The sequence below is a fragment of the Heteronotia binoei genome, chromosome 9, assembly GCF_032191835.1.
Source record: "Heteronotia binoei isolate CCM8104 ecotype False Entrance Well chromosome 9, APGP_CSIRO_Hbin_v1, whole genome shotgun sequence".
Taxonomy (NCBI): Eukaryota; Metazoa; Chordata; class Lepidosauria; order Squamata; family Gekkonidae; genus Heteronotia; species Heteronotia binoei.
In genome coordinates this window covers 70,528,017-70,672,195 of record NC_083231.1, presented here as the reverse complement: position 1 = coordinate 70,672,195, position 144,179 = coordinate 70,528,017, and the positions used below count along the sequence as shown (strand labels likewise).

Genomic DNA, 144,179 nt, shown 5'->3' with positions numbered 1-144,179 from the left:
CTAGAGATTCTGCATGAATTGGACAAGCTGCATCATTCTCAAGAAGATTGTAAGTTCTCTTTCTTTCTAATATCGAACTCTGAGGTATTGCTTCTCTAAGCAGGGAAAGTGGAGAGTTGGGACTGAAGAGGAACTTCGGCAGAGGCAAAGGCTGAGAAAGGGGGGGGGGGGTGTCTCTCTCTCTTTCTCCTCCAAAGCTTCCAAAAGTTCCTGTCTAATCTGGTGATGTTTATAACCCTCACATGAGAAGTATGGCAGTTTCTAATATAGAAAAGACTTGATGGCTGAATTGAACTGACTTGTTTTAAACTTCTTTCTGGAGAAAGACTTGACTTTGGGAAAGTTGCTTGCAAATATATATGAATAAGAAGGGCAGCTGGCATAACAAACGATCTGAAGGTTATGTTGAAGTGCTCTGATCTAATTCATGTGAGCTTCAAACAGATATCTAGACCCTTGTGGGCTGTGTATACTGGACTATAAAATATAATTAGATTGTTGGCTGAAGGAAGAATAACTGTGCAAACCTTTAAAGTGGATTATAAACCTCTGATGGTGGATGTTATGGATATAACCTTTTAAGTCTGGTCCTATTTTTCATATGGTTTGAACATTTTTGTTTTTTTTATTTTTATATTTATTTTCCCATTTTTTCCCTGGTTTTCATATCATATTTGGAGTTTTTTTCTTTTTTACTTTTATTGTTCTTGTTCTGGGAATATCTGGATTAATTTGCTTTGGTTTATGCTATTTTTCTCTTTTTTTCTCTTGGGCTGTTTGTTTAATTTTTAATTTTTGATTTCACCTATGGATTACAAATGGGGCATCCAGCCTTGGATTACAATTTATAACTTAATGCAGTTAGATGAGTTTGCTTAGACTTGGATTTTATTGAGCTACCATTGTCAGAAGAGACATCATAGTGAACTGTTGTTGTTTCAGTGAGTTGAACTGTTTTGGCTGGGTGCCACTAAGGATGTTGTGTTAAAAAGATCTTGTTTATTATAAGTTTTATCATATTTTTTTTGTCTGGTGAATTGTTGATAGTAGCTAGAAGGATGTTTTCCTAAAATCATTGTATAATACTGGTATTGTTTGGCAGATACTAGCTTATCTAATATACACAGGAATATTGAATTCCAAAACAAATTCTCAAGAGGTAGTATAAGGGCTTTGTTGTTGTGAGTGCAAATATATTAATAAGGATGGAAAATAAAGCTGTGATTGGCTTTAAAGAAACAATTTAAAAAAGACAATCAAGAAGGTAAACCACCAATCCTGTCACCCAGCTCTGCATCTGGTCCATGGAAATTTATGACCGTGCAGGGAGATATGAAAGAGATACAAAATACTCTACTAACTGCCATAGCACAGTAGATAATATAGGGGTAAAGTAGATAATATAGGGGAGCAAATGGCAGAGATCAAACAAGAGCTTCTAGAGAACAGAAAACAGACAGCAAATACCAACAAAACCTTAAAGGCACTAGATGCCCAGGTGACAGACAATACACAAAAGGTGGAACAATTGGGAAAAGAACAAAATATACATGATACCAGACTCTTACAACTGGAAATAGATAGAGCTGCCTATATGCTGAGGTTTCAAAATGTACCAGAAGAGAAAAATGAAGATTTACAGAAAATACTAAGTGAGGCCTTGGCTGAAATTCTACAGGTGACTCCTTAAAGGATCGAAGACGAGTTTGATCAAGTCAAGAGAGTACTATCAAGTTTTACGAGATGGAATAAAAATCAAGTCAAGAGAGTACTATTAAGTTTTACAAGATGGAATAAATTGCCTAGCGAAATTCATTTGAAACTTACAAGAAAGAGGACCAGAGATGACATCTTGAAGCAAGCAAGAGACAAACCAATGACAATAGCAGGAAATATGGTGAAAATCTTGAGATTTTGCAAAATACATGCCAAATACTCTACTAACTGCCATAGCACAGCTGACTGGTAAAGTAGATAATATAGGGGAACAAATGGCAGAGATCAAACAAGAGCTTCTAGAGAACAGAAAATAGACAGCAGAGACCAACAAAGCCTTAAAGACACTAGATGCCCAGGTGACAGACAACACACAAAAGGTGGAACAATTGGGAAAATAACAAAATGGTCAGTGAGACAAAAAAGGAGAGAATACCAAACCTTGACAAGCTTCCTGAGGGAAAGAGAAATACCCTATACATGGCTAATGCCGGAAAGCCTCCTTTTTTCTTATGAAGAGAACAGGTATAGGATAAATTCTATATTCAAAGCTCAGAATTTTCTGGACAGAGTGAATGAAAAAGAGAGGAAGGAGAAGAAGGATGATGAAGAGAAAGAAGAAAGCTCTGATGAAGAGGACCCAAATGAACCACAGAAATACCCGACAAGATTACAAACTAAAAAAGATGAAAAAGATAGTGATAAGAAAAATTCATAATGGCCTCAATAATTTCTATTAACTTGAATGGACTTAATTCTTCTGTTAAAAGGAGGAAAACTTTTAGATACCTGACAAAAATGGAAATGGACATAACTTGCTTATAAGAAACCCATATTTTAGCTAAAGATCAGCACCTTTTGAAAAATAAGAAACTTGGCAGTTTGTTTACAGCAACAGACATGAATAAAAAGAAAAGGGGAGTAGCAATTTATGTTAAGGATAAATTTAACCCACAGCTACAGTATGCTTCGGAAGATGGAAGATTTTTTTTAGTGGAAGTCATGGTGGATAACAAAAAAATTCTACTGGCAAATATTTATGCTCCAAATGATCATCAAGATTTTTTTTTTTTAAAGATTTACATTTTAAATTATCAAATCTAGAGTATGTAGAACATTGCATAGTAGGAGACTTTAATGCAGTTTCTGATAGACAATTGGACAAAAAAATACATAAACATACTAAAAGCAAAAGTCCCCAACTACCAATAAGCTTTTGGAAGCTAGTAGAAGAACTGGATCTGGTTGATGTATGGAGAACAAGATATCCAAATTCAAAAGTCTTTACCTACTACTCTGCCAGTCATCAAACGTGGTCAAGAATGTGCTGACTCTCTGCAAATTTGGTTAAAGATTTAGTTGAGACAGAAATTCAAACAAGAGTTATATCAGACCATAGTCCTGTAATGGTGAAACTCAAAGGTACATGAATGAGAAGAGCGTGGCGGTTAAATACTTCTATCTTGAAAGATAAAGAATCTAAGGTTGAAATGGAATCTTTTTAAAAACAGAATATAACTCAAGATGTAAGTAGTTTGGGATACCGCTAAAGCATATTATAGGGGCCTTGCAATCAGATATAATGCAAAGAAGAAGAAAGAAAGCACTGAAAATTTTCAAAAAGTAATGTTGCAAGCAAGAGAAGCTGAAAAGAATTTAAAAGTGCAGCTGGCCAGACAGGAGTTTCAAAATAAGGTCAAAGAAACACAACATCAACTTAATTTATTACTTATAAGAAGATGGAGATAAAACTGAGATTTGCAAGACAATTTTTTTTTGAACATGCTAATAAACCTAGAAGGTGGTTGGCTTATAGAATGAGAAAAGAGAATGCCAAAAGAATAATACCGGTTTTAAAAGACGAGAATAACAAAGAGAAAGTTCAAAGACAGGAGATATGCCAAATTGTGGAACAATTTTACAGAAAATTATATGAAGAGAAACAAGTTCATAAGGCAGATTTAGAAGAATATATTAGTCAAAATAATCTTAATACATTTACAAAAGAACAAAAAATTCTAAATGAGCCAATAACAATAAGGTTACTTGGGAGACGCAATGGCATCTCAAAAGAATGGTAAAGCCCCAGGTCCAGATGGATTGCCTGCGGAATTTTATAAAGCTTATGAGGAGTCCTTGCTGTTACCACTCAAACGTCTCCTTGAAAGGATCCAAGACGAAGTTCAAATACCAGCTTCTTGGCAAGAAGCTACAATAGCCTTAATTTCAAAAGAAGGTGCAGATTTGAAAGATATTAAAAATTATCACCCAATCTCTCTTTTGAATGTGGACTATAAAATTTTTGCAGCAATATTGGCACAACGCCTGAAGAAAGTTCGGCAGTCCACAATACATCAAGACCAGGCTGGATTTCTTCCTAGAAGATATTTGAAAGACAATGCTAGAACAGTCTGTAACATATTGGAATAATATGAGATGCACCCAGAGAAACAATTGGCATTAATTTGTTTGGATGCTGAGAAGGCCTTTGATAATGTACGTTGGCAATTTGCCCCCCCACCCCCCAAGTCGGAATAAAGAGACGGACTCAATTAGATTAGTGAAACTATGGGCCACTTTATTAAATAACACAACAACGGCAAGTGCAACCGAACTGCGGCCAGGTCAGGGCCAGGGGTCTCCTCAGACCGCTCCCCTGCCTTTTTCAGTGGGCGAGAGACTTGACCCCCCAGCCGGAGCTGTGTGCCACAGCTCCCACCAGGCAGGCCTAGCAGGGAGGCTCGCACCGGAGGGCCCAGAAACCAGATGCGAGTCTCAGCGAAAGGCACCCATCCAATCGAGTCTCCAGGACAGTCTGCATTAACACACCTCGAGCCATACCCAAAGGTTGATCCTGCCAGACCCCTAACTCCCCAAAAGGGGGAGGCTAACCAGTCCTCCCCAGGCCGCATGGTGCCATAAACCCCGTAAAACCTGCCCTAAAAAGTGACCAAACTATACAAAGGCACCCGAGGCCAATTTCTCAATCCACTGATATGCTATGCAGGGTAGGCAAAAAACACCCCCCAGTCACCAGCCAAACAGCCAGGGAGTAAAAAATTCCTACCCGGCCCGTCCAAAAAGAGGCAACCAGCAATTGCCTACATAACAAACATGGCGGGCGGGAGGGCCGAGCGCAAAGAGAGGAATGACGCAACGGGGTGCGGAGGCTTCAGTACAAGCGCTGAAGCCCCGCCTCCTCTAGACACGCCCGAAAGCACGCCGAAGAGTCCACTCTCCCTCCATGGAGGGGCAAAATCTCCCCTGCAGCCACGCCGTGATGCAGCGGGCTGCAAGAGGCTCCGTTGCCCCCCCAAGTCGGAATAAAGAGATGGACTCAATTAGATTGGTGAAACTATGGGCCACTTTATTAAATAACACAGCAACGGCAAGGGCAACCAAACTGCGGCCAGGTCAGGGCCAGGGGTCTCCTCAGACTGCTCCCCTGCCTTTTTCAGTGGGTGAGAGACTCGGCCCCCCAGCCGGAGCTGTGTGCCGCAGCTCCCGCCAGGCAGACCCAGCAGGGAGGCTCGCACCGGAGGGCCCAGACACCAGACATGAGTCTCAGTGAAAGGCATCCATCCAATCAAGTCTCCAGGACAGTCTGCATTCACACACCTCAGGCCACACCCAAAGGTTGATCCTGCCAGACCCCTAACTCCCCAAAAGGGGGAGGCTAACCGGTCCTCCCCAGGCTGCATGGTGCCATAAACCCCGTAATACCTGCCACAACTAAAGTCAAGTCTCTACTTAGGGCTTAGCACCCACCAAAAGGCCCCAAACCAACACCAGACCTTGCTGCAGATCCCTCAGGAAAAGCATATTACCTTTTTCTGAGAGATGTACCCCATCCCCTCTGTAGAGGTCAGAATATTCTGTAGAAATATCTGGATGGGGCAAATAGTGGCCCAAACCACCCTCCAACGCCTTGCGAATCTCCTTGTTCGCTCTGTAACGAGCCCTCTCAATCCCAGCTGGATTCCAAGCACTGCGCCACACCAAGCACAGAATCATGGCTGACCAAACTATAATGGTACCAGGCCATCTCTTCCTTATGTGCTTGAAATCCTCTCGGGCTTGCAAGATCAAAGCCTTGCCTTTAATCAACCCGAAATCATTCCCTCCCAGGTGAACAATTAATACCTGTGGAGGAGGGGCCACACACCCATGAAACAAAAGGGGGAGCAAGCCAGGCCACTGAAGACCCCAGTGCCCCTGCCATTCAACTGTAACATATTTGCTGAGCCCCAGCTGAGAGCCAACAGGAGTTCTCCAAGCTTGATGTGCCGCCCCCAAAAAATTACTGTGCCCGCAGATGAGAACTCTGCTCCTCTGGCCAGGAACAACAGCATCTAAAAAGAAAAACAGACAAGTTATAAAACCCAACCTCAAACTACCCCAGCTCCTAAGCACAAACTACCAGTGGAGCAAAGAGCGAATATAACCCCTGTAAGCCTGAGACCACCAACGGCCAAGGCGCTGGATGGACAAAGTAGGATAACCCAAGGCAGCAGCCATAGAGGCCGCGCCGATTCTAAAGGAATGGGTACCAAACCTCACTCCAGCCAACCCCAACCAGGCTAAGGTCCTGGATGTCACGGCCCAAAATTGATGTTTTGTCAGAGGGCTGCCTCCAAATTGACAAAACAATAAGCAGCGCGCCAGGTAAAGAGTCTGGGTGTTTTACTGGAGCCTTCATTATCGATGGAGGCCCAGATAGCAGCCACTGCCAAGTCAGCATTCTTCCATCTGAGGCGGGCAAGGCAGTTGGCCCCTTTCCTTGAGCGCCGGGACCTCGCAACAGTGATCCACGCAACGGTCACCTCAAGACTAGACTACTGTAACGCCCTCTACTTGGGGCTACCTCTGTGCCGGACCCGGAAATTGCAGCTAGTGCAGAACGCGGCGGCCAGGCTGTTGTTGGGACTCCCGAAACGGGAGCATATATGGCCGGGACTACGTGAACTGCACTGGCTGCCGATTATATACCGGGTCCAGTACAAAGTGTTGGTCGTTACCTTTAAAGCCTTATATGGCCGAGGACCTGCCTACCTGAGGGACCGTCTTTCCCCATATGAACCCCAGAGAGCACTGAGGTCAACGGGGAAAAACTTAATGACTATCCCTGGGCCGAAGGAAGTTAAATATCAGAGCACCAGAATACGGGCCTTTTCGATCGCGGCCCCTACCCTATGGAACCGACTCCCCGAGGAGGTGCGGGCCCTGCGGAGCCTTGAACAGTTCCGCAGGGCCTGCAAGACCATCCTTTTTAAATCAGCATATTCGGACTGCTAAGAAAAATGGTAATTAAAGATCCGCCAATGCGGTCCAAAGATCTATACCGCAGTATAATTGTATCTACTAGACTGGTTTTTAATTTAATGTTTTAATGTTTTATTGTTCTATAATGTAATTCTAATGTTTTATTTATTATGGTGTGTTTTTATGGATTGCTGTTAGCCGCCCTGAGCCTGCCAAGGTGGGGGAGGGCGGGATATAAATGAAATTAATAAATAAATTAATAAATAACCCTTCGCAGCCTCCCCGCATGGCCAAATAGTTGGCCAATGCAGAAATGGGGCAAAGCTCCACATCCGAACATAGACCCAACTCCAACACAGTCCCCAAGCCCTCTTGATCCGTCTTGGATCGACAGATGGTAAGAACCGCCTTACCCCCCGACAACTTAATATCCCTCAGAGACAACACCCTTCCAGAAACATCACTCTTGGAGCTTGCCACTAGTTCACTAACCCTCAGCGCCCCCCAAAAGGCCACCAAAGAGGCTGCGTGAAACAAAAAAGCCTCGAAATGAGACTCACAGACTGCGCTCCAAACCCCCTTCAAACCCCTAAGAATGTCTGGAGACATAGGTGTCCTAGTATCAGGCTTAGGCCCAACCTCTCTGGACCACCCTTCCAGCATCTTTCAAATACGAAAATCTGCTGTTTCCTCTTTGTACCCTAACGCTTTGCTAGCGAAGGTCAGCGCAGACATACGTCCCCGAATTGATCGCACGGCCAGTCCCTTACCACTTAAGGAAACACAATAATGGAGCAACTGCTCCACTGGGAGGGGCCAAACAATGTGATACCCTACCTCAGCCCTAAAGTCCTCAAACTGCCGTACAGCACGTTCATAAGACTTCCTGGTGCTAGGTGCAATGGCTAAGCCTATCGCTTTGCAGGCCTTGGCTCTCCAATCAGCCATAGCTCCTGGGGCATTGGCGCCGCATCCAGATCAGCGTCCGGGGCCAGCTGAGAAAACCTCTCCATCTGTTTACGAGAGAGAGTGTCAGCCACCTCATTATTCACCCCAGGAACGTGCTTGGCCAAAAACAAAATGTTAAGCCGCAGGCAACGCAGAGTGAAGGCGTTGCCTGCCTCATAACCTGCTGCGATTTGGATGAAAGGGAGTTAATAACATGAACAACTGCCATGTTATCGCACCAAAAATGAACTGTGCGATTGACGATATCGCTCCCCCACAGCCAAACCGCAACCAAAATGGGGAAAAATTCCAAAACCCTGCTCAAACCAGCCTGCACCCACGACTCCGGCCACACCTCCATGCACCAATGTCCACGGAAGTAAACCCCAAAACCTAATGATCCAGCAGCATCAGACATGACCTGAAGCTCCGCCTCAAGCCTCATATCATCCCCCCAGAACGAAATCCCATTAAAGGATTCCAAAAACTCCTGCCACATCCGCAGGTCCTCCCTCATGCTGCTTGTCAAACTGGTCCTGTGCTGTGGCAAGCGAAGGCCTGCCATAGCGTCACAGAACCTGCGAAGAAAAGGCCTACCCGGGGCAACTACTTTGCAGGCAAAGTTAAGATGCCCAACCAACTGCTGCAGCTCCAGCAGCGTAACCTTCTTTTTGTGAAGGAAAGAACTAATCCTTTCCTTCAAGTCCTGCAGCTTCTGCCAAGGAATCCTAGATGACTGCTCTAAAGTATCCAGCTCGATCCCCAAAAACACAAGGCAATGAGCCGGGTCCTCAGTTTTTTCCTCAGCCAATGGCACACCCAACTCAGCAGCCAATTCAATAAAGCCGGCTAACAACTGAGCGCAGTGTCCTGTACCAGCAGGGCCCACAAACAGGAGTCGTCCAAATAATGAACGACATCCTGCAAACCCACTTTCTCACGCACAGCCCATTCCAAAAAGGTGCTGAATTACTTGAAAGCGGCACACGATACAGAGCAACCCATAGGCAATGCCCTGTCCATGTAACGAGAAGCCCAAAAGCTCAAAATCATCCGGGTGGACAGGGAGGAGGCGAAATGCAGATTTGATATCACATTTTGCCAACTCAGCCCCCTGCCCACAGCGTCGAACGACGCCCACGACCTGATCAAATGAGGTATACCTAATGGAGCATAGCTCCTCAGGTATGCCATCATTAACAGAGGATGAGAAAAGGGTGAGAAAGATGGTGAATCAAACGAAATTCACCAGGAGCCTTCTTAGGCACCACCCCCAACGGAGAAACCCTAAGATTAACCGCAAGAGGACTATCGAATGGGCCCAAAATACGCCCCTCAGCCAACTCCTTGGCAATTTTAGCCTCAACTATGTGCTCTAAACCCTCAACTGAACTAAGGTTCCTGGACCAAGTTGGTACCCAAGAACCTTGAAAAGGAATTTTAAAACCCAACATAAAACCGTTCAACAAATATAAACTGTCCACCTTACGTAGGTACCTGCGAAGCCATTCCTCAAGAGGACCCACCTTTATTGGGCTGGAGCCCTTTTCCAGTTTGAGAAGGTTTTTCTTACCCTTGTGCGGCCGGACTCTGGGGCAGCTGTTGAATGAGTGTGGGCCAGCACACAGGGGGCATTCATGCTTGAACTGGCAAGCTTTACGACTGCACGCCCCCTGCGACCCAACTCCCAGCAAAGCAAGCGGGGTTGAACCGCCTGCCCCGCAGAGCTGCAGGAGGATGATGATGCACTGGAAGGAGAAGAGGAACCCTTTGATACCAGGTGACCACTGTCGGATCGGTCTTTCAGATTGGGCCGCGCAGATGACATCACCTGCAGCCACAATTGCTGGTGAATCCGATCCCAAGGGAGTGAAGGGTACAAAGCAGCCCTCATCCTGAACTCCTGGTCATATTAGATCCAGGCCGGGCCGCTGAACATCGTATACCCCTTGTATATGATGTCCATATATTGAATCAACACGCTATCACTCCCGCATAAATAAAAAACCCTGGAAGTCAATTGGCCCAGGTCCGATCAACCTTCCTTTTCCTAAGCTTCTCCTTCTCTTTGTCATCCAGTTCCTCCTTGTTCTTGTTCTCCAATTCTCTAAATAAAAGGGAGAATATGTCAACATATTCCCCTTTTAAGATTTTTTCCCTCGTGGCAGGCAGCAGGTGATCGCCCAAAGGTAACGCCACTTCCCCAAAAGGCATAGCACCAAAGGGGACCACCCCGTAAGGAGATGGGAAACCCCAGCTGCCCGGCCAACCCGCCGCTAATCCCTGCTGCCCCACCCCAGGCCAATTACCAAATGGACCGAACTGACCCTGTGGCCACATCCAATTGGTCTGCTGCTCCAATCCTAAAGTTGCAGGAGCCCCTGAACCACCTGACGGAGTACCAGCCCCACCAGGACCGGCAGATCCCCAAGCCCCCCAAGGCCACACAGGCCCTGTATGAGGCAAAGAACCATCCCCAGACTTACCAGGAGGTAAAGCAGGCACCAATGCTGACCCAGCACCAACCACACAGGAAAACGGGCCCGCACCAACATCCGAGCCAACAAGCCCCACGGCTCCTTCAGCACCGATCGCAGCAGATATGCCCTCTAAAAGACACAAGTGGGTCAGTATATCTGCCTGCAAAGCCCGCTTAGGAACCCACCCCTTCTTGGGCATCTGAGAAGGTGGGAACCCCGATGCCTGCTCCAATGCCTGCAGTCACTGAAAAATGACTGCGTTCACTTCATCATCCTGCTCCTTGTCAGATGACGATGGGGGCAGAGGATGCTTTGGGGGCAGCTTAGGAGCCTTAGGGGCGGGCTGTTTCCCCTTAGACTTTCCACTACCTTTACGCCCTGACATGCTCGCTACAGCACCCAGCACAAATCAAAATTAAAGGGGAGAATAAACTGCTGTAAAGCAGCTAACCATACTAAGCCAAATAGGTGAGTCACCAAAACCCTTCAATTTTCTTAACAGAAAAAAGGGGGTGGGGGGAAAGGGCCAAGGCCTAACACTAAAATGGCCGCCACCCCACTAACCTTAAAATGGCCACCGCCCCACAGCCCTTTAAAATGGCCACTGCCTACACACACTCCCAAAATGGCCGCCCAAAAGCAAAGTGTGACCAAGAAGAAGCGAGCCCAAAATGGCCACCAAGCACCAGGGAAAGGCAGGCACGACCACCCCAGTGCTTATAAAAAATGGCCACCTCTAAAAATGTCCAACCCACCCTGATAGCCACCTCAGCCCTGTCCCAATGGCCACCCAAAACCACGGGCCACCAAAACAATGACCTGCCCCAGACAAAGAAGCGCTGGTGACCGGGCCCCTTACAAAAGGAAGCCTCCCACAGCCCAAATAATGCTCCCCCACCAACTAAAATATGAGGCAAAATCTAGATGGCCTGTATGCGAAGACAGCCCTCATACAACCCAGGGCCAAGTGACCGACTAAGGCAAACCAAGTCCCACGACGCTCCCAGCTTCTCGCTGCAGCAATCGCTGACAGACCGGCCTCCCGGTCTACTCCCCTCCCGCGCTCAATGAAGAGCAATTGGCAACTGTATTATAAAGCTTCTGCGCTCCTGTGGGTAAGAGACTGAATACTATTGAATGACAAGAGACAACTGTTGTTAGAGGGACACGATCTTAACTTGGGCTGGCATGTGTAAGATACAAGTATTAAAGGAGCGGTGGTAAAAGGTGAACAATATAAATTGAGAGCCTTTGCGAATGACCTGGTTTTTACACTAGAGCAACCAATAGATTCAATTGACTGTCTAATAAACAAGATTAACCGATATGGTCACTGGGCAGGTCTGAAGATCAACTACCATAAAACAAAAATTTTGACGAAGAATATGCCAATAAAGCAAACTCAACTGCTTCAACAAAAATTAGGATTCTTGTATGAGAAAAGAATCAAATATTTAGGTGTACTCATCTCAAATAAATGCAGTAGTTTAAAAATGGACAATTACGATAAACTACTCAAAGAGATTTAAAAAGATTTGGAAAAATGGCATGATTTGAATTTATCTTTGATGGGAAGAATAGCTTCAATAAAAATGAATATTCTACCAAGACTTTTATTTCTATTCCAAACTATCCCAGTATTTTTAAATAGTGTTTTTTTTTCAAGAATTGAATAAGATGGTTTCTAAATATATTTGGCAAGGCAAAAAAATAAGAATTAAATTAAAGATATTGCAAGATTCTAAATTGAGAGCAGGTATGGGACTGGCAACTGTATTATAAAGCTTCTGCGCTCCTGTGGGTAAGAGACTGGATACTATTGAATGACAAGAGACAACTGTTGTTAGAGGGACACGATCTTAACTTGGGCTGGCATGTGTATTTATGGTATCAAAGACTTGAAGGACATTCTTATTTTAAGAATCATTGGTTCCAGAAATCTTTGTACCACACATGGTCATGGTTAAAAACAAAAAATTACCAGAAAATTCCAAGATGGGTATCTCCAGTGGAAGCACTCACTCCTCCAAATCTTTTAAAACCTAATCAGAGTTACAGATATGATGACCTGTTGGAAAAAGACAATCAATTGAAAACCAGAGAAGAGCTAGAAAACATGGACATTAAAATGAGTTGGTGGTTGAAAATGCAAGTTGAATCTAGGTGTGCCAAAGACAAGATGGTAAGCTTTAACACAGAGCAATATCCATTTGACAAAATCTTTCGAGATCCCCAAGAAAAGCTAATCTCTAAACTATATGCATACCTATTACAGACAAAGATGCAAGATGAGGTAGTAAAAGATTGTATGGTCCAATGAGCGAAAAACTTGGGTCATAATATCATGTTAGAAGAATGGGAGATGTTGTGGAAATTCAACATTAAATTAACTAAGTGAGTAACCTTTAAAGAAAATCTCCTTAGCTTGAGAGTCATGGAGTAAAAGGACAGGTCCTCTTGTGGATCAAAAACTGGCTGAGTAATGGGAAGCAGAGAGTGAGTATAAATGGGCAGTGTTCGCAGTGGAGGACGGTAAGCAGTGGGGTGCCGCAGGGCTCGGTACTGGGTCCCATGCTCTTTAACTTGTTCATAAATGATTTAGAGTTGGGAGTGAGCAGTGAAGTGGCCAGGTTTGCGGATGACACTAAATTGTTCAGAGTGGTGAGAACCAGAGAGGATTGTGAGGAACTCCAAAGGGATCTGTTGAGGCTGGGTGAGTGGGCGTCAACGTGGCAGATGCGGTTCACTGTGGCCAAGTGCAAAGTAATGCGCATTGGGGCCAAGAATCCCAGCTACAAATACAAGTTGATGGGGTGTGAACTGGCAGAGACTGACCAAGAGAGAGATCTTGGGGTCGTGGTAGATAACTCACTGAAAATGTCAAGACAGTGTGCGTTTGCAATAAAAAAGGCCAACGCCATGCTGGGAATTATTAGGAAGGGAATTGAAAACAAATCAGCCAGTATCATAATGACCCTGTATAAATCGATGGTGCGGTCTCATTTGGAGTACTGTGTGCAGTTCTAGTCACCGCACCTCAAAAAGGATATTATAGCATTGGAGAAAGTCCAGAAAAGGGCAACTAGAATGATTAAAGGACTGGAACACTTTCCCTATGCAGAAAGGTTGAAACGCTTGGGACTCTTTAGCTTGGAGAAACGTCGACTGCGGGGTGACATGATTGAGGTTTACAGGTGGGTTCTTTTTATCATATGTGGTGGACATGTGAGATGGTGAAGATTGGAAAATGATCCATGAACTATCACAGAAAATTATGAAGACACAGATTCAATTCAGACCAGAACTATTTTTATTGAATATATTTCCTGAGGACTGTTCCAAAGAGATGACACTTGTTGGTGCATATTTGCACAGCAGCCAGGATTCTTCTGGCACAGACATGGAAACTTCAGGAGACTCCCACGAGAATGGGCTTGGTGGGAAAAATTCTAGAAACAGTGGAGCTGGACTACTTATCTCAGCTGTTGGCTGGGAAATCTAAGGAGGAAACAAGAAAATACTGGTTGAAATTCTATATTTGGCTAGATACTCAAGACTCTTAAGATTCTTTGGTGTGAACTTATATCTCCTTTCCCCTGTATTCTGTACTATAAGATTCTCTTTGTTGGAAATGACAATTTGAATAGGTATTTTAATAAGAAGACTCACAATATAAAAATATTGATGATGTAAAGTTAAGAGATAATAATGTGTGACAATTTATGTATTTAAGAAAGTATATTAGATGCAGGCTTGTATTTTATGAGAGTATACTATATGCAGACTAAGATTAATTTGTAACTATAATTTCTTATCCCCTCTTACCCCTTGCCCTCAATTTCTAGAAAACTAATAAAACTTCTAAAACACAAAAAAAATATAGAGAGTATAGCACAATGAAGGATTGATTTATTCTCAGTGATATAAGTATATGCTTCAGTTAATATTGTTAGCTAACTAGGGTAGGAAGGCACATAGTACATGGATTTTATTGAGACTAAACGGGAATGGGTGAATCCATGATGAAGGAAAGGAGCGATATAAATAGAAATAACCAATAAAACACATTCTTTTAGAAAGTTAATAGTTTTATTAAGTCTCATTTTAGTTACAAATTTCCTGTAAACATTTGGTCAGTAAAATAGACTGGGATTAGAAACAAATCTAAATTTAAGAGACAAACAATATGACTCAGTAATCTGATATTTAAAATTAAATGTTCTTGCATAGTGGTTTCCTTAATTAATTCTTGCTAAGTGAAAGATCTGCTGGAATTTCCATGCAGATAGAGTCTCGTACTGAATTTGAGATCACATGTAGGCATCATCTAAGATATGAAAGGTCACTAAATTGAACATTTATTACAACATAAGTTTAACAGTTTGCAATTTTAATTTCAGTGCTTATAAACATTATGGCTACCATGTAGTAGCTGTTGGAAATGTGAGGGACATACAGCTGAAAGCTTTAATCATATGGATTAGTGGGTCATGGCATTGCCTTGTGGCTGGTAGCCCTAGGAACTGTTGTGAAGACCTTTTATATGTGGAATGATAACATAAGGAGAAGTGCTCGTTGTTTTCAATTTTAAAATGTAACCAGTTCCATTCTAATTAGTATCACATTGTAAGCAAGGACCTGATAATTTGGTGAACAGTTCAATATGCTCACAAAGAACCTGAGACTTTCTACTGGATTGCTGTCTCTGCATGTAGACACAAAGCAAATTAGTCTCACAACCAATCACTACTACCTCATTGCATTCTATCACCAATTATGTGAATGATGAATGAACAGAAACAGTCAGCTACACCAAAATAAAGTTGTACCAATACCCTTAAATAAGGAGACAAGCCACTAGTAAAAGGGTTATCTAGTTTATTAATGAGTGATAAGTTACTTATCGCTGAATTAGTGTGCATTGGTACTAATAAGCAGCCTTGGCTACCAGAACTTTGGGCAAACCCACTCTGGCTTCAGACTTGCCAAGTATGAATTGCTGGCTTACTTTACTCTCAGCTGCATGTGAAAAAAAAATGTTGAGAAATGTTAAGCTTCACCCCCCCTGTGACGCTTCTGTTTGGATGCTTCACTCAAGACCACAAATGGCTCATCAAGAGCAAATAGTGCTTTTGTTTTTTATTGAAATCTAGGATTGCCTATATCAGTATCTCAGCCCTACAGTCACACATACGTGGTGTCATACACATGTGGTATCACTCATGTACAACACAGTATACACAAAATATCAAATTCTTTACTGTGAAAAGAATATAAACCAAATTCTGGCCATATTGTGCTTGATACTTCACTGACCACCCTGCCTTTATCTAGCTTCATTTGGCATATATTCGGCTCCAAGGAACTCGATTACCTGCCATTAATCACATATCAGAATAAACAGTTATTCTAATTGAAACCCTGTTGCTTGGTAAGCTGCTTTGAAAAAGTCTCTGTACTATATAGGCTGTTAATGATTATTGAATCATTAGAGTCTAATCTGTCCCAAGGGCCTTGTTGTGCTGATTTACAGACAAAATACCCATTCCCAACATTTCGATACTTCAGTTGGAGGTGCTTTCATTATCAGAAGGTATCCAAAAATATAGACATTGATTGTGCTACTTTAGCAATGTCAGAAGGAGCAAAAGCCTGAATTAAAAGATATTCATATTGAAATGGCATCAAATTGTAAAGAAGACCCAGAATAATTCATGCTAATAATCTGTCTTTCCATCTCTCATTAATTTTGTCAAATATCTTGTTCTTTCACTGATAGTCAACTGCTGTCAAGTTGTAAGGATGTTTGGCCTTTTTAAAATATATATACACAAAATAATATTTTTCTGCATATTCTGTCCTTATTCTCTGTGCCATATTTAATAATGCTAGAATTATTAAAGGGTTGGAACTCTTTCCCTATGAAGAATGGTTAAAGTGCTTGGGTATCTTTAGCTTGGAGAAATGACATCTGAGGGGTGACATGATAGAGGTTTACAAGATTATGCATGGGATAGAAAAGGTAGAGAAAGAAGTATTTCTCTCCCTTTCTTACAATACAAGAACTCATGGATACTTAATGAAATTGCTGAGCAGTTGGGTTAGAATAGATAAAAGAAAGTACTTCTTTACCCAAAAAATGATTAACACATGAAATTCACTGTCACAGGAGGTGGTGGCAGCTACATGCATAGACTGCTTCAAGAGGGGATTGGATAAACATATGGAGCAGAGGTCCATCAATAGCTGTTAGCCACAAGGTATAGATGGAGCTCTCTGTCTAGGGCAAGTAATGCTCTGTATTCTTGGTGCTTGGAGGGGGGGCATTGGGAGAACTTCTAGTTTCCTGGGCTCACTGGTGGACCTCTTGATGGCACCTGAGTTTTTTGGGGAGGTCACTGTGTGACAGAGTGTTGGACTGGATGGGCCATTGACCTGATCCAACATGGCTTCTCTTATGTTCTTATGGCAGTATGAAGATGTGAAAATTGAACAGGGGGGAGGCCAATGCTGCTTCTTTTCATGTGCCTTGATCACCTGGAGAAGTACAAAGCTCCCACTGAATGTCTGATGCATATCCAACAACAAACATGAGAATTTTGTAAGATATGAAGGGAAACTTAGGCTGAAAAAAGGCACTATAAATGAAGGTTGGTGTGACCCAGCCCCACAGGCTCCTGCCTAGGAGTGGCAATTACAGCATAGGAGACTAGCTAGACTCAAGGCAGCTGAAGACCCTGAGGACAGATTTATTAGTCGGATGTGGACAAGGACTCATATCATTTTATGGGGAGAGTTTGCTGTATCAGCCACTCTGGATGGGGAGGGTGTGCTTGAAGATTCAGAGGAAACCACTGGGAGAGGTGAGGAGGAGAGAGAACATGCTTCCTGGGGTGGGCCTGACTTTTGTGTGAGTCTTAAAGGAGGTGGTATACAGAAGTTAGAGGAATCATCCATTGAAAGGGATGACTGACTGCCAAGTGAAGATATTTGGAAGTAAGACAGAACTTTACAGTTGAGGCTTTGAAGCAACATTGCATTCTCAGTGACAATCAAAAAGCATTTATTGTCATGTCTGCTGACTTTACTTCCTGGAAAGAATGAATGTTTGCACATACCCCAAATTTGTTTTGAGCTCCTGTGCCAAATGGAACAACAGTTGTGTCAGCTGTGTCAACTGGGACAACAGTTGAGTAGGCTTCCAAATGTTAATTTCAGCTAGGCTAGCCAAGTCTTCTGATACAGTGGGAGACCACCTGACCTTGAACCCGCATTCTTGGGGTTGCTATTAGCAGGAATGATAAGAGTTTATATAAAACCTCTGGGAGAAGAAACTTAAATAATAAATATATATATCCCTAAGTTTACTAACAGAATGCAAAGACAGTACCCACAGCAAAAGGTTTATTTCTCAGGAAATCAAGTGGTCTTAAAGAGATATATTTATGTAATTCCTCTAAAGAAATCCTTGCATAATACAACACACACATATGCTTTTGTATTGATTAACATAAGGACTTATTTTCCTAGTAATAAACTGCTGACCGTCAGACCTGCAGCTTGGCTTCATTCAATATTAATCACTTGAATCAATAAATCTGGATATTGAAGAAGGCAGAAATCAATGTCTGCTTCTTTAGAATCTGACCAAACCTATGAGTAAACGTATGTCAATGGTATTTATGGAATACATCTACTAAGTAGATATGTCTGCTAAGATTACAGAATTTGAGAACTTTCTCTGTCTCTTACATGATAATATGAAATAGCACATAGACTTACTGAAGTTATTAATAGCAGCATCTACATTTTTGTTCCTTGTCCAACCGTACATCTTGTGAATGCAATAGTATTTGTTACTGTTAAGAAATATGACCAGGATAATCTATATAAAGATCATCAAATGTAGAGAGGCTGAATGCATCAAGAGTTATTGGGATCACACCTCTTTTTACCATTCCTTTCTTAGACACATTCAGGCAAAGATCTGAATAAAACACATGAATAAATGGAGCCATGTTATACTAGCTCCTCACAAACATTGTACAGATTTAAATGAACATGCATGGTAGGGGAACAGTTATGAGTTTGTTGGCCTTGCTCCTATGTATGCATGATTTGTAATTTCTGAGCATGTGATCTATGTGTGCATAAAATGTACAAACATCAAGCACTGTTTCAGTGATTGAGAGCACTGCTTTTTCAAACATTTTCAGTCATGGGCATGGTGTAGGGTTGCCAAGTCCCCAGCTTCCCATAGTGTGGGACTTTCTCGCACACAATGCACACACGTTTCGCAATGATGTCACCTGAAAGTGACATCATCAAAATGATGGCACCCATGTGGGGGTTGCTCAAGGCATTTCTGGGAAAACTCTATGGTTTTCCCAGATGCTTCAGCCATTGAGGAGGTAAAAACTCTATGGTACCTATTGTACCATAGTTTTCCCTCCCAAATGGCTAGAGCATCCGGGAAAACCAAAGAGTTTTCCCAGAAATGCCTAGAGCGGTCCCACATAGGCGCCACCATTTTTATGACATCACTTCTGGGTGATGTCATCGCACCACCGATATAAGGGGAGGATCCCCACCCTGACCAGGGGCTTGGCAGCCTAGCATAGTGAAGGAAAGGTCAAAGGTTTGGCATACCAACCTTGTCCTGAATTCATCTATAGACTTAGTTCTCAGGTAGAAGACTTTCACATCACCTACTAACTGATTCTTTTAGCTGCATATGTTGAGGAGTGAACCTAGGATCTTCAGCAAACAGAGCAGTTGTTCTGTCATTGACCATCCTTTCTTATTCTCTTTGTTGGCACTGTAATTGATAGGATCAGGCTGCTTAGCTTAAAAGATGAAAGCCTGTAGACAGTCTTTGTATATAAAAAACAGAGCAATTACATATCAAATTATTTAGTAGAAATTAGGTTTATTTTTTCAGAATTATAGTCCTATGATTAGTCAAAGTAGCTGTAAGATGAAATATGATCAAGGGCATTCTTATTATAAACTCTACAGCATATGCAGTACTTTGATTTATAATGGATGTTGTGTGTGCCTTTCTTTTCTACTGCTAAATATCAACATGTCAAAGAATTGTGTTATATTATGCAAGGGTGGGTAGGACCGAGTATTAAGAGCTGCATTTTAAAATTTTCATTCTGTCAAGCAATCCTTGTGGTAAACTTTTAACTTAAACAAAGAATTCTTAAATTCATTTCAAACATGAACCATGAAAGTTTGAGGATCTTGATTTATTAAAGTTGAAATTGTATTTTATATTTTTTATTACAGGCCATAAAATAAACACTTTAAAATGGATTCATTACTTCTCTCTCTCTCTACTCAAAGAAGCTTGAGATGACCTTAATGCGTTGAACAAGTTGCTGGTAGGTGGGGATAGTTATTATTTTGGATATGAAACATGTATTATATTTTATTTTATGTATAAATAAATAGCTCAACAGTAGATGGCACTCATTAATATGTAGGTAGAGTCCCAGCTTTTCAGCCAACCAAAGAATTGCTTTGTATATGAAGTGTGGATGCTGAGATGGTGGGTGGAATTTGGCATTTGCATTATATGTGTATCATAAACATTTATACCCTTCTCTTGATTTTGACAGCCTCTGAGAATTAAACCTGAACTACATTATAGTTAACATAAATGAGATACAATGAATAGTTGTCACTTTAATGGAAGAAGGAACGTGAGCAGAGAGCAGGAGGCCACACAATACTAAATTAATGCTGAAGGCAAGCAAACTAGCAACAGAGTTGTTGTCAGGAAGAGCTGAGCTGACTCTACAGGAAGTTGGAATCAAGTTCCAAAGGCTTGTACAACCAATTTTATACATGAAAAAGTGGATACACCTCTGAATGGGACCCAAAATGGATGGGCTATATTAACAGAACAAAAGAAAAAAGTGGTTGCTAGAACTGTGAATTTGAGAAAGAGGTTTCTTCTGCACAAATGTCTTCTGTATGAACCTTCTTTTACCTTACTCTAGTAACAATCTCTCATAGAAATCACAAATAAAATTTCCAATAAATGTCCAAATATTAAAATTCCAGGGCTGACAGAACACTGCATTCTAACAGAAAGAAAAGAAATATTCGTTCACAAACATTTCTTCTATATTTCCAATAACTACTTGGCAAAAATTCAATAATGCTCATTAAATACATTAATGGGAATATTAAAAATAAAGATTTCCCCCCTCTGTGATTTATTATATAGTGTGTCTGAAAACAAAGTTGAGGAAAGGAGCCATTGTCTCACAGAAAAGGTTCTTAAAAATGTTAATTTGTCAAGGAGTGTAGTCATAAATAAGCCAATGAACAAGAACAAAGCTTCTCTGTTTAGAATTAGCAACCATATTTTTCTTGCTGGGTGATTAAAGATATGGAAAAGATTACTTCTAAATAATGCAGAGCATGCAGTATAGAGAAGCACACTGCCTTTTGGCTTTTCAAAATGAGATTAAATCTTTTTTATATATATAAAAAACAATTTAAATATTTTACAGTTAAGAGTTTATAAATGGACCTAGGCAGGTGTTTGGAAAGATGTCAATGCTACTAAACATGTTATGAGGATATGCAGCCCAACTCTTTGATTCATGAATACAGAATCTGATGTCAAAGCTTTACCCTTGGCAGACCTGCCTCATAACATTTTCACATCCATTTACACACATGCACCCCAAATTTGGGTAGTTTTTAAGAGCTACTCAAAGACGAACACAAACATTCATGAAGGATTTATGTATTTTTTAAACAGAGAGTTATTTGTGAACTAGGAATAAAGCCTATTGTGAAGAAAAATACAACAGGCTCTAGAAAGAGGGTCTGGGCGAATGTCCACCTCACTGCTGCTGACTTCCCACCCACCTTTTAACTTAAATACCTACCTTCTCACCCACCTATGTTCTCTGCCATCTGTAGAGCAAATGTAAGTCTGAGTGTTCTCCAGCCCTCACTTGGAGATTGGCAACAATGGTTCTCCAGGAGGAAATAGCTGATTTGGAGGGTAGAGTCTATGGCATTGTACCTGTATGTTGTCCCACCCCTCCTCAAACCCCACCCTCTCCAGGCTCCACCCCTCAAATTTCCAGGAATTTCCCAATCTGGAGATGGAAACCTACCTCCTTCCCAGTGAGGAAGATTTACTGTGAATGTAGAAGGAGATTTCCTGTTCTAAAACTGTGTATGTTTTTCCTCCATAACTGGAATAAGTGAGATATGTAAGGACTGCAACAGAATGCTATCTTCATCAGTTTTACTGACTCCAGCTGAAGAAGGCTGTATAGCAGTAAACAGAAAGCAATGCGGTTGCCGTGTTCTGGGTCATGCCAGATTTCTCCCACCCACATCAAGGGGTCCAGGAGACTAATATACAGGAACCTACCTCTCCTGCCCACTTTGGAAGACCAGGAGACTATTGTATGGGGAACCCACAACTTATTATGAAGTTACTTGCTGTTTGCTGGATTGGATTTACTATATTTACTCTGTAAAATTTGATATGCTTAGAATTTGCTTTTTTAATCTGATACTGGTATGATGTATGGATGTGTGTTTATTTATTGGATAATTTAATGTATGCAAATTGGTAAAAATCAAAGACAAATAGATACCATTTTTGATAACATTTTACTGTGCTATTTCACAGTTTCCACAAAGTCTCCAGCAATTTCCCACCGACCTGAAACTGCCAAACCTAGTCAGGACAGATCCCAAAGAGTTCTCCCTCAAAGGCCAAAATAAGCCTGGAAAGAGCCTCCCCCCACCGCTTTTACTGACAGAACTAAGCTTGGGATACTATGATTGCCTAGCAACAGCCACTGAAGAAAAATCAAGGGCCTGGTGGGATGGACCAATAGGATATGAAGGCAGCTTTCTCAGTGGCCCAATCCTCGTCTGTCCTGGGACTGGAGGGTGGGTTGCTTTCTACTGAAATTGAGAGACATGCGACTCAGCCAAAGGGGAGGTAGATGAGTCAGCATCAAGAGGGCTTGCCTTTTTTATATATAGGATATAACTTTCTTACATCCAGACATTTATCCATATGAACGTAATGTCTAATAAAAAAGTGCACCTTCACCCTCATTTAATGGCATATCCCTTAGCCAAATATAGTTAGCTATGTTGGTCCACAGCACTGTAACCATCAGACTGTGGTCCCTGGTTAGTGGAATGATGCTATGAAAAAGCCCTCTCTCTTTCTCTCTACAGCTACTTCTGAGAATATATATACATTTCACATTTCAGTTTGCTTACTCTGGTAAAGAGAAATCATGCAATATTTTGCTTTCTTGATTGTATGAAAACAACACTGGAAATTGTCACCCTGTGTGTGTCGCAGTAAGTGCTTGGCTATCAATGGAAAAGTGGTATGGTATATTGCTGTTAGTAGGGCTTTTTTTGTAGCAAGAACTCTGTTGCATATTAGGCCACACACTCCTGATGTAGCCAATCCTCCAAGAGCTTACAGGGATCTTATTACAGGGCCTACTGTAAGCTCCAGGAGGATTGGATACATCAGGGGTGTGTGGCCTAATATGCAACAGAGTTCCTGCTACAAAAAAGCCCTAACAGAAAGAAAAAACTCTCAGTGTAAAATGCAATTTTAACTTGTTGTGAATAATAAGTATCAAAATACAAAATAAATAATATCAGTACATATCACCAAGTTAAAACCTCATACGTTACTCAATGCTCCTATTGTCCTTATGTGGCTGAAGGCCATTAAATAACTTTCAGTCCAGTGTAAAAGTAGGTGGTCCAATGGAGAATCGGTCTGCTTTGCAAGCCATTTCAGATCTCAGATCCTTCTTCTAGGGACCATTTACAAAATGTGGTCCTGTTTACATTGTGACACCCCCCCCCCCCCGGCTGTTAGCATGGAAAAAATAGATCATATTTCCTGAGTCAGGTGGGTTCCACATTTATCAAGTGCAATATTTTTAAAATGCCACAGGAGCAATCCAGGAGCATCAGGAGAAAAAGGAGCCTTTTGTTTACTAATCACTCCCATTCTGATGCATAGCTTAGATTCATAAGAAATTTACAACCGAGAAATAATTACTACTGTTTATGATAAAGTTGGCCATTATTTTTCATTCCAACTCATTAATTAGTTTTCCCCTTTCTGTTTCCAGTTATTGTACCCCTTACACCCAGAGCTATGGACCAGTAGCAGACCCTTGCATCACAACAGATACATGAAAGAAATTCATACTAGGAAATTCTATGGGGAAGAGCACAAAATTTGAGTCCAGTGGTATATACTTTCATATGCATGTATCTAAAGAAGTGTGCATGCACACAAAAGCTTATACCCAGAATTAAACTTTATTGGTCTTAAAGGTGCCACTGGACTCAAATTTGGTCTATTGCTTCTGACCAACACAACTACCAACTTGAATTTATTGGGAAGGATCTAGAAGAATCAAGGCCTGGTGTGAATTACTACTCTGGAGTTCTATTACTTCTTGCTTATGTGGTCCCTTATCTACAGCAACCTGAAACCTGAATCTCTTCCCTTTTACTGCAGCTTTGAGCTCTTGGTGATGTTTGCAAATGAGAAATGTCAGTTGTTAATCTTTCAGGTGCTACCTGACTTTTGTTTTATAAAAGAAACACAATCATTTCACAGCAAGGACATTAAGTTTACAGCTGTGAGTGAGCCTTTGGGAAGTCCTCAGGCTTCAGCTTTCCCCCCACCTTACCAATTTCCAATACTGTCTCTGGGTTGCATCCAGGCTAAAGTTTCCATGAATGGAAACATTGAGATAATTTTCCCTAGGACCAATTCCTTACTCGCCTTTGTTCTGGTCTTGTGCTCCTTTCCCCCATGGCTCTTCTGCCTGATTTTGCACACGCTGCCATGAGGACACAGCTTACCCTGCCTTATTTCCAAGTTCCCTTCATGGCTACAGGATCCTGGTTTTCAGAGAATCCTGAAGCTGCGAAGGGAACTTGGGGAAGAGGTGGTGCAAGTTGCAGCCCCACAGCAGCATGTGCAAAATCAGATGGAAGAGCCATGGGTAAAAGGAGCACAGAATTGGGACAAAGGCTAGTAAGGAATCAGTGTAGTTCACTCTTTCTGCTGCTGACCCCCCAAGTTCCCTCTGGTGCTGTTCCTGAGGGTCCCTGTCTCCCATGACCAGCCTTTTAGGGAGATCAGTGAGCTGCAGTGAAAGGGGGAGGCAGGAACATACTGTCCCACTTAGAGGAGCCTTGCATGAGCAGAAAATTTAGTCTGAATCTAACCCAATGGCTGCAAACAGAAACAAAGATGCATGGAAAGTAAAGGATGAAGGTTTTTTTTTTTTAAGGAAGTTATTTCATTCCTTTCAAAATAGCAATTTTTAAAATGAAAATCTGTTCAGCGCTAGGCAGAATGATTGACAACAATATGATGATAGGGGTGGAGCTTATATACCAAGTCTTTGGTGACTTTTTAATATGTGCTGGCTACCACAGCATCTTTTTAGTAATGGACTAAATGCAGTGTCTAACTGCTGGCACTGTAACATAAAGGACATGTCAGGTTACCTCAGAAAATTATCTCATACTTCAGTTTGATTCAAGTAGCTCAGTTTTTGCCAGTTTGTTACATTGCTGGCATAATTTCAAGAGCTAAAAATCCTCAAAACCAAACTGATTGTCTTAGAACAAATTGGCTAATGACTCTATGGCAATTTGGTAGTGGATTAGTTCTTTTCTTGAGTCATCTGGAATTATTTTTTTCTACTTAAGTGCATTGCTGTTAGGCATTGCATTGTGGAAATGTCCTGCAGTTGGTGAAATGACTTTATGTCTATATAGCTTTATGATTCCACTGTTGTGGTAGGATATTTTAATCTGAGATAACTGGTCTCTTTTATATATATATGATGGATATCACTTAGGCTTTCTCTGTCTTCTAATTAAAATGGAAAGGGAATGAATGGTCCTGTACGCAAGGGCTCACAGATTGCTAATATATTCAGTGCTGATTTACAAAGATTGGGTTCACATGACCAATAATAAAGATTTTATTAACAGGCCAATATTTGTGATGATGACTACAAATTTGCATGCTTCTGAATAAGGGCTATGATACATGAGTGTGGGACATAGCTTTAGTTAGGAAGGCCATAAACTTGCAGAAGCAACATCTTTAAGGATTAACACACAGTCTAGAAAAAAAGACAGAAGAGCTGGTCTCACAGCCAGTGTTCCCGCAAAGAAGAAGAAGACTGCAGATTTATACCCCTCCCTTCTCTCTGAATCAGAGTCTCAGAGCGGCTTACAATCTCCTTTATCTTCTTCCCCCACAACAGACACCCTGTGAGGTGGGTGGGCTGAGAGAGCTCTTACAGTAGCTGCCCTTTCAAGGACAACTCTTACAAGAGCTATGGCTGACCCAAGGCCATTCCAGCAGCTGCAAGTGGATGAGTGGGGAATCAAACTCAGCTCTCCCAGATAAGAGTCCGTGCACTTAACCACTACACCAAACTGGCTCACAGATTTTTAGCCTCCAGCTCACACATTTTTGTCTCAGCTCAGGAAGGATGACCCCAGAGCACACTAATTTATGCAGTAGCTCACAACTTTAATGCCACTACCTCACAAAGCAGAATTTTTGCTCACAAGACTCTGCAGCTTAGAGGAAAAAGTGTTCACAGCACAGATACTGAAACCAAGTCAACTAACATCACAGCCTTATCTATAACAGAGAGATAACTTTCACCATGCCTTACTGCATTTCTTCAGTGTTTCTAAGTAACAATAGAAGTAGGGGGTTCTTAGACCCAAAACCAGATTTAATGGGTCAAGACACACAGTACTAAATTTCTTTATGTGCCACAGTTTGTAGCCAATGAGGATAAAATGCATTAGTAGTTTGTACTTGACTCTCATGATGAGATTATGATGTATGTTACAGCCAATTAGTATGGGTATGTGCCAAGTTGCCAACATGTACCAAGTACCAATGTGTCATCATGGGTATATAAGGTTTTGATCACCCTGAAAGGGGTGGAGCAGCTTGGTATGCAAGCTTTGGCTTAACATTGCTCACTGACTATTGCAATACATTCTTTTTCCTCCTTATCCAGACTTTGGCTGCATATCTTTTATTGGGCAAAGACATTCAGATTGCAGATTTGTGCAACATGAACCAAATTTAGAAACTACTAAATTGCCTTTATGAATTCTGACATGAAAAACAGCAACAGTCAACCAGTACATATGATGAAAAAAACAATTCTAGAAAACTGATTGACACAAATGAAAATGGATTGCATATCAGTGAAAGATATATCTCTGACTTCAAATGAAGGAAAACTACTAAAAAAAAGCAAACCAGAAAGAATATGCAATAAAACTATACATGTATGAGCACATTCACCTCACCAGGTAACACTATAAAACTGGTGTGCGGGAAATTAGATCCCTTAGAAGCAAAACAATCCCTATATTCCCCATGCTCTACTTTAAAACATAAATGGAACTATTCTTGTGTCTGTCCTAAAGACAAACAATACTGTTGAGGAAAAGCTTTTCTATAATAATGAGTCATGAAGCTGCTGTGTTCTCCAATGGGATTCTGATCAATGCTACATTATGAATACTCAAATTCCAGTCAGAATATAGATCAGTTCTGTACTAATAAACTTACAGTTCACTGTATGGGAGCTCTTAGGGTTAGTGGCCATTGGGGTTAGTAACCAGTGAGAGAAGAAGGGGGAAGGAATGGGGGGAATGATGTCATACAAAAGAAGAGAACGTTTTGTCTGCATTTTAAAGTGACACATTGACATCACATCAGTGAATACCCAGAAGTGACTTCATGCTGCCAGCATGACACCAGATTTCTGGCAATTCTTCTGCCATCCCTGAGGTGTTGATTATTTGCAGCCATTACTCTATCAAACTCCATTTTTCCCTTGATTTCACATGTATTCATTTTTACTGAAAGAGGACAACAGAAAATTCTTTCTAATACCTTTCTCATTAGCTGTGCTTAGGAGGATTAAAATTATATTGGCTCTCTTGACATGGCCCTTTAAGAAGCTTTCTCATATACTTACAGTACAATCCTGTGCAGAGATATTCCAGTCAAAACTTACTGATTTGAAGACTTGAGTAATTCTGCAATTCTGTTACAACACAATCCAAAACAGATCCCCCATACTCCTAATCTCACTGACCTGAATGGATTTAGAAGAGCATCATTCTGTTTAAGACAAAACTGCAAGTTCTGTTCCACAAATTTATTCTAGAACAGCATATTGAATTTGGATCTGTTACACTGAAATTAAAATGTTTCATCTTCTACAAAACAGTAGATGTTCAAAGTTATGCACGTGATTATTTACATTGCACACAAATCATGTTTTTAAAAAGAGTTGTATATTTCACCGGTACAACAGGGAATTCAGAGCAATTTTCTAGAATAGTGTGCCATTGACTTTGCTTTCTAGAGACCCAAAGGGAGACAGATGCATGCAGTTACATTGGTATCACTGAGACCTTTCTGTGAACAAAATGAAATTAGTGGCTATTGGAATATTCTTGCTCCTGTTCAGTGCCTGAAAAAAAATCGAAATGTGTATTAGTTCTCTGTGTGAGCATCTATTCCAGCAGCATTCTTTTCTTTGGAATATTGAATTACTGTTGCTGGTTGGTCTGAAAATATACCAGTGTGCAATAAAGGTATTTGATCCACCTATATGCACCAAATTGGTCTAAATCCCTTTGTTGTTTGGGGGATCACAACATATCATGAATAAAATTTTTCTCGCCTTATGGCTGTAAGAAACACATTCTGAGACTCTATTTTTTAAACAATTGTACAACCTCTTGCATCAAACTTAAAACACTTTCTTCTGTCCCCTGGCAGTTGTGCACTTATTACTCCTGAGGCAATTGTAGTTGAAAAAATAGAATCGAAAAGCCTTGTGAAATAGTTTTTTTTAAATCATTCTTTATTGAGCTATTCTCTTTAGCAAGAAAAGAAAATGTCTACATTTGAAACAAAATTACCCTCACTGAAATTCTGTGTTGTTTTGAGTTCTAGTGCTTACCAAGCCAGCAGGAGCACCTGCATGTGCTCACTGTGTTGTTCCTTGATACTATGTTGTTCCTTGATACATGCAATGGCACTCTTCCAACCAGTTGGATCAAGGCTAGAGTCTACAGATGTCAATGAATAGCCTTGCTGACAAGCTGCAGAGAGGGAGTGCAGTGTGCATGTGCAGAAATGAGCTATATTTGTGGGGGGTCAGAACAAGGGAGCTGCTTTACTGCATGTGGCTAAGATTTGGGGTCCTGAAGGGGAGAGGGAGGATTGTGTGGTGTGTGATTTTGATGGTGCTATGTACCAAGACTGCTGTGCATGGCACTGTTTTAAGCCCAAACCAGTAACACCCTACCCAAAATGAAACAATCTTCTTTTTTTTGAGGGGGTCTCCTGAATCCCAGATCTGAAAGTGTAATGAATTGTTTTCTTGGTACACACACATAATGAAGTTTAAAATTATCTGATAAAAATATAAACATGATAAAAAAGATACAGTTTCTGTGAGAAAGGTTTAAGATAGCCAATTTGCTATATCCAGAGAGATATTTTATGTATAGCAGTATTTGCTTTTCGATCTTTCCCTACCCATAACAAAGTGGTGTGGTTACGAATTCTGCCACCTGTGTTGACCCATGTGTTAAGAAATTACAAGCTGGTAACCCGGAAGGATTATAGGTGGAATCAAATTTTGACCAGTTGGGGCCCAGTTGTGCAGTAGCCACTACTGGGGCCAAACTCAGGCTGTAGCCACCTCCACTCAGCCAAATGGTCTAAGTAAGTGAGTCTCCAATGGTTCCACTGGGCCCCTCTTGCACAAGGGAACATGATAGGAAGGCACTTTTCTGCCAAGTCTACTCTGCTCCCCTCCACCATAGCTTTGTAGAAACCAAAGCTTGGAAGGCTCAGCAATATTGTTCTGATTGCCTAAAATAGAGCTCAATGAGTATGCTTTACTTAATGTTACTGGTGTTGTTTCTATTAATCTAGGGAGGTTATTTTCAGATTTCTGAAAACTCAGAGTTTCCTTTACATTTGCAAAGAATGCCCCCCAACCCATATCTGTCCATAGCTCCATTTTGCAGATTTATTGATCCAGTCTATGACCCATTCAGAATTAGATACATGATGCTCTGTGGGGCAACTATTCATAAGGCTTTTTTCTCAAACAATTCAAGTAAACTGATTAATCAGTCCTGTTCTTTATTATTAACAATATTTTGTATGAATGAATTTTGGATGTGTTTGTAAAGATTTTAAAAACTGATCTGAGGAGTGAAATGACAATCTGATGTCACCATTATAACCATTATTTCCTATCTGATACAGCTAATACCTCTTCTGTCATCTACCACAACAAATCTGTGAGGGGCTGTCACACAGCAGGCCTAGCAGGGCCTTCTACTGACTGTCACCACTCTAGTAAAGGTCTGTATGGAGGGCCTAGAGCACCCAACCACCCTTGTCTTCTTTATTAATAAATACCTCCTAATTGTGACCAAGGAGACATGAGAACCCAGGCAGTATAACAACAAAAAGAAGTTTATTATTAGTGCTCTAAAACAATAAGTGGGTGACAAAGATTTAGTGCTATAGTGAAAATGAAACAGTAAAGGTTGGTGCAAATAAACAAAAGCCCTGACATGTTCAGCTATTCAGTCCCTACACTAATACCAGAACTCATCCCCTTGGGTAAGGTTACCTTCTTACTGCCTGTTCCAGAGATCGTTCCCTCTCTTCTAAATGGGCAGTCTTCGCAGTGGAGGACGGTAAGCAGTGGGGTGCCGCAGGGCTCGGTACTGGGTCCCATGCTCTTTAACTTGTTCATAAATGATTTAGAGTTGGGAGTGAGCAGTGAAGTGGCCAAGTTTGCAGATGACACTAAATTGTTCAGGGTGGTGAGAACCAGAGAGGATTGTGAGGAACTCCAAAGGGATCTGTTGAGGCTGGGTGAGTGGGCGTCAATGTGGCAGATGCGGTTCAATGTGGCCAAGTGCAAAGTAATGCACATTGGGGCCAAGAATCCCAGCTACAAATACAAGTTGATGGGGTGTGAACTGGCAGAGACTGACCAAGAGAGAGATCTTGGGGTCGTGGTAGATAACTCACTGAAAATGTCAAGACAGTGTGCGTCTGCAATAAAAAAGGCCAACGCCATGCTGGGAATTATTAGGAAGGGAATTGAAAACAAATCAGCCAGTATCATAATGCCCCTGTATAAATGGATGGTGCGGTCTCATTTGGAGTACTGTGTGCAGTTCTGGTCGCCGCACCTCAAAAAGGATATTATAGCATTGGAGAAAGTCCAGAGAAGGGCAACTAGAATGATTAAAGGGCTGGAGCACTTTCCCTATGAAGAAAGGTTGAAACACTTGGGACTCTTTAGCTTGGAGAAACGTCGACTGCGGAGTGACATGATAGAGGTTTACAAGATAATGCATGGGATGGAGAAAGTAGAGAAAGAAGTACTTTTCTCCCTTTCTCACAATACAAGAACTCGTGGGCATTCGATGAAATTGCTGAGCAGACAGGTTAAAATGGATAAAAGGAAGTACTTCTTCACCCAAAGGGTGATTAACGTGTGGAATTCACTGCCACAGGAGGTGGTGGCGGCCACAAGTATAGCCACCTTCAAGAGGGGTTTAGATAAAAATATGGAGCACAGGTCCATCAGTGGCTATTAGCCACAGTGTATGTGTGTATATAAAATTTTTTGCCACTGTGTGACACAGAGTGTTGGACTTGATGGGCCGTTGGCCTGATCCAACATGGCTTCTCTTATGTTCTTATGTTCTGTCTGCAACCTCTCCAGGAAAGAACACATCCTGTTTGGGCTTGGCCCTTTTATGCTCTCCTCCCTTACCCCTCCCTTCTCTGAGCTATTTTCACTCCAAACCTTGCCACCCAATCAGAGGGACAAAAGGGATCCTGGGAAATGCAGGCTTCAGTAATAACTCTGAGGCAGGCTTCTCTAGAGCCTGTAGACCTCCCTAGGCTCAGGATCATGACAGAGGCAGAAACACTGTGCTTTCCATCTTTACTAAACTTTCCTCCTCCTTTCACATATACAATGCAATTGGGAAAAGTCCTTGGGAATTCCTGCTCAAAAAGATGGGACCCTAGAATCACTACTTCTCCTGGTAGGACTACCCACCCTTTCTCTGTGGGAAAAAAGGGAGCTATTGCCATTACTAGAGCTGGCTGCCTGAACCTTAGGTGTGGTGCATGCAAGTGTCCACCACAAAGCCAACTGCACAAATTGTGGAATGGGGCAGGAACAAATGGCCATCACCACAGGGCTGGTGTGATGACTTGCACTTTCTAAAAGCTTAGAAGTGCTGTACAAATAGCTAAAGGACTGTGAAGGGTACATTCACTGACAGGCTGCTCCAAGGAATCTGATTAACATCAGCTGAGCAGAGAAGGACATGAGAGATGCATTATGAGGAGAGTGTCAATCAGATTATTGCCTTGACTGAGTTTAACAGTGGGGAAAATTGGAAAGGATAAGTGGATAGTGAGATGGAGACTCTCATCTGGGCCAAGGGAAAGGGATACGTCTTCTAGAGAGATAAGGAATTTTCCTACTCAGTCTAAACAGGGTGATAGCTCAGGGCTTTTGTAAAAAAAAAAAAAAAAAAGCCCAGCAGAAACTAATTTCTGTGCATTCCTGCTCAAAAAAAGCCCTGTCTATATTGAGCTACCTCAGAAATTTTACCTCTTATTTCACCTGACCTTTCTCTTCTATGTTTAATATAACATTATGTTAATTTAGAACAGAAAAACTTCTCAAGTGCCATTTAAGTCATATAAGTTAAAGGGGCCTTCCATTCCTGGGCTGAGTAAATAGCCAAAATATTTTACTGTGATAGAGTGGGACAGCCAGAATTCTTCAGAAAGAAGAAAACTAGGGCAGCTCATTCATAAAAGGGAAAGAAAAACAGAGAGGAAATCCTGCCTCTAAGGGAAGGAAGTGGACAGGGCCATCATAGCTGGCTGCCTGAGCCCCAGATAAGGCAGCTGTAGGTAGCCACCATGGAGGTAGTTGTCCAAACCCCATACAAGACAGTCATAAATAGCTGCTACTGTGCAGCCAGCTGCCCAAGTCCTTGATGATTTGGACATGTGTGAAGCAGTACCGGATCTACATGTTTTTTGAGGAGGGGGCAAAATTAAAAAATGAAGTCCCCTTATGGGCCATTCTATCTTATGGTCTCATAGAATACAATGGACTCCATACCCAATTTGCCCCCCCCCTCTGTCAGCGCCCGGGGCAAGCACCCCCCCTCTGCCCCCCCTGGATCTGGCCCTGGTGTGAAGGCAGCATCCTGCTTGTTCTTTGCCTCCTTCATTGAGGTAACACTGTAGATGTTTGCTAATTAGCTAAGACCACTCCTAATGCAACTGAAAGCTTCCTAGTTTGCAAAGCTTTAAGTTGCTATGTCTGATAGTAGACACCAATAGTTTGTTTCATTCCACAAATGAGGATTCAGATTTGGAATCTTGGTTTGTGGAGATGAAACAAATTCAAGTTTGTCCAGGATCCTACAATCAAATGTCACAGGAGTTTGAAAGCTTCCCATACCAGATGGTTTAAATCTTACTCAGTCTCCACAGCAGGAGAAGGATGGAGGAATAGGAGGCAAGCTTGACCAATGAAGCATGTTCACATCTTTCATGGTCCTAGAACTGTGTCTTTTTTTTTTTTACTTTGCTGAACTCATTCTGCTGAAACCTCTCAGTCACTTAATCCTGTCCACATTCAGAAGATGGTGGAGATTTGACCAAATGTGAGTTTTTCCTAATGAAAAACACCTGAGATATGTTAGGTGCAAACACCTTTTGTTTTGTCAGCAGAAGCAAAGTTCAAATTTATTGCACACTTTTCACAGTTTGATTTATTTGTATCTACCTTGGCTATAAGAAATCAACACTGAGATTAATAAACCACCACTAGTTCCATCATTATTTGATTGACCTCTCTGTGGGTTATATTAATGTGCTAACTGCAATGCTGGATATAGTTTCTGCTTTCATAAGATGAATACCTGACCATAAGTAACTTAAATGAGTTTACCAATTAATTTGGCAATTTAATTACTCTTGTCTAATGGCTGTTTCTGTGCTATGTCACTGAGGAGTACCTATTGATTTGCCTTTCACACCTGAGCTATGGCATACATTAACAAAATCAGTATTCAGAAAATATATCCATAATTTTAAGAATATTTGTTTTTTTTTTCCTGGCCAGATAGAACTTTTGAAAATACAAAGGAAAAAAAAGTAATTTTAAATATTTTAAGAAATATTGGGGATGGACTCTTTAGTCGATATTTCTGTCATAAATAAATAGGAAGAGGATAATTTCCGTTTAGGAACCTTTTTAAAGAACTTAAATGCCTAAAGGTTATTGGCTACAAATTATTTCAAGCATAAGAAGTAATAGGAGAATTTAATTACATGGCATGAGACCAGATATATGATCTACCCAGGAATGTGTGGGTTTTTACCTCCTGAAGGGGTTTATGTAGCCAGATTGCATTTATGAAATGCTACCATGTTGAGGCAGCTTTTCTTGCAAATGGTTCCCAGAATCCCAACATGATTCCAACAATTTATGCCACATAACCAAAACTTCCTTGGAAGAAGCTTTGATGGCATCCTAATATTTAGAATAACAACAAAGCTTCTGAACCCACATTACTTGTCATGTGATTGTAAATAATATGACTGTAAATCAAATTATCGTTATGCAGTAGCTTGCACCTGATCACTGGGGCTTGTGAATATGAAGAGCTCCAAAGAAATTCTCCAAGTGGTACAGAATGCTATAGAATGCAGCAGCTACAGTAGGGTCTGGAGCTCACAATTCATTTTCTTAAAATATCTGTAATCTGATTTACAGTAAAAATCAATCCAAAATTATTTATGACAAATGGAACCTGCAAGGTATTTTGCAAGGTATCTCATCCCCCCCATTCCATTTCCCTTTCTAGAAAACCCCCATAGAATCAGATAAGGTTTATTCATTAAATGAATATGTTACAGTTCCAAGATGGTGTCTTGGTGAAACTAGGCTTCCCAATTCCCAGGTCCCAGTGGGGGATCCCCCGTTTTACAGGCTTTCTCCTGCCTCCAGACAGCTGGCCAGCGGGGGATGCCCCGCCCCCACAGCCACCATGCAGCTCTAGATCTTGGGCAGGTTTAGAAACCTGCAAACAGGTTCCTTTCAAAATGTGTGTGGGTCTGTGTGCCTTTAAAGTTGAGCAGGAAGTACTTCATGGGAAGGGTCAGCAACACAGTCCCTCGGTTTGTTTTGCTTTAGTTTCAGAGCAACTAAGAGTGTGTGTGTGTGTGTGTGTGTGTGAGAGAGAGAGAGAGAGAGAGAGAGAGAGAGAAAGCAGCATAGCCCCTGTTCTTTTCAGATGTCCTTGTGGAGGAACCAGATCCAGTAAGTGTGTTTGTGTATGAGAGAGAGAGAGAGAGAGAGAGAGGGTTGCCAATCCCCAGGTTTGGAGGCCTCCCCCCTGCTTTAGGGTCATCAGAAAGTGACGGGCGGGGAGGGAAATGTCTATCGGGCAATTATTCCCTATGGAGAATGATTCCCATAGGGAATAATGGGGAATTGATCCACGGGTATCGGAGGCTCTGGGGGGCTGTTTTTTGAGGTAGAGGCACAGAATTTTCAGTATAGAATCTAGTGCCTCTCCCTGAAATATACCTCCAAGTTTCAAAACGATTGGACTAGGGGGTCCAGTTCTATGAGCCCCAAAAGCAGGTGCCCCTATCCATTATTTCCTATGGAAGGAAGGCATTTAAAAAGGTGTGCTGTCCCTTTAAATGTGATGGCCAGAACTCCCTTGGAGTTCAATTATGCTTGTCACACCCTTGCTCCTGGCTCCGTCCCCAATGAATCCTGGCTCCACCTCCAAAGTCTCCTGGCTCCACCCTCAAAGTCCCCAAATATTTCTTGAATTAGACTTGACAACCCTAGGTGAAACTGAACCCCCCAGGGTCAGGCCTACAATTGTACCCTTGGTTTCAAGCCATTGCAAAGTTAAACTCAAATTGCCTTTTCCCCCCTACCAATCATTCCCCCTTATTATCAGTTCTAGCTAGAACAGGTTATTTTCAAAAATGAAAGTCTCTGGGCTTGAGAAGCGCCTACTCATGCCACTCATTCCCACAGTTGAAAGTTACTTATGCAGAGTTACGGACATAACACAGTAGATTAGCAAGCCAGCAAGCCCTCTGAATAAAGCAAGAAAGCAAATCAACATGGTTATAGCAGGTAAATTAAAATGGATTTCTCATGGCAAGAAGCATTCTTGACAACGGGAACCAACAATTCTATTGACAACGGAAACTGACAATTTGGAGGGTGGATTCTATGGCATTATACCCTACTGAGGTTTCTCTCCTGCTCCAGTCCCACTCTTCCCAGACTGTCTTAAGCCTTCTCTCTCCCTCTCCCTCGGGCAGCCTCTCCCTAGGAAAACTATGGCCCAGTTATATGGGGCCAGTCACTGGGTGAGGTTTACTTCAATGGTAGGGAACCCCCAAGGATTTGTTAGGTGGCACCTCTCTTTCCCCATTAGTCATCTATCGTATTTGCTACAATAGACTGACATTGCCTTCACAGTTCCCATCTCCTTCCTACTAACATGCTCTGCTGTCTGTTTTGTACAGATATCATGAGTTATGCTGGGTCCCTCCAAGAAGGGTCATATGAGTCCCAGCAAAGGGATCACTGGGTGTTGTGGGAGCTTAGGTGCAAGGGGGCTGATGGCATTGATGGACCCTTGCATATGTTTCAGAGGGGTTGTGAAAGAGTATGGCAGACAAAACGTCAGTCCTGGCCAGTTCATCTGTTCCTTCTCCCTTTTTGTGGTTAAGAGGGGGACCATAATATCGAACATGTGGGGATCTAACCAGAGGCCTTGGACATACTTTCTAGTGCATTTTCTCTAGACCACACCTGCCTAAGTGATATTCCCTACCCAGCCCCATACAGCTAGTGGTGATGCTGTGGAATGCCCAGTGCCTCATGGTATTCCTCTTTCGCAGGTGCATCCTTGGCTCAGTGGCTAAGGCACTTATTTTTGGTGTAGGAGGTGTAGGTTCAGTTCAGCCTCTGTCTTACGTTTTGGTGATAACTTGGCTATCCTGTGACCCAAGCACTTGTTTGTGCACTATGGCAGGCACTACTTGGCTGAACCCATTTGTGCCACTCAGAGAAACATCATCGGCCCCTCCTCCATGATTGCTTTCAATGGCTCACTTTAAAAAAAAAGGAAATTAAAAGTCTATGTATATTCTATTGCTGTTTCCTTCTATCTGTAAAATGCCTCCAGTGTAGATAAAATAACTGAAAACTAAATAAGGAGTATATTAGTGTTGTATTTCTCCATAATCTTGTACCTTGCTCATCAGTCTGTTGTAGTTTAATATCTGAAATAATCTCTTCAACATTGGCAGTGCCATGTTAATATAATAACCCAACATCAGCAGTGTTGACTTAGTGCACAATACTTCTACCTCCCTTTGCAAGAATGCAGAACTTCATATATTGATTTTGTAGTCTTGTACCCTACACTTTAGTATCTCTAAATGAATTTTGATTCATAAAAGCAAAGCCTATGAAGTCAAATGTCATCTATTATCCAATATATTTCTGTCTCTTGTTACTAAAATAGCCTGCATCTCATCTTGAAAGCATAATACATATGACTCTTCTGTGAAAGAATTTCAATAAAATATTGATGCAAAGTACTTTTTTATATTTTTGCACGATAAGATATTTTATAGATCCTGTCGGAGGGAGAAAAGAACTCATCCTAGCTCACACTGTAACATGTACAATTTTTAACTCTTTGCATATAGCTCAGTAATAAAAGTAGTTTCATGAATAGAATAGGCTAATGCTTGACTTCTTATTTTGTGCTATAGCACATTGCCTAAAAGCCCCCATCCATTGCTTTCATCGAGTGAAAACTAACTCTCATTTACATTCAGTGACAGAGAAGCAGTTGAACTGTAGTGTGGCCTGCCCTCACACCATTGCAGGAAAGTGTGATGTGAGAAAAAGTCAAATGGAGTGACAGCTCTAACATAAAACTCCCCTTCCAATCTTAAAACCTTCACCAAATTTCAAGTCCCCATGGGGAACTAGAGTTGGGCCTCTGACTCCCAACCCTGGACAGTGCATCTCTTGCACCGGTTCAGAAGGTGAGGATTCTGGGAGTGATACTAGATGACTCACTTACCATGGAGACCCAGGTCACAGCAGTAGCTCGATCTGCCTTTTGCCACCTTTGGCAGGCCAGGCAACTGGTGCCCTACCTATCCCCCCAGAATTTAGCTACTGTGATCCATGCAACAGTCACTTCCAAATTGGATAACTGTAACACGCTCTACGCAGGCTTACCCTTGCGGCTGATCCGGAAACTCCACTAGTACAGAATGCGGCAGCATGGCTGTTAACTGCATTGCCTTTACGGGCAAGCATTCAGGCAGTGCTGCACCAGCTGCACTGGCTACCTATTGAGTACCGGATCCACTTTAAGGTTTTGGTACTGACATTTAAAGCCTTACGTGGTCTGGTACCAACATATCTGAGAGACCACCTTTTCCCATATACGCCCCAGAGGTTGTTGCGATCGGCTAGACAACACCTCCTGACCACCCCTGGCCCTAAGGATGTCTGACTTGCCTCAACCAGGGCCAGGGCCTTTTTGGCCCTGCCTCCTGCCTGGTGGAATCAGCTCCCTGTGGAGATCCGGGCCCTACCTGAACTATGGCCATTTCGTAGGGTCTGCAAGATGGAGCTGTTCTGCCAGGCCTATGGTTGAGGGAGTGGGCATCCTATTATTTCATCATTTGGCCTTCCTTGTGGTGACATTGTGCTTTATTACTGTGCTATCTTATTGTTGTTACCATCATTCAAGGTGGGCCTACAAATGGTTACTGATACGCTGTGCCCTGTCAGTGGTGCACTTTATTTATTATTTTTACTGTTTAATTTTAATATGGTGTTTTAACTTGATGTGTAGGTTTTTTATTGTTATTATTATATGTTGTGATCCACCTTGAGCTCGTTTATGGGAAAAGGCAGAAAAAGCAAGGATGACCACCAAAAAGGTATGCTGAAGATCATCAAATCTGCATGGATTAAAGCAATGAGGGACAGGAGCAGTAGTAACTTTTGATTATATATAGGCCACTTTTCCACACACATTCCCCACATTTTATAGATTTCTTAATATTGCAATTAATAGCGGTGGCATTCTTTCATCTTACAGTCACATAGAGACAGATCACTCTTTTGAAATGATAGGAAAATACATAAGGATTGTAAATGTTCTTGAGCTTTTCAGGCTTTCCTCTCAATGAATAAGCCAAGATTCACTTTAAGATTGTTAGCCTGGAAGAAAAGATGAGAAAGATTTTCCAGGACAGAAGTCTTGGTGAACAGTTGGGCCTGTGGGCCTAACATTAAGTTATCCTGCGTTTATTCATTTGCATCCTAAGTGAATGAAAAATGCAGTTCTATTAAATCCTGGAATGTTCCATATTAAATAACTTAAATCTTACATGTACGATCACTGTGGGTAATTCACCTCAGCTCCTTCAGGATAAAAAGAAGAAAAAGCTGAGCACAGCCTTAAGCAATGATTTTTTAAACAGCATTTAAACATTTTTTTCCCTCAGGGAAAACAATATCCATTAAAATTATATGATACACAATATGCCAAGGGGGATAAAATGAGGACAAGTTTCTTGTTCCAATTTACCAAGAACAGTGGTTCTACAATGTGGAGTAATTCTGCTAAGGAAAACCCCTGAGCTCCCCTTATACTGCATTTGTAGCCAGGCATTTTCTTATTCAAGCCACTGGCAAGATTCCCATCGATTCCAAAGGGAGATGTTCAGTTTGACCTAAATGCATGAGATGTAAACAGTAGAATCTAAACCATTTGTGCAATGTCGCTCATACTTTTCCATTTTATTCAATTTCTATACTAGCATTACCATGTTATGTTTCTTATCCAGAGTCACTGTACCATTACAGCATCCATTATAATCATCAGCCATCATTTACAATGGCCAAGATGCTGATACAAAGAGGTACTGCAGAGGATCTGAGTTGGTTGTTCTCAATGCCAAATGCCCGATCTAACTTTAAACACAGATTCCACAATCATTATGAGATTCTGGACCTAGATGCTATCTCTACTATTTGGGATTCGGAGTGTTGCTGATGACTGGGAGGAGCTGTGGAAAAGCAATTTTCAAGTAGGAAAAACACAGTTTGTGAGATGGGGACAGACTCACTATTCCCTGAAACAGGACCCAAAGCAGTTTACAGAAAGCTTACTGTGTGGTACAATCATGGAATATAGTTCAAATGGAAAAAGTGGATCAGATTAGATAGTAACATTTTTTTTAAGTGTGGATGCTTTTTATGTTGTATGAAATCCACATACCTTTTGCTAGTCAGCGATACTCAATAATTCTCCAACCTCTACTCAGTACTAGTAATTTAGAGAACAATGTGTTTTGTTCTTTCTTTCAAATATATTTTATTACATTTAAACACTTAAGATCATAGCACCTGAAATGAAATGTCAATTTCTATGTTTTAAATTGTTTTTACCGTTTTAATGTTTTGTTGTATGTTTGTATTCATGCATATGCATGACCATGTGAGCCGCCCTGAGCCTGCCTCGGTGGGGAGGGCGGGATACAAATTGAATTAATTAAATAAATAATAAATAAATTAAATCATCAGATACAAAGGTCATACATATTATGTAGTATGATCATACACCAAACATATCACATAGTAAGCTATAGTTTACTCATTAAAATTGATTATACAGCTTTAACCTTCATATAAAAATGTACATATATAATATATTTAAATTTATTAACTATGAACAAAAGGAAGTCATATTGTAAACAACATGTATGGCAATAATTGTAAACATTTTATTTCCCCTTTCTCTTTCTTAGCTTCTTATTTTGTTTTGTATTTGGCTTTGGAAGATTTTTTTTTGTTTTATTGTGGTTTGTTAGTGTATAATAATGTTAATTGATGTGCAATAAAAAAGCAACCAAAAAACTTTCAAGCAACACTTAATAAAATAAAATCATATAAAAGGTGGCACCCAGGAACATTTCAATGGCTGTTGTCATCCATCTTCAAATGCCTTTGTCAGTTTTCATTTTTTCTGAAGGCTATTAGGGTAGGTAGATTCCTAACAATCTCAGGAAAATCATTTTGCAACATGAAGATGTGGAATTTACTGCCAGAGGATATAGTGATGGCCACAGGAATAAACAGCTTTAAAAGGGAATTCAATAAATACATGTCAATAGCTACTAGCCATGATGACTGAGGGGAACCTCCACATTCAGAAGCCAGGAGGCAGCATCAGGGTAAGGTCTTAGCCTCTGTGCCCTGTTGTTGGCTATCCAGAGGAACTGGTTGCTCACTGTGTGAGACAGGTTGCTGAACTAGATGGACCATTGGTCTGGTCTACCAGGGTTCTTCTTATGTTCTTAATTTAAAATTTTGATTTTAGGCAATTCTTACCTGTCTCCAGGAGAGTGAAAAACAACAGAAACTACTGGGATAACTGGATCAGGAGCACACATGGAAAGACTTTCCCTCAGGTGTGTAGGGCCTATATGATGAAGGACTTCAAAGATAAGGACTAGAACCTTGAACTGAAGCACACACCAGATAGACAAGGGCAGGCAAAGGAATGTGGGGTAATCATATTTCCTTTCAAAGTCAAGCTTTAACTCTCTTTCTTCTCCTATCCTCACTTTCTCTAGTCTGACCCTATGCATGCTTACTTTTAAGTTAAATGGGACATGATGCCAAGAAAGCATGTATTGCAGTTTATCTCACTCTTACACATCTGAAAGACTGGGACAGACACAGGAAAGATATTTCCTGTCAGAAAATCAAGTCTCAGTCCCCTTTCCTCCTCCCTTTACTACTGCTCTGTGTCAATAGGATTTATTAACACTGTGATTTTATTGGTGGATTTATTTATTTGACTTTTATTGCTGCTTTTGGTGACATTTGGGTCTTGGAACTTTAACAGTTTTTGGACTGCTGGCAGTGTTGGTAGTGTATTTATCTGTATTTCGTCTTTTAGTATTTCCTTTTGTAAGATGCTCTGAATAAAAAAAAATTATTATTATTATTATAATATTCAGTAGAAGGTGGGATTTCAGTGAAGTAAATATTTATTGTTTGACTATTGTCTGTGGTCATTACTGACTTTGGATAGCTCCATTTTTTCATAATATGTTTGTCTTGGGCTATTTCGCAAACACAGATACAATGATGCAGGTCTAGTTTTAGCATTGCTTATGTGTGCATTTTATTCTATCACTTTCTTTTGCTTTATATAGTATTGATGAAATTGAAAACCAGTGACCTGACACAAACTAAATAACACAGCATGAAGACTGCCACCATGATTTCACACTGTGTTAATGTGAGGATGTCATTCTGGCTTCAAAATAATAATAGCATTTTGTTGCTGAATGTGCAGCATCTGATTCAGTCTTAAGGCAAGAGATCTGGCATTACTGAACTATACTTTAGTGGCATCTATTTGCAGATTGTTGGAGAATAAACACAATTAAAGGGGAATTGACATGTTAAATAAAAGCAGCCTCTCTAGTTTGTACCTTCAGGGGAATGATCAAAATGACTGTCATATAAAATAGAATCTTTCAAACTATTTGGCAGGTCATCAAATGTGACAAGTAGTCTGTTCAGCTGTTTCTCTGCAAATGAATGGATATAAGATTCTAGGAAGAATGCCCACTCCCAGTTTCCTCATCCTTTGGGCTTACTGCATTTAGTGGTTTTGTTAAAGTATTTGTTCCCCGCTCCTACCATCACTGAAACTCCCACTATGTTATAAATTAGTTCAATTAAAATGTACATAAACTTGACCTGATCAGTGGTAGAGTCCCCACCCCCACCCCTTCTCTTTGTACTTGGGTCCTGTGCAGTTAGTAGGAGCAAGATACCCAAAATAGAAGCTATTCCCGGTGAACCGAATGAGAAAGTGGATAGAAACACATTATTGTGTGTCAAATTGCTATTAAAGGAGATCTCAGAAAAAGGTGGATGCTACCCATTTCAGAATAAACCAGAGTATCAACTGTTCATCTCTTCCCATGCCAATTTTCTGGTAGTAGTAGAAGTCTGCTAAATTCTCAGCAATCCTTTTCCGTCTCTTCAAAAGACAACAGGCTTTGGGATATGTGCTCAGCAGGATCAGTGTTCATGTTTAGCCTCACTTCTCAATGGAAGAGAGAAAGAAGTGAAATATGATGAAAGACCTGAACTTTGGGATTTCTAGAGCATAAATAGCAATCTGGAACTTAGCCAGAGCTGTTTTTGTGACTGCGGGGCTGGGAGCAAGCAAGGGGTAAGAATTCCCCTTCTGGCTCCATGACAGTGGCTGAAGGAATCTGTGACAACTACCCCTGGCTGTAGCTCAGGCCAGCCAATCAGGCACCCTGATTGACTGGAAGGGGAAGGGCTTACAGAATGACATGTAAGTCAGAGTTTTCACTCTGGTCCACCTCTCCAATGTATAGTCAGCTGCAGTGAAGATCACTTTATCAGTCAGCTCCAACTTCTGCAGCATGAAGATCGGAAGACCTTTGAAGATCTGTATGGAGGAACGGCAGAACTTCAGTAGTGAGCAGCATTCAGTGACAGTATTTCATGATGGATGTCAAAGCCAGCAAGAGGAAACTGTGGTGGCAGAGAGGAACATTGGCAACATGTGCTTCCAGCAACTTTACTGATTATTTTAGAGGCTTCCTTCATGTATTCTCTGGAAGCAACATTCCCTACCTCAGCTGAAAGTAACCTTAGCACTCCTCTTCTGGGTCCAAACTCAGGGTAGCTCAGCAGCACTTTGAGGGGTAGGACTGGGATAACTCACTCCTGTTTTGTAGTGGATATTTCCTTCCCTCCTGTGGGGCTGCAACACACATGTCCCTTATCTGCTGGGCGGGGGAGGGAGGGGGGAGCGGGATCACTGCCTGGGCTGGTCTCAACCATGCATCTAGGGAATATTGAATTGTGGCTGATCATATACTGGTTTCCCTTTATGGGCCATCCATAGGAGGAGTGGGGGCAGGACTTATCTGGGGGAAGTCTGGAGCACTGAGCAGCCTTTTCTCACCTCCCCACTATCAGCCACCTTAATTGATCATGAGGACTCCTGGGTATCTGCATTCACCTGTAAGGTGAGACAACATATCCTTGATGGGTACTGTAAGGATGTTTTCTCCCCGCTTAAGCCAGAAGGAGGAAAAGAGCGGGGGAAGCAGACCACACTTTTTATAACTGGATGGCAGGTTATATATTGTACACAGAAGTAGTACAATTCACATATGATGAATATGGGTGGCATTTATCCAACCACTCAGTAAAGTTTTGAGGGCATGGACATTGACGGATGCTGCTGCAGCCATTGATTTAATGAGGACGTCTGCAAATTGGCCTCACACAGCCAGATGGACAGGTGGAATCACATCAATGATAAATTGTGGTTGTTGATTGGGGGCCGCATATCAAGGACAGGCCAGACCTGGCCAGGCCACAATAGGAGGACTCTGGTGGCAACCTGCCCAGCAGGTGATCTGGGCATACAATCAGCACACCTGGATGCAACTTTGACTACAACTGTAATAGTTGTATCAGTCCCCATCCCAGCCCCTCCTGCCCCCACAGCTATGGCAATCTTCAGCCCTTTCAAAATGGCCTATCATCCTCTTTTGCCTTTCACATCTCCACCACCAATGTCTCCAGAGCCTCAAAAAAATTGGGAGATTCCTCGTGTCATCCAGCTGGGGCTAGTCCACACCCCCATTTACCTCAAAGCTCTCTGCCCTTGCTTAATACCCCAACCAAGCTGCCTTTCTGTAACTAATTTACAGGGGGCAGTGTGGTCTCAGTAACTTAAAATCAGCCCATGACATGCCTTAGGTGGTTGTCACAAAGGTAACCAAGGAATGTGCTGACAAGTGGGTCATGGGCCCTTTCAGCTCCCCTTCAGTACCAAATCTTAGTGTCTACTCACTAGGCGCTGTTCCTAAGAAAACCTCTGGAGGGTTCAGGCTTATTCACTACCAGTCATACTCTAGGGGGTCTTCTATTAATAAGGTCATGAGGAATTCTGTTCAATGTTCTATTCCTTCTTTGACCATGCAGTCAGCATAGTTTGGTCCTGTGACCCTGGTGACCCTGGTGCCCTTAAGGTGATGTACAATTACTATTCTAGATGACTAATTCCACCAGAAGTTTCACTTGCACTTTCTGGTTCACTGCTTCCCAGGGCCTGGTGGCTGAACTTTTGTTGCCATTGTCCCAGAATATAACCAAGGGCACAGGCATTCAGCTAACTTACCTGGGGATCCCATGACACCTTCCATTTGCTGGATGATAAGCTGTCCACCTTAAGTGTCCTCATTGTCCAGGTCCTCTCCAGCAGGAAGTGCACACTGAAGGAGCTCTAGGCACTCTTTATGTACCATAAATTTGCCAGTAAGGTTGTGTTTCCCAGAAGGGCCTTCTTGCCTGCCTCTCATGGTCCACCATGGAGCTGTTTTATCCACATTATCCATCAGGATCAGCAGAGACATGAAGCCTGACCTCCAGGTTTGGCTCACCTTCCTGTCAGAATTTAATGGGGTTTCTATCTGGTATTCACCTTCAGACATGAGCAGTTCCTTGGAGGTGCATATGGATGCCACAGACAGCCTGGAGTTCAGGATCTACCTCCCAGGCTTGTGGAATTCTAGCCTCACTGGGTTTTGGCCACTGAGTGACACAGAGTGTTGGACTAGATGGGCCATTGACCTGATCCAACATGGCTTTTCTTATGTTCTTAAGTACCTGTTGGAAAATTGTAATCTGGTGCCATAATAGAGTTTACTTGCACCTCTTGGTACCAATGAGTCTTCTGTAGTACTCTGGACTACAGTAAGATGGTAGGGGACATCAGCCATCTTCTGTACAGATGATTGCATCCAAAGAATGATGTGGTTTTGCACATTGGGTTTTTATATATCCTACTGAATACCCTTTCTTCCACTGAAGAGCTGTTCCTCATAATCAGGGGATGGGGCACACAAAGCTTTAACTTTGGGGAGAATCCCTCAAATTCAGGGAAGAATTGTTAGAAATCAGGGTTCCCTCTTTGTTGACCCTTATGTTGACCCTAGGAAGTCTTTGAAACTTTGATGAAACCTGGAAAGTAAGAATTCACTGAAATGGATTTAAATAACAAAAAATAGCATAAATAATTACCCTATATACTCGAGTATAAGCCTAGTTTTTCTGCCCAAATTTTGGGCAGAAAAAACCCCTCCTCGGCTTATACTCGAGTCACTATTCCGCCCGCATCCCCGGAATTCCAAGGACAGCTAAAGCTGGAGTTCAACTCTCCCTGTCGTCTCCCTCATTTGGCAACCTTCGGCTGATCACTCCCTCATCACCATTCTCCTCATCTTTCATTGCAGGCAGCATTGTGGCCTTACCTGCCACAGGAATAGTAACTGCTGCGTTTCCCACCCTCGGCTTATACTCGAGTCAATAAGTTTTCCCAGATTTTTGGGGTAAAATTAGAAGCCTCGGCTTATATTCGGGTCGACTTATACTCGAGTATATACGGTAATCAAGTACTTATCAGGAGGTTTGGGCTTCAGTGTGACCAATATGCAGAGGATACCCAGCTCTACCCTTCTTTCCAAGCTAATTCAAAGGATGCTGTTGATGTTCTGAACCAGTACTTGGAGTCAATAATGGGCTGTATATAAGTGAAATGAAACTTAATCCTGGCAAGATTAAAGTTAGCTGGATTAGTAGAAAGGCAAACCTATGACTTGAGATATCTTCAGTTTACAGCTTGGGCATTTTGCTTGGCACAGCAATCACCTTTGAAAAACAGGTGGTTTGGAGTGCTTTTGTCCAGCTTCAGCTGGTATGTCAACTGCTCTTATTCCTGGATCAGTCAGATTTAGCCACAGTGATAGGTGCCTTAGTTCAGTGGCACCAGGAACTGGACCCAGGGCTGGCCCACCCACCGCAGCCCCAGGGCTGGTAGGGTAGGGGCACCGAATTTGACCTCTTCCCTCTCCCTGCCCTGCCCTAGATCTTGGGAAGGGGCAGTGAAGCACCTCCCAGGCTCTTTAAAGGCTGACCCCGCCCCTGCTAATCAGTGGGAAAAGTGCACTTAAGGCTGGGCTCCTATGCCCCTCTGGCATGCTCAGCCTTTAGGAGCTCAGCCTTTGGTGCATTTTTCCCACCGATCGGCTGTAGGGGGCTTGGTATTTAAAGAGCCTGGAAAGGCGGTGCTTCACCGCCCCTTTCCGGGCCTTAAAATTATGGAGGGAGGAGAAGGCGCCACAGGGGGAGCACAGGGCAGCAAAGCCCTGTGTGGCTTGGTTACTAACAGGCCACAGACCAGTAACGGTCCGTGACCCGGGGGTGAGGACCCTTGCCTTAGTTACATCTAGACTGGGCTATTGCAGTGCCCTCTACTTGAGGCTAGTCTTGAAGAGTGTTCAAAGGATTCAGATAGTACAGAACACTGCAGCTTGATTGCTGGTTGGGGCAGCTACTGAGAGCATGTGACCTTGATAGTACAACAATTTCACTATCAATCCATTCCTCAGCCCAGTTCTAAGTTTTGGGTTTGACCTTTAAAGTCCTACATGGCCTGGGGATTTAAAGAACAATAATATCCCATATATTCCTCCCTGGGAATTTAGATCACAGAAAGAGGTCCTCCTGATTGCCCATCAATCAAAGATAGCCCCAAGAATACAGAACAATTTTCCCAGGGAGGTGCACATGACCTCTCACTTGCAATCTTTAGGAGGCTATTGAAGATAGTTTTATTTAGGATTGTGTTTGGTTAAGTTTACTAGCAGTTCTGAGTTGAGATTTTAAATTTTAGTTTTATGTTTTTAATGTATTTATGTGTCTTAGCTCTGTTGTAAGTTGCCTTGGACTGTGTAAGAAAGAAAGACAGCTTATAAATACTTTAACTACATACATGCATACTCCACTTTTCCTCATTTCAAACCTTTTGAGTGTAAAAAAACTGGAAGAAGAACCATGTCTAGTTCCAGTTTTTTTTAAAAAAAAATCTGAGTAGCTTATACTAATTTTGGCACGCAAATACAATTTCCTTGGTTTTGAAGTTCAATGTATTTCTCAGTCCTTGCAAACATTATGTATAGACAATCTTGTACTAATTCCTTTAATTTATTTAGGGGTTATGTTTATTTTTCCTTTCTGTTTTAGGCATTGACAGTCTTTCCTCTTAAACTGCTATTGCTTTGTCTTCATCTGTCATATGTTTGGTTTTCTAACATCCTTTGCTTGTTTTGGACCCTGGCCATTTTTTTTTCCATTGCAGCAATTTTTGCTATATTTTGCTATGAACATCTCAAGTGATGGGCTTCCTGCTGCTTTTACTATATTGCTGGAACTTTAGTATTAGCTCTACTAAGCACTAGAATACCGTCCATTGCTTGTACAATCTATAGGGATAGCAGGTGCTCCATCCATTCAGCTCTAATGCTTGATCTAGTCCATTAGTCTGCAGTTTTGATGGCTTCTTTTGTGGTTGGCTGCATGTACCGGCAAGAGTAAGTATAAAAGAAATGTGCTGCCTTAACTCTATTTTCTGAATTATATCGCTTTTGAACTACTTCTAAATTTTTATTATTTGTTATTTGCATATACATATTGCCAGGCTTTGTTTTCAGTCTCAATATTTTATTAGTTTATTGCTTCCCTAGAATGTCATTGTCTCATTTTAATTTATCACCTGCACACTTCCACAGTCTCACAATACTGTAGTGTTCAAACTACAGTGGCATCAGCCCCACCCCCATCTCAAGTGATCCTCTCTGTTAGCTATTGATTTAATAGACTCCAGGGGATGTAGATTTTCCTCTCCCTTTATTCAAGGGTTTGCCATATACCATTCATATGCCCCCCTTCCCCAGATTGCCTGAGGTTTTGGGCAGGACTGTCATCAATATGTAGATGACACCTAACTCTATCTGTTGATAGACAGCCACCCAGACTCCACTCCGGGTCATCTGACCTTGGCCTTAGAAGCTGTGGTGGGCTGGTTTAGGCAAAGTTGACTGAAGCTTAATCCAGCTAAAATGGAGGTCCTGTGCGTGGGCCAGGAGGGGTTAGGATTAGGGTCAGGAGCTTGGGTTTGCTCCCAACCCTGGATGGTGCATATCTTGTGGTGGCTCAGAAGATGAAGTGTCTGGGAGTGACACTAGATGTCTCATTTTCAATGAAGGCACAGGTCACAGCAGTTGCTCAGTCTGCCTTTTATCATCTCCGGCAGACCAGGCAGCTAGCACCCTACCTATCCCTCAGGACCTAGCTACAGTGATCCATGCAACAGTTACTTCTAGGCTGGATTATTGTAACTCACTCTAGGTGATCCATGCAACAGTTACTTCCAGGCTGGATTACTGTAACTCACTCTACCCTTGAGACTGTTCTGCAGCAGCTTGGCTGCTGATAACAGTGCCTTTACGGGCACATATCCGGCTGGTATTGGATCCATTTCAGGGTTTTAGTTTTGCCTTACACAGCCTGGGACCGACGTATCTATGGGACCTCCTCTCCCCATATGTGCCCCGGAGATCACTACGATCCAGCACACAATGTCTACTGACCATCCCTGGCCCAAAGGACGTCCGTCTTGCCTCAACCATGGCCAAAGCCTTTTCAGCCTTGGCCCTAGCCTGGTGGAATTAGCTCCCTCTTGAGATCCAGCCCTCACTATTATCCTTTCATAGGGCCTATAAAATGGAGCTGTTCCACCAGGGCTATGGTTGAAGCAGCGGGCGTCCTACTCCATCAGCTGGCCCTATGTGGCGATTCATCTGTGCTGTGACATAAATTTATTTTGTTCACTATCCTGGTTTATATAATATGTACCCAACTGAGCTGCCATTTTATAATTGCATAATTTATAATCTGTTGTGGTTTTAATTGTCAGTTTACACTATTTTTAGAATGTTGTCTGCCCTGAAAGAGCCCCGTGGCACAGAGTGTTAAAGATGCAGTACTGCAGTCCTAAGCTCTGCTCATGACCTCAGTTCAATCCCCAGTGGAATTTCAGGTAGCCGGCTCGAGGTTGACTCAGCCTTCCATCCTTCCGAGATCGGTAAAATGAGTACCCAGCTTGCGGGGGAGAGGGAGTGTAGATGACTGGGGGAGGCAATGGCAAACCACCCTGTAAAAAGTCTGCCACGAAAATGTTGTGAAAGCAACATCACCTCAGAGTCGGAAACTACTGGTGCTTGCACAGGGGATCTTTCCATTCCTTTTCCTATCTGCCCTGAGCCCATTCCTGTGAAAGGGCAAACTATAAATTACCTAAATAAATAATTTCTCCACCATGTATTTGTGATCATTTTTTTATCATTAAATTTCTATATTGCCCTCCCCACAAGGTAGGCTCAGGGTGGTATACAACAGTTAAAAACAAAGAAAAAATAGTGTAATCAAATATGCTATCATAAAACACATGCATACTTGGTGGTACAGTCAAATTGACCCCCATTAATATCAACATTAACATGGGGGAGGAAAGTGAGGAGGCAATTGATAGATTTGATGGTTATTAAAAATACTGTTGCTGTCTTCAACCATATGCTTGGTAAAACATCTCTGTCATGCAGGCCCTTAGGAATCATTCCTCCAAGTCACATCCAGGACCAAAAAGGCCCTGGTTCTGGTTGAGGGCAGTTGGACACTCTTTCAGCCAGGGACTTCCAATAGATGTTGTCTCCTGAGTGCAGCATTCTCTAGGGGATATACCAGGAGAGGTGGTCCCACAAATACATTGGTCCCTGACTGTTTAGGTCTTTAAAGGTCAAAACCTAACCTGGTACTCAACTTGGAGCCAGTACAGCTGGCGAAGTACAGGTTGAATATGTGCAGTTAGTGGAGTCACTGTAAGGTTTCAGGCTACTGCATTCTGAACAAGCTGTAACTTGCAGAGCAGGCTCAAGGGGAACCCTGCATAGAGTGAGTTACAGTAATTAAGCCTAGAGGTGACTGTTATGTGGATTATGTGGCTAGTTTAGGGCAAGACAAGTAGGGGGCCAATTGCCTGACCTGGCACAGTTGGAAAAATGCTAGCCTGGCAACATTTTTTTATTTTGGCTTTCATTGATAAGGAGGCATGCAGAAGCATACCCAAGCTCCTGACCATCTGTGCCAGTGTTAAAGGTGCATGGTCAAGAGCTGGAAATTGGCATCCAAAACCTGAATGTCCCCCACCCAGTCAGAGAACCTCCATCTTTGCTGGATTCAGTTTCAGTTGACTCTGCTTCAACCATCTCACCACAGCTTCTAAAACCTCAGCCAGATTTCTCGGTGTGGTGTCCACCTAGCCAGACATCAGCAGGTACAGCTAGGTGTCATCAGCATACTGACAGCATCCTAGCCCAAAACTCCACACAACTGGGAAAGAGGGCACATATAGTTGTTAATTAACATTGGGGAAAGTATAGCCACCTGAGGGACTCTGCATGCCTCTCTCCTTGACCATGGAGAAATGAGACAATGCACTTCAGGGCAGTCCCATGTACTCAAGCATCAGTGTGGCGGTGAGCCAGCAGATCATGATTGACTGTAAAACACCGCTGTCACGTCTTGCAGTAATAGCAGTACCAACCTGCCTCAGTCCAACTGCCAGTGGAGATAGTCCAAGGGTGACCAGCACAGTCTCCATCCCACGACCAGGGTGGAAGTCAAACTGGAAGTCAGTGTGTACTCCAGGAAGCTCAGCTACAGCTCTCTCAATTACCTTACCCAGGAACGAAAGATTCAAAACTGGGTGGCAATTGGATGGATCAGAAGGATCCACCAATGTTTTCTGTAGTGCTTTTTGGGTTCAGACAAACTTTGGTTCTGAAGTCTGACTCTAACTTTTGTCAACAGGCTTCCTTTAAGATTCTTAGCTAGGCCTTTGATTGCAAAAACAACTGTCTGTGTTCACAAGGCTAATTGGATTGGAATGTGGCCTTCTGATAAATGGTTGCATCTGTGGGAGATGGTACCAGCTGACAATCTAGTCTTCCTAATTAAGAGATTCCTTTCAGTTTAACCTAGTTCTCTGAAGATGTGGGAGCCAAGGACATTGGTAGTCATGTGACTCTTGTGTTCTCCTAGCAACTAAGTGATTACATCACCCACTTGGCTCTGATTGGTTTCCAAGGGCTCGGGAGCTAATCAGTCCCTTGCATACATTTAGCTATGCTGTGACCAGTGAGGCTCATACAGAGGCTGTTGCTTTCTGGCATTCCATCATGACAGAGATGGCTCAGAGAGGGCCTGAACCTCTGATGCACCATCATGTCAGTGGTAGCTGGCCATCAAGATCCTGTACCTGGCTGAATGCTTTTTTCTACTTTGTGAACTGTCCTTCTGCCTGCTGGAACTCTTGGTAACTATACACTACATTTAAACTGGTGAAGAATATGTTATTTTGTTTTTCTCTCCCCACAAGTCTTGTCTTTTAATATTTTGCACATATATTGTTTATTTTATTAACCTCTGTTGTGAAGTCTTTGCTCTTTAAATCTCAAAGCTAAGTCCAATAGACTTGTCTGCTCTACTACGGTTAAAGCTGTTATTCTAAATTTCAGTGTTGCAAGTCAACCTTGCAGGGCTGGTTTTACTGTTACTCTCTTGTAAAGGCTTGAAGGTTGGCTCTGCCTTCATTGCCATTGGAGTATAGTCTCAGAGCTGATGGCAGTCTATCATCTGACTTTCAGGGAGGGCTTAGCTTCTCTGCAGGATTTTGATAACTTTTGTTTAACTCCAGAAACTGGTGTTGGCAGTTGGCATCTAGGATTGGGTGTCAGCAGCTAATAAACCAGGACAGTTTCTTTAAGAACGGTATTACCATTGCCTCTTTTAGGCCTTTGGCTGAAGGGACAATCTGGTCTCCAACTCTGCTTAGCATTATTTTATCCAATGCCCCCCATGTTATAGGTAAGACTTATTTTAGTATATAGGGATGAAGTTGACATCTAGTTTTGTTGTTGGGCTATATTCCTAGATTTGTGTCTCAGTTAAGTGATCTATATTGTTTGTTACAAACTGATTGATATTACAGTCAAGTCAACAATGGATTACTCTTTTGGTTGAATTTTGTTTTCCACTGGCCTTTCTTTGTACCATCTCTCCTTCTTGCTTCTCCACCATGTTTCTCTTGGTTATTGCTTTAAATACAAATGCTGGGATTCAAATAATCTGCATCACTTTATTCTTCTATATTTGATCACTATACAATTAATATAGACAACAGAATATGTTAGTTGACTCCAGTGAAGACTTGGCCTGTACCAACCGCACAATAAAGAAAACTTAAGTACTCTTTAGCTTTCTTCCAATTTTGCAGTCCTTGTACAACCTACTGAGCCCCTAGAAATTTTGGTCCTGATAATACTTGAACCCTTGGGAACAGCATAATGAGGGTTGTAAGTGAGAAGAGGGAATTAGCTAAGTAACCTTCTGAAGAAGATGAAGGGCTCTTAAATCTTCCAAATGTGGCTGGAAACAAGCTATCATATTTGAATTTATATGAAAATTCTATTCAGGGTGTTATATTTGTGATGCATCAAGTAAGCATGCATATGAAATTAAACCTATATGATTAAGTAGAAACATGAGTACATGAACCAGCACTTAGCATTTATGAAGTTTCAAGCTGATGTCCCAATAAGGTATTGGTTAGACTTATTTTTGCTTCACTTCTAAGATAGGAAACGGTCAGTTTGTTTCAAATGACAATCAATATCACATGATAGTAAATGTTTTCACATATATCTATAACTTCTAAAGCAAGTTTTCATAAAGCTCTGGATTATGGTACCTCATGCTAGTAACACTCAGTGCTAGTAGCACTGGGCTTATAAGAACCATAACCAGTACCAGAAAATAACTTTTTAATGACTAAACACACACACACAATTTAGAATGTTACTGATGGTACATAAACAGCAGCATAAATGTTCTACTGTGACTCCTGATATGTTTGTGAAATGTTTGAAATACATGAAGAAGAGGGGGGAAAGTAAAAAACAAATAGTTTTATAAAACTTAGTGGTGCTTCTCTACAAAGACAGATAAGAAGGCAGTCTGATTTTTATCATGTGAACATGGAGAGACATGCAAGATTATATGCTTTGGTAAATAAAGACCTAGTTCTTGTGGACAATGGGCCACCAAGATGCCAACCTATTTTCTTTAAGAAAAATTGCTTAATTTAATTGTGTAGAAAAAAAAAATCTGTATTCAATGCATGGAAGTGGACATATTTTCATAACCATTTTGGAATGCATCTCACAAGACAGTTCTATTTCACAGTTTATTTAATGGAACATAAACCATTTTGAAAAATTTGGGCTGTGTTTTAATCAGTGTATTTTTCAATATGCACATTTTAAAATTTTTGTAATGGACTATTAAGTTTTTATCTCCTCACAACTTCTTCTGCTGTTAGCCACCTTGGGTCTTAAAAAAATGAAGTGCAACATAAATATTTTAAATAATGTCCATTCACACACAAATAGTGGTGAGAGTGGAAATCTTATGATTATGTATTGCTCCCATGACAAGTTTTAGCTTGTAATTTTTAAATAAATATCATAACCCCCTATTGTGCAGAACTGTCCATTGTGAGAAATGTGTATGTTCAGATAAGAGGCTGTGGTCCGTCCCCTCTTGAAAAAAACTACATCAGATCCGGCCAAATTGGCAAACTACTGTCCGGTCTCGAATTTCCCTTTTTTGGGTAAAATTATTGAGAGGGCAGTGGTGCTAAAGTTACAGAGTTTTCTGCATGACACTTCCATTTTAGACATCCACCAATCTGGCTTTCGCCCAGGTCATGGGACAGACCTCTAGCAGCATCTGGATTGAGATGGCTCAGTGGTGCTGATGCTGTTAGACCTAGTGGCTGAGTTCGATATGGTCAACCATCGGCTACTGACCTACCGCCTCGCCGGCACGGGGATTCAGGGGTCGGCCTTGCAATGGCTTTCCTCTTTCCTTGATGGTTGGGGACAAAGGGTGGCGATTGGGGGAGACCTGTCCCGGAGGTACTCACTTAACTGTGGGGTGCCACAGGGGGCGGTGCTCTCCCCAATGTTGTTCAACATCTACATGCACCCCCTTGCCCAGATTACCTGGAGATATGGGTTGGGCTGTCACCAAATGCTGATGACACCCAACTCTATCTACTAATAAATGGACGGCCTGACTGTGTCCCAGAAAATCTAGATCTGGCACTGCAGGCTGTGGCACGATGGCTCAGGCTGAGTAGGTTGAAGCTGAATCCAGTGAATACAGAGGTCCTTTGCCTGAGTTGGGGTGGTCTGGGAAGGGAAATCCCTTGGGGGTACTGCTGGAGCCTGCCCTGACAATGGAGGCCCAGATAGTAGCCACTGCTAAATCCACTTTTTTTCATCTTAGGCAGGAGAGGCAGTTGGTTCCCTTCCTGGACCACAACAACCTGGCAACAGTGACCCATGCAATGGTCACCTCGAGGTTGGACTACTGTAATGCCCTCTACATGGGGCTGCCCCTGTGCCAAACCCAGAAACTACAGCTAGTGCAGAACATGGTGGCCAGGCTGTTATTGGGGCTCCCTAAGTGGGAGCACATATAGCTGGAGCTGCGGGAACTGCACTGGCTGCCAATAGTGTACCGGATTCATTACAAGGTGCTGGTTATTACCTTTAAAGCCCCATATGGACAAGGATATGCCTACCTTAGGGACTGTCTCTCCCCATATAGTCCCCAGAGGGTACTCCAATCTGGTTCTCAAAACTTTTTGGTAATGCCTGGGCCGAAGGAGGCCAAACTGAAAGTCACCAGGGAAAGGGCCTTTTCAATCTAGCTATAATTTTTGAGAATTCTTGGAGAACAGGAGAGGTGCCAGAAGATTGGAGACAGGTGAATGTTGTCCCCATCTTCAAGAAGGGGGAAAAAAACAATCCGGATAACTACCGACCCATCAGCTTGATGTCTATACCTGGAAAAGTTTTGGAACAAATCATCAGTCAGTCAGTCCTGGAACATTTAGAGAGAATGGATGTGATTATTAAGAGTCAGCATGGGTTCCAGATTGACCTGATCTCTTTTTTTTGAGAAAGTGACTACCTAGCTGGATCAAGGGAATGCTGTAGACATTGTTTATCTTGATTTCAGTAAGGCTTTTGATAAGGTTCCACATACTATCCTTGTTGACAAGTTGGTAAAATGTGGTTTGGATCCTGTTACCGTTAGGTGGATCTGTAACTGGTTGACAGATTGAACCCAAAGAGTGCTTGTGAATGGTTCCTCATTCTCTTGGAGAGGAGTGACAAGTGGAGTGCCTCAAGGATCTGTCCTGGGACTTGTTTTGTTCAACATCTTTATCAATGATTTGGATGAAGGAATAGAGGGAATGGTTATTAAATTTGCAGATGATACTAAATTGGGAGGGGTTGCAAACACAGAAGAAGACAGAAACAGGATCTAAGATGACCTTGACAGGCTGGAAAACTAGGCTAAAGTCAATAAAATGAATTTTAACAGGGATAAATGTAAAGTTCTGAATTTAGGTAGGGAAAATCCAATGCATGGTTATAGGTTGGGGGAGACTTGTCTTAGCAGTAGTATGTGGGGAAAGGATCTAGGGGTCTTAGCGGACCATATGCTGAACATGAGTCAACAGTGTGATGTGGTGACTAAAAAGGCAAATGCAATTTTGGGCTGTATCAACAGAAGTATAGTGTCCAGATCATGTGATGTGATGGTATTGCTTTACCCTGATCTGGTAAGACCTCACCTGGAGTATTGTGTTCAGTTTTGGGCACCACATTTTAAGAAAGATATAGACAAGCTAGAACGAGTCCAGAGGAGGGCGATGAAGATGGTGAGGGGTCTGGAGACCAAATCCTATGAAGAAAGGTTGAAGGAGCTGGGGATGTTTAGCCTGGAGAGGAGGCGGCTGAGAGGTGATATGATCACCATCAAGTACTTGAAGGGCTGTCATCTATAGTATGGTGTGGAATTATTTTCTGTGGCTCTGGAAGGTAGGACCAGAACCAATGAGTTGAAATTAAATCAAAAGAGCTTCTGGCTCAACATTAGGAAGAACCTCCTGACCGTTAGATTGATTCCTCAGTAGAACAGGCTTGCTCGGGAGGTGGTGGGCTCTCCTTCCTTGTGTCACGACTCGAACCTCGGGTAGGAGACGGCTGCTGGCATCCCGGCAGTCAGCCAGAACTCTTGCAGCCGGCTGAGGTTTTCAGGGAGCAGCACAGGCGTTATCTTAAACAGTCTAATTAGTTAAAACCATAAATCAGTCCGAGCCAAGGGATGAGACAGAGAGCGTAAACGCAGGAATGTCGGGGGTCGGGTAGCCAGAGAGAGCAAAGCCGAATGAAGTCAAATTACCAAAGCAAGTCCACAGAGCAAAGTCACAGTCCAGAGTTCCGAGGTCCAAGGTTCAAGCTGGGTCAGAAATATGCGGGTTCTCACAGGAGTCAAGAGGGTGCAGAGCGTGGTCACGTCCCAGGAGGATCGTTCGTTGCCAGCACAATTTGCCAAAGGGCCAGGATTGCAGATATACTGTGCTAGCTTGTTAACCCATTAGTATGCCGGGCTTAGATCTCTTCTCCCCCCGCATGCGTGCTTCACTCCTTCTGTTTCTAATCTCCTGCCGTCTCCTTTCACGGAGCCGGCTAACAGGTGGTGGAGATTCAGGAGGGGATGAGCTGGGGCCCGGCATGGCCTGATCAGTTCCAGGTGGCTCCTGCTGCCGGCTTGCCTCCTCAGGACTTACGTCCAGGGCTGTTAAAGGCGCCTGCTCTGAGCTAGCAGGTGCTGGGTCAGGGGCAGGCATGACACCTTGGAGGTTTTTGGAGGCTAGATGGCCATCCGACAGCAATGAAGATCTTGTGAATTTAGGGGGGAGGTGTTTGTGAGTTTCCCACATTGTGCAGGGGGTTGGGCTAGATGACCCTAGAGGTACCTTCCAACTCTATGATTCTATGATCACTGTCCCCCACTGTTGGAACCAACTGCCAGAGGAAGTGCAGGCCTTGCGGAACCTTGGCCAGTTCCGCAGGGCCTGCAAAACTATCCTCTTCCAGCTGGCCTTTAATTAACATGGAGCCACATCGTAGATGGAATGCTGTCACTACTGAAAAAATTGAATAAGATATAATACTTAGATCTTAGCAAGAAATAAAATGAAATGCTGATTTTAATTATTGAATGTATAATTTTATGGAATCTGCTATTTTATAATATGTATTGTTTTAACTATTGTGATGTTTTTATGTTGTGAGCCGCCCTGAGCCTACTTCGATGGGGAGGGCGGGATATAAGTAAAATAAAATAAAATAAATGACAGTTGTTACACCATAACTGATTTAAAACAAAAGCAACCCCCCCCCCAAAAAAAAAAACCTTTCCAGCATTGTATTTGTCCTACAGACCAAATTCTAGTCTAATTTGCCTCTCACTAGTATACCATTATGTAAGAGAACAAGAAGCATATGTCCTGGATGACTCATAAGATTAGCTGTTTAGCTGACAGTGTACACATTTTATTTAAGTCACATGTGGTACCATTGTAATTACCATTTCAGTGTTACCATACAGTAGAAATTAACAGAGGACATAATGCAGTTACAAATCCATGACTGGGATAAAGGTTCAGATTTTTTAAGAATATAAAATATGTCACAAGACCACTGCCTCTGGAAATTCCTGAGATTCTTAATGTTGGTAACATTGCTTTAGAGTTTGATTACACATAGAAATCTAGGGGTGGGGGTGGGGAGAAACCATACCTTCATTTGCTAGGCAATGAGGCAGGCTAGAATATGTATTTTGACTGTCACCAAATAATGAACATTTCTCTTCTTTTTGCATATTAATTCAAAGTAACACTGATACTCCACTAGCCACACCACATAATAGCATTCATTTGTCTGGCAAACAAAAATGCAAAGATTCTATTTAGTCCTATTACATTTTAAGCATTACAGAAATTAAGCTTCCTTCCCTTTTAATTATTTCTTGCAGAAGGACTATAATCTTTTAATCTCCATAAAGCTTCTCTCTTAGCCTATTCACTTGAATTCATTCACAGGAGATGCACATTAGAGAATGAGTTATGCTATTCATCCCTTAAGTTATATAAATGTGACATAAAATTCTGTCTTACATGGAGGTTATTGCAGGAGTAAGCGTAGCCTTCCAGGTGTGTGTGTGGGGGGGGATGTAGTCCCAGAGAATAATGCCTTATAATTTAGGCCCACTTGAACATGTCAGACTGTATGGATGAGATGCTTGTGGCAGAGAGTCAGATTAGGTAAGGCTGCTTAAGCAGATGAATTTGGTTAACTCGGCTCCAGTCAAAATGCATGAAGCCAAAAAAAGCCTTCTCTTCCACTAACATCTCAGATTCGAGCACTTATACATACATCTTTTTTCCCTACTTTTGCCAGTATGATTTTCTCTATAATATCAAATCATTCATCCTTACTATAAAGAAGTCTTATTCGAATGCTCACAGAATACTCCAGCTGGCAATGCCTTCTGAAATTCAAAATTATCTGATCCAAATGTGAAGTTTGACCTATTTGTGAGTAATTCCAGCCCTCCTGCCTGCACTTCTTTTAATCTGGTGTGTCAAGACAATGGTCTCCATTTTTGATGTTTGACAGCTCCATTTCTGATCTGCCAGCCTGACATAAGAAAGAGAGCTGATGGCTCCTTGCTGTCACAGTGCCACTGTCCAAGTGGCAGTTGAGATAACCTTTTCTTCTCACAGAGACATGATGAGAAAGATCCAGCTTGTTGTTCCTATACACCACAGTTTACAAGGGACAAAAGAAATGTACTCACAAGTGTCAGCTGCACAGTGATTATTCTCTTTAGGTGATGAAGCTAAGCCTGTCTGTTTGAAAGTAAGCCCATTGAAATCAGCAGAGCCTACTTCTGAGCCAATGAGTTTCAAATGCAAGAATACTTGTTGGCGATTTGCTTCCTCCATGCGCTAAATGTAGCCCTAAATAAATGCTTTTGCTGTGAAATGTGCTGAGCAAAACTGTCACTGAACAGTTTTACATAGTCGGTCCAACCAATTGCACTGAAAAGTCAAAAAGAAGAAAAAATGTAAATTATGTTTGTTGTTACCACAAAGTAAGAGGAAACTGTAATATTGTGCAAAATCAGTGTAGTCTGCACTGAAGCATGCAGTCTATTTAATGTGAGCAAGCATGGTGTAATGGTTAACAATGTCAGATCCTAATCTGGAAAGCTGGGTTCGATTCCCCACTCATCCACATGACTGATGATGATAATGATATTGGATTTATATCCCACCTTCCACTCAGTCTCAGAGTGGCTCACAATCTCCTTTAACTTACTGCTCAGCAACAGACACCCTGTGAGGTGGGTGGGGCTGAAAGGACTCTCACAGCAGCTGCCCTTTCAATGACAACCTCTGCCAGAGCTAGGGCTAACCCAAGGCCACTCCAGCAGGTGCCAGTGGAGGAGAGGGAAATCAAACCCAGTTCTGCAAGATAAGAGTCTGCACTCTTGACCACTACACCAAACTGGCTCTCACATGCAGCCTGCTTGGGTGACCTTGGGCTAGTAATAGTTCTTTCAGAACTCTCTCAATCCTACAATCCACAAAAGGTACCTGTTGTGGGAAGAAGAATGGAAAGAAATTGTAAAACTCTTTGAGAGACATTAAGGTAGAGAAAAGTGGGCTATAATACATCGCTATTTTTAGAATGTTGTGATCTGCCCTGAGCCCTTCCCTGGAATAGGGCAGACTATACATTATCTGATTGCATTTTATTTAATTGTTCCACAAACTGTGGGTGAGGGCTGCCTTTATAATTAATTATCTACCAGAATTAAAAATGATTTATACAATTTAAAATACTGTGAGTACGAAAAGTTATACACCAGCTACAAATATTTTATTGCCAAATTTAAAAGAGAAAGCCTTTCATTAAAATAAATTTTTAGACTAAAGTATGGGACATATCTGTGGAACAATGAAATATGTCTCAAATGCCCTCATGTAAGAACATGCACATTGTGATGCTGTGTCAGATGCCATAGATCAGTTTAAAATATTGTCTATAGTCAGGATCTGTTAATCAGAAGAATCTTGTCTCTAGGGATTATTTTGAATTTCTCACCTCTGTTGTTTTGACCTTCCAGTTTTGATTATGCTTCTGTCTTGTGGAAAGCAAACCTGCTGAATTGGACCCAATAAGTTTTTCTGTTGGTGAAAAAGGAATTTCCCAAGACCACTGAAAATGCTATGCTGTTAATCATGGAGATCATGAGGCCTAAATGGATAAAAGCCATGTGGGACAGAGGCTTAGTAAGTAGTGAAGTTGGGTGACTGGGTGAAAAAGCCATTTTTTTTTAAAAAAATGGCATTTTATTGGATGGTACTGGATATACTGATGATTAAGTAGACTTTCAAATAAAAATGGTCTAAAAAGACTCTGGGTTCTCAAGAATATAGGGATTGTTTACTCTAGAGGTTCATCAGATGCTGGTCAGCTGGCTCATCCCTGTCAAATCTGTCTCTTAGGAAACTGACTCTGTAGCATTTTTTTGGAGAAGAATTTAGATAATGTGAATTTTCCAAGCAAGATGGGTCTGAGAGGGGTCTTCAGCACACGGATATGCAGAGTATCCCAGAAAATTTAATTAAATTCAAATAATCCAATATGGAACAGAGAGGAAGGGGATAATCAATTACCTGCATTATGTGGGTAGGGCTCTGGTTAACCTTCTCATGGTTGAACAGTGAAGTATTGGGCTGAAAGTAAAAGATAAAATGGTGAGTTCCTGAACAACCTAGATGAAGGGGCATTGACCAAAGGCAATCTATCATATGGGGACTGGGCAGCATAAATATACCTCAATGAGACATAAGAGATTATTGTCCCTCCAGATCTGTATCATTATTTGGGGATTTTTAAGGAGTTTAGGAAGAAGGCAAGAAAGAGAACTATTGCATTGTTTAATAGTGGCTGGAATGGGGTTAAGAGTGCAATACCGGAAAAGACAAAAAAAAAAAAAAATCCACTATGATGGGATTTTAAGAGTGAAGAGTGCATAGCTTTGCTTCAAGATAGCATATGTTAAAGTTTAGAGAAGGAATAGATATATGCAGGAAATGGATACAATGGGGAAATTCCTGCAATACTGGAAGGGAAAGGGAAAGATTCATGTCCTATGGATAGAATTAATGAGATGAGATTAAATAGATTAATATTTGTAGGAGGAAGATAGGGGAAATACAGCTCATGCATTATTAATTTTTGGAAGATTGATAGTATGTTTTGTGGAGACTGTAAATGTATAATATAGAGAATGTGATAAATGACATTATTATGACTCTGCACAATTATTTATTTATATGTTTCGATAGAATTGATATATGCTAATAAATAATTTAAAATGAAGTAGTATTATTCCATATAAAAGGCAGACTTGCTCTCCACTCAGAAGTATTGCTGCGGCACAGTTCTTTTGTATAATTTCATCATTAGTGTCTCACCTGTCTTCTGCAGTGAGCCCTGCTAGGACCTGGGGCAAAATGTAGGAACTAGGTCTGTTTCTGTCCCATGTTACAGTTGGCTGGAATAGGCAGGCATAGGTCTATGCATAAAAGTAAAAACTATGTTACTTCCATAACATTATCTTTCTTTCTTTCTTTCTTTCTTTCTTTCTTTCTTTCTTTCTTTCTTTCTTTCTTTCTTTCTTTCTTTCTTTCTTTCTTTCTTTCTTTCTTTCTTTCTTTCTTTCTTTCTGTTAATTCTGGTCTACCTTTAGGGACTGTTGTAATGATTGCTGAGAGAATCTATGTTAAGTATTTGGAACACAGGAAATATGCTGTATAAAAGTTGTGCAGTCTTATTTCAGCAAATTTTTGAAAGCAGTTCAACCTATTGAAGCATTTTCTGTGACTGTTTCTCTGGTCTTATGTTCACTGGGAAAGGTACACTGGAAGCTAGATGGTGCTCTAAGCCATTATAAATCATTGCTAGCACATGTTCTCAGCAACTTGGAAGCTGGAGGTTAGTACCAATAAATCTCTTTTTGCCCTATCTATGTTCTTCCTCTCTCCTGGTCAGTTCCATTAGAGTGTTGTACTAATGTGAAGAAAGGGTTATCTGTTGCTTATGTGTCCCCTAAGAAATCAATCATAGAACCTCATCCTAAATGAGTGGTTCTTAGAACAGGAATAATCAGGGGCTCACTGGGTCACTAGCATCTTTCTATCCAGGGGTGTTTTTCTTAGTGATTTTCAACAGAATAACAGAGGATTAGAGCCAGAACCATTTCTTCATTCCCCACCCTCCCATATTACAAACTTTTAAAATAAAATTTAGCAAATGGATGGAGGTGTCATCCACTTCCTATTTCTATTTTCTGCATGTTAGTCTAGACAGCCCCACATGTTCCCTGAATGTATGGGGAGAGAGAATGGACATGAGCCTTCTGGCTCTCCCCTTGGACTCCACGTGATCACGTGGTTGTCTGCAGTGGCTACCATGCAGAGGACATGGGCTGTTCACATCCTTCTTCCCTATGGTCAGCAATGTCTGAAAAGATGATCAGAGGGATGGGGCTTATGCATAATCACTTCCCATATAATAGCACCCTGCAGATGACCAGGTGATTGCACAGAGGTGATGGATGAGTACAGCTTCCTTCCCCACACGTGCAGTGAATGTGTGGGGCTGTTGTGTATTGCAGGTGGCTCCAATTGAAGGTTCCATGTTTCTGATTTTCTAATAATTTCATATATAGTACATAAAATTTATAGCAACTAGACTGCAAAACAAACAAACAAAAAATAAAGCTCTGGCTTCCAATTGTCAATATTTATTATTGTCACCACCATCCACTTGGGACCATCAGTGTCTTAAAACCTTCTAGTCACTTTTAACTCTTGGGGTTACTTTTTTAAATGTACAACCTTCAAAGCCTTTAGCAGGAGAAGCCTGTGATTTTTTTTATCTGTTATTTTTGTTGATTACAAAAATCTGATATTTTCTTTTCTCAGCTGAAGATTAGAGTAAGGTCAGTAGCAAAGCATCTAGCAAGGCTGAAGATATGAGGAGTGCTTGAAGATACATTTGACAGTATAAATTACAAGAATTCTGTCCAATGGTCTCCTTTTTCATTAAACCATATATATCTGTTGTTGTCAACCACATACCAAGGTTTTCTTGAAGACGTGAATAAATGAATGCAACTCATTAATCTTTTCAGCCTAATATTTTTGCACTTATGCCTCCTTTAAATTATTTTTGTGAGGTGAACATGGCTGCTGAAGAATACTAGGATTTTCCTTAATTTTTCTCTTTCTAAATTATAATAATTTATGTTACAAATCTGCTCTAGGGTCAGTACTTATTGAATGCCCATCAAAGAAAAAATATTCTTGTTCTCTTGAGTATTTTCTAAAGATTTAATGCAGAAGGTTTAATTTAAAATCTGAGAGAGAGATTTTAAAGTGCTTCTTGTATATTACAATAAAGGGGGGGAGATATTGATTTTCATCTTCCATGGCCCACGAACTATCATAGATACAGGTTTTGTAAAAGATTTTATAGTGTTCAATTCAACTTAAGGCCCTATATGTTGCAATAAAGAAACAAGTTGGAATGTTTATTATTTATTGCCTTTTAACCTAACCTGCTTCCTAGAACTCAGAGAACTATATGTGGTTACTCTTCTGTTTTATCATTACAGTAAGTAACTCCATAAGGTAGGGTTTGGCTGAGTGAAAGCAATTCGGCTCATTCCCCGCCACGCCGCAACAGCGGCCATAGGTGGGGGGGCCGCGGTTGCCTCCTTGGAGGAGGAGGAGGAGACTGCTCACTCTTTCCCGGGCATCCAGGGTTTAGTAGAGGGTGGAGCACTGGGTCTATAAGAGTCCTGGCCCTGCCCTGAGCCACGCAGTCATTTTGTGGCTCTTGGCCCACCCACCCACCCTTCAGCAGTACAGGTTTAACCGTTCGCCTTATTAGGGGCCAGGTAGGAATTTTTTCATGTTCACCTGATTGGCTGGTGGTGAGGTGTTTTTTGCCTACCTTGTACTGCTTGTTAGAGAGGGATAGTTGGTAGCAGTTGGTTAAGTATTGGCAGAATGAGCAAGTTGTTACGGAAGCCCAGAGGAGCACCCAGGGCACCGCACCAGTTGGGTGCAAGCGATCGGCAGGGGTGGCAGATGGGCTCCACGGCTCAATGTTGCAGAATGCTGGTTGTGCGATCCCTCCCCACAAGACTGGCTCTTCCTGGGTGATTATGCCAGTGTGGGATAGGATGATCTGGCCTGGCCGGCCTGTCATGAGCCAAACCTGTGGCTCATGTCAGGGGCAGAGTGGCTCACTCATACAGGGACAAGGAAGGGTCGTGGGATGACCCCGGGGCTTGTCCGGTTTCTGGTAACCCTTGCCGTGCTAGTTACAGTTTGGTTATGTTCAATAAAAGGCCCATTTTACCAAAAATCTATGTTGTCAGTCTCTTCATTCCGACCTTTGAGGGCAACCATACCCAGGCTGATTTTTATGACTTATTTAAACCTTGGATGCCCTGGGACTAATCTTCCCCCCTTATAATGTGTGTTGTTTAATCCATACAAGTGAAATGGGATAACTTACCTCTGAATAAGACCCTGGAGAGCCACTGCCAGTCTGAGTAGACAATACCAACTGTGATGGACCAATGGTCTGATTCAGTATAAGGCAGCTTAATGTGTTCATATGTTCATTCTCTTGTGCTAGATCTGATATCTAGCCCAAGTAATAGATTTATTAATGTAGATACTTCATTCTAAAACATAACTACTTAAGCATTTTTTAAAATAAATATCACAGTACAATGATAATTTTTTTTAATGAAGTTATATTTTCAATTGTAGGCATAATAATTAAAAATAAGGCATGCATGCTTGGATTAAGACTAGAATAAAAATAAAATACATCTTACTCTTTAAAACAGTTACTGTACACAATCAAAATTGGAAAATTAATAAAATTCAGACATATTGAGGGAAGGTTGTGATTCTCTGCATTCTGATGCTTCACTATTTCTGCTTCAGCTCTATGAAGAGAGCAGTATATTGAGTGAGGGAGGCAAAGGTAGAGAGTAAGTCCACAGAAAATGGAATAGACAAAAAGTCACATTGTCCAACCAGTACATATCCATGTCACTACCCAAAGAATTGAGCTGAAAGGATTTGAGCCCACTTGTCAGAGAGGGCAGGATACAAATCAAATAAACTAAACTAAGAACATGAGAAAAACCATGTTGGATCAGGCCAATGGCCCATCCAGTCCAACACTCTGTATCACACAGTGGCCAAAAAATTATATATATACACACACACACAAATATATGCACACTGTGGCTAATAGCCACTGATGGACCTCTGCTCCATATTTTTATCTAACCCCCTCTTGAAGCTGGCTATGCTTGTAGCTGCCACCACCTCCTGTGGCAGTGAATTCCACATGTAAATCACCCTTTGGGTGAAGAAGTACCTAATTTTATCCATTCTAATCCGACTGCTCAGCAATTTCATTGAATGCCCAAGAGTTCTTGTATTGTGAGAAAGGGAGGAAAGTACTTCTTTCTCTACCTTCTGCATCCCATGCATAATCTTGTAAACCTCTAACATGTCACCCTGCAGTCGACGTTTCTCCAAGCTAAAGAGCCCCAAGCGTTTTAACCTTTCTTCATAGGGAAAGTGTTCAAACCTGTAATCATTCTAGTTGCCCTTTTCTACACTTTCTCAAATGCTATAATATCCTTTTTGAGGTGCGGTGACCAGAACTGCACACAGTATTCCAAATGAGACCGTATCATCAATTTATACAGGGGCATTATAATACTGGCTGATTTGTTTTCAATTCCCTTCCTAATAATTCCCAGCATGGCGTTGGCCTTTTTTATTGCAATCACACACTGTCTTGACATTTTCAGTGAGTTATCTACCACGACCCCAAGATCTCTCTCTTGGTCAGTTTCTGCCAGTTCACACCCCATCAACTTGTATTTGCAGCTGGGATTCTTGGCCCCAATGTGCATTACTTTGCACTTGGCCACATTAAACCTCATCTGCCACATTGACGCCCACTCACCCAGCCACAACAGATCCCTTTGGAGTTCCTCACAATCCTCTCTGGTTCTAAGCACCCTGAACAATTTAGTGTCATCCGCAAACTTGGCCACTTCACTGCTTACTCTCAACTCCAAATCATTTATGAACAAGTTAAAGAGCATGGGACCCAGTACTGAGCCCTGCGACACCCCACTGCTTACTGTCCTCCACTGCGAAGACTGCCCATTTATACTCACTCTCTGCTTCCTATTAATTAGCCAGTTTTTGATCCACAAGAGGACCTGTCCTTTTACTCCATGACTCTCGAGCTTACTAAGGAGCCTTTGATGAGGAACTTTATCAAAAGCTTTCTGGAAGTCAAGGTAAACAATATCTATTGGGTCTCCTTTGTCCACATGTTTGTTCACCCCCTCAAAGAACTGTAACAGATTAGTGAGTCAAGATCTTCCCTTACAGAACCCATGCTGAGTCTTCCTCAATAACTCGTGTTCATCAATGTGCCTACTCATTCATCCTTGATAATGGTTTCTACCAACTTTCCCAGTATTGAAGTCAGACTGACTGGCCTGTAGTTACCCGGATCTCCTCTGGAACCCTTTTTAAAGATGGGGGTGACATTTGCTACCTTCCAGTCCTCAGGGACGGAGGCAGATTTAAATGAAAGATTACATATTTTTGTTAAAAGATCCACAAGTTCAACTTTGAGTTCTTTCAGAACTTTTGGATGTATGCCATCCAGACCTGATGACTTATTAGTTTTCAATTCATCCATCAGTTGTAGGACCTCCTCTCTTGTCACCTCAATCTGGCTCAGGTCTTTCAACACCCCTTCCAATAGAAGTGGTTCCGGAGCAGGCAAACACTTCTCATCTTCCACAGTGAAGACAGAGGCATAAATTCATTTAGCTTCTCAGCCATTTCCCTATTCTTCTTCAGTAATCCTTTGACCCCTTGGTCATCCAAGGGCCCCACTGCCTCCCTGGCTGGTTTCCTGCTTCTAATATATTTGAAGAAATTTTTATTGTTGGTTTTTATGTTTTTTGCAATATGCTCCTCATAGTCCCTTTTTGCCTGCCTGATCACAGTCTTGCATTTGATTTGCCATTGCCTGTGTTCCCTTTTATTAATTTCACTTGGACTAGCTTTCCACCGCTTAAAGGAGTCCTTCTTACCTTTCACAGCTTCCATTACTTTGTTGGTAACCATGCAGGTCTTCTCTTATAGCTGTTTGTACCTTTCCTAACTTGTGATATATATTTTATCTGTGCTTCTAGGATTGTAGTTTTAAATAGCCTCCAAGCTTCCCCAAGGGTTTTGACTGCATTTTCCTTTCCTTTCAGTTTCCTCTTCACATGCCTCCACAGTTCAGAGAATTTACTCCTTTTAAGTTAAACGTGGTTGTGCTGGTCTTTTGGGGCAAGTCCCTATTTATACAAATAGTGAAATCAATAACGTTATGGTCACTGCTCCCAAGCGGTGCGATCACTTTTACACTTCTCACCAGGTCTTGGGCATTACTTAGGACCAAATCCAGGATCACCCCATCCCTGGTAGGTTCTATGACCACCTGCTCCATAGCACAGTCATTGAGAGCATCTAGAAACTCAGTCTCTTTCTCTCGACCAGAACACATATTGACCCAATCAATCTACGGGTAGTTAAAATCACCTATGACGACACAGTTTTTTTGTCTAGCCACCATCTTTAAGTCTTCCATCATAGTTTAGTCGTCCTCTGTCTTTTGATTTGGTGGGTGATAACAAACTCCCTGTCATGGGTGCTGGGGACCCTGCAGAAGAAGCTGAGCCTGCAGAAGAAACTGTGCCCCTGCCACCTGCACCAGTCCCCCTGCTTACTGCTGGAGAAGATCCAAGCCCCCCTGCCTCGCCCTCTCGGGTGGCTCATGTGCGTGACTGCCTTCGTCAGGACCTCAGGGATCGGAGGAGGGCGGCACGCTCACGAGCAAGATGCTCCCTGAGCCCTGAGTTTTGAAAGGATTCTGGCCCTTCTAGGAGTGAGGATGCTTGAGTCTCAGCAGGATCCTGGCTGCCTCTCTGAGCCAGCAATTAGCCCAAATGGGCAACAGACAGCAGAGGGCTATATAGCTGTGGGCTTTGGGCGGAGGCTTTGTGGAAGCAACTAGTCACTTACCTGACGTTCTAGCATCCACTTCGGCTTTTGACTTTGGCTTCTGGACCCCCTGACTTCAGCTTCTGAACCTCTGACCTGCGATACCTGGACTGTGATTCGGTTTTGGCGCCTTGGACCCTCTTTGCTCACCAGCTACAGACCTTGCACTGCCCCTGGACTTTGCCTGACCCGGACCCAGCCCGTGACACTCCCATAGTTAAATTGCATTTTGGGCCCTCTATTTGAACCCAATGCATTTCTATAAGGGAGTCTAATTCTCTGACCTCAGTCTTACTGGACCGTATGCTCTCTCTGACATACAGAGCCACCCCACCTCCAACCCTTCCCTCCCTATCCTTCCGGTATAACTTATATCCAGGAATCACCATGTCCCACTGATTCTCCTCATTCCACCAAGTTTCTGAAATTCCCACAACGTCTATGTTTTCTCTCCACACTAAACATTCCAACTCACCAATTTTACTTCGAAGACTTCTAGCATCTGCGTACAAACATCTATAATTTCCTAGGCAAGCTAAACCCGCCGCCTTCCTCCTGCCGCCTTGAGACTCTGGCAGGCAGTCCATTCTGTTTGTCACCATCTCAGTGGATGACTCTGTTCCATTACCCGGTAGAAAAGTATCAGCTAACCCTTCATCTCTTTGAGATGAGTCTTCCCAAACCAGAGACATTTCATCTCCTGTCAGCTTTCCCCCTAGATTTAGTTTAAAAACTGCTCTGCCATCTTTTTGATTTTAAGTGCCAGCAGCCTGGTTCCATCCAGGGACAAGTGGAGACCGTCTTTTTTGTATAGCTCCTGCTTGTTCCAGAAAGCATCCCAGTGCCTAACAAACTTAAACCCTTCCTCCCTGCACCATTGTCTCATCCAGACATTGAGACTTCTAATTTGTGCCTGTCACTCCAGCCCTGCACGTGGAACAGGTAGCACTTCTGAGAAGGCTACCTTGGAGGTCCTGGCCTTAAGTCTCCCACCTAGCAGCCTAAAATTTTCCTCCAGGACCTCACGACTGCATTTCCCCACATCATTGGTGCCAACATGCACCACGACCACTGGCTTCTCCCCAGCACTGTCTATCAGCCTATCTACTACATGCGTAATGTCCGCTACCTTTGCACCAGGCAGGCAAGTCACCATACGGTCAGTATGCGGTTTTGCCACCCAGCTGTCTACTTGCCTAAGGATCGAATCACCAACTACCAAGACCCTCCCTCTCTCCCCGCCCAGGGATGGTTCCTTGGTGCAAAAGGATTCCCGTTCACCAACCGAAGAAGAGGTCCCTTCTGATGGTGCATTCCCCTTATCCTCAACCCTCATGCTCCCTGGCAGCAACGGGGCTGCCACATTCAGATCGGGGCTCAACTAACACGTCCTTGAGAGTCTTCTGTGAGTGCCTAACTGACTGTCTCTGTTTCTCCAGGTCAGTCACCTCAGCCTCAAGGGTACGAACTCATTCCCTGAGGTCCAGGAGCTCCTTGCATCGAGCACACATCCAAGACTTCTGTCCTGTGGGCAGATAGTCATACATGTGACACTCAATGCAAAACACTGGAAAGCCCCCACCCCCCCTGCTGGCATTCTACCTTCATGATAGCTTTTTTAAAATATGCAGTCTCTTTTTAAACCCTGTTTATGTGGCTCCCCGCCTGGAGAGTCTACTTACCTTATTGGGAACACAAGGAAATAGGGATCTGGGTTCCTGGTCCTTACACAGCCCCCAGGCTAAGAGCCACAGGCCAAGAGCCCTTTAGCTCTCGCCCTTCAGCTCGTGCCACTGGCAAGACACAGCTTAATAATGCCAAGAGGGTGGGCAGCACAGCCACTCTAATCAATCAGCCCCAATCATCTTCAGCCCTTCACACAAACTCAAAAGTTTTCAGCAATTCCCCCAGCTGCCAAGCCTCACCCTTGAAGCGCACTCTGCTCTCTTCCAGAGGTCTCCGCAATGTGCTCCGTCTCTGGCAAGGCACAGCTTAATAAACTAACTAAACATAGTGTTTCAACCAATTATTGTCCTGTTGGGGAATGTCTGGATCCCATATAAATATGGAGCAGTGCAATCATTTCCCTGCCTTTGTTGAGTTCTGCCTTTCATTCATCTGTTTTACAGGTTGTCCATCCTGAAGTTTTCAATGTTTTTAAAGATAAGCCATTAATATAAGGAAGTTGGGTGGTGGTGTTGTTGCTCCATTACGCAGTAGTAAGTACTGTGCTAAACTTTACTTTGTTCTTCTTTCTTTCACTGTTACATAAAGAAATTGCATTTAATTTATTCTATTTTGTTATTGCATAGAAATATAATAGAAAGTCATTATTTAAAGAAAAATGTGTTATTGCTGCAAAGTATTAATCAGGCAAGAAGCCTGCACAGTGATGCCTTAGCCTAGGGCTGCCATGAAATCATTGAAAACCTCCAGAAGCATTGGGGGGAAAGGTAAAGTATCTTATGGCATCCCATTATGCTAGAATGTCCCTTCTGACCAGATGATCATAAAGACTACACATGTCATGACAATGTTCCAGGAATCCCCAAAACTCTATGGTTAAAGCTTTTCTGCTTCTTTTGTTGTTTTAATTCTGTAGTCTCTTTCTCCCTTTCCTATTTTTATTCTTATCATTGAGGGAGGGAATCACTGCCTTTCCCTCAATCCTGGGATATTGCTACATAAAAGAGGGAGTATCTGTTTTCATAGATGAAATTGTTCAGTGTTAGAATAATTAACACAGAGATACCATGGTCCTGCTATAAATTGGAGCAATGCATAGCTGCATTTTACTTCTAAAAATTGCCACTGAGATCTAATAATTAACTTCCTATCATCTTGTCTAATTTGATCTTTCATATTTTTATTTCATTTAGCACATTTATATCTTGTCTTACTTTAATCATGAACTTCAAGACAGTGTATGTAGAGTTGCAAGAAGCTCACCCATCAAGGAACTGGCCAGTCCCAGAGGTAATTAGTCACTGCCCAAATACATACTTCACCAAACAGATTCCAAAGTAAGCCATAAAAAAGAAAAACAAAACTTTGGGGACTGATTTGGCGATTTCATCAACTGCTCCTCATTCACCTTTTACTAAGTATTTTCCTTTGATAGCAGAGGACCAGAATGGTAACAGGAGTTAAAAATTACCCTAACACCATCATAATGCACATTGCTCTTTGAATAAACAAACAAATATGCACACACACACACAATATCAAAAGGCGACCTTATTATGGAATGTGTTGCATTATACAAGAATGAAAATGGTTGATCAGTTTTCCCCACACTTTCATAAGTCATTTTGTCCTCTTTATTTTCTGTTGGTCACAGGCTTTAATTTTAGCTATGTAACATCATATGCCTATCATGCCCAGGGACTTTCTCATAGGGATGGGCACGAACCCAAATTCATCATGAATTTTGCCTTGTTTGTGGTTCGCAAAAGAAGTTTGTGATGGGTCTAATGTCACAAACTTCTATGAACTTTTAGAGCAGTCCATGCAGTTCATAGTGGTTTGTGGATGGAGTAGACAGCAGGGGTTTAAAAAGACTCAGAGTCCCTTTAAACCCCTGCCTACTGTTCCCCATGAAAGCCACAAAAACATCTGATTGGTGGGGATGGTATCTTCTCTGCTCAACTATTTTGAACTATCCTGTGCAGTCCTTTAAACATATTGCAGAAGAAAGACCCAAAACATCTGTGCAGTAAAGAGGTGTCCCTGCCATGCAGCTGTTTTGGGGCTTGTTTAAAAGGACTGCCAAAAAATATTGAGGCAACAGCTGAGACACAGGGAGACTGCTCCTCATGTGTGAGTTTTTCCCCTCATTTTCTTTTTCAGTCCCATTAAACTACCCTGGCTTAAATGGACTGGAAAAAAAAGTGGGTAAACAGCTGAGACATAGGGAGACTGCTCCTCATGTCTCAGCTCTCTCCCCACCACCCTTGATGCAAGGTCTGATGTAGCCATGGAGAAGAATGATGAGTGATGTCCAAGTAGATTCAAATTTTAAGGCAGCCAGCAGTCCAATTATTGCAACAAAGATGTACTATTGCTTTGTTTCACAATTGCTTCTTCAAGCATCAAGTAATCAATTTCAGATATAAGGGTATGAATGCCAAGAAATTCAAGTCTCCAAACTTCAAGTCACTGTGAGCAACATCACTCATCATTCTTCTCCAGGGCTACATCAGACCTTTCATCAAGGAAACTGCATTGGACTGCTTTAAAAATTGGACTTGATTTATGATGGCTACTTTGGGATGTTCTGTTTCCTAAATTATTGAGTTGTGTCTGTGCTTTATGTTACATAGAATACACTAAGCTTTTGATAATATTGTTATTGTTTCTTTGGTGTCTGAGGCTGGTTATCACGGAAGCTTTGTGCTTTATTTTCTTGCTACCTACCAATGTGGGTCTCTTGTTGTGTTACTTAATCCCCAGGTGGGAGCAGGGGATCCCCGGTTTGTTTTTTTTTTTTCAATGTGAATAAACAATTTTATTAGTAACATATGGTAGTAGAACTATAACTACAACTTATAAAAAGCTTAATATATATTAAGAAAAAAACCATCATTCTACCCCACATCTTACTTTCTCCCACCCCTCCCCCAATTACTTGACCCCCGCCAGTGTTATTTTCTTTAAAAAAACAGATATTAAAGGTACCCTTAACTATCAAGAAAAAAAACGAAACAAAAAAGAAACATAGGGAAGAAGAACCCCCTTCAAGAGTTATATTGTTATCTTAAAAATCTTAATCCTCAAAAATTGTCCAATGTCCTTTTATTTTCCACTCTTTCTCTATATATCTTCTGAATTTCTTCCACTCTTGGTTAAAAAGTTCTAAATCACAGTCTCTTAATTTTCTTGTTAATTTGTCCATTTCACTCCATGACATAACTTTCATAATCCAGTCCCATTTTTCTGGTATTTTTTCTTGCTTCCACAACTGCGCATACAATGTCCTAGCAGCTGAGAGCAAGTACCATATTAATGTTCTATCTTCTTTTGGAAATTTTTCCATTTGTAATCCCAGCAGAAAAGTCTCTGCCTCTTTATTGAATTCATATCCCAGGATCTTAGATATCTCTTGTTGAATCATTTGCCAAAACATTTTAGCTCTTTCACAAGTCCACCACATATGGTAGAAAGAACCTTCATGCTTTTTACATTTCCAGCACCTATCTGGCATCTTATTGTTCATCTTTGCTAATTTTTTTGGAGTCATATACCATCTATACATCATCTTAAAACAGTTCTCTTTAATACTATGACATGTTGCGAGTTTCATGGAATTTTTCCACAGATATTCCCAAGATTCCATCTTTATTTCTTTATTTACATTAATTGCCCATTTTATCATTTGAGATTTCACTACTTCATCTTCTGTAGCCCATTGTAAAAGTAATTTGTACACTTTTGAAATTAATTTCTCATTATCTCCAAGCAGAACTCTTTCCATTTCTGTTTGTTCTTTCCTTATTCCTTCAGCTTTGATATCATTCTCCATCAAACTTTTTATTTGTTGCATTTGAAACCAATCATATTTATAGTTTAGTTCTTCTGCAGTTTTCAATTCTATTTTCCCGCTTTGTATTTTTAGTAACTGGTTGTATGATAGTTGTTTTTCCTTGACTGTTTTGGCCGTTAACTTTATCACTTCAGCCGGCACTATCCATAAAGGTCTCCTCTCATCACCATATTTCTTGTACTTTATCCACACATTTAATAAGCTACTCCTTATATAATGGTGAGAGAAAAGACCGTCCATCTTCTTTTTTTCATAGTACAAATATGCATGCCAGCCGAATTTTTTTCCATGGCCTTCTAACATTAGAAGTTTTTTATTTAATAACGTTATCCATTCTTTTAACCATACTAAACAAATTGCTTCATGATACAGTTTCAAATCTGGTAATTGGAATCCACCTCTCTCTTTCGCATCTATCAGGACTTTCATTTTAATTCTAGGTTTCCTCCCGGCCCACACGAATTCCGAAATTTTTCTTCGCCATTTATCAAATTGCTTAGCATCTTTCACAATGGGGATGGTTTGAAACAGATACATAATCCTTGGTAAAATATTCATTTTTACTGCAGCTATTCTACCCAACAGTGACAAATTGAGCTTGTTCCACTTTAGCATATCTTCTTCTATTTTACGCCATAGCTTTTCATAATTGTTCTTAAACAAATCAATATTTTTCATTGTTATCTCTACCCCTAGGTATTTTACCTTAGAGGTAACTTCACAACCCGTTAGTCTTTGTAGTTCTTGTTGTCTATTTTTCTGCATATTCTTACATAAGATTTTTGCAGGGGATCCCCGGTTTGGAGGGGGCCCCCCATTTCAGGGTCATCAGAAAGTGGCAGGAGGGAGGGAAATATCTGCTGGGCACTCCATTATTCTCTATGGAGACTGATTCAGGCATAGGGTATAATGGATAATTGATCCATGGGTATCTGGGGGAGCTGCCATTTGAGGTAGAGGCCCCAAATTTTCAGCATATCATCCAGTGCCATTCCTCAAAACATCCTCCAAGTGTTAAAAACATTGCACCAGGGGGACTGATTCTATAAGCCCCCACAGAAGGTGCCCCTATCCTTCATTATTTCCAATGGAGAGAAGGCATTTAAAAGGCATGCCATCCTTTTAAATGTGATGGCCAGAACTCTCTTTGGAGTTCAATTATACTTTACAACCTTCCTCCTGGCTCCACCCCCAAAGTCTCCTGGCTCCACGCCAAAGTCTTCTGGCTCCCTGAAGTCCCCAGATATGTCTTGAATTGGACCCTAGCCAGGCCAGGTGACTGGTTTTAAAGGGTGACATGGGGGATGTTGCTGGGCAGGGAGGGGGATGATTGTGCAGGCAAGCAGAACAGAGGGGTGGGTGAGCTGAATGTGCCAAGGAGTTTCAGGTGCCCCCTCTTAAAACTCAAAATATTCTCATCCAACTTACTTTATCCCTTTGCATTGTTAACCCCCTTTCTTTCTCTGCTCTCAAAATATCTTGATTATATGAGCTAAACAGCAACATTTTCATGGGGATAGCATCTCCATGAGATTGTACCTTAAATCATCTATAAATCTGAATATAACTAGCTATGAGGAAAAGAATGATTTTAATGTTGTGGCATCTATAATTTTCATCTTGCTGGTCACCACTAATAGCCAGTTATAAGCCTAAGAGGCAAAAAATATTACCAAAAAAATGAAACTAATTACTGACATTAAAACAAATCTTAATAATCAACCCCCATGTTGCTTATTTCCTTGTTTGAAGATTGCATTTAAAATTATTATTGATGTATTTCTCAATTTTTAATTTGAATAATTCAGAACTTTGTGCATAACTCCCAGTTGTCATCATTCATGCTACACCATTGTTTTGTTGCTCTGTAATTGGTTTTGTTGTCAAATACTTTGGAATTGTACAAATCAATAAATAAAAGCACAGCCAGAGGAAAGAATGAAATAATTGTTCACCGAATTTAATTCTGAGATTGTAATACATTTTCCCTCCTGAACAATTACCATGGCATTAGCACTTGCTTCCTATGAAAACACTACTGTTCTAGCTGAAGAACAGCCATGGAAAATGTTTCAAATACATGCCTTTGATCCAAATGACAGAAAGAAATTTGCCAAGGACACGGTTAATATTAAGAATCTTTAAATTGACCCATATTGCATGAAATTCAGGTATAGTATTTCTCGTTTTGATGAGGCCATTCAATTTAAGACATAAATGAAATTAAGTTATGTGCATAATATGTATAATATAATTCGGCACTTTACTCTTCCAGATGATACTATTTGCATATATTCCCTACTTTGCTTGGCTCTGCAGAAGAATTTATCACTAACCTGCAGGCATAGCTTGATTCTTGCAATGGCCATGAACAATTAAGTTTTCACTTGGAGCAACAGTGAAAGATGCAGCTTTTGCAGACCTTCCTAAGCCTTTTGGTAGTGGTATTGATAAGCCAGAAAGAAATTTAAGAGTAAAAAAAATTGAAGTGTAGATGCAGATCTCAAGCTTGGTTGGTATTCTGTTATCAAAGAACATGATGATCCTGAGTGACATAAAACTGGATGGGCTTTTTTATGCACCCCCCCCCCCCAATAAATCTTTCTTCTTTTAGAAGCGTGGCCAAACTTTTCATGGAATTACTTAAATCTATTTCCAATGTGATTATATAAACTTTTAAAAAATCCTAAAACATGAAATGCATGGCTTGGAAGTTGATCTTTGATATCCCATATCATAGATCTACAGTATATCTAACAGCCTGACTAAGTGTGTGCAATCACTTAATAACCTAATATGGTAGTGTAAATTGTGATTTATGGGTTTTGCATGGATTAGAGAATCTTTCAAATATTCATACTGCTTTTTGGGGGGTGAGGGAGGAATCTACCCATTCTATACTATGTATACCAGAAAGCTTTCATTTTAGTATTGTCTATAGCAGGGGTATCGAACCCATTTGTTATGAGGGCCGGATCTGACATAAATGAGACCTTGTTGGGCTGGGCCATGTCAGGTTGGACTATACCTTTTTAAGATCAGGTAGCAGAGATATAAACTTTATAAAGCACACAAACAAACACAATGGCATTTTAAAAAAAACCTTAAAACATGCTTAAAATGTTAGCATGTTGGTGCTTTCTTTTTATTTCTCCCATGGGATCCAGGGAACGGGGCAAAGGAAACTGTGTCTCTTTCCTTCCCTCCCCAGGGGCTGGGGAAAGGAGCCTCAGCCAATAAAAGGAAGAAAAACTTGGCTAAGTAGCTCTGCTGTGCAATTGAGAGATTCTGGAAAAACAAGCTCTCCATTCCCCCTTCTTCCCTGACAGAGGAGCCTCAGCCAATAGAGAAAATAGCAGCTTTGCTCTGTAGCTCCTGTGTGATTGAACAAGTCTGGCAAAACAAACTGTTATGCAGAAGGAAGCAAGAGAGCGGGAGAAGGAAGCAGATGACAGCCAGTTGCTCAGGGGCCTGATAGGAGCCCTCCAAAGGCCGGATTTGGCCCCTGGGCTGCATATTTGACACCCCTGGTCTATAGAGAATGCTCTAGCTGGAAGAAACAAAAGTAATCAAGCTCTATTCTTGCTCACAGCAGAGCCATCCAGATATTAGACCCCTGCAAGGGTAGAATTCTAGCAGGAGGTCCTTTGCATATTAGGCCGCACCTCTTACAAAAAAAAGCCTTCTCTCTTGGAGGATTGGTTACATCAGAGGTGTGTGGTCTAATTTGCAAAGGAGCTCCTGCTAGAATTCCACCCCTGACTTCAACCAGACAGTAGATGCACTGCATGAAGGTGTCTGTAGAACAATGATCTCTTGGTCAACCCAAATCAGTATGAGCTGTAAGACTTCTATGAGTCACCACTGTGTCTCATGTAAGGAAAAAAAAAAGCCTAAGCAGCCCTACCTATATGTTGAATGGACAATAGCTATTATAGTTATTTAATCTGGGTTTCCCTTACATCAAGTCACCTCCATGGGGAAGTGAAGTGTGCAGTGCCATTTAAAGCACAGATGCACCCATCTAAGCCAACTGACTTCAATAGAAAAGTATAAATCTGTTTAGGATGGCCCTCTAAGAGCTGAAGATTTACTAAAGGCCAGATTTACTATGGTTTAGCTGGGGTGGGGGGTGGGGCTGCTGAACTTGTGAAATCAGTTTACAAGAACAGAAAGTCTTGAAAAGGACAACACACACACTGCAATTGTATTCAGTCAGTTCAGTGAATGCTGCCTTGAGTGGATCCAGGGTCACAATAGGCATGGCTCTCATTCACAGCAGTTTGCTTTCTGTATCTAAAAATGGGGGGAGGGAGGTATAATAATTCTCTGTTTTGCAGGCATCATAAGAACATAAGACGAGCCCTGTTGAATCAGGGTCCTGTCTCACACAGTGGCCAGCCAGTCCTTCTGGAAAGCCAACACCAGGGCATAGATACCAAGGCCTTCCCCTGATGTTGCCTCCTAGCACTGGGTTGCCACTGGGAATGTGGAAGTTCCCTTTAGTCACTATGGCTAGAAGCCACTGATAGAGCTGACCTCCACCAATCTGTGTAATCCCCTTTTAAAGCTGCCTATGCCTGTGGCCATCACTATACTGCTTGGCAGGCTGCCGCCACAAGCTACCCATCTGTACCCAGCCATTGTCCACTCTCTTCACTCTGAATAATTTTAAAAACCTTTACTGTGTGCCTCCCCTATTCAACTTTTTTCTAAACTGAAATATTTCAGCTTTTCCTTATAGTGAAGGTGCTCCACCCCCCTAATCATCTTGGTTGCACTCTTCTGTATTCTTTTCCAGTTCTGTGGTTCATTGATCAGAACTGAACATATTCCAAAATTAGGCTGTACCATAGATCTATACAGGGAATATTGCATATCAGCCATTTTATTTTCAGTCCATTTCCTAATAATCTCCAAAACAGAGTTTGCCTTTTTCACCATTGCAGAGCACCTGATTGACACTTTCACTGAGCTACCTACTATGACACCAAGATCTTTCCTCCTCTCAGTCCCAGCATGTTCAGACCCCAGTAGCCTATAAATGAAATTGGTATGCTTTGTTTCAAAGTGTATCATTTTATACTTGCCAGTACTGAACTCTTATCTGTCACATTGCTGGCCACTTACCCATTTGCAGAGATCCTCCTAGATATCTTCACAGTCATCCCTGGTTTTCATCATTATATAGAATTCTGACATCAGTTTAGGACTCTTCTAGGCCACATTAGGGGAGAGTGAATTCGCATAGTGAAGTAGGATAAAATAATTCCTGTTAGCCACCATCCCTTTATCTTTTTGAACCTGGTATAACTAGGAAACAGATCTTGTAGGCAGTCAAGGCAAAATTTTATTTATTTATTTACACCCCATTTTTCTCCAGTGATCACTAGGGATCCTAAATCTCTGTCAACATCTATCTTACCCTCACAACCACTAAGACTAGGAAGAACGTATGAATGGCTAAAGGTCATCCAACAAGATTCCATGGCAGAGTTCTGGGACCATATATTTGCCAGGATTCTTAATCGTGGGGCAACACTATGCATACATACACTGTACATATTTTACCAAAATTGCCATATATATTTGTCTCCAATATATATTTGCCTCCAAAGTTTACATTTCCTTCAGATAGATCAAGATGGGAAGCCATGTTAGTCTGTCAGTAGCATTAGAAAAAACAAGTGTTCAGTAACACCTTAACAATTAACAAAAACTTGTGGAAGAACAGGCCTCGGATTCAGTGGGAGCTCACAGGAGTGCAGCTCCTGAACCTTTCTGAGAGTCCCACCTCCTCCTTCTGAGAGTTCCACCTCCTTGTCCATTGAATAGCATGTGCAGCTGCATAAAAATACCTGGATGAGCTCCACCACCAATTTTTCTACAAAATGACCCCTATGGAAGAATATGAACTTTTGTGAGTCACTGAGCAGTGACTCACAAAAGCTCATACCCTGCCATAAATTTTCCTTTGAGAAAGTGGTCTCTGTTGTCTGTGGATCAGTCGTCATTCCAGGAGAGTGCCAGTTTCACTTTGAGATTGGTAACCCAATATAAAATTAGTTCTTGTACTATATATTCAGAACAATGATATCCATAGAACCAGATCCGACATCAAGACTTAAATTTATTTTGACATTGGCACCAACATGTTCACAAAGATATTTACTTTTTCCAACAAGATTTTCTGAGCTTTGTAAAACCAAATGTTGTAGGAGTAAACATGCATCCCCTGTTGCCATTCTCTTATGGAAGGCAAGCAGTCCTGCAAGACAACAAACATATAATTATCAATCATTTCCATGAGAGGTTAAAACTCTTTCTCTTTTGACCCTGAAATTGCTAGAAAACATGATAGGAAAATAGAGTGTGATTTAATGTCAATAAACAAAGCCATGAGCAAGCAGAGAGTCTGCATTCTGGGAGATGATCCTTTGCTTGCAGGTCATCATTTCCAGATGTTTATGGCTTAAGTGTAATTGTATTCTGTTTGTTCTTGAGTTTGAAAAAAATCCCGCAAGGTTTAAATGGAGGAATTATTTAAAGCTGTTATTTGGGGGGGGGGGGCAGATTAAGTGCTTTTAAATGATAATGTTTTTAAAGATATCTGTTTAAGGTAGGTGTCAGGTCTAAAATGTTCTACTTCACTCTAGCTTTTTGCTCTTTTGTTTATATTGCAGTAAGGGATTTCTTTATCTCACTTTTATTTAGGTTTTTCCATGTAAAAAAACCCATTTATTTTTCCATGTAAAAAACCGCTGGGATTAACTGTCTTTTGATTTTTTTTAATCTTATATTTTAATGGTATTCCTAATATTGATAGCCTCCTTAGAAGTCTTTGGAGAGGCCTATAAAAGAATAAAATCCTTAAAAACAATGAAGGCCTTGGATCTGGATGTTTGGTTGATATGTATTATTATTAACCATTTGTATCTAATCTTCAAGAATCTTTATCCTGAGTTTTAAGTCATTACACTGGCACTGATTTTCTTCCTTGTTCAATTCAATTTACTACTTTTGACCTTTAAAGCCCTTCATGACCTGTGACCATCATATCAGAAAAGTCATGCTGAACCCTTATGAGCTCATGTGCAAGCTCTCTACATGGTTTCAGGATTTGTTTCTAAGTCCATCTTTTTGGTCAGTGAGTGCTCAGACTCAGGCATTCCAAGCCACTCTTTTTAAATGAAACAACTTTCCTGAAGCAGTGAACAAGGTACATAGCTTTGACAGATTCTGGGGGGGGGGGGGGAATGTGTAAATGTTTAAAACTACTTTTGGTATCCCTGAATAAGAAATAGCAAACCTCTAAATACTGGTGTTTAGTGGCAATGTTAGTTGAAGGTCTTGGCTTCTATAAGCTGTTTGTTGCTAGTGTTGCCAGCTCCAGGTTGGGCTTGGGGAGGATGGAGTTTGGGGGGGGGGGGTCATCATGGATGTGATAGCATACAGTCCACCTTATAAAGCTGCCATTTTCTCCAGAGGAACTGATCCTGGCTGTCTGGAGATAGCTATAATTCCAAGAGACCTGGATATTGGCAATGTTGGACTTGATGGACCATTGGTCTGATCCAGAAGAGCTCTTACACCAACTTTTAAAAAGGGATGCAGAAGGGAACCAGGAAATTACAGGCTGACCAGCCTAATGGCTGCCCCAGGCAAATTAGTAGAAACTAGTAGAAACTGATCAAATTAATAGAAACTGATCAAAGATAGAATTGTTAAGCACATAGAGGGACAAAGCCTGCTGAAGGAAAATCAGCATGGCTCATGCAATGGGAAGTCCTGCCAAATCAACCTTTTGGAATGCTCTGAGAAAGTGAACAAGCATGTACACAATGGTGATCCAGTAGACATTATACATCTGGACTTTCAAAAGGCACCTCACTAAAGACTCTTGAGTAAACTTAGGGACTATCTCTCCCCACATGTTCCTCAGAGGGTACTTAGATCTGGGATGTAAAATCTGTTAGTGATTCCTGGGCTGAGGGAGGCAAGATTGAAGTCAACTAGAGGGAAGGCCTTCTTGATTGCTGCCTCCTCTTGGTGGAATCAGCTGCCGGAAGAAGTTAGAGCCTTGTGGGACTCAGCCAGTTTCACAAGGCCTGTAGGACAACACTATTCCAGATGGCCTTTACTTGATCTGGAATGACTGATATGGTAATATGGAATGACACTAAAATATACTGAACGCCATCTGAAATGAAACAATGCCAAATGATATTAGCACCAGACTGTTTTAATTGTTTAATTTTAATTTGGGATGTAAGTAATATGAGTGAATTTTTTGATTTTACTGGTTGTGAGCTGCCCTGAGTCTGCTTCGGCGGGGAGGGAGGGATATAAATCAAATAAACCTTAAACCTTAGCAGTCATAGGATAAGAGGATAGGTACTCTTATTGATTAAAAGCTGGTTAAATGACAAGAAGCAAAGAGTAGGAATAAATGGAACGTTCTCACAATAGAGGGAAGTTGGGTCCCAAAAGGATCAGTATTGGGGCTGGTACTATTTAATTTATTCGTCAGTGATCTGGAACTAAGGATGAGTATTATTTATAATAGTGAACATGAAGGCCACTCTAATAGTGACTGAGCAATACCAACTATGAAAAACTGTGTAACATCCTAAGGGCTACCGACATTTTAAGGAATTTAAATTGCCTGCTGAAGAATGATTTTGAATCCGCCTATTTATTTTGAGTAGTACCACAATGTTTGTATTTTAGTGATTTTAGTATTGTAATGGTTTTTTGCCCAATTGTTAGCCACTCTGAGTACGTTCACGGAGAGGGCGGGAAATAAATCTAAGGTAAATAAATACTGTGAAGAGCTCCAAGAGGATCTCCACAAATTGGGTGAATGGATGGCAATGTGTCAAATGAAGTTCAATGTTGATAAGTATAAGATGATGCACGTTGGGACAAAAAAAATCCTAACTTCAAGTGTAGGCTAATGGGGTTTGAACTAACTGAGACTGAGAGGAGAAAAGATCTTGGGGTCATAATGGATAGTTCAATGAAAGTGTCAGCCCACTGTGGAAATGGCCAAATCTGCATTAAGGATTATTGAGAAAGAGATTGAACATAATACAATCAATATTACAATACTTCTGTGTAGATCTATGACAAGACTTAATTTGGAACACTGTGTCAATGCTGGTCATCATAGCTCAAAAAGGACATCACAGAGTTAGAAGTACAGGAAAGGGCAACCAAGATGATTAGGGGATTGGAGCATCTTCCCTAGGTTGAAGAGTTTGGGACTTTTCAGTTAGAAAATCACAACTAAGTGGTGATATGAGGTTTAGAAAATTATTCATGGGGTGGAAAGTGTTGACAAAGAGAATTTTTTTACTCCCTCTCCTAAAATACTAGAACTTGAGGGCTTCAAGGCAATGGGCAGAAGATTCAGGGCAGACTGTCAAGAGGCCTTGCCATTTTTCTATGTCTGTGTGCTGGATGTCTTCAGAATGGGGGAGGGTACATGGTGCCTTGGCTTTGCTCTGTTCCTTGTAACAATTATATGTATCCATTTCTGCCCTGCAGAAGGAGTGAAGTCTATTTCTCAAGGATGCTTTTATCTCTTCTCAGAGACAGCTCAGCTGCCAAATGTTTAATAAGAGAAAGCTGTTGGTGGGAACCAGTTTGTATTGCTTTACGTGGGCTTTTTGCACTGTACTTTTGGAAGGCTGCATAATGACCATAGATAAGGTATAAAGGACTGGTCACCCCAAAGGTGAACCAGTTCTGACACAGACGTGTAATGCTACTGTTTCTATCTACCAATAAAGCCAGCTTTCTGACTACACTGGAAGATTTCTTTAATTGTGCGTAGTTCCAGAGCTGACACAGAAAAAAGGAAATACTTCTTTACATAGTGAGTGATTAAAATGTGGAATTTGCTGCCAGAGGATGTAGTGCTGGCCATTGGAATAGACAACTTTAAAATGTAATTAAATTCATGGAGACAGGTCAATCAGTGGCTACTAGCCATGGTGACAGAGGGGACTTTCATATTCAATTTCAGAGGCTTTCAACCTCTGAATCCCAATGCTAGGAGGCAACATCAGAGGAACTGGTTGGCTACTGTGTGAGACAAGATGCTAGACTAGACAGGCCACTGGTTTGACCCAGCAAGGCTTATCCTTAGGTTGTTTACAAATATCTCTGTTGCTGAATAATAAGAAGTAATAAAAGTTTTAAGCAGCTCTATGCATTGTTTGTTGCATTCCATATTGTAAGTACTGTGTTTTTAAATTTGTGAATTTGGTAATTTTTATGTAACTTGCTATGCATCCCAAAGGATGGGAGCTAATGGGTAATAATTATTTAAATTAAATTAATACATAAATACAATGGTCAATTGAAGTTCATTTTTCTTAACCTGGCTATACCAGAAGACTTCCAGATTTCTCCTTAAATTGGGCATATTTTTCTCTTAACAAACCATCACAGTTTAATATAATTGCATGTAGCCCTCTGTGTCATCCATATTCCATCAGACTTCATAAACCAAATCTCTTTTCCCCTATATGCTTTCTGAAATGTTCATTTTGGTGGTTAATGAGATATTATGTTTTGTTGTTGCCGCTTCTGTGGCATCTGAGACTGTTTTCGCACACAGCTTACCATGTGGTCATGTTCCTGTTCTCTCCTCAGCATCCGTCGGATTTCCCACTATCTGTGCCGGTTACAGGAAGTGCCGCGGCTTTTGCATAGCAAACGTAAACCGCTAAAACCCAGTTTAAATTTGCTACGCAAAAGCCGCAGCACTTCCTGTAACTCCGGCGCAGATAGTGGAAAATCCGATGGACGTTGCGGAGAGAACGGGAACGTGACCGTGTGGTAAGCTCTGTGTTAAAACGGTACCAGTGTCCACATTTGTCTTGTCCCTCATTAGTTGACAAGACTTGCTGCCAGTGTGTAGTGATACAGTCACATACCTGATACGATGTGTCAGATTCCATCTCCTTATGTGTAGCTCACTACTGCCAATCCAATATGGAAGCTTTGCAATGATGTACTGTATGGATTATCATCTACAAACTCACCCGTTTGTTCTTATAACTTGGAGCTGATAGAATGTTCTATAGTTGCATGTATAAGTCAAAAGCTGTCCCCCATGTGAATTTATTTTAAATCCCATTCTCAGATTTACTTTATATATTAACATAAAACCATAGCTGCCCCTTGCCTGATGAATCTAATAATGCAAGAACCTCCAAATAGATTAAGTGAAGTCACACATAGATTGCTATTACATCCTGAAAGGCTTCTGGGACAGTTCCAGAAACCATCAGGAAACTGAAATAATATTCAATGCAAACAGTCTCCAGATTCTATGGAATCTTGTGAGCCCTGACTTATTTTATGACAGCCACAGGGCCACTGTGAAGTAGAGGCTTGTTTGGAATCAGTCACATTGCCATAGATCTAAAACACGGTCCTGAAACAAACTAGATTGATGCCAGCCTGAGTTCTTTTTCTGTCTTTACGTAAAAATTCCAGTTCATCTTGACTTCACTAATATGGAACACTTGTCTTGCCTGCCAAGGTGGTATGGATTTGTTCAGTCAACTGCGGTGAAGCCAGGGCTCACAAGATTCCATAGTAAACCCTTCAAAGCAGCCATTTTATCCAGGGGAGCTGATCTCTGTCAGCTGGAGATCAGTTGTAAAAGTGTGAGATCTCCAGACCCCACCTGAAGGCTGGCAACTCTACAGTTCCATTGCCATGTGAGCCATTAAAACCCTAGTATTGACTATGTGTTTAGGCATTCCTAACCATACTTGTTTGATGGGCCTCTCAGTCTTTCTTAAACATGCAAATGCCACTTGCTATATTTGGTTAGCCATAACAGAGCCATTCAATCACAGAACTGCTTCTTCCTTTGCTGACCCTAGCTAAGGTGTGCAGTTGTGAGGTAAGTGGACTTAACCTGGGAAAGCAGATTTATTCCATATATGCTGAAACTTTCCTGGCAACTCTACAGCAAGTGTAAATCATACAATTAATGTTTCATTATGTAACCTCTCATTTTTAGCTGGTGGTAGTGCAACATGACACTGGAAGCTAGGGGTGTGCAAAAAAAAATCGAATTAATTGGATTCAGAAATATACGGGGCCAAAATTTTCGGAATACCGTATATCTCCAAATACCGGTATTTGGAATAGCCATATATACTGGAGATATACAGTTATTTCCGAATATACAGCCCGATTATACCCTATGGGCCATTGAAATCAAAGGCAAAATAGGGTATATTAGAAGCCACCTGGAGGGGAGGAGGTTTGAGGGAGAGCCCCCAGATTTGAAGGAGACCTGCAGGGGACTCTCCCATATGAACCCCCAAAGTCCCAAAAAGATTGGGCCAGTGGTTCCCATTCCAGGGGCACCCAAAGAGAGTGCCCCTATCACACCATTATACCCTATGGGCCATTGAAATCAACGGCAACATAGGGCATAATCAGAGGCTACTAGGGGGCAGGGGGTTTGAGGGAGAGCCCCCAAAACTGCAGGGAACCTGCAGGAAACTCTCCCCTACAAAGCCCCCAAGTCCCAAAAAGATTGGGCCAGGAGGTTCCTGTCTTTGGGCTCCCCAAAAGACCCATTGCCACCAAAGCTGAGGAAAGCCCAATTAGCCACTTCCTCCACTATAATTGCTGTGGGGAAAGTGGCTCTGGCCACAGGGGGGTTTGAGGAATAGGCCCCAAAAACTGCAGGGCAGCTTCAGGGGACTCCCTTGCATGCCACTCTCCTGGCCTAAAAAGACTGCATCCATCTGTGGGCACCCCAAAAAGAACACTGTTCCCAATGGTGAGAAAAAAACAATTAGAGCCACTTCCCCCACTATAATTATCGTGGAAAAAGTGGCTCTGGGGAGCAGGGGGTTTTGAGGAAAGCCCCCCAAACTGCTCTGCAGCTTCACGGTACTGTCCCACACAAAACCCACAAGGCTAAAAAAAAAATGGACCAGGGGGTCCAATTCCTGGGGCACCCAAAGCCAAACCTAACTTCACACCAGAGAATCTCTATAGCACCCAAATGCACTACATCCATCTATCTACTCTATGAACCTTGCAGGCCTGGAACCAATATAAACCCAGTTACCAACGTCACTGCCACACAAAACACAATCTGCTCAAGGTCTGCAGAGCAAACCCTGGCTGCAGCAAACCCAGATACCAGTTCTTCCCGCCAAACAACACGGGGAGAGCTGGCCAAGCACAACAAGCATGTTGGTTCTGGATCTCTCACCCATATGCCAACTTCCCTGCCACAGAACATGCAAACTACAGATGTCAGCTCTCCAGCCCTGTCCCAAACAACACAACTCTCAAACAAGAGAAGCGGTGGACCACACCTAGCTCTACATCATTCTGTATCTGATACAAAGCAAGAAGCATTTAGACTTACCTTGAGTGATGGATGGTTGGCTGGTCCAGGTTCTTTTGCATTACCCAGGGTGCACCATGAGGAGGTGAGGCAGAGTTGCACCCCAAATGAGGAAGATCATTGGGAGGGCCTCAGATTGTGTGAGAGGAAGGAAATCATTCCTTCTTTCTCAGCTCAGCAGCAACACACCAGCTATCACTGTCCTATTAGAGGGACCTCAGCATTGGTATGGCTGCTGGCTGCCTGTCATGATCACTGGCACCTCCCTCTTTCTTCCTCCTGCCCTGAAAAAAAACTGGGTTATCCTGGCTGGGCCTCTGGGTGCTGTCGGTTACAGTTAGGGGCTGCAATGGCCCTTTCAGTATTATTAGGCATGTGTGGATGGGAACTGGGGAAATTTGGATTGCTTTGCAGATTTTAAATCAGCATTCACTATTCGTTTGGGGATGGATGAGGGGTGGGGGGTGCACTGCCAATCAGTTTGTGAGTTTTTGGGCTGTCTTTGGACTCTATGTTTAGTGGGAGAGGGTTTTACAACTACCTTCCAAGCGTGGACCAAGAGAGGATGCAGGCACAAGTAGGTGCTCACTTCATTCACTCTCAAAGTCTACATTCAGGGAGCCGAACAGAGGCAAGCTGACCTTCAGGAAGACCAACTGCTCAACTGTCCAGGGTTGCAGCCGATTGCGATGTGGGCAGACAATGTCTGCCAAAGATGCGCTTTCTCTACACGCTGGTCGGTGGGCATGAGAGGAATGCCTTGACCATGGAGGAGAGGGCCGGCCAGACCCCCTCCTTCATGACCCAGTAGTCCAAAGGAGACGGTTCCTGCAACTCATTGGGCTCTGAAAGATAGTCCCTCACCATCGCAGCACCTGTCTCCGCTCTCAGAGGCCTACCGCTCCCAGAGGGGCCAACGAACTGCCCGATGAGTGTCATCTTGGCACTCTTCTTGGTGTGAGTCTGGTGGGAAACACTGCCTAGCTGGGGAAGTTGGGGATGAACAGCAGTGGAAGTGGCAGATGAGCTGCTTCCAACCCCTCCTCCTCAACTACTGGCACTGGGCCTGCTCTGACTCTGCAGCGCTCCGTCTTCTGGGAGAGGTCATCTTGCCAGTGATCAAGCTCGTTGGCCTGCTTGGCAATCGTGCCCTTAAAACGGGGGTCTAACATGGTCACCATCATGTAGACCTTATCCTGGGTGAAAGTCTGAAAGTGGGCCTCAAGCCCTTCCTGCAACCAGCGATCAGCTACACAACAGCCCTGCAAAGCATGCATTTGGATTGGCTTCTGGGGCTCCTTTCCCTCCCTGATCCCAGAGAGGTTATGGGAGAGGCGGGAAAAGGCTTCCAAAGGCAGGAAAGAAGGCAAGCAACTTCCCTGAGGCTGCAGAAGCTCCTTTCCCGCATTTTACATTGAGTTCTGTATACTTCCGAAAATTGATTTGGAAGTATACGGGGAGTCCTATACGGTTCCCGCATAATGCCTTCCAATTGGATTCAGAAAGTATACAATGTCGTATACTTCCGAATCAGGGGGTATTCGGCGGCATATTCGGTTCAGCCAAACCGAATGCACACCCCTACTGGAAGCCAATGTCAAGATAATTTTGTACATTGGAAATTCTGTTCCTCAGTAGTAGGAGAACAATATACAGATAAACTAACAAATAAGTGTACTGACACTTATCTAAAACTGAGTTGTGATCCATCATACATTTATAAATTTGACACAGCAAATTTGGACTATGTGAAAATGTCTGAAAAAGTTAGGAGAATTTGTAGTATTCTCCAACTTGCAGCCTTGTGCAAGTTGCACTTGCAGGCAAATGCTACAATATTATATTTTTTGTGAAATCTCTTCAAAAATATCATTGTGAGATTATGCTACAGTAAAGCATATGTAGCATTTAATACTCTGGGATCATTTTTTCCATCATATTTCTGTAAATTCAGTGTTGTTCCTATGGCAACACCCAGTTAACTTTAATGGCACAATATTTGGATAAAATAGTATTTTTTTTTTTACCTTAGCATCTACACAGTGGATACTAATAGTGGGATATGAAAGGTTATAAAGAAAAGAAGCATTCAAGAAATCATGTCAGGACTCCGGGAAAGGATCATATATCAGTGTATTGTATCTATTGCTCATATGATATTGGTTGTGAGTTGCCAATCTCTAGGTGGGGCATGAAGTTCTCCCAGAATCTCCAAACTCGAGAGAACAGTTCCCCAGGAGGAACTAACTTTTTTAGAGGGCAGATTCTATGGAAGCACATCCTTTTTGAGCTTTCTTTTCTATCCAAACTCTGCTTTCCCCAGGGACTACCTCCAACTTTCTGGGAATTTACCAAGCCAGAACTGGCAACTCTTGTCAGTAATAAAATTGAACTGAACTGGCAACCCTACCAGTGATTAATGAATTTTTTTTTCCAGAAAAATCTTATTTTCAAATGTATTTATGCAGATTTTTCCAGCTCTTAATATCATCCATACATTATCTTTATTTTGAGAGACTAGGGTTGCCAAGTCCAATTCAAGAAATATCTGGGGGCTTTGGGGGTGGAGCCGGGAGACTCTGGGGGCGGAGCCAGGAGCAAGGTTGCAACAAGCATCATTGAACTCCAAAGGGAGTTCTGGCCATCACATTTAAAGGGGCCGCACACCTTTTCAATGCCTTCCCTCCATTGAAAATAATGAAGGACAGAGCCACCTTCTTTGGGGGCTCATAGAACTGGACCCCCTGGTCCAATCCTTTTGAAACTTGGAGGGTCTTTCGAGGAGCGGCATCGGATGCTATGCTGCAAATTTGGGGTCTCATCTTAAAACAACAGCACCCACCCCACCCAGAGCCCCTGATGCCTGCAGATCAGTTCTCCATTATACCCTATGGGAATCGGTCCCCATAGGGAATAAAGTGCCCAGCGGCCATTTCCCCCCCTCCCCGCTTTCTGATGGCCCTGAGGCGGGAGGAGGGCTTCCAAACCGGGGGATCCCCTATCCCCACCTGGGGACTGGCAACCCGATGAGGACGAGACAGTGGAAGGAGGGATCTTAGAATCATAGAGTTGGAAGGGACCTCCAGTGTCATCTAGTCCAATGTAGGAAACTCACAAATTCTAGCACAATGTAGGAAACTCACAAATTCCCCCTAAATTCACAGGATCTTCATTGCTGTCAGATGGCCATCTAGCCTCTGTTTAAAAACGTCCAAGGAAGGAGAGCCCACCACCTCCGGAGGAAGCCTGTTCCACTGAGGAATCAGAATCAGAGTTGGAAGGGACCTCTACGGTCATCTAGCCCAGCCCCCTGCACAATGCAGGAAACTCACAAACCCTTCCCCCTAAATTCACAGGATCTTCATTGCTGTCAGATGGCCATCTAGCCTCTGTTGAAGAACCTCCAGGGAAGGAGAGCCCACCACCTCCCGAGGAAGCCTGTTCCACTGAGGAACCGCTCTTAACTGTCAGGAAATCCTTCCTAATGTTGAGCTGGAAACTTTTGATGTAATTTCAACCCACTGGTTCTGGTCCTGCCTTCTGAAGCCACAGAAAACAATCCCACCCCATCGTCTCTAGGACAGCCCTCCAAGGACTTGAAGACGGCGATCCTCTCCCCTCTCAGCCGCCTCCTCTCCGGGGATCTTGGCCACGTGCAAGTCTCTTACCCGGCAGGTGAGCGGCGACCAAGCAGCAAAAGAAGAAAGCCCACTTGGAGCAAGAAGCCCCGGAGAAACCCAAGCCCGGCTGGCCGAGCGCGCAGCTTGCAGCCGCCGCTCCTTTGCTCTTGGATGGGGAGGGCTGGAGGCGAGTCGCCCCGCTGGGAAAGCTGCCCTTCCTCTCGGGAAGACCCCGGCAGCAGCGACTCTCTTCTTGGGCCTTTGCCCACCCGCCGGCTTGTCGTGGGGTGGTGATGCGGCTGGAGCCGTCCTCGCCTGCTGAGTGCTGCGGGCGCCAAGGCAGCGAGCCCGGCCAGCAGCAACGGAGCTCACTTTTCTTTCATTTGTTTGCCTGCCTTAGCTTTGATGCTTTTGCCGCCGCAGAAGAGGCCCACAAGCGCGCTTCCCTCCTTCCTTCCGGGGACAGCCGGCCCTCCACCACCAGAGCGTGGAAGAGCCCCCAGCCAGCTGGGCTGAGGCGGGAAGGGAAGCTGCACCACCAGAAAGAAAAGGGCTCCAAGAAGGAGCACCCAGCTCCAGCGGCGTGAGACCTCAGTGGGCAGCCAACCCAGCCAGAGGCCTGCTCGCGCTCGTCTCGTCTTGGTGGGAAGGGCCGCCATTCCCCCCCGCTTTCCAGATTTTTGGTGAGCAGGGGGAGGAGGCTCCAAATCGGGGGTCCCCCGCCCAGGCGGGGGATTTGGGACCCCTATGAGAGACCCAGAAGTGGCTTCTGTGAACCAATAACTTAGCTGACCTCACTTGGCCATGTTGGACCTGTCAAGTTGATAGCTAAGGCCAATCGTAGATGAGGAGTGAGAAAGCCATCTGTCCCTGGCTTCAAGTATAAATATAGAGCTCAATTTGTTTTTGTCATTGATAAGTTCCACAGATTGTATATATGCCCATCGTCATTTTTTTTTAAATACACATTTTGGTTAGGGGCTTCAAGTTATACTTAGTGAGTTATAGCCTCACAAGTTGGAAGTGGCCCAGACTTCTTTGGAACTATGGGAGGCAGCCCTCTGAACTTCATGTAGTACAAGAAAATATCCATTGAATGTACACAGGCTCAGCTTGCTGCTCAAATGGTAAGGAATAAAGGAATAAGGAATAAAGTTCAGCTTGTCTATCTGCATTCTATGTGACCAGAACCTAATTTAGCTACATTTAAAAGGACATAGTTCAATTAATTTCTTGAATGCCAGATTGAGTTGGTGATTTTTTAAAAAATCCAGTTTTTAAAATGATTATTGAGTGAGATGTGGGTACAGAAAATAAAAGAAGGAAGGGGGGAATTATAAGTATGATATTTTATTTATAGCAGCCAGCAGCACACTGCTAGGTTGCTGGAACATCTTTGCTCCTCCCTGGGAGGAAAGGGAGGACTTTTGTGGCTCATTTGGGTGCACTTTTGAAGGGGTGGGGCTTGATGTGATAGCAGCAGCTCCATCTGCCCCCTACCTCAGAGATTGGGAGGCTGAGCAATGCATTCGCTTGCTCCTCTACTGCCTGATCGGATTGTAGATAAGGTGCACTCCTAAAGAGCGGCCTGGACGGAGGCTGCAGGGGCTTGGCTGAAGTTCAGCTGCTGCAATCGGGCCTCTGATAAGGCCCCATGGCTGGCTGTTTCTCAGTGTTGGACTGGTGGCATTTTAGAAGAGGAGCTCCATTTCACGGGCTGTTATTTCTTCCCCTTCTCTCCCCCCCCCACCCCACCCCAAACTAAGGATTTGAGGGTTCTCAGAGTGGTGGTGCTTTTCTGCACACCTTTCCCTTTGAATTTAGCCAAGGGGAGGAGGATTTTGTACAGGGCAAAAATTTTGTTTTCTGGGCTGCTTCAGGCTGGGTCGGCCATATTTGCTTCTTCTTCATAAGGACAGTGACCATTTTGGAGGCAGTGGAACGAAGGCCATTTTGGGGGTCTGTTTCAGTATAAGGCAGCTTCATATAGGCATCCCATATCAACTTCCAGGGGTTGTTCTTTGTGAAGTTGTAGGCAGCCATTATAAGTGGTGCCCGGTGGCAGCTATTTTAAGTGGTGCCCAGTGGCAGCAATTTTAGGGCAGCAGCCATTTTAGGTCAGTTTCAGTGAATTCAAGGGCAACCATTTTCTAGCGGCATTTTGTTAGCTTTTATTTTTATCTCAATTTGCAAAATGCCTGGGAAGAAAGGGTCTGGGAAGTCTAAAGGCAAGCAGCCGGCACCCAAGGCCCCTAAGGTCCTGCCAAAAAGGCCACCCACCTTTCATCTTCTTTTAATGAGGAGGGCGATGAGGGAGTTAATACAGCTATTCTGCAAAGGCTTTTGGCATTGGAAAAGGTGGTGGGCATTCCTTCCTTGCAGAGGTCAGGCTTGAGCTTTGGAAAAACCTCTAAGGCTGCATTGCAGGCTGATATATTAACTAGGTTGTCCATCCTTGAGAGCAGGTCTGCAGGACTTGGTGCTGGAGGAGCCGAGGGCACTGGCGGTGCAGATGGAGGTGCAGCTTTGTTTCCAGTGGATGCCGGAGCAGGGTCAGCACTGGTGCCGACTGGATCCAGGGGTAAGGCTGGGGCACTACAGAGTCATACACGGGCATGGCTTGGCCATGGGGTCCTTGGGCTCCCGCTTCTCAGGCGGTGCCAGGTGCTGCTGCTGGGGCTTCAGGTACCTCTCCCTCCATGGGCATGGGTCAGCAGCAAGCTTGGTCATGGCCAACGGGCCAGTTTGGCCCCTATGGACCCTGGTCTGTGGCAGGTCAGCAAAGGATGCCATGTCCCTTTTCGGGGGGGGCTGTTCCCCTCTGTTCAGTGATGCATATGGGTCGATCCCTTTTACTGCCATGCCTTTCAGGGACGTAGCGTTACCTTTAGGCGATCATTTGTTGCCTACAACAAAGGATAAGATCCTAAAGGGTGAGTATGTTGACATTTTCTCCCTCCTCTTCCGTGAGTTGGAGAAGAAAGATAAAGAGGAGTTGGATGTCAAAGAAAAGAGAAACTGAGGAAGTACAAAGTGGACCGGACTTGGGCAAATTGGCTGCCTGGGTTTTTTATATATGCTGGCGTGGTTGCACACACCCAGCCTTGGCAGGCGGCTGTGCTCATCCAGTCTATGAATATCATTTATAAGGGGTACACGATGTTTAGTGGGCCCACCTGGATTCAATATGATGAAGAATTCAGGATGAGGGTCATTTTGTACCCTTCCCTTCAGTGGGATCACATCCACCAGCAGTTGTGGCTTCAGGTCATGTCCCCAGCACGACCAAATTTGGGTGACCGCTCTGACAGTGGTCATTTGGTTGCTAGGACATCAGCTACTTCTTCTGCTTCATCATCCTCTTCCTGCAGTTCTGCAGGGCAGGCGGTTCAACCCCGCTTGCTTTTCTGAGAGTTTGGCTCCCAAGGAGTGTGCAGCAGCAAGGCTTGTCAGTTCAAGCATGAATGCCCCATGTGTGGTGACCCGCACTCTTTTAGTAACTGCCCCAGAGCCCGGCCACATAAGGGCCAAAAGAGACAAGATGGGGTGGAAGTACTTACCAAGCTGGAAAAGGGGCCCAGTCCAATAAAGGTGGGACCTCTTGAGCAGTGGCTGTATAGGTACCCGCGAAGGGCTGATAGGGTTTACCTGTTAAATGGTTTCATGTTCGGTTTTAAAATTCCTTTTCAGGGTCCTCGGGTTGCATTTCGGTCTGGGAACCTTAGTTCTGTTAAAGATTTAGAGCATGTAGTTAAGGATAAGATTGCCAAGGAGTTAGCAGAGGGCAGGATTTTGGGCCCATTTCTTAATCCTCCAGTGCCTAACCTTAGGGTTTCCCACTTGGGAGTGGTGCCAAGAAGGCACCTGGTGAATTTCGTTTGGTTCACCACCTTTCCTACCCCAAGGGTGTGTCAGTTAATGATGGGATTCCTGAGCATTTATGCTCAGTTAGGTATACCAGATTTGATCAGGCTGTGGGTGTTGTATGACGCTGTGGAAAAGGGGCAGAGATTGCTAAATGTGATATTAAGTCTGCATTTCGCCTTCTACCTGTCCATCTGGCTGATTTTGAGCTTTTAGGATTTTACTTTGAGGGGCAATTTTACATGGACAGAGCTTTGCCAATGGGCTGTTCTGTCTCATGTGCGGCTTTTGAGTGTTTCAGCACATTTTTTGAATGGGCTGTTTGCGAGACAGTTGAATCTCAGGATGTTGTTCATTATTTGAATGACTACCTCTTTGTGGGTCCTGCAGGGACTCAGCATTGTGCACGGCTGCTGTCTGGCTTCATTGAGCTGTCTGGGGGTTCCTTTGGCGCAGGAAAAAATGGAAGGTCCGGCCCAAACACCTATTTTTTTAGGGATTGAGCTGGATACCCTGGCGCAATTGTCCAGAATTCCTATTCAAAAAGTGGGATATTTGAGTAGGATTAATTCCTTCCTTCTTAAGGAAAATGTCACATTGCTTGAGCTCCAGCAGCTGGTTGGGCATCTTAACTTTGCTTGCAAAGTGGTTGCTCCTGGACAAGCTTTTCTTCATAGGCTATGTGATGCTATGGAAGGCCTCCAGCTGCCCCAACATAGAACATAGGTTACCAGCAGCATGAGGGAGGATTTAAGGGTATGGTAAGAATTTATGGAGTCCTTTAATGGGATTTATTTTTGGAGAGACAACATGATGCTTGAGGTGGAGCTTCAGGTCATGTCTGATGCTGATGGGTCTTTAGGTTTCAGGTTTATTTCCACAGACATTGGTGCGCGGACGCATGGCCAGAATCTTGAGCTCAGGCAGGTTTGAACCGAGATTTAACGTTTCTCGAGTTTTTTCCCATTCTTGTTGCAGTTTAGCTGTGGAGGAATTATATGGCCAATCACACAATTCATTTTTGGTGCGATAACATGGCCGTGGTCTATGTCATTAATTCCATTTCATCCAAAGGGTTATGAAATTGGTGAGGGCTTTCACTCTGTGCTGTCTGCGGCTTAACATACTGTTTTTAGCCAAGCATGTTCCTGGGGTAGATAACGGGGTAGCTGATGCTCTCTGTCGTAAACAGATGGAGAGGTTTCGTCAGTTGACCCCAGATTTGAATCAAAAGCCGGTGCCAACACCCCAGGAGCTATGGCTGATTGGAGAGCCGAGGCCTGCAGAGCGATAGGCCTAACCATTGCGCCTAGCACCAGAAAGTCTTACGAACGTGCTGTGTGGCAGTTTGAGGACTTTAGGGCAGAGGTAGGGTATTACATTGTTTGGCCCCTCCCAGTGGAACAAATTCCTCTACTACTGTGTTTCTCTAAAAAATAAGGGATTGGCCGTGCGATCCATTGGGGATGCCTGTCTGCCTTGGCTTTTGCTAGCAAGGCGTTGGGATACAAGGAGGAAACAGCAGGCTTCCGGCTTTGAAAGATGCTGGAGGAATGGGCCAGAGAGACTGGGACTAATCTCGATACTAGGAAGCTGATTTCCCCTCTGATTCTTAAGAGTTTGAAGGGGGTTTTGGGCATAGTGTGTGCATCTTATTTTGAGTCCCCAGTGTTCCATGCTGCTTCCTTGGTTGCCTTTTTGGGGGCCCTTTGAGTTAGAGAGTTAGTGGCAGGCTCTAGAAATGATGTTTCTGGTAATGCTTTGTTGCTATGGGACCTGAGGTTAGTTGAGGGTAAGGCAGTCATTACCTTTCAACGTTCTAACACTGACCAGCATCGCAAAGGGGCTGTGTTGGAGCTAGGCATGTGCTCTGAGTATGAGTTGTGCCCAGTTTCCACTTTGGCTGCTTATTTGGCCGTTTGGAAGACAAAGGAGAGGTTTTTGTTTTGTCACCTTAACAGCAGCCCGCTGACAAAGCATCAGTTTTGGGCCGTGACTTCCCGGGCTTTAGGTAAGCTGGGGGTGTCTGGACTGCAATTTGGTTCTCACTCCTTTAAAATTGGGGCAGCCTCTACAGCTGCTGCCCTGGGATATCCTTCTTCCTCCATTCAGCGCCGGGGCTGTTGGTGTTCACCGGCCTATAAATCTTATGTTTCCCCTCTGCTCAGTTCCTAGCTTCGTTTTTTGTAATTGAGATGTTATGGTTCTTGTTTCTAGTTTGACTGTTTTTTTTTCTTTTTAGATGTTGTTGTTCCTGGCCAGAGGAGCCGAGTTTTCGTCTGTGGACACAGCTATCTGTTTTGGGCCGCAAATCAGGCTTGGAAAACTTTGGTCGGCTCTCAGCTGGGAGTCATCCAATATGTTACTGTCAAATGGCGGGGGCGCCGGGATCTTCAGTGGCCTGGTCTGCTGCCATTGTATTTCATGGGAATACAGGCCCTTCTCCTGATGCTTTAATCATCCACCTGGGAGGCAATGATCTAGGGCTAGTAAAAGGCATGGCTTTGGTCTTTCAGGCCCGTGAGGATTTTTGGTACATTAGGGAAAGATGGCCTGGGACCACTATAATTTGGTCAGCCATGATCCCCCGCCTTGTTTGGCGCAGTGCTTGAGATCCTTCGGATATAGAGAGGGCCCATTATAAAGCTAACAAAGAAATTAGGAAGGCATTGGAAGGGCAGTTGAGCTACTTTCTGCCCCACTCGGATATTTCTATGAAATTTTCTGACCTTTACAGAGGGATGGAGTGCATCTTTCTGAAAAAGGTAACATGTTTTTCTTGAGAGATCTCCGGCAAGGGCTGCGGGTGGCCTTGGGCCTCCTGGTGGGTGCTAAGCCATAAGTAGAGACTTGGCCTTAGTAGTGGCAGGTTGGTAATGGGTTTATGGTTCTATGCAGCTAGGGGAAGAACAGAAAACATCCCCTTTTGGGGAAGTTAGGGGTCTGGCAGGATCAACCTTAGGGTTTGATGACCTGGGGTGTGAGAATGCAAACTGTCCTGGAGGCTTGACTAGAGGGTGCCTTCCATTGAGATGTGCATCTGGTGGTCGGGCCCTCTGGGGCTTGCCTCCTTGCTGAGTCGGTCTGGCAGGAGCTGTGCCTCACAGCTCCAGCTGGAGGGCTGGGTCTCTCACCCGCTAATGGCAGGGGAGCGGTCTGTTGAGACCCCTGGCCCTGACCGGCCACTGTTCTTGTTGCCCTTGCCGTTTATTATTATACTTAATAAAGTGGCCCTTAGTTATACCAATACCTTGTGTCCGACTCTTCATTCCGACTTGGGGGGCAATTCTTTTCTAGCAGCCAGCAGCATGCTGCTAGGCTGCTGGAATGTCTTTTCCTCCCTGGGAGAAAAGAGAGGACTTTGGCGGCCCATTTCGGTGCACTTTTGAAGGGGCTGTGATAGCAGCAGTTCCATCTGCCCCTTACCTGAGTTTCCAGGCTGAGATCGGCCCTCCCTCCCACCCTGTTTGTTACGTAGGCAAGTGCTGGTTGCCTTATGGTTTGGCGGGTAGGAATTTTTTGCTCCCCAGCTGATTGGCAGTTTGCTGGGGTATTTTTTCACCTACCCTACATAGCAGGTCAGTGGATTGTGGATTTGGCTATAGGGAGGTGCTGTTAAATAGGTTGGTCACTTTAGTTTGGCAGGTTGTTAATGGGTTTATGGTTCTATGTGACTAGGGGAGGACCAGAAAGCATCCCCCTTTTGGGGAGTTAGGGGTCTGGCAGGATCAACCTTAGGGTTTGATGACCTAGGGTGTGAGAATGCAGACCGTCTTGGAGGTTCGACTAGATGTGTGTCTGGTGGTCAGGCCCTCTGGGGCTTGCCTCCTTGCTGGGCTGGCCTGGCGGGAGCTGTGCCTCACCCGCTAATGGCAGGGGAGAGGTCTGTTAAGACCCCTGGCTCTGACCAGGCCGCAGTTCTTGTTGCCCTTACCATTTATTATTATACTTAATAAAGTGGCCCTTAGTTATACCAATACCTTGTGTCCGACTCTTCATTTCGACTTGGGGGGCAATTATCTGTTATTTCTTCATCATAAGGACAAATGGCATTAGAGTAAATATAAAACATAAGTGTTTAAAATATCTAGTATTCTGTAATTTCTACATGGGAGAAATTGTTACTAAAACCTAACATTTATTATCATAAATTACTATTATTAGCATTCATTATTTCATTATATATTCTAATACATCCTAGTACTATCACAGTTATCATAGTCAAATTGAAATCCAAGAGTATTTTAAAGTATTTATAAAAATAAAAAGATAACAATAAAATAAATTCATATGTACATTAAAGTAATCTTTTATAGTCTTAAATGTGTCATTATTTCATAAAGTATAACATTGTTTCAAAAATACCTATATTTATGCCATAATATTATCTGTAAAAACCTAAATTATATTAATACAGCTATATTAATGCCTGTATTCTAACTGTATACTGATAACTGGAATAATAGAAAGCATTTCAGTAGGTAATACCAATTATTCATTTTTCATTGTTACTTCTAATAAACATTTTTTTTTTTCAAATTCTTCTATTTATGTAATTAGTTTGGCCATGATGGCATATTCTACCATTTTATCTCTCCAGTTTTTGTTGATTGGGCACTCCTCAGATTTTCTGCAGATGATGACTGAAGCCATGAAGGAGGAAAGCTATGGCAAGCCTAGGCAGTATAATAAAATGTAGAGACATCTTTCTTCAACAAAAGTTCATATAGTCAAAGCGTTGATATTCCCAGTGGTAATGTATGGTTGTGAGAGTTGGACCATAAGGAAGGCAAAGCACAGAAGAATAAATGCTTTTGAGTTGTGGCACTGGAGAAGAATCTTGAGAGTCCCTTGGACTGCAAGAAGATCAAATCAGTCAGCCCCAAGGGAAATCAATGTTGACTGTTCCCTGGAAGGTCAGAAGCTGAAGCTCAAATACTTTGGCCACTAAATGAGAAGGGAGCACTCCCTGGAGAAGACCCTAATGTTGGGAATGAGAAAAGGCAAAAGAAGAAGGGAACAGCAAATGATAAGATGGCTGGACAGCTTTACTGATGTAACTAACACAAATTTGAGCAGACTTTGGAGGATGGTGGAAGACAGGAGGGCCTGGTGTGACTTGTTCCATGGGGTCGCAAAGAGTCAGACTCAACTGTGCGACTGAACAACAAAACAGCTTTCCATTTGGTTGCCTATATTATTCTGGCTGCAATCAGTATATATCTAAACAATTCATGAAGTATTCTTTCAGTTTTGTCTGGTAATATTATGCTAATTATGCTAATGGGAATATTTCAAAATTATTTCAAAATTAATTTTTAAAACTTCCTGAATCTCTCCATGTATGTCTTTCCAAAATTTTCTTGCCTTTTTGCAAGTCCACCACATATGGTAAAAAGTGCCTTCTTCCTCTTTACACTTCCAGTAAGACCTAATACCGTCCTTGTCCATATTTTTGAAATATCTTTAGGAGTTAGATAGCATTGAAAGAACATCTTAGACCAGTTTGTTTTCAGTGTTTGACTCGCAGTGAATCTTATCTTTCATCCGTATGTTTTCCTATTGTTGAAATGTCACCCAAGATTTTGAGTCCATTTCAGTATACATATTTTGACTCATTCAGTTTCAGTATCATATTGAAGTAATAGTTCATAAATTCATCCTTGTAGGTGATCCTTCCATTGAGTAATTTTCCTCTAAAATCAGTTAAATCTCTTATTTATCCTCTATAAACATGAGCAGCTTCTTTCAGACTTGAAGTTAGTTGAAGATATACCAACCATTATCTGGCTGGATATCTCTGCTGTGACCCAGGCATTCCTCTCATGCCCACCAACAAGCATGCAGACTGAGTGCATCTATGTGCATATGGGCAACATTGTCTGCCCACATTGCTCTCACCTGCACCCCTGGACAGTTGAGCAGTTGGTCTTCTTGAAGGTCAGCTTGCCTCTGTTCAGCTCCCCAGACATGGAATTTGATAGTGAATTGAGCACCTACTGGTGCCTGCATCCTCTCTCAGTCTATGCTGGGAAGTTGGGCGGAAAACACTCTCCCAAAAATTAAATCTAGAGCCCAAAGATGGAACTACAGCCTATTAACACTCAAATGATTGGCAGAGAGACACCCTACCCTTCACCCCATCCCCAAACCAAAACTGAATGCTGATTTCAATAATTATCAAAAATGTAAACTATCCTCATCCAAGCAGAGATAATGAAAGGGGCATGATTGGACACCCCCCCCCCCAACTCACAGGAGTCCCAGTGTTTTTGTTTTGCAAGGGCGGTGTCACGGGCTGGGACCAGGCCAGGCGAAGTCCAGGGGCAGTCCAAGGTCTGTAGCTGGGTAGCAAGGAGGGTCCAAAGCGCCAAAACCGAATCACAGTCCAGGTATCGTAGGTCAGAGGTTCAGAAGCCGAAGTCAGGGGGTCCAGAAGTCAATGCCAGAGTCAGGGGGTCCAGAAGCCGAAGTCAGAAGCCAACGTGGATGCTAGAACGTCAGGTAAGTGACTAGTTGCTTCCACAAAGCCTTCTCTCAAAGCCCACAGCTATTTAGCCCTCTGCTGTCTGTTGCCCATTTGGGCTAATTGCTGACTCAGAGGGCAGCCAGGATCCTGCTGAGACTCAAGCACCCTCACTCCTAGAAGGGCCAGAATCCTTTCAAAACTCAGGGCTCAGGGAGCGTCTTGCTCGTGAGCGTGCCGCCCTCCTCCGATCCCTGAGGTCCTGACGAAGGCGGTCACGCACACGAGCCACCCGAGAGGGCGAGGCAGGGGGGCTTGGATCTTCTCCAGCAGGAGGCAGGAGCACAGTTTCTTCTGCAGGCTCGGCTTCTTCTGCAGGGCCCCCAGCACCCATGACAGGCGGGAGGAGGGAAAGGGTGGGTCAATGATGATGGGGAGTCATACCTAGGCTAAGGTGTGGGTAAATGACAACTGGTGTGTTGCTGCAGAGAGAAGAGAACCAGTTCCCTCCCTCTCACACTCTGAGGCCCTCCCTGGGTGTGAGTTGGGGATTGATTGGCTGTCAGGAAGAAACAGTTCAAGTCAAGATGCATGAGAAGAACTGAGGGTGATCACTGAGTGTAGCTGAGATTGGAGTAAGGTGAGAGAGGAGCATTCAACAAAGAAAGCCATGCAATCATGATGCCAAAGTGATTGACTGATAATATGCAGTCAGAATTATATTAATGTGTTAGGCAAAACTGAAGTAGCTGTGGAATTGTGCTCAGCGCAGGTTAGGAGGGGGTAAATTTTGAGTGCACTGACACCCCAAGGATCAGCAGAGTCTGAGTTGTATAAAAAATCTTAGAATAGAGCCTCTAGTACAGCATAATCATGTGTACTGAGATAAGAAGCCAATATCTCTGTTAAGACATTGTCCTGAGTGTTGTGAGATGGTTGAAGAAAAGATATTGGATTTATATCCCACCTTATACTCTGAATCTCAGAGTTTCAGAGTGGTCACAATCTCCTTTACCTCCCCACCCCTTATAACAGACACCATGAGAGGTAGGTGGGACCGAGAGAGCTCTTACAGCAGCTGCCCTTTCAAGGACAACTCCTATGAGGAGGCATATACATTGATATAATGCAATGGGCAAAAGGAGTGATTTAAGATGACCCAAAGCCATTCCAGCAGCTGCAAGTGGAGAAGTGGGGAATCAAACCCGGTTCTCCCAGATAAGAGTCCACATACTTAACCATTACACCAAACTGGCTCTGTTGGTTTCAAATGCATCTTTCTTTGAGAGTGTGCTGTGGTGATTATTGAACCAAGGACTAGGGTGAGAACAGTGCAGTTACAGCTTTCAAAAATAACTTGCTGTTAGTGGAAGAGTAGAGGGAAAATTTATGCAAGGTTCAGGTTCTCCCTGAGCAGCCTCGACTTTTCAGGGGCTTCTTTTGAAACTAAGGTGCCCTGGTGTCCAGGGTTTTCCTTTGAATGATCAACAAGTAAGGTGCTGAGGGATTCTACACAGGAATTTCTTCTATGGGGCTGTGGTTCAGTGGGTGGCTGCTTTGCATGACAGAAGACCATGCTCCATCTCTGCTGCACGGCACTAGCACATTCAATGCTATGATATGCATACTGTACATTTTAATATATCCTTATTGATCTCTCATATCTGTATTAGTTGTAGAGGTAGAAATATAGTCAGAATATAGAGACTAGAATTAAAATACATTTTAAAGTATACTTCTGTAGAGGCTTGACTAGGCTTAGAAATCGAAAGCACATTCCAATCTCACAAATAGCGCTTAATGTCCTTGCTTAGCATAACATTTAGCCTCACCTCCACAGGCCTAGGGCAACTTAGTCCAGGAAGGAGACATGGCAAGGAGAGAAGAGAAAAGTTAGTGTCCCTTTGAAGGCATATACATTGATATAATGCAATGGGCAAAAGGAGTGATTTAAGAAAGACCTGGTATTTTGGAATGCAGTTTTGATAACACAGGCACACAGAAGACCTAGAAACAAAACAAGTGTCTTTAAATCAAAGTACCTTGGGAGGTGGTGGACTCTCCTTCCTTGGAAGTTTTTAACAGAGGCTAGATGGCCATCTGACAGCAAATCCTGTGAACGTAGGGGGAGGTGTTTGGGAGTTTCTTGCATTGTGCAGGGGTTGGACTAGATGATCCTGGAGGTCCCTTCCAACGCTATGATTCTATGATTTTCAGAAAAGAATTGTTTTATTGTTGTCAAAGAAGTGCCAGTTTGGAGAGATGTGTTCTTTGAAATGTAAACTGTTGCTAATTTCCCGAAGTCCATCCCAAAATTGGGATGCACCAATGGAAGGTTGCCAAGTCATGCAGTGTGTCACTTGTTTATCCAATAAGGCATGTTTTGTATAATTTGCTTATGTCACCGAAGGTATGACCCGGTGGTAATCTTGTATTCCTCAGAGAACTCTTGGGTTACATGAGGTCTTGGCCTTGTGGGCCCATTGTCCCTAGATCTTATTAATAAATATATTAGTCTTTCCTACACACAGGATTCTTCTTGTGTTCCTTGGTTGGGCCAGAGGGCACACCCCACCATAGGTTGCATGGAACAATGCATTGATTCTGGGCAGCAGTCCTTGCAGAGAGCCCCCAGCCCAATTTTTGAACCATAGATAGTGCTGGCCCTGGGGTGTATGGTGCCCCAAGCAGGCTTCTTGCCTGGTGCCCCCCTCCCCATTGAGCTCTGTCTCTCTCTCATGTGCATCCCCTGGCTGGCGCCACTGCCACTATCCTCCTCCTCCCAGTGATGACACTGGATGCTGCCTGGCTTTCCCGCCACCACCACCAACCTTCACCAGCCTCCAGCCCCCTTCCTTCCCTTCCACAGCTTTTCCCCACCCCAGCTCACCATGATGATGCTGGATCCTACTGGCAAGGCAGCTGCACAATTTTTGAAGGCAGAGCTGCAGGAGGCTTTGCTCCCCCTCATTTCCAGTTCTGAAAAGGAGGGGAGAGAAGCCACCTCCCGCGCTGCCTTCAAAAAACATGTGGCTACCTTGCCAGTAGGGCCCAGTGTCATTGCAATGAGCTGGGGTGGGGAAGAGTGGTGGAAGGGAAGGGAAAGACAGGGCAGGGGCTGGCAGCTGGCAGCAGCAGGGGGCGGAAGGCAGGCAGGCAAACTAGGTGGTTGTCTTGGTCACCGGGGGGAGTCTAATTTGGTGTACCCCCTTCCTGGTGCCCTAGGCAACCACCTAGTTTGCCTAGTGGGCAATCCAGTCCTGATCATAGAGATTCTCTAGTTTGATCTAAGGTGCTGTTTGTGGCAATGGCTTTAGCACAGTGGCACTCATTTTGCTCTGGGACATGGCTCTGCTATGGGCAAGAGGCCCTGCAGCTGCCCTGCAAATTTGGGGGCTCTTCCTCAACCCCCCTCCTCCCCAGAGTCACTTTTCTCACTGTAATGACAGCGGGAAAAGTGTCTGGTTGGGTTTTTTCTCACCATTGGGAGAAATGGGCATTTCCGGGTACCCTTAGAGTTGGACCCCTGGTCCAATCTTTTTTAAACTTGGGGGTTCTGTGGGGGTGTGGACCTTGCAGCTGTCCTGCAAATTTGGGAGCTCTTCCTCAACCCCCTTCCCCTTCAGCTGCCTTTCATTACACCCTATTTTGCCATTGACTTCAATGGTCTAGGGTATAATGGAGAGATGGGGTCACCCTCTTTGGGTGTCCCCAGAATTGGACCCCTTAGTCCAATCTTCTTGGGACTTGCTGGTTTTGTTGGGGATAGGCCTCTGCAGCTGCCCTGTAGTTTTGGGGCCTCTATCTCAATCCCCTCCCCTCCACCAGCTCTAGATTATACCCTTTTTTCCATTGACTTCAATGGTCCATATGGTATAATGGGGGTTGTATATTTAGGAATAGCCAAATTTCTCTGGTATATGCTGAATCTGTTATTTGAGGATATTCAGCTATACTGAATACCTTGCCTCTGAATATCCCTGAATCTGGATAATACTGAAATTATTTATTTATTTTTGCACACACCCTACTTGATAGTATAACTTGACATTGGATACCATAAAGATTCCTCCCACCACCCCCATCTTGCAAGACTTTGAATCTGATTCTTGGCTCCTTACCATTCTATATGAATGTATTTATTTGCTGTTGCTAGTCTTTCGAAAACTTCTCTTCTATATTGATTGGTATCATGTGAAATAGGAAGTTTATCTTTGGTAGTCCATTCATTTTAATTGCAGAAATTCTTCCCAACTAAGATAATTTTAAATTGGACCATCTCTCCATATCTTTTTATATTCTTTTCCAGACCATATCATAATTGTCTTTGAATGGTGTTCCACTCTGTCCAGTTATATTTATACCTAGACGTTTAACTGGATTCATGGTTAAATCACATCCTGTAACTTTCTTAATATTTTCTTCTTCCTGCTTTGTTAAAAATTTTGAAATTATTTTTGTTTTTTTCTTGTTTATTTTATAACCAGAGAAGCCAAATTCTGTTATTTGTTCTATAACATGTTGAATTATGTGTGGATTATAAATTGTCATAACAGATTCACCAGCAAAACATTTCAGTTTAATTCCTCTCAGTCTACTTTCAATTCTTCACTTTGAAGATCTTTTCTTATTTTAGCTGCCAAGATTTCCATTGCAATAATAAATTGCAGTGCCGGATGGTGAAACAGTTGCCTTGCGGCAGCTCATCAACCCAGGTTTCTTGGTCCTTCACCAGTCTCAGACAGATGGGGGGGGGGGGCGCATTGCTTATCCAGGATTCTTATCCCTTCAGAGCACTCCCTGATACAAAGATTGCTGGCATTGAATGTGTGGGCCTAGTGTGGGAAGCCATGGAAGACTCGGCCATTTGGCTGGTGTACTGTCTGCCTAACACCCCAGCCAATGTCCTGCCTGGCCTGATGGAGGTGGTGTCTTCCTGGGCACTGAAATATCCCAGGCTTTTAGTCCTGGGGGACTTCAGTGTCCATGCTAAGGATGCAACCTCCTTGCAGGCCAAGAACCTATTGTCATCCATGGTGACATTAGGGCTTTCCAGATTTGTTTTGGCTCCTACACATCAAGCAGGACACACACTGGATCTGATCTTTGTGTCAGGGATTACAGTGGACCATATCACATAAGAACATAAGAGAAGCCATGTTGGATCAGGCCAATGGCCTATCCAGGCCAACACTCTGTGTCACACAGTGGCCAAACCTCCCCCCCCCCCACAAAAAACAAAACAAAACAAGTGCCATCAGGGGGTTCACAAATGGGTCTAGAAGCCCTTCCACTTTGCCCCCCCCCCAAGCACCAAGAATACAGAGCATCACTGTCCCAGACAGTTCCAATAATATACTGTGGCTAATAGCCACTGATGGACCTCTGCTCCATATTTTTATCCAATCTCCTCTTGAAGCTGGCTATGCTTGTAGCCGCCACCACCTCCTGTGGCAGTGAATTCCACATGTTAATCACTCTTTGGGTGAAGAAGTACTTTCTTTTATCAGTTTTAACCTGACTGCTCAGCAATTTCATTGAATGCCTACAAATATGTGGTGACATGGTCAGACCACTTTGCCTTGAAAGCCTGGTTATGCACTCCTGACACTCTCTGTTTAGGCAGCAAGTATATTTATGCTCACCTGCAGAGCCTGTTGGACTTCAATGTGTTCCAGAGGGTTCTGCAGGATCCAATTCCCCCTGGTGACCTGTTAGATGGCCTAGTGGAAGACTGGCATGCCCATCTTTCCAAGGCCATTAACATGGTCACCCCCCAGCGCCTTCTTTGTTCTCATGATCACTCTGTCCCTTGGTACTTTGTGGAGCTGAGGGAAATGAAGCAAGAACTAAGACAGCTAGAGAAAGTGTGGCAAAGAGTCCACAATGAGGCTATGAGAGCATCCTATAACTCCTTTGTTCAGACCTATGAGATGGCCATGAAGGCTGCTAAGAAGACCTTCCATTGCGTCTGCAAAATTGCACCCAGCCCAATTATTTAGATTAATTTGGTCTTTGACTTCTCTGCCTCCAGACACCTCAAATGTTAGTGAATTGGCTATTGGCTTGAGGCTTTTGCAAACCATTTTTTTCAGATAAAATCTTGTTTCTCCACCATGACCTCCCAGCCATGTTTACTACAATATGTGAATTGGAGGCCCCTTGTTCATTCGTGGGTTTGGTTTTGGACCACTTCAGCCTGCTCTCCCAGGAGATTAACAAGATCCTGGTGGCTGTGAAACCTACCACTTGCCCCCTGCCCATCATGGCTGGTAAAAGCCAGTGGTGATGAAGTCAGGGCTCCCCTGAATGAGATTGTTAACACATCCCTGATAACAGGGGCTTTGAAGAAGGCAGTGGTTTGCCCTCTCCTGAAAAAAACCATTGTTGGACCCAACAGTCCTTACTAACTACCACCCAATATTGAATTTACTGTTCCTGGGCAAGGTAGTGGAGAAGGCAGTGGCAACGCAGCTCCAGGCCTTTTTGGAAGAAACTGACATCCTGGACCCCTTCCAGTCTGGCTTCTGCCCTGCCTATGGGATGGAGATGGTGCTGGTCACCCTGATGGATGATCTCTGAAGACATCTAGATCATGGTGAATCAGCGCTGCTGATACTTTTAGATCTATCGGAAGCGTTTTATATGGTGGACCATGAGTTGTTGGCCCACTGCCTCACTGATGTGGGGGTTTCAGGATTAGCCTTTCAGTGGCTGACCTCTTTTCTCCATGGTTGGGGACAGAGGGTGCCTCTCAAGGGGGAATTGTCGCAGTTACAATCACTTGAATGTGATGTGCTGCAGGGGGCAATGCCCTGGAGTACTGGATCCATTTCTGGGTGTTGGTCCTTACCTTTAAGGCCCTTTACGGCCTGGGGCCTGCATATCCCCAGGACCACCTCTTCCCATATGAGCCCCCCCAGGCTCTGAGGTCAGCTGCACAACATCTTCTTTTGATCCCTGGTCCTAAGGACACCCAACTAGTATCAACAAGGTCCAGGGCCTTTTTGGTCCACACCCACACCTGGTGGAATGAGCTCCCATTGGAGATCCAGGCCCTGCGGGACTTATCCAAGTTTCACAGCGCCTGTAAAACAGAGCTCTTAACTGATTCAGCGGGTGTTCCCTGAAGTCATCGCTTCCCCCAGTACCATATTAGCACCTTACCATCTAGGTGCTTAAGTTATGTTGAATACTACTTTGATAATTCTGTAATTTTACAGATTCTGTAATCATGATATTGTCTAGTCTGGATGTAGTTGGTTTAATGTTTCTGTAAGGTTTTAATGTTGCAAGCTGCCCAGAGCCCAATTGCGGGATAGAGTGGGGTATAAATCAAAAAAATTAAATTAAATACTAATGGTGATAATAGACAGCCATGTCTTATCCCCTTTTCAATTTTGAATCCATTTGTTAATATTCCATTAATTAAAATTTTGCATTTTGTTTGGCATAAATTCCACATATCCAATTTTCAAATTTAGGTCCACAGTCAAGGCACTGTAAAACACTTTGTAGAAAAGTCCAGGGTAGGTTGTCAAATACCTTATCGCATCTAGGAAGATGAATGTAGCTTTGTGTCTCTTTTTGCCTACAAATTCAATTCCATAAATCACAGATCAGCCATCAACCAGATTAAATTGGCAATCTGATGACTAAAACTAAACCAGAATAATAGTTCCATAATCTCTCATCAGAAGCCTGGAAACTGCCTTGACCTGGATAGCTCAGACAAGATTATCTCATCAGATCTTGAAAGCTAAATAGGGTTGACCCTGGCAAATACTTGAAAGGGAGACCTCCAAGGAATATGTCCTAATTTGTCAAAGGCAAGGTCTGGCTAATATACCTACTTAAATCCTAGATACTCACATAGAAAACATGGCTAAAATCAGGAGGCTAGCCTTGTTAAGAACAAATCCTAATGTTTGACTTCTATACTTAATTAAACAAATCAGTAGACAAGAGCAACTTTAAGACCAACTAAGTTTTATTTAGAATGTAAACTTTCATATGATCTTAAGCAGACTTCATCAGACAAAATGGGAATGGCAAACAGTAATACTTGATATAAGTGGGCAGTGTGGAATCAATAGGAATCTGTGTTTGTTAGGGTAGGACAAAACAGGGTTGAAGAAACATTGGAGAGTGATAAAAAGCAGACTGCTATTGTAAGTGTGGGTGCCATAAATAAGCCATCATTGGCCAGAAGCCAACATACGAAGTGACATCAAGTGGTTCTCTATCAGCCATTATGTATCCTATGGTTTGAAATTACTCCCCACCCCCCTTGTTTGATCCTGATTGACTTGGAACTAAGACCGATTTTGCACACAGCTTACCCCACAGTCACATTCCTCTTCTCTGTGCAGCGTCTGTCGGATTTCCCAATATCTGTGCCGGAGTTACAGGAAGTGCCATGGCTTTCACATAGCAAATGTAAACTGGGTTTTAGCGGTTTATGTTTGCTATGTGAAAGCCATGACACTTCCTGTAACTCCAGTGCAGATAGTCGGAAATCCGACGGACGCTGAGCAGAGAAGAGGTAAACCGTGTGCAAAATCGGTATAAGTTTCATTTACCTCTAAACTAATGTGCTTAGAATTGCAATTTGTTCTAGTCCTCTAAATTTACTTGTTTATTTTAATATGTGCATATTCTCAAAGAAAGGATTAATGCCACTTATCATATTATTGCTGCTATTCTGCAATTGTAAACCAGAATGTATTTGTTTTGCTAAATACCTTTTTTTTCCATTGGATTTTCTAAAGGCAAAATGCCCAGGGTTTTATGGATGGTAAATGGAATGACTCTTAGGAAGTGATTTTTCATTTGTGAATAATTACTAATATTGATAAATTGTAATCTCCTTTAAAGAAAAGTGTAATGAGCTGACAGTGACACTAAATTATCTGTCAATGTCATGATCCATATCCCATGGGCCATAGACAAGGTCATTGGCATAAGCAGTATGGATGAGTTTTACTTATTCAATAGGTCAGGCCTCCAGTAGTTGATCTGCAGATAGTATCCTTCAGGTATCAAGTATTTGATCTTCCATGTTAATTTTGTCTTCTTGAGATTCTTTAACTCTTTCTATTAAGGATCTTCTTTATTATAGAAAATGTCCCAGAGATGCCTATAAAGCTAAAATGCCAATAGAGATTTACAGAAAAATTAGAGAAGAATCCCATATTCATTTTACAATCACATTTGCCCTGTTAAAATCGATCATCTACTTGAAGTAAATTTACAAGACAATACCACTGAGAGCTAATTTTTTATCCTATTGTTTTACTTGGCAGCTCATCTAGAGGCATTTGGTTGTCACCAGAACTGATACAGCTTGAAATCAAAGAGATGCTTGCAATGACATCACAGGGGATCTTGCTGATTCTTCAGATCTTATGCAGCATTTGTGAACTGCTATGAATTCATCACAATGTAATATTTTATTAATGGAGCTCATGACAAAGAAATGAGTTATTTGAGCCTGTGGAAACCTGTTTGCATCTGCCAGGCAGTGAAAATAAAAGAACTTGAAGACCATCTTGTGTCTGTCAAAGGATGGTAAAATGCACATAATATTCTTATTATTTTTCTTGTTTTTCTTGTTACAATTCGGCACCACCCAGCGGAGCGGCCGACCGGCTGCCTTAGGCTGGGGGCCACCCATTGCCTCCCCTGTCAGATGGGAGACATTGGTTTTCCCTGGGCTGCTTGGGGGTGGGCAGCCTTAAATAGGCTGGCCCATCCCCCTGTGGCGCAGTTGACTGCGTTGCGTTTGCCTCACCACGTTACTCAGGTAACTAGGCGCATGCGGGATGACTTAGAGGTCTGGGAGAACTTTTTTCAGCATTTCAATGGGACATCTTTTTGGCGGGAGATTATGCTGTTGGAGGCTGAACTGCAGATTGTCTCTGATGCTGCGGGCACCACCGGGTTTGGTGTGTATTTCCGGGGACAGTGGTGTGCTGAACCTTGGCCAGCCGAGTGGTGGAGCTCTGATTTGATTCGTAACTTGGCATTTTTGGAGTTCTTCCCTATTGTGGTTGCAGTTTTTATTTGGGGGAGCTCTTTGGCCAACCATACGGTGCACTTTTGGTGTGACAATATGGTGGTTGTCCATGTCGTCAATAATCTCACTTCCAGGTCCCCCCAGTTATGAGTTTGGTTAGGCGTTTTACGTTACGCTGCCTAGAACTGAATGTGCTGTTTGCCGCCCGGCATGTACCGGGCTCTAGTAACGGTGTGGCGGATGCTCTGTCTCGCCAACAGATGGAGTGGTTTCGGCAGCTCGCCACGGAGGCCGACAGTTGTCCAGTGCCCATGCCAGCAGAGCTGTGGCGAATTGGAAGGAGGAAGTGAGCTGGGCCATCCAACTTGCAATTGCACCCAGTACGAGGAGGTCGTATGATTGGGTGGCAAAGCAATTTTTGTTGTTTAGAGCAGGCGCCGGGCTGGAAGAGACCTGGCCTGTCCCGGTTGAGCAGTTGCTCCAATTTCGCGTCTGGCAGAAGGATCGCGGTCTTTCCGTGAAGTCCATCAAGGGTCAGCTCGCTGGGTTGGCTTTTACCAGCAGGTCGCGTGGGTGTTCAGAGGGCACCAAGGACTTCCAGATTTCCAAAATGTTGGAAGGGTGGTCCCGGGAGGTAGGCCACCAGGTCGATGGCAGGCTCCCAATTTCGCCCTCTATTTTGCGGGGACTCGACTCCACCTGGGCTTCAGTTTGCGTATCAAGTTACGAGCAGGTTCTATTTCACGCCGCGGCGTTGACAGCGTTTTTGGGGGCATTGCGGGTATCGGAGCTGGTTGCAGATTCTTGCACCGACGTTTTGGACAGGGCCCTGAGGGTGGGTGATGTTATGCTTGAGAAGGGGCAGGCGGTCATTCGAGTCCGCCAGTCTAAAACCGACCAAAAACAGAAGGGCTGCGTGATTACGCTGGGCCCCTGTTTAGAGGAGGAGTTGTGCCCGGTGCAGGCCTTGGCGCTATATTTGGAAATGCGGGGAATGGCTCAGGGCCGGTTATTCTGCCATGAAGACTCCTCCCCTCTTTCCAAGTTCCAGTTTTGGGCAGTCACCACCCGGGCCCTGGAAAAGCTGGGACTCGGGGGCGCGAAGTTTGGCACTCATTCTTTTCGCATAGGCGCAGCGTCTACGGCTGCGGCTATGGGCTATGAAGGTGATGCCATTCGCCGAGTGGGCCGTTGGAAGTCCCGGGCATTTCGGACCTATATACGGCCTCTGGTTTCTTAAGACGCTACAGTGGGGTTTTTTCTATTGTGTTATGGTTATGGTTATTAATTGTTATGAATTTACTATTTCTTTCTTAGGTGCTGTGGCTGGCCTGAAAAGGAGGAGGATCCTTATTTGCGGCCACAGTATCGTCTTCTGGGCGGCACATCAGGCCCGTCAGATGCCGGGAGGATCTCAGTTGGGCCTGAGCGAGCAGGCCACGATTGAGTGGTAGGGCCGGAGGGGCATGAAGTGGGCAAGACTCCTCTCGCTTCTGTTTAAGGAGAGGAGGGGCCCACTGCCACACATCTTGGTGATTCACCTGGGGGAGAATGATTTGGACCTAATGAAGGGTAAGGCCCTATCAATTCAGGCCCGGGATGACATCACCCTGATTAAGCAAAGATGGCCAGGCGTCCTCGTCTTGTGGTCGGCCATGTTGCCGCACCGGGTGTGGCGGGCAGCTTGGGACCCAGAGGGCTTGGAGCGGGCCAGAAGGAAGGCCAATAGAGCCTTATGTATTGTTATGGAGGCAGGGCTTGGAATTTACGTGCCCCATCCATCCATCAGGGCCAGATGTACGGATTTGTACAGGCCTGATGGCATTCACTTGTCAATAAAGGGCAACGAGGCCTTCTTGGCTGATTTGAGGCATGGGCTGGAACATGTTCTGTTTAGTGGGGGGTCAGTTGCCTAAGCAGAGGCTTGGCGCTGTCCTTGGAGGTTTTACCTTTGGGAACATGTTCTTTTGGGGGCATTTGGTGTGGTCACATGGCAACGCACCTTTGGGGGTGTAAGGCATCCCTGGGGGACCTAAGCTGCACGGCTCAAGGTTGGCTCCAGGGAGCCTGGTGATCCAGTCACTAGGGAGTGGTCCACAGCCCAGGCTGCACGGCACGGGTGAGGGTGGAGCTCAGTGAGCTGGATCTAGTGCCTGGCCGGCCGGGTTTGAGCCGTTGGTTGGCTCACTCCCGGGGCCCGGGGCTCGCCCTGTTTCAGGTTGGGGAGGTGGTCTGTGTTTTGACCCCTGGCTCAACCTGGCCCCATGTTTTCCCATTGCCGTTAATTTAAATAAAGTGGCCCTTTATCCCATATCATTGTCTGTCTCTTTATTACAAATGGGGGGGGGGGGGAAATTCAGCACCACCCAGCCGAGCGGCCGAGCAGTCGCCTTAGGCTGGGGGCCGCCCATTGCCTCCCCTGTGGGATGGGAGACATTGGTTTGCCCTGGGCTGCTTGGCGGTGGGCAGCCTTAAATAGGCTGGCCCGTCCCCCTGTGGCGCAGTTTGTTCCCAGGGCTTGTTGGCCCGCCCGCCCATCATGCAGTGTAGGCACAGGCTGGTCGCCAGTTTTGGGGCCAGGTAGGAATTTTTCGCTTCCACGCAAATTGGCTGGCTTGGGAGTGTTTTCGCCTACCTTACACTGCGGAAGGTGCGTTGGCAATTGGCTAGGGCGGTGCTGTTTATAGTTGGTCACTGGCGGTTTTGCCATTGGGAACATGTTCTTTTGGAGGCATTTGGTGAGCTCACATGGCAATGCACCTTTGGGGTGTAAGGCATCCCTGGGGGACCTAAGCTGCACGGCTCAAGGATGGCTCCAGGAAGCCTGGTGATCCAGTCACTAGGGAGTGGTCCACAGCCCAGGCTGCACGGCGCAGGTGAGGGTGGAGCTCAGTGAGCTGGATCTAGTGCCTGGCCCGCTGGGTTTGAGCCATTGGGTCGGCTCACTCCCGGGGCCTGGGGCTCGCCCTGTTTCAGGTTGGGGAGGTGGTCTGTGTTTTGACCCCTGGCTCAACCTGGCCCCATGTTTTCCCATTGCCGTTAATTTAAATAAAGTGGCCCTTTATCCCATATCATTGTCTGTCTCTTTATTCCAAATGGGGGGAGGGGCAATGTGTGTGCTCAGACTATACTATATCTTCTAGCAGAATCAGTATATACACCTCACATGGATTTTTATGGAACTGAAATGTACCTCTAGAGATTGTAGATTCCAGGGAGAAAACAGTGTGGAAATACTTCACTATATTCTATATCTAAAACATATTATACATTTGACCAACTGGGTGTTGGATATGATCTAAATAACCTGGAATATGAAGCAAAACCAACTGCAGGATTTAATTAAAATAAAGTTCTCCAAGGCATCAGAACAAATCACCCCAATCATGGAAATAAGATCCATGTGTAGAAGCAGAGTTTCACAAATGTAAATTATGAAAATTGTCACACACATGGATATGCATGTGTAGAGTTATACTTATTTTGGCCCCAACAAACTGTTTGGATGCATCTGTGATGCATATATGAATTTGTGTCTCCGTTCACCTTTTTTTTTTGCACATGGATAGAGTTGGATGGCAATCCTTGCTAATTTCAAAATGTCAGATTACAGGAAATGGTATGAGCTGTCCTCCAGTGGAGCAAAAATCCTTTCATTGGAGCAAGTTCATTTAATAGAAGGAAACTGTTATCCAACTCTATGTTTTCAGTATTGAAACCAAGTATAGGTGCCAAATGGCCTCATAGTTATCTATTCTATCTTTGTGGCAATATTTCAAGTATTCCCAGAATAACTCATACCCATTGTGTTGGAGTCTCTTATTCCCACAGGCTATTGGGGCAGAATATGGAAGTCACAAAGTGTTGGATGGTAGTACATTGCTCAACTTAACCCTATGGATACTTTTTATATGTGCTCTTATTATATGTGCTCTACTGTAATTTTGAATAAAGTATTTGGCATTTGTTTCTACTATAATAATGGAAACTGCTACTTTAAATAGTATAGTTTGAAGCCATACACCACCATTTTTTCAGCTGACCATTTGAACATGTTTGGGGAGGTGACAGAGACTGTTGGTCCTTCCCCCAACTTCTATGCATCCAAGGTTCACATGCTCACAGAATTTACATATATTTGAACCAGATATGTATAGGCTTCAGAGTGTATAATCTGGTAGCATGAAAAATGAAACTTTTCAAACACAAATGTAGGAATTAATATACATTCAGATGTACAAATGTGACCTTCCATGAAAATATGAGCATATATGTATGAAGGCTATAGGTGGGGCCAGCATTCACTACCTCCTTATGTTCAGATGAAGAGATGAAGTTCAAATGCAGTTAAGTTCCGATGAATACCTATTAGCTACATGTTAAGCAAGAGTTAGAACAATAACAATGAAAATGCACTGCTGGTGAATCAGTAGTATGCTCTTTCTTTTAATCAGCAAATAGAATATATTTTGTTTTCCTGGAGAGGGCAATTATAGTTTCATAACTAATTGATGTAGATTAATTGCAAATAATTAACATTTGAAGAAGGCTTTTAATTTCTTTATAAAACGAATTATGTATGCCTTTTCCTTCACATCCTGGAAGCGTAGACAGAAATACATAATGGAATAAAGGATTTAGTATGAAATAGGATTAAGTATACTTAGAAATATTTATCAACCATTTTCCTGTTTCTAATCCAAATTAAAATGTTGCTTAAATGTGCAGATTCATGAAGGTATGGAATGGGGTGTTGGGCTAACAGTGCAGTATTAAAACACTTCCCACATTCCTGGCACTGTTTATCCAACTAAATGTCACACTCTGATTTGTCTGTTGTGGTCTGTGATAAAAACACTCTTTCCCTGAGATACATAATTAAATACAGCAGAATCACAGTATGTAGCATTATGGAACAGACCTGCTGGAAATGCATAGTGGCATCATATTGGTGTTATCCTGATTCCTGGATTGTATGGATTCCTTATGAAGCTAGTTTATCCTTTTTTAATTTTTTTTTATTTTGTATTATAACTCATGTTATAGAGAGGGACGGTGGCTCAGTGGTAGAGCATCTGCTTGATAAGCAGAAGGTCCCAGGTTCAATTCCTGGCATCTCCAACAAAGGATCCAGGCAAAAAGGTGTGAAAAACCTCAGCTTGAGACCCTGGAGAGCCACTGCCAGTCTGAGTAGACAATACTGACTTCGATGGACCGAGGGTCTGATTCAGTATAAGGCAGCTTCATATGTTCATTTCTCCATCTTACATTCCTACAATATCTTACATTCATATTACAGACCCGTCAGTTACCTCCCTCCCTCCCCCCTCCCTCCTCCCACCCCTCCCAAATTGACCATTATAAAACTCATTTATATTTGCAACCACATGCACACCCTTTGGAGCCTGAGCCTTATTTCATTATTGGCCCCTCCTGTTTTTACCCATCCTATATATTTATACCACCTTTCCTTAATTTCTTCAATCTTATCCTCTCCTTGCTTTCCTTGTTTTAGTATTGATAATATATCTGACTGAATCCATTCGTATAAATAACCATTCCATCTATCCAAAGTCCATTTCATGGCATCTTTCCAACCAAATGCTATGAGAGCCTGGGCTGCCAAAATCATAGCTTTAAATATCTCCTGGAAAGGCTTATACACTTTAGGGTTCCCCAATATTCCCATAAATAACACCTTTCCCGAAAGTTTCACTTTAACACACTTCTTGCACTTTTCCCAAAATCTTCCGTCAGAATTCAGCCACTCTTGAACACTCCCACCATAGGTGCACATAATGTCCCTTCTCCTTTTTGCAATGCCAGCAATTGGATCTCAATCCCTTAATCATATGCGCTAGTTGAGCCGGTGTTCTATGCCATTTCCAAATTCATTTCATTTCTAATTCTCTAAATTTTCCCAATTTTATATCATTAATATTTCTCATTACTTTATTTATCTCCTGTTCTGATAATTCCACATCTTTCTCCCACTTTGACTGTGATGTTAGTTTATCCTGACTTTGAATCAGGTAGACTATTGTCCTATCTAATCCAGTATTGCTTCTCTCAGTATACTTTTAAGAAGAATTAAACCCTCCCAAATCCTTTCAAGTGCACAACTGGCAGTGGGGCTAACTAGGACCTCAGGTAGGGAAATCATTACCTGTTTCTTAAGATCCTTTACAGGAGATGACACATATTGAACTCAAAACCTTTTATGTGCAGGTACGTTCTGTCACTGAGCACTAAATTCCACAAAAACATAGGCTTTACATACATTTTAGCTTAGTAGAGCCCCAACAGCAAATTGTAGGCTACTTCATTGAACCACAGACTGAGCAAGCATTATAAAAAAATGTTCCTAGTTCTAAAAACAATGTGCCAAGGGGATGGGATGGGTGAGAAGTCATGGGATCTGCTTTACCAGAGTTCTCACAGTGGTGGTAAATCTGTGGGTGCAATCACACAAGAGATCGGGCCCAACCTAGCCATGCATCCCATCCAGATTTAATGTGCATGATCACACACATCTGCCTCCCACCTCCAGCCCATGTTTTAAAACAGGACAGGACCAGATTAAACAGTGACAAGGTACTTAAAATCATAGAATCATAGAGTTAGAAGGGACCTCCAGGGTCATCTAGTCCAACCCCCTGCACAATGCAGGAAACTCACAAATACCTCCCCCTAAATTCACAGAATCTTCATTGCTATCAGATGGCCATCTAGCCTCTGTTTAAAAACCTCCAAGGAAAAAGAGCCCACCACCTCCTGAGAAAGCCCATTCCACTGAGGAACCACTCTTAACAGTCAGGAAATTCTTCCTAATGTTGAACCAGAAACTCTTTTGATTTAATTTCAACCCATTGGTTCTGGTCCTATCTTTTGGGGCCACAGAAAACAATTCCACATCATCCTCTATATGACAGTCCCTCAAGTACTTGAAGATGGTGATCATATCACCTCTCAGCCACCTCCTCTCCAGGCTAAACATGCCCAGCTCCTTCAACTTTTCTTCATAGGACTTGGTCTCCAGACCCCTCACCATCTTTGTCACCCTCCTCTGGACCCATTCCAGCTTGTCTATATCCTTCTTAAAATGTGGTGCCCAAAACTGAACACAATACTCCAGGTGAGGTCTTACCAGAGCAGTGTAAAGTGATACCATCACTTCACATGATCTAGACACTATACTTCTGTTTATACAGTCCAAAATTGAATTTGCCTTTTTAGCCACCGCATCACACTGTTGACTCATGTTCAGCATATGATCCACTAAGACCCCTAGATCCTTCTCGCACATACTACTGCTAAGAGAAGTCTCCCCCATCCTATAACCATGCATTGGATTTGTCCTACCTAAATGCAGAACTTTACATTTATCCCTGTAAACATTCATCTTATTGGTTTTAGCCCAGTTTTCCAGCCTGTCAAGGTCATCCTGTATCCTGTCTTCTTCTGTATTTGCAACCCCTCCCAACTTAGTATATCTGCAAATTTAATAAGCATTCCCTCTATTCCATCATCCAAATCATTGACAAAGATGTTGAACAAAACAGGTCCCAGGACAGATCCTGAGGCACTCCACTTGTCATTCCTCTCCAAGAGGATGAGGAACAAGCACTCTTTGGGTGCGATCTGTCAACCTGTTACAGATCCACCTAATGGTAACAGGATCCAAAGCACATTTTACTAACTTGTCAGCAAGGACAGTATGTGAAACCTTATCAAAAGCCTTACTGAAATCAAGATAAATGATGTCTACATCATTCCCAGTAGCAAATCTCTAAAGTGTATGTAGGGTGCATTTTCCAGCTGTCTGAATAGCTGGGGGCATGATGCATGCACCCCACATGTGCATGAGTCTGAATGCTCCTTGTGCACATGTGTGGCCAGTACCTCTCCTGATAGCAGGATGAGGGCTGTATGAATGCCCCAGCATGCATCAAAGAATACCGACTATTTAAAAGCTGGAATACTGCTTTGCCAGATTCCTTGTGTGATCTCACCCTCTGTTTGGGCTGTACTTCTTGAAAGTTCTTCTTTCAAGTACTTTCTGTACTTCTTGAAAGTACAGTTGGGGAGTGGGTTAAATCATTCTAAATTACACAGAGAGAGAGAGGAGCAGGGGGCGATAGTGGCATATCAATGAGAAGGCTAAGCTCAATGTATATTTGTCACACATAGCTTCCCCTCTGGAGGAACTCTATTTAATGCTCAACACTTACTGCATAAATGGTGAAGCATGATGGTTTAATTTACCATCTCCAGATCAACTTGACTTGAAAACTAAAGTGAGCCTGTGATCTATTGTTAACTTTTCTGATATTCTGAGCCCGATTTCACATCAGATGTTTGAGTCTTCAGAGAGTTTTTAAGATGTTAATTATGATCTATAGTATATTTTAACCCCAATTGTCTTTATGCCATGTGAAACATTAGTAATCAATCTGAAATCTATCCTAGAACTTGGTGGGGGTTTCAGTAAAAAGCTGATTTTATTTGTCTCTTGTTGTCTTAGGATACTGCTTGGTTTGCTCAATTAATTTATCACAAGTATCTCTCTGTGGACCATTTCTATTTAAAGGGACTTAATAGTTAAAACAATGAGTGATTCCAGAGGGAAAGAACAGGCAAATGCCCCTATAAGAGTAACTCACACAGCTCAGTGATTTCCAGTCTAAGTCAGAGATTTACAGGTCATGAATATTCAGCCTCTGCTCCTCATTCCTTGGTAGCCTCTCCTGCTCTGTTTATGCTTAATTTTAATCACAATTGTCTTCCTAGGAGCACACTAAAAAACAGTCAAGTATATGCCATCATCTTTTTAAAAAAAGATTGTTTCCAGAGGAAAGAAAGAGACCTTTCTGCTTTGCTTTTCAAGAAACACGGTTGCATTAATGGGTTGGGTATAATGACCAATGAATGGACCTCCTCTCATGGAATGAATTTTCCCATCTGTCCATGATTGTTTTCTGCTGTCATTTGCACCACTCCCAAAGCTGATCCTGATCATTAGGAGCACTCAACAATAGAGAAAGATGCAGTGTAGCAGGCTACAGTTTGAGCAGGGAATTCTGAATCTGAATGAATACTCAGTGCGAGGTAGCAGTAAAAAAGACAAACTCCTTGCTGGGGATTATTATTAAAGGAATTGGAAATAAACAGCCATTTATTCTAATGACCTTATATAGATCTATAGGACACCCTTATTTGGAATACTGTGTAAGGTCTGATCTCTGTGTCTCAAAAAGGATATTGCAGAGCTGATTAAAAAAAGCAAAGGAGGATAACCCAAATGATTTCCTGTGAGGAATGATAATAATAATCAGAGAGAGAGAGCAGAACAGAGCAGAGCAGCTCTGATAGCTGAGACAGCTGGAGAAGTTGCTGAGAATTTCTGAGTTTTGAGACACTTCATTCTGAGGATTGTGGGACTGCTTAAAATTCTGAGTTGTGATAGCTGGGGAACTTTTGTTTGTTCGGTTGAGTGGGCTAAAAGTGAAAGTGATTGAGAGTAATTGCTGCTGATTGCTTAGGAGTGGCTCTGCTCCACTCTCTTTGCATTTTAAGCTGCACCTTGCCAGAGAGCTAAAGGGCTCTTGGCCTGTGGCTTTTCGCCTAGGGGCTCTCTAAGGACCAGGAACCCAGATCTCTAATTTCCTTGTTCTCCCAATAAGGTAAGTTGACCCTCCAGAAGGGGAGCCACTTAAACAAACAGCATTTAAAGAGGACTGCATATTATATATATATATATATATATATATATATATATATATATATATATATATATATATATATATATATATATATATATATATATATATATATATATATATATATATATATAATGAAGATAGAATGCCAGCAAGGGGGTGGGGGCTTTCTAGTGTTTTGCACTGAGTGTCACATGTATGACTATCTGCCCAAAGGACAGAAGTCTTGAGTGTGTGCTCGATGCAAGGAGCTCCTGGTCCTCAGGGAACGAGTTCGTACCCTTGAGGCCGAGGTGACTGCCCTGGAGAAGCAGAGACGGTCAGTTAGGCACTTGGGGAAGATTCTCGGGGGCGTATTAGATGAGCCCCACTCTGAACGTAGCAGCCCCATTGCTGCCAGAGAGTGTGAGGGTCAAGAGGGAACAGGGTACCGTACTGAAGATAAGGGGAATGCGCCCTCAGAAGCGACCTCTTCTTCGGTTGGCGAGCGGGAATCCTTTCACGCCAAGGAACCATCCCTGGGCAGGGGGAGGGGGGGGTTGGTAGTTGGTGATTCGATCCTTAGGCAAGTAGATAGCTGGGTGGCGAAACTTCATACTGACCGTATGGTGACTTGCCTGCCTGGTGCAAAAGTAGTGGACATTACGTGCGTAGTAGATAGGCTGATAGACAGTGCTGGGGAGGAGCCTGTGGTCGTGGTGCATGTTGGCACAAACGATGTGGGGAAATGAAGTCATGAGGTCCTGGAGGAAAAATTTAGGCTGCTAGGTGGGAGACTTAAGGCCAGGACCTCCAAGGTAGCCTTCTCAGAAGTGCTACCTGTTCCATGTGCAGGGCAGGAGTGATGGGCACAAATTAGAAGTCTCAATGTGTGGATGAGACGATGGTGTAAGGAGGAAGGGTTTAAGTTTGTTAGGCACTAGGAGGCTTTTTGGAACAAGCGGGAGCTGTACAAAAGAGACAGTCTCCACTTGTCCCCGGATGGAACCAGGCCGCTGGCGCTTAAAATCAGAAAGGTGGCAGAGCAGTTTTTAAACTAAATCTTGGGGGAAAGCCGACAGGAGATGAAATGTCTCTGGTTCGGAAGGACTCATCTCAAAGAGATGAAGGGTTGGCATACTCTCCATACCATATGGACTTCCCCCATGCCTTTAAAAAAAGAGACAAAATGGCTTCTGGCACAGTTTTGTAGAGCCCAGGTAGGCCTGAGTCCCAATATTCATAATTATCCATTGATCCTCAGCTACTTGGCGGATCTTTGACCATAAAATTTGATTTCTCTGCCTTCATTTAGAATCTGAAAAAGTGTATGGCTTTCCAGAATGGATCATTGTCTTGGTAACTTTTATAGTCTAGGCTGTTGGTCTCAGAGACCACATTTTTATGTATTAAAGATTGGAATTGATCCCTAGTATTTTACATTCCAATTCAACTTTTTTTTTCTGTTCAGTTTTTGTCTTATAGCAAAATGAAATGAAAATTAGTCTGCAGATCTTCCTTTTCATTCTGCCGTCTTTCTCCATTAGTAGCTCTCTGATTTGAAATTGTGAAGCACTTATCTGATGTCATTCCATCTCGTCCATTTTTCCATGTATTTTTAAGCATATGGCCAGTTTCCCTTTTTTCCTTGCACATTTCCTTGCTCATTTGCCTTGCACTTGTCATTCTGTTCTCTGAAAAATACATGGAACTATAAGGAATCATCCCAACTTTCATTAAGTTTCTAGAGTACTGTTATTAAAAAGCTGTAAATATTGAGAAACATGATCAACTTTGCACTGTCATTTTCAAAATAAGGATTTGAATTACAGAGATTCTGTTGCAGATATATCAATTAGCAAATTGAAGTTTGTCCTTATATAACAGTGCTGTTCTGTATGGGCACCCTGATGTTTCATACATCAGGATTGGAGTCTTAGCACACTGATGACTGCTGTTGATTCAACCAATGGAACAGTCACTGTGGAACATTTTTTTTAAAAAAAATGCCAGTGATGGAAGTTTTATGCCAGATCATGTAAACTGCTGCTTCAGTACAGCAGAGCAAAAAATCTTAGACTGGGCTAGACAGTGACTTCAAAGTGACTACAATGGCTTTCTAATGATGATGATGATGGCACGTCTTTCAAGTTCACTAAAATCTTTGTTTTTAAACCTGTTTGTGCTATTCCTGCTCTCCTGCAATGTAATTGAACTACTAACAATAAAGTTGCAAAATTGTACTGCTGCAGGCTTCTAGCTAATGCCTCTAGTGATAGGTTATCTGGGGATTAATCGTCAGGTTCTAGTTAGATAACTCCTACTGAAGCTTAAAAGCAGCTATCTCTGAGATAATGTTTTGTACTATCACCACAATCCACTCAGAACATATGTAATCCACTTTTTGTCTCTTTTCTCTTAATTTTTGGATTTTACAGACTGGCAGCTGCAGTGGTAGAAACATCTCCACTCAACAGCATTAAGAGTTTCAATTGTTTCATACAACCCTGCTTTTGCTCTTCATTTTTATTTATGCTGTCTCTATAACCATGCATCAAACATGAGTCATACAAACATTGGAATGGCCATATCTCACTTGTACTGTCCTTCTCAGTGGCATATGTGAGAGCATTCTTGTGTACCCCAGAAGCACTAAATCTACTACAGGCAGGGAAGAAATTAAATACTCCAAAAAGAAATATACTCACTAAGTTACTGTCTCTCTCAGTCAGAGCAGACTCATATATCTTATACTCTGTTTCCTGGCTCTGATGTATGAAAGAAATAGAACCCACATACCTTGGGCTGATGGCATTGTTATTTATGCCACATGCAAGAGACCAAGAAATCCTTAAATGGTAAGGCCTTGAATATTCCACTGCCACCATCAACTCTGCCTTAATACAGTGACCAGGGACATTTCACTGACATTAAGATTAATTGGTGATTCTGCATATTGAAAAGAAGTATGATTCTATAATGCTACAAGTATGTTGTTTGTATTTCATTGGTATAATTTGATGATTCTTAATATAAATATTTAGCAACCATAAATTCTCTGCAGGTGACTTTGTAAAGATTTTTTTTTAAATATTCATGATTGGATGAATTGTAGCTCCCAGGTTATTCTTTGCTAACATTGTTCCCTCCAGTCCTGTCAGCCAAAACAAGAACACAGATTCTTGCTAATATAGATTTGATGCAGAACTTCACTATCTTGACATTCTCTGGAGGAAATCACTTTCTTTTCTGAGCTTCTTTCCAAATAGCCTTTTTTCTAGAAACAAACTGAACTCTGGATAAGACTTACAGTGATAGCAGAAGGGAATTGCAGAGGCATTTGGCTTTGATTAGAGATGCAAAACCTAAACTGAATTGCATAACTAGCAACTCCATCCCATGCATAATCTTGTAAACCTCTATCATGTCACCTCGCAGTCAACGTTTCTCCAAGCTAAAGAGCCCCAAGCGTTTTAACCTTTCTTCATAGGGAAAGTGTTCCAAACCTTTAATCATTCTAGTTGCCCTTTTCTGCACTTTTTCCAATGCTATAATATCCTTTTTGAGGTGCGGTGGCCAGAACTGCACACAGTATTCCAAATGAGACTGCACCATCTATTTATACAGGGGCATTATGATACTGGCTGATCTGTTTTCAATTCCCTTCCTAATAATTCCCAGCATGGCTTTGGTCTTTTTTTATTGCAATCGCACACTGTCTTGACATTTTCAGTGAGTTATCTACCACGACCCCAAGATCTCTCTCTTGGTCAGTCTCTGCCAGTTCACACCACATCAACTTGTATTTGTAGCTGGGATTCTTGGCCCCAATGTGCATTACTTTGCACTTGGCCACATTGAACCTCATCTGCCACGTTGACGCCACTCACCCAGCCTCAACAGATCCCTTTGGAGTGCCTCACAATCCTCTCTGGTTCTCACCACCCTGAACAATTTAGTGTCATCCGCAAACTTGGCCACTTCACTGCTCACTCTCAACTCCAAATCATTTATGAACAAGTTAAAGAGCATGGGACCCAGTACTGAGCCCTGCGGCACTCCACTGCTTACCGTCCTCCACTGTGAAGACTGCCCATTTATACTCACTCTCTGCTTCCTATTAATTAGCCAGTTTTTGATCCACAAGAGGACCTGTCCTTCTACTCCATGACTCTCGAGCTTACTAAGGAGCCTTTGATGAGGAACTTTATCAAAAGCTTTCTGGAATTCAAGGTAAACAATATCTATTGGGTCTCCTTTGTCCACATGTTTGTTCACCCCCTCAAAGAAATGTAACAGGTTAGTGAGTCAAGATCTTCCCTTACAGAACCCATGCTGAGTCTTCCTCAATAACTCGTGTTCATCAATGTGCCTACTCATTCTGTCCTTGATAATGGTTTCTACCAACTTTCCCAGTATTGAAGTCAGACTGACTGGCCTGTAGTTTCCTGGATCTCCTCTGGAACCCTTTTTAAAGATGGGGGTGACATTTGCTACCTTCCAGTCCTCAGGAACAGAGGCAGATTTCAATGAATGATTACATATTTTTGTCAAAAGATCCACAAGTTCAACTTTGAGTTCTTTCAGAACTCTTGGATGTATGCCATCTGGACCTGGTGACTTATTAGTTTTTAATTTGTCTATCAGTTGTAGGACCTCCTCTCTTGTCACATCAATCTGGCTCAGGTCTTTCAACACCTCTTCCAATAGAAGTGGTTCTGGAGCAGGCAAACACTTCTTATCTTCCACAGTGAAGACAGAGGCAAAAAATGCATCCAGCTTCTCAGCCATTTCCCTATCCTCCTTCAGTAATCCTTTGACCCCTTGGTCATCCAAGGGCCCCACTGCCTCCCTGGCTGGTTTCCTGCTTCTAATATATTTGAAGAAATTTTTATTGTTGGTCTTTATGTTTTTTGCAATATGCTCCTCATATACCACACTGACAGTCCATTGAACTATTGTACCCTCTAACAGTGTTTCTGATACCATAAAATATTAAGAATATTGAAGGTGTTGTGCCAATAAAGGTTTTTGGAATTGGAATATTGAAGGAAAGGCAGAACTAAGAGCTGGCCAGTCTTCAAGCAGGCAATCATTCCCCCCATCCCACACCATTGGAAAGGTTTTGCACATTACAAATTCATCCTAAAATGACGCTAACAGCTTCATGAGCTGCTAATAGTTTAATAAGCTGCTGATTCCCAACAGGTGCAGTATGCTTCTGACTGTGTGGGCGTTTTCGCACTGACCTTAATCAGAAGCGACGCCCCTTTTCACCGCGCAGGATCGGCGCGGATTTCGCACTAATTGCCGCGGAGCACCCGGAAGAGCCGGAAAGTCCCGCGGCTTTTGCGGCGCAAACGGAAACTGTCAAAAACCAGTTTCCATTTGCGCTGCAAAAGCCGCGGGACTTTCTGGCTCTTCCAGGTGCTCCGCGGCATTTAGCGCGAAATTCGCGCCGATCCTGCGCGGTGAAGAGGGGCATCGCTGCTGATTAAGGTCAGTGCGAAAACACCCAAAGTGTGTGTTTTAACTGCAGTCAAGACATATTTGACTTATGGAAGCTGTATAAATTAATGATCTCTCAAACATCCTATTGTTACCAGCTTTGTTCAGGAGTTGTAAACTGAAGACTGTGGCTTCCTTTATTGAGTCAATCCATCTCATGTTGAGTCTTCCATTTTTTTCTGCTCTCTTTCCTAGGATTATTGTATTTGCTAGTTACTCTTGTTTCTTCACCAGATGACAAAAGTATGATAGCCTCAGTTTGGTTAATTTAGCTTCTAGGGGAGCTCAGACTTGATTTGATGTAGAATTAACAGTTTTCTTTTTGATGGTCCACAGTTTCAGTAAAACTCTCCTACAAAACCTCATTTCAAATAAATCAGATTCCTTCCTTTTCCTCATTGTCAACTTTCACACCTATTAATAGTAACAGGGAATACTACAGTGTGAATTATCTTTTAGTCTTCCTTTATTTGGTGATACTGTGGGACACAGCTAGTGGTTATACACAATTTTTATATTTATAACAACAACTAATATGTTCCCAAAGGTTTAAATGACTGCAACTGTCCCCTGAGAACATGAACCACTTCTTGACTGAAGAGCTACAGGAGATAAGCAAGAAACTTGACATCTTTGGTTGTTCCAGAACTGGAGTGCTCTCTCTGCCTCTCTTTAACATTTATTGCTCTCTTCTGACTAGACTCCTTAATTTCCCTCTCTGTTTAGAAACCAAGAACTTCTGCTTTGATGAAAATCACTTTGGATAGTGTTTCAGTGAAATGCTAAAGTCTCATGCTTTCTCAATTATATCCCCAATCCAAGTGTTCCTTAACACTTCATTATTATGCTGGCATAGGTCATTGCTAATAACAATATTCAGAAGCCGATCTGGAGTTTTATTAAAAGTTTCAGTGTAAAATGGAATTCACATGGAAATACGGAAGGCACACTAAATAAGTAATTGAAATTTGCATATTGTAGGGAGGTGGATGTCATAAAGAGGTTGTTTATAATGAGATTTATTGCACAGGGAAAACATTTTTTGTAAGCTGATTCAATTAGTTTTGAAAACTTGCAGTGCTGCGCCAGAGGTGCTTATATGTTAAAATTTGCTTAAAGCTAGTAAATTCACGGTGTGCACACAGTCTGAAGCCATATTGCTTGAACAAAAACATGATGTGGATGGAGGCCCCTAAAGAGATAATGACTATTCAAGTGAGCCTTTAAAATTTTCTGTGATCCAACACCATAATGTAATAACTCACTCACTCACTCTCTCTCTCTCTCTCTTTCTCTCTCTCTCAGTAACCTAGTGTGAGGTCTCTGGCTTTGTTGTGAAATCACTTTTGCTTATTAGTAATGCTTCTTTTTCCAATGCATTGCATGTATGCACCAAAGATGTATAATTGAGGCTCTAAAGATGATTGAATTGAAATTTTCTATCATTCTGATATATTTTCAAATTTCAGATAATGACTTTGGAATTTTGACATCATTTGAAATGCATTTAGGTTATTAAAAAAGTAAAGGTACTTCTCTGTGCAAGCACTGAGTCTTTACTGACCCATGGGGTGATATCACATCACAACGTTTTCTTAGCAGACTTTTTATGAGGTGGCTTTCCCAGTAAACTACCTTTACCCCCATCATTTTACCGACCTTGGAAGGATGGAAAGCTGAGTCAAACTTGAGCTGGCTACCTGAACCCAGCTTCCACTGGGATCGAACTCAGGTCATGAGCAGAGCTTGGACTGCAGTACTGCAGCTTACCATTCTGTGCCATGGGGTTATAGTTACGGTACTTCTTAACTAAAATTTATTCACTTTACTTAGTGGGATCATTTTTGACAGATTATTGCAAAAAGAAAATTACAGCAATCATGCATTGTTCTCCCCTTGCTTTTGATGACAGCTGAAATAGTAATAAAAGGCACCATTATTATTTTGGTGTGGAACTGATTTGTTTCAAGTAGGGATTCCTTTATTTATTTGTCTAAGAAGCCACACTCCAAATCTATTTGATGCATTTCACTATACAATAAAGAATAATACGCAATAATATTTTTACAAAAACACAAGTAGGCTGAGAATAAAAAACAAGCAGCAAAATCAGCATAAATATGCTCATAGAGTAGAAACATTAAAATCTACATTAGAACCAGCTGCAGATGTTTCAGCAGTCCAGAAGGTTCAGCCTCTGGTGTAGACGTATCTAGGCTAGCTGGTGAAGACAGATATCTCATTCCCTCTTACATATTATTGTATCCAGTTTATTTTTTTTCCTAGACGAAAATGTTTGTTGGCCATATTGTTCAGAGAACAAATATGGAGGTAAAAAAGAATGTTAAGCCCTTGTCAATTCATTTCTGCAGACTGCTGGGTGTCAGAAAGGAAGTTTGTCAGCATTACCACTGCTCCTTTTTGGCCTCTGCATGGAGAGTAGCTAATATACAATTAGTACAGAACTTTCCATTACTGGAGGATAGATGTATAAGCAGGACAGGAGGGAAAATAAAGCTTTTCAGAAAGTAGAGATGCATGGAAATTGTTCAGAAAGGCTGTGGATATCTGAGATGCTCAGCAAAGTTTCCATGGATATCTGACAGCAACCACAGAAAACTCCATGGGAAATAAAATAAAGGACTAAGTTTTGCACAGCCCTATATTGTTTCAGCTTTTATGCACAAGACCAATTCAGTCAATAAAGACTTTAGACCAAACCATATCATACATCAGAGTGCTGATACATTTGCTGAAGGTTAATTCTACACTTTCCCCCCTATACACACACATTTACAGACCAGAGTTTCTAAGTAAAAAACACAATTCAAAGTTTGAAAATGGTTGTATCATGTAATGGATACAATACAATCGAAGCTTCACCAGTGAGTCATGTCTTGCAGTTGATGGTGTGAAATACCTTAACCTAATAAAAATTCCAGTTAACTTGGCCTCAGATCATAAAAAGTCTTGTTGCCATTTGGCAAGTTACCAGTCATGCTATATCTGAACCACACTGAATCAATGACATTTCTGTGGGTGGTAAATTACTAATGAGATATTTAGCAACCTTCATGATAAACTGATCAAGATTTTTAGCAAGCTTCATGATAAATTTTAATGGAATAATTGCTGGTTTTCTCATTCAAAGCGCTGGAGACTTCTAATACAGGCATATGGTTTGAAGAATTCAACCAATTTTATAATATGAAGAGGCCACCTGGGTAAAAGCACAAGAAATGTACTGCCCCTCACCATTATTCCTACTTTTACAATCCCCATTCACTTCTGATGTTATTTATTTAAAATGAAATCTTGCACTTAGGAAAGAATGAAATAATAATATCAAATAAATTAAATAAAATTATAAAAACAATAACAAAATGAGTAAAATTCAGTTTCCCCATCTGTGGAGTTTCCAACAGTTTTCTAGTTACATTGAATCAGTTGAGCTCACCACTGTCTCTCATATGGGTGAATGGAGAAAGGGTTTGATTTTATAAACCCCCAGAGTAGGGGCCCCTCAGAGCACTTCTTTTCACTGTTTCCTATGGTGAGAAAATGGGGGTAGCCTAGTAGGAGAGAACTGTCTGCTGGTATTTATAGAGAAAGAAAAAGGAAGAAAACATCCTCTCTGCATCCAGTTTCTTTATGTATTCTTATATTGACTTACTAGCTAGCTAGTTAGCTAAATAATAGCTCGATACAAGAACTCGTGGGCATTCGATGAAATTGCTGAACAGACAGGTTAAAACGGATAAAAGGAAGTACTTCTTCACCCAAAGGGTGATTAACATGTGGAATTCACTGCCACAGGAGGTGGTGGCAGCCACAAGCATAGCCACCTTCAAGAGGGGTTTAGATAAAAATATGGAGCAGAGGTCCATCAGTAGCTATTAGCCACAGTGTGTGTGTGTGTGTGTGTATATATTTTTGGCCACTGTGTGACACAGAGTGTTGGACTGGATGGGCCATTGGCCTGATCTAACATGGCTTCTCTTATGTTCTTATAGTTGATGATGATGATGACTAAGAATAAGAAGAGATGACAGACAGACAGACAGACAGACAGACAGAAGTCTGCAGCTACAAGAGGGCTCTCACAAGGCAAAAACCCCTCTCCAATTTCTCCAGCCGGAAGACTGATTGTCCTGTGTCTGCTGTGGTAGGAAAGATAGGGAGGGGAGAAAAACCTTTTGTAGGTAAAAGTTGCTTTCATTTCCCTGCTAGCTGGCAACTTCTATCTGTTCTAGCTGGAGGTGTGAATTTACCATTTCCACACTGAGGTTATTAGCATTTCTAAAGTGTTGTTGAGCTGAAAATAAATTTGTATGCTGCAGGCAAAACCTCATACAGCATTGTTGCCATTCCTTATTCATTGTAATGCTCAGAGGCACCATAACAGAAAATATCACTGCCTGCATTTTTAATACAATGCATTTTCTGTCAGCCTGATCCACTTAGGAGGTTTCATCAGAAGAAAGCTCCAATGTTCTAAACTGCTGCTCCTTGTCTGCCCCCACTGAAAAAAAACCCTGGCTAGAGTGCTGGATAGATAGAGATTAGATAGATGTGCGTGTAAGGAGAAAGGACCAGCACTACCCAATAGGCCAGGCAGGCTGCTGCCTAAGGCACCACCTGGCCACAGGGTCAATGGGCACCTCCTCCACCTCCCAGTGTTCCACATTGTGCCCCCTGCCACTGCACTCACCCTAGCTGCTGTCCGCATCTCTGCTGCCCTTCTCCACCTCACCTGGAGTGCTGTGGGTAGGTGTCAGCAGCAGGGAAAGGGAAGGGGTTGACCAGGGGCTTCTCTTCCCCTCCCACTGGAAAAATTTCTACCCTCTTCATTTGCCTTCTTTTTCCCTCTCTCCCTGCCCCCCAAGACTGAGGAACCTTATTTGCCACATTCTCCTCCCACTCCCCCCTTCCTCCAGAATTTGGCAGGGGGGTGTCCCTTTCTGCCTAAATCCACCACTTTCCTTCCCTAGCTCTGAGCTAGCCAAGCAGTTGGCTTTGCCAGAACTGACTCCCAGGAAAGTGAGCTAGGAATCACCGCAGGGAGCTCAATCACTATTTGGAGGGCAGCTGCATGGGTGCCTTGCAGAGACAAAATTCCATGGTTGGGCAGGGATTTCCTGAGTGATCTGGAGCCCCGAGGTGCTTCCAGGTGAAATTCACCAGGGTGGCGCACAAAATCTTCCCTGGCCCCAGAGTTTTGTGCTCCAGATCCATCCAGCTGCCCCTTTGCCACTTAGTTGGGGCAGCTTGGGGCTCCCCCTTTCTCTGCCTGCAATGATCCCTGCTTTGTTGGATGCTCCAAGAGAGGAGGGGGGCAGGCTGGCCTGGTGAGGAAAGGGGCTGGTGGGAAACTCTGACGGTGTCTTCCAAACATCCATTGGAGCTTCTTACATGATGCCTTTAGATGCACAGACATGTTCGACTTGTCGGTTGGTTGGGGGCAGGAAGGGTGTGAGTGGTGGGGTAGGAAGTTGGAGGTGGGGGGATTTGAGTTTAGGCAACCAAAAAGCCTGGTGCTGGCCCTGGGGGTGGGGAGGGGGAGAGAAGCCTTTCTGCTGTAAACCTTACATTTGCCATCCTTTCTTGTAGTGGTCCATTGTTTCCTTTCACAATGTAAGGAAGCATTCCTCACATTGTCAAAGGAGACAGTGCTGAAAACTTTCCCCACTCTGTCACTGTATTCTTTTTTTAAAAAAGTGTGATTGTATGTGATGAATCATTCTATCACTATGAGACAGATGTGTTCATGCTGGGCATTCATTGTAGGGATGATTTAATTCCTACTAATAGTTAAAGAGTTTCTGGTCAGTGGGGTCTCTAATTCTACTGCAAATGTTGTCTGGCACAGCTGCAGGCTTTATACATTCCTTCTATAGACTTGGCTGATGATTGGCTGGAAGCAGTCTCCTGATTCCTTGCAAGGATCCAATTGGAAGGGAGCAATGACATTGCATGGTAAATCAGAATTAAAGGGTGGGGGGAACCCACACTTGATGCTGATGATGGCAATAAATACAGCTAAATACAAGGTTATTACATGCACTGACCCTAAAATGGCATCAATATTTTCATGTGTTTAGTGTTATCTTGTAGGCAGCATAGACTTTCAAAAAGCTAACATACTGTGTGTGTATATACAATCTAGGTTAGATAAACTGCATAGTTCCGTAGTTTGGAATTAAGAAGCAAACTATGCCACACTCATAATCCCCAAAAGGATTACCAGAAGAACTAACACTTAGCTAAGATCTCTTTTGAATTCAAAGGTCATTTTTCAATTTGTGTGTGCCTGTACAGTATTTACTAGAAACAAGTATTTCTGGTAGGGAAACCTGTCTGTTTCCCTTTGATTTACTTTGGCTAGGAATAGATAGTCTTTGATGTGAGAAAAGATACAAAGTTTGAGAAAGACTACAATTAAATGCATGATTATAAGAAGGAGCCTGTTACATTTCTTCTGACAAGACTGGGATAAGGCTGAAATGTCAGGATAATTTCTGTGCAGCTTTCTGTTTTATTAAGGTACCAGAAATAAGGCCTGTTGTGAAGGAAAATACAATGGGCTCTAGAAAGAGGCTCTGGGCAAGTACCCTTGGGGGTGGGACAAGGGTACCACCACTTCTTGCCCTATCACCACCCACCCCCAACCGCTTCTTCTTCTCAACTATCCCTGCACTCTTGGCACGCCACTGCCCCCCAATACATTCAGTCACCTGCACCCTTGCTGTCTTCCCATTCCCCCCACCCATAACATTCATTCATTCCCCTTGCTGACTTCCCACCCACCGCACAACTGAAACAGATGCTGGCTTTCCCACCCCTGCATGTGTGTGTGTGTGTGTCCCTGTTTCTATGGTGGCTCAAAGCCCTGGAAGAGGGCCAGAATGGAAATAAGGAAGAATAATTATAGGGGGTGTGGGGTGGGCATGATAACAGACACTGAAGCTCAGCATTCCTTTTGTTTGCAGTGAATTTTTGCAATCCTTTCCTGTCATATTCAGCCTTGTGGCATTTGGCATCAGTGTGAGCTTGTGGCATGATCTGGGGGGGGGGGGGGCGGTTTGCATGGCTTGGTTGTGTTCAATGTTTCCGCTAAGCTGCAGAGTCTTGTGAACAAAAATTCAACTTTGTGAGCTACTGGCATTAAAGTTGTGAACTACTGCATAAATTATTGTGCTCTGGAGTCATCCTTCCTGAGCTAATACAAAAAATGTGTGAGCTGGAGGTTAAAAATCTGTAAACTAGCTCACACTAACTCAGCTTAGAGGGCACACTGGTTGTGTTATGGTATACCATAGAGTAGTCTCCTCAAGGTGACTGTTTTCTGTAGGGGAATTGATCTGATTTCAGCTTTTCATCCACTCCCACCTCCCTGCAGCCTCTTTGTAGAAAAAGGACAGTTCTTCTCTACAGTGGAGACCAAAGTAGGAGGGAAGCAGCCTCAGCAGGTTATAATGACACAGACCATACCCTGCAAAGAGGCCATTTTCTCCAGGGGAGCTGATCTCTGCCATGGAGAGCAGTTGTAAGTCTGAGTGATCTCCATCCCTCACCTGTAGATTGGCAATGGTAGTTCCTCAGGATGACATGGCTTTGTACCTGTCTGAGGTCCTACCCCTCCTCAAACCCCACCCTTTCCAGGCTCCATCCTTTAAATCTCCAGGAGTTAGCAAATGGCAACCCTCTCTCCTCCTGTTTATCTTCCCCTCTGACTTCAGCTGAACATTGCTTTCCCCTTCCCTGCAGCCTCTACATAGGAAAAGGGCAGTTTTTCTTCACAGTGTGTGTGGGGGGGACCAAAGCAGTTTACATCATTCTCCTCTCACAGCTTTGTGTAGTGGGTTAGGCTGGAAGTCTATGACTGGTTCGAATTCATGCATTCAGGTTCCACAGCACTAACTTCTATGATCTCCTACAACTCCACCACAGAATGTCCACCAGCCTGGAACTGGCAGCCGTAGTGAGGACTGACCCCAATGAGTGCTCCCTCAGAGGCTTTTATACCAAGACTCTCTTTTGGATAACATTTTCCCACGTCCAGAAGAGGATAGAGAGGAGTTCTCAGCCCATCAAGGAAAGAGTCTTTCTGGCTGTTTCCCTCCTTCTTCCTCTCTCAGCAAATCTAGGTTAGGGTTTCTTTCTCTGCTCTGTGTGACAGGTGGCTCAGCCAATGGGAGATTGTGTTTCAATGAGAGAATCAGCTTTGCTGGCTAGCAACAGTCACTTGAGCTGGAGAGAGAAGCAGACTGAACCATTGACATGCAAGTATTGTTGATTGATAGTTTGATAGGAGTACACTTGATGCCCCAATGTCCCAACCAATGAGGGAGCTTGATTTTGCCACCATGGAAAGGTTTTTTATATAATAAAGATTTGTAGAAAAAGCGGTAGCATGGTTAGAGAGCAGATCATTGTTGTTTTTACAATCAGCTCATATGAGGATTCCTTGAACTTGGTATATTGTGCTTAGTAGGGCTTTTATTTTACTGGAAAAAGAGGTGCCAGATTTTCAAGAGGGAAATGAAGGAGAAACAGGTGTCCTTCATGAACTTTTAAACATTTTTTTTTTTTAGAATATTGCTCCCACAAAGACGTTTTGGAACTCCATTCCACCATATTCTCCCAGGAAAAAAAGCCCTTGTCCTTAAATGTAGGTTGAAACTCAGCTTGTTCCTGAAAAAGTTTTGTTTTTATTCACTCAGAGAGGGTGAAAAACGTAGTGGTTCACCCATAGTGGGCTCAGAACTGTACAACACAATTTCAGCAGATACAATATTTCTTTTAATAATTTAGAAATGTTTGTCTTCAAACCTGGCTGATTACTGTGGAATGGAACACTGAGCTGTTTAAACAAATTCAAATGGGAAGGAGTTGGTTAGCCAGTTGGGGTGAAAACAGTTGGAGTTGAAACTAGGAAGCAGAGTGGACAGAAAATTCCTAGTAAGAGACACTGAAGGGGGAAAGTGTCTGATAAACCCTGTCTGCAGCAGAACAATGTGTTGTAGCTTCTGCAAATAACAGACTCGGGGAGGAGATAGTGAGTCTGGGTACACTTTTCCAGCAATCAGGTTTAAACCAGGCTTTAGGAGATGTGAGCCCCAGGAGCTGCTGTGCCACCAGAATGACACTTTTCCTGAAGCCCAGTTTAAGCTAGACTGCCGGAGAAGCCAGCACAAAGTCTCAGCAGATCCTGAGACTGGCTTCTTCTGCACCCTGGTTTAAAACAGGTTGTACAAGAAGCCAGCCCCAAGCCAAGCCAGCAGGATCAGTCTGCTCCCCACCAGCACAGCTAATCTGGCTGTCTTCTGCAGTCCCTTTAAACTTTAAATGGGGCAAGTAAGTTTTTCAGAAGATACTGGTAGGTTCCTCTGAATTCTCTGCATCCTGCAGAGTTAACAAAATAGGCCCTAGACAAAGTGAGATATTGGCAAATTGAGAGAACCATCTAGTTTATAATCAATTATGTCAAACTCACACAACAAATCCTACCTTTAACCAACTAACAGGGGAGGTAAGGAAATGAAGACATGGCTTGTTACCTTGTAGAGTTCAAATAAAACAGAAACATGGAGGTGACTGAACTCTCTATACCTGAAGCCAGTACAGTGTCAGAAGATATGAGAAGTAATGCTTCTGACTGATGGATCATAGTGTAAGAGGAACCTGTATCTGCTAAGCAAGGAAAAGAAAGAGAATTAATAATAAAGTCACAATAAGTCAATCAGCAGTGCCATGTTGTAAATAGGAAAAGCTGGCCCTAAGAATTTCATGCCTACATCCAGCTGGTTATACTGGCACTAGTGCTGATTCTGGTCTCTTTTTCTCTTCCTATAATCATAGGCAAAATAACCCATAATGTCACAATAATGGCAAGCTTGTGATGTCTCTTATCAGAAAAAATGATGGATGCACCCTGCTATCATATTTGATATTGGAGGGGCTCATTAATTTTCGCATTCCTGAATCTGCAAAGAGAGAGAGAGAAGAAAGGAGATTGGATTTATACTTCATCCTTCACTTGGAGTTTCAGAGCGGCTTACAATCTCCTTTCATTCCACTGCCCACAACAGAAATGCTGTGACTTTCCCAAGGGCACCCAGCAGCTGCATGTGGAGAAGCAGGGAATCAAACCCGGTTCTGCCAGATTAGAATCCACACTCTTAACCACTATACCAAACTGGATATCAATCCATGCACTTAGCGGGCAAATGTTCTTTCTTCCTTTTCTTTTTATATTGGTAGCTGAGAACTGAGTAGCTCTCTGTAATATCTTAAAAAATCTGGATAACTTTCTTATCAATGCCCTATCATTAGGTTTTGGGGTCCTGAGGGGCCAGATTACTGTGGAAATCATGCTATGGGTTACAGTTCCTCAAGATTCACAGGAAACAGCATGGGGAATGATCTGCTATGGAATTGATATATCCAACTCGCAGCATCAAACTGTGAGCCGTTAGAGCAGGGGTGGCCAACAGTAGCTCTCCAGATGTTTTTGCCTACAACTCCCATCAGTCCAGCCAGCATGGCCAATGACTGGGGCTAATGGGAGTTGTAGGCAAAAAACATCTGGAGAGCTACCGTTGACCACCCCTACTTTAGAGGGTTAAATGACAATGGTGAGAATGGTCAGAGAAATACTCACTTCACCCAGCAGTCCTTGTATGTTCACCAGCTAGATCCTGCTTTCATCTGCCAGAATAATCACACTAGATCTCAGTGGGACCTCCATGACTTTTTTTCTTTTAGAAACAGCATCTACTTGAGCAGGAAATTCTAGGAGACTAGCAGCAGAGAGGGAGCAGACTTTAAAGATATCCCCTATGCCGTTTCCACTCCATACTTGCTACTCTTATGGTGGTGCAGGGATTATGGATAGTTAAGCAAAAGTTAAAGTGGATAGGAGGTGATGATTTGGGTGGTGATGGTGGAAGAGAAATAACACATGGGAAGCAGTGTTCCATCTAAGCTGAGTTAGTGTAAACTAGCTCACAGTTTTTAAGCCTCCAGTTCACACATTTTTATCTTAGCTCAGGAAGAATGGCCCCAGAGCACACTAATTTATGCAGTGGCCAAATCACTCACTCACAATCTTAATGCCGGTAGCTCACAAAGTAGAATTTTTGCTCACAAGACTCCACATCTTAGAGGAAATATTGATGGGAAGTGCAGTTAATATCTGTCTAGAAATCAGAATCCAAGTGGCTAAGGTCAATAAAAGAAAAAGAAGCAGTTCTTCAAAAATATCACAGAACTAAACAAAGAACAGGTAGTTGCACTGATATTTATTGAGCCCAAGAAGAAATTATTCCTTTGCAGATGTTATTGCATAGGTCAGATGCGGCGGGTGGGGGGAGCTCTTGTTTGACCAATTCATTTAAGTATTGAAGGCTTTCTTTACCAGCATGATTCATTGGTCCTTGACGAATAGGCAGGATTTGATGGATGAATGGTCAGATTTTGTATGGCATTGTATGTCTATACAAAATATAGGGAGAGGGAGTCAAGTTTATGATCAAAACTGACCTGCTCTCAGCAGGTTGCTTATACATAATGAAGAGTTCTCTTGAGGCTGATTACTCTTCCTTGTTCAGTATGATGCTAAAGTTCTGTTCAGGAGGAAAAGTCCATATGCTGTATTATAAACTGCCCCTCGAAACTGCACTATCCGTTTCACTTCCAGAAGCAGTTTTGTTGATTTAAGCAGCCTAACTGTGTGTAAGTCTGCTGCTCTTAACTTTAGTCAATCACTTCTTCTTGACCTTAACTTGATCCAATCAGAACTTCCTTTAGAGAGCAATCCAAAAATGTAATGCCAGATGAAGCACCATGATTTCAATAAAATAGCACATATTGTAGGCAGGAAATGATACTGGAATTTCTAACTCTCACAGAAACTTTTTATTTTGTTTTGTTTTGAACAAAACTGCTTTATTTTCTTCCAGAAATTTCCTAGTTTGCCATAAGTAACTAATAAGTAACCACTGTGTATCCAGAGCCCAAGAGGTATGGTGTGTGTGTACCTTAGAAGTCACATTATTCAATATGTGGATTAGTCTTCATTATTGTAACTAATATAAAATCACATATAGTCATTTCATTAAAATTAGCATTTAAATTTGAATTAATTACAAATTCTGTCCCTCTCCCCCAAAAAATCATTATGACAAGCCAATTATATTGGTATATTTGTCATAGTGCCGCAAAACTGTACATCTGCCCCCCCTCCAGAAATTGCTATCTAACATAAAACCTTCTTATTAACAGAATAGTTGAACAAGTCACAAGGAACCTGAATTCAACAAGCTATAAGCATTGAGCAGAAAATAATGAAGAAAGGGGAAAAAAACCCTCTCAGTTATAGCAAATTCAGAATGCTTGAAACAAGAGGGATTCTCATTAAGGAATATAGATTTTAAAAATTCTTATCCTGATATAGCCACATTCTTATCCTGATATAGCCACATTAAGAGAGCCAGTTTGGTGTAGTGGTTAAGTGTGTGGACTCTTATCTGGGAGAACCGGGTTTGATTCCCCACTCCTCCACTTGCACCTGCTGGAATGGCCTTGGGTCAGCCATAGCTCTGGCAGAGGTTGTCCTTGAAAGGGCAGCTGCTGTGAGAGCCCTCTCCAGCCCCACCCACCTCACAGGGTGTCTGTTGTGGGGGAGGAAGGTAAAGGAGATTGTGAGCCGCTCTGAGACTCTTCGGAGTGGAGGGCGGGATATAAATCCAATATCTTCATAGTATGATATAGAAGCACATGAAATACGCCCATCTATCATTTAACACATTTCTAGACCAAATTTCTTCAAAGAGGCTCAGGGTGGTATATCTGGGACATTCTTATTTTATTATGGCAATTTCAAAATAAAGCTTCATTCTTAAACATATTTACTAGGAAGAAAGATCCATTGAGCTCACTGCTACTTATGTCTACATAAATGAATTTTAGCCCCAGCAAGATTAAGAGTGAGTTGAAGCCTGGATCTAAGTCTCCCAAATCCAAGTCCAATGATCTGTTCAATGTGGCCAAATATGTGGATAAATTTGGAATCTGGAACATAAACAAGATGATTAATTCTACATATCAGAGAAAAGTCTACAAATCAGAGAAAAATCCAAAGGTTGCAGAAAAACTTGATTAAAAAACAAACAATTTGTTTGCTACTGTTCAATGGCATCTAGCCTATGAAAGCTAGTGTGGTTTAGCAGTCAGAGTTTCAGACTAGGATCTAGGAGACCCAGGTTTCAATCCCCATTTTGTTATGGAAGCTCACACAGCCTAACTTACCTCACAGAGGTGTTGTGAAGATAAAATAGAGAATGAGTTAAGCTGTTTCAAGTTCCAGTTTTGGAGAAAAGCAAGATATACATGAAGTAAATAAAAATAAATGTAGCTGAAGCTGGAGGGGGGGGATAAAAAGTAGGTTGGTTGGTGGGTAGGAGAGAAGGAAGCAAGGAAAGGTGAGGATATGAAGCCTGCCAGAAGGAGGGGAAGAAGAAATACTGTGGTGTCAAAATGCAGGGTATTTCCCACCAACACCATAAGTCCCTGTAGGTTCTTTACTGTAGTCTTGGTTCAGCCAGCACAGCACAACTCAGGTAGGGATAGATGGCAAAAGGAAGGGAAAGCTGAAGACCAACAAGCAGATAAAGTTAGATTGGCTAGTCTAAGGGAAGGACAGAAGTAAACGGCAAAAGGAGGAGGCTATTGGGGCTTTCTGGGGAAAGACAAAGAAAAATAGTGGGAGGAAGGGAAATACGATGCCCTGGCAAATCCTTGTTGGTCTCCCACTTATGTGTTCCTATTTTTAAAACTTCTGAGTCTATACAAATAATATTTGTTATTTAAATATTTGATTACTTTAACCTACTTACAGTGTTGAATGCATTTCATATGCCATATTTCAATTGACTTAGATCCATGATTTCATGAAAAAAATGGTTACAGGTGTTACCAATAAAGAGTCAAGAACTCTAAAGCACTGTGATACCGGAGCAGCCTGTCAAATGAATAACCTAGTTGTTTTATTAAACATGTTTTGTTATTCTATGTAGAAAATGGGTTTTAATAACAGATCAATCTTCCCTCAAATAGGTCAGTGCTCTATTACAATTAACTCTTTTCAAAGTTAGCTCAAAGAATTATTTTTACCTGAATTAATTCATCTTGAATTATCCCCATCCATTGGAAATGCAACAGGGGTTAGTGAACAATTCAGATTGAAGTCATGGCATACAGAAATGCAGACCTTTCTAACAATGCTTTACATTTTAGAAGACTTATGAAACCTTTAGTGCCTTTCAAAATTTCTCAACCTCAGTCTTTCCCCCATGGTAACATCTTAGATTATTTCAACGCAGTATAGGTTGACAAGAGCAGGATTCTTTACAAATGAGTGACAGCCAGTCTGCTGGAAATCTATTTTTTAAAAAGAAAAAAAAAGGAAAGGGGAAAAAAACCCACTAAGAAAATCCTTAAAGTTTTTTTGGACAAGTCTCCAGAATGCCATTTCTGATGAAACCTAGGAAAGGAAGTGTTGAATGGAGATGAATAAGGCTACTGATCTGAAGACCCTCCACTGTGTTAGGGCAAAGATTGACATCTTCCTAAACTATAAAGTTGAATTTCCCAAAATGCCAGGTCTCTACATTTACTGACCTTGTAAAAAGTTACAGCATGGCCAATATTTCTGTAGTTCTCCTGTGAATGGATAGAGAGTAGGCAAATCTGATGACCTGATAACCTGGCCCAGTCAAAGATCCTTATTCTAACATTCCTGAAGCTGGAGAACTGACATTCACTTCAGCAATTTTTCACTTTCTTAGCCTGCACAAGTGTTATTCATGTTAGCAAATGTGTCACAACTAGGCCTGGCTCTACAATTAGGCTCCCTGTCAGTCACTTCAGGCAGTGCATTTGGGAATATCATGAATCAGCTGTGACTTGTCCACACTTTCCACCACTGGTAGTGGTGGAAATTGAATTCAAGTCACAGCTGATTTATAGTGATCTTGTGGGTTTTCAAGGCAAGAGACATTCAGAGGTGTTTGCCATTTCCTGCCTCTGCATCAAACCTCTGGTATTGCTTGGGGGTCTCCCATCCAAATACTAACCAGGGCCAACCCTGCATAGCTTCTGAGATCTGACAAGATCACACTAGCCTAGGCTATCCATATCAGGGGGAATATTATTAAAGGGTCTCAAATTAGGGTTCCAAGGTCCCTTGGACATGCTGGCAGGGGATGGGGGAGTGAACTTACCAGGAGTGGAGAGGAATGCTGAAAATAAATGCAATATGCCTACATGACTCGGAAGTGATGTAGGCATGTCAGGGATGTTGGGAGCAACACTCTGGTTTTGGGGCAAAATTCTATAGTAGAATTAGCTTCTACCATAGAGTTTGGCCCCCATATCAAAGCATTGCCCTCCCATGCCACCACTTCTGGGTCATGTAAGCACATCACATTTATTTTCAACTTCTTGCCTGTTGGGGGGTAATTGTGAGGGGCAGAGAGGAGCATCCAAACCTGGGGGATCCCAACCCACACCAGGAGATCTGGCATCTCTATCTCAAATTGTTAGTTCAGGGTTTTTTTAATCATAGGAGAGAATATTTGCGCTGCAATCCTAAGAATATGGTCCTAGAAGTAAGTCTCGCTGAATAAAACAGAACTTACTTTGAGCAATATACTTAGGAATTCTCCAGCAGACATAAAAATGTTCCTTAGAATTTCTGCAGCAGATATCAAAAAGTTCTAGGGACAGCATTGATAGGGGTTAAGATTGGCTTCTCCCAGATATATTTTTCACAGTTATTTGTGCCCTTTGTTCCACATGCACGCATGGGAGTAGTCCATGTAGGTGGTTGTCTAGGGTGATGCATGGTCTACGGGGTGTTGCTAGGTGCTCCCTTCTCACTCGTCAGCTGGCCAGCTCGGCCTTGCTCCCAGGCTGCCTTCCCTCACAGAGGAGGCAGCCTGAGAGTGAGGCAGAGGCCTTGTGCTGCCTCTTTCCCCCACGCAAGACTTTCTCATGCCACAGGAAGGTTGAGTGTGGAGGGCGTTTGCACAGTGGCCTCCTAGCCTGCTGTGCAAACAGGGCTATCCAGCCCTGCTTGGCTTTCCTGTGCAGCAGGAAGTTTAAGCAAGCAGGAGCGTTTCCACAGTGGCCTCCTCGAGATGAGTGCACTGTGCAAATGGGGCCATCCAGCCTTGCTTGGCTTTCCCACATTGTGGGGAGGGGTGTTTGCACAGTGCTCTCTTCTAGCACTGTGCAAACAGGAACATCCGGCCCCACTTGGCTTTCCCGCACCACAGGAAGGTTGAACGGGGAGGGGTGTTTGCACAGTAACCTCCCCCAGAGGAGCCCGCTGTGCAAATGGGGCCATCTGGTGTGCTTGGTTTTCCTTCACTGCGGGAAGGTTGAGCAGGAAAGTGGAGTGTTTGCACAGCGGGCTCCTCAAGAGGAGTGTGTTGTACAATTGAGGTCTGCATTTGGGCCAGTGCTCAGGGCTCTCCCCCACTGGAGGGCAGGAGTGGGGGCTTGCCGGGGGTGGCAAAAGCTCCAGCACCAGTCCTGACTACATATTTATTATGTATGCTAAAAATCCATGTGTTTGATATATCTATACTCAGCTTTTTCAGCCATACTATGCATATAACAAACTACTATTTCTAACATAACTGCATTAAATAAATGACTGTCCTATTATTCTTCAAGATGGGTATCTGAAAAAGTGAGCAGTGACTCACAAAAACTCATACCCTGGCGCTAATTTTGTTAGTCTTTGAAGTGCTAGTGGATGCTTGCTTTTTTCTATACTTCTTTGGGAATGATAACAGGACCGTTAAAGCAACTGTTTCCAGAGTATATCAAATCCTAGAAAAGCAAAGTAAAAGCAATAAAATAATTCTGAGAGCATAGATACCATGGTAACATTTAACCATCATAGATCTTCCTGACAAGGGGCAGAGAAATAAGAGTTGGAGGAGGAGAGATGACAGCCATTTCTTGCTGACATCTAACATAATTACTGCAATGAAAATGCAGTCTTATTTGTCAATAAAGCCAGCAACATATTTTTTAAAAAACCTCTCCCTTGGCTTTAACTAGATTATTTAAAGCAAGAAGTTTGAACATT

General features: G+C 42.6%; 1 long non-coding RNA gene and 1 other non-coding gene across 2 annotated transcripts; both read left to right on the top strand.

Annotated features, from left to right (window-relative positions):
- Positions 1 to 51,643: 51,643 nt before the first annotated feature.
- Positions 51,644 to 111,337, top strand: LOC132577194 (uncharacterized). Its single transcript, XR_009555799.1, has 2 exons — positions 51,644 to 52,031; positions 111,097 to 111,337. It is a non-coding gene; the product is annotated as an uncharacterized LOC132577194 (long non-coding RNA).
- Positions 111,338 to 116,863: 5,526 nt separating this feature from the next.
- TRNAI-GAU (transfer RNA isoleucine (anticodon GAU)) lies at positions 116,864 to 116,930 on the top strand. Its single transcript has one exon. It is a non-coding gene; the product is annotated as a tRNA-Ile (tRNA).
- The last annotated feature ends 27,249 nt before the right edge of the window (positions 116,931 to 144,179 follow it).